Source organism: Lepisosteus platostomus, chromosome 6 (assembly GCF_059453375.1).
Source record: "Lepisosteus platostomus isolate fLepPlt1 chromosome 6, fLepPlt1.hap1, whole genome shotgun sequence".
In the NCBI taxonomy this organism is placed as follows: Eukaryota; Metazoa; Chordata; class Actinopteri; order Semionotiformes; family Lepisosteidae; genus Lepisosteus; species Lepisosteus platostomus.
The window spans coordinates 40,043,219-40,165,114 of record NC_142616.1 but is presented as its reverse complement, the minus strand read 5'-3'; the positions used below and the strand labels follow the sequence as shown (position 1 = coordinate 40,165,114).

General features: G+C 37.7%; 4 protein-coding genes and 2 long non-coding RNA genes across 12 annotated transcripts; 4 read left to right on the top strand and 2 right to left on the bottom strand.

Annotated features, from left to right (window-relative positions):
• Positions 1-647: 647 nt before the first annotated feature.
• pdcd4b (programmed cell death 4b) lies at positions 648-19,709 on the top strand. Of its 4 annotated transcripts, none has more exons than XM_088635834.1 (12): positions 648-730; positions 1,589-1,649; positions 3,617-3,922; positions 7,377-7,471; positions 9,440-9,553; positions 10,608-10,829; positions 14,149-14,246; positions 15,392-15,506; positions 16,715-16,822; positions 17,257-17,367; positions 17,739-17,878; positions 19,082-19,709. In XM_088635834.1, exons 2-12 carry the CDS (start codon positions 1,607-1,609, stop codon positions 19,140-19,142), a joined length of 1,413 nt encoding a protein of 470 aa, XP_088491960.1. In that variant the 5' UTR covers positions 648-730; positions 1,589-1,606; the 3' UTR covers positions 19,143-19,709. The 4 variants fall into 4 exon arrangements, with proteins under 4 accessions (XP_088491960.1, XP_088491959.1, XP_088491958.1 ...); XM_088635833.1 differs by having other exon boundaries at positions 698-785; XM_088635832.1 differs by lacking the exon at positions 648-730 and adding an exon at positions 1,367-1,435.
• Positions 19,710-20,826: 1,117 nt separating this feature from the next.
• bbip1 (BBSome interacting protein 1) lies at positions 20,827-25,810 on the bottom strand. 2 transcript variants are annotated; one of them, XM_088635836.1, is made up of 3 exons: positions 25,727-25,810; positions 24,791-24,846; positions 20,827-21,674 (listed from the first exon to the last, which is right to left on the bottom strand). In XM_088635836.1, the coding sequence occupies exons 2-3, from the start codon at positions 24,834-24,836 to the stop codon at positions 21,496-21,498; spliced, it is 225 nt and encodes a 74-aa protein (XP_088491962.1). In that variant the 5' UTR covers positions 24,837-24,846; positions 25,727-25,810; the 3' UTR covers positions 20,827-21,495. The 2 variants fall into 2 exon arrangements, with proteins under 2 accessions (XP_088491962.1, XP_088491963.1); XM_088635837.1 differs by lacking the exon at positions 25,727-25,810 and adding an exon at positions 25,342-25,669.
• Positions 25,811-27,006: 1,196 nt separating this feature from the next.
• On the top strand, positions 27,007-63,832 carry shoc2 (SHOC2 leucine rich repeat scaffold protein). Of its 3 annotated transcripts, XM_088635831.1 has the most exons (10): positions 27,007-27,161; positions 44,580-44,664; positions 44,825-45,590; positions 48,103-48,240; positions 49,955-50,085; positions 52,209-52,397; positions 53,837-53,959; positions 55,858-55,995; positions 57,192-57,309; positions 57,595-63,832. In XM_088635831.1, exons 3-10 carry the CDS (start codon positions 44,894-44,896, stop codon positions 57,801-57,803), a joined length of 1,743 nt encoding a protein of 580 aa, XP_088491957.1. In that variant the 5' UTR covers positions 27,007-27,161; positions 44,580-44,664; positions 44,825-44,893; the 3' UTR covers positions 57,804-63,832. The 3 variants fall into 3 exon arrangements, with proteins under 3 accessions (XP_088491957.1, XP_088491955.1, XP_088491956.1); XM_088635829.1 differs by having other exon boundaries at positions 44,580-45,590; XM_088635830.1 differs by lacking the exon at positions 27,007-27,161 and adding an exon at positions 27,247-27,271 and having other exon boundaries at positions 44,580-45,590.
• Positions 63,833-73,349: 9,517 nt separating this feature from the next.
• Positions 73,350-83,528, top strand: LOC148661702 (uncharacterized). The gene is made up of 2 exons (XR_015939588.1): positions 73,350-73,859; positions 80,163-83,528. It is a non-coding gene; the product is annotated as an uncharacterized LOC148661702 (long non-coding RNA).
• On the top strand, positions 73,858-77,892 carry adra2a (adrenoceptor alpha 2A). The gene has a single exon (XM_088635828.1). It carries the CDS (start codon positions 74,248-74,250, stop codon positions 75,508-75,510), a length of 1,263 nt encoding a protein of 420 aa, XP_088491954.1. The 5' UTR covers positions 73,858-74,247; the 3' UTR covers positions 75,511-77,892.
• Positions 83,529-84,956: 1,428 nt separating the features above from the next.
• On the bottom strand, positions 84,957-116,766 carry LOC148661701 (uncharacterized). Its single transcript, XR_015939587.1, has 3 exons — positions 116,551-116,766; positions 112,361-112,474; positions 84,957-85,650 (listed from the first exon to the last, which is right to left on the bottom strand). It is a non-coding gene; the product is annotated as an uncharacterized LOC148661701 (long non-coding RNA).
• Positions 116,767-121,896: the final 5,130 nt, after the last annotated feature.

Genomic DNA, 121,896 nt, shown 5'->3' with positions numbered 1-121,896 from the left:
ACCATCTTCCTTTTCATGCGTGCTGCTTCACATTGCTTTGAGAATTGCAAATAATGCATAATCGACAGTATGGAAGACAGGTGACGCATATACAGAAGCAGGTTTGTTAATCTAATATGCATAACCGCATCGTTCGTAAATCACATGTGTTGAATACTTTTTATCACGGAAGTATTTTACACGCTTTTGAAATAATTTGTGTTAAAGCGCCAGAAAAGAGTGCAATCATATCCAGAATTCCAATGTCAGGAATTCTGATGATTCTCCAAAACCTCATTTTATTTGTCATTGTAGTGAAAACCTGCGTTTTGAAACAGTACTTTTAGTTGTATCAGATCCAGATTTTGTAATTATTTTGTGTAGTTTTGTTTCAGAAGTAATTATCAATGCATACTTACAACCTGGTAACCCTATATAAGAAGTGTGTAGGGCTACCTCACCACAATGCAGTCGATTTGTTTTATTAACTCGCAGCGGTAGTACAGGACCGCCAACCTGTAGGTGGCAGCACATAAAAAGGTGGAATTGACTTGTTTTATTTATTTTCGTAAAGTGAGTTTTAAAAAAACATGCAGTGGTTCCGATAGGTTGTTGAAGTATTCCCCCTCCTTTCCTCTGACCAATAAAATGCAGGGGTGGAGATCATGTGACATTGTTGCTGGGCAGAGAAAACAAAAACAATCGAGACTTGGAAGTTGCTGCTGGGATTGGGTTTGAGTGAACGCAGTAGGTTAGTACAACTAGTGGATACTTTTGCGGTCATAACATTGCACTCCAGTTGTAAAGTATGATCGCTTTTGTTCAAATTTTGTAATGTACGAGATTAAGAAAACAGAAATTAGGTGTTTTCGGAAGCTCTGATTGTTGTTGGTTAAGTACTGTAGATAATAAACATAGTTAACACTAAGTTGCCATACTCGGTATATAGTACAAGACTACAGGTACTAGTAAACGAAACAAGGACGTTAAATCAGAAACATGCTCGGCTTCTTTTAGTGCTGTTGAATAATTAACTGCACCTGCTTTGCTGCATTCAAATTATGGCATCATGCTAATGTAGTGCAATTGATGCGTTAGTCTGCATTATTCTAAGCATTTACTGTAATGGGTCATTTAATGCAGTGTTTATCCACGGTAATGTATACATTTGTCATTATTTTACGTTTTGCATCAGGTACTTGTTTAATTTATCTGCTGGGTTTGCAGAGCGAAACTCGTAGAATTTTCTAGAAAGCAAGTAGCTTGCCAGTGGTACCCCACTAATGGTGGGGACCGTTTACATCATCTTTACAGCAAAATGTTTGAATGATGCCCTGGGGTATCGCCGTGGCTCAAAGGTATAGGAAACGGGGAATAGGAAATCAAGATCGTGTGTGACACAATGCTGTTCCAGCAGAGAAAGGAGGACAGAGGATCTCCGGGCATGTACGGACAAGTGTGTGACTTCAATGTCTTGCAACCTTCCTGCAGAAGTTTCGTTTAGAAAACCACGTACACGACGTGCAGGGAAAGCCGTGTCTGCAAGTGTGATAAATTTGCATTTTTTGACGAAAGGAGAATAACTTCGGCTTTTGTTTTGCTTTTGCAGCGGACCGCTTTGTGCACCATGGCGACCGAAATCGAAGCTTGGCTTACCGCTAACCACGTAGGTAAGGTGCCTCGTTTGCTACACACCCCCTACAGCCAGCTCGTTTTTTAACATTTCATGTTTTTTCTTGGATTTTGTGTTAGTTATGGACTTTCTCTTACTTTATATTATCGTGGCGCAAAATGCACGAAAGAAGTACAGGCTGTTATTTGTCGCTGAAGTTGGGGAGTCAGTTGGAAAGAGGTGGGTAACGCTGCTCTGGTGTTTAAGGAATCTGCTCTTGCATCCAGAGTGACTTGATAAAACAGCCAGCTGATGGAAAGACAAAATGCGGCTACTTCCATACGTAGCTCAGAAACGACGAAAGACTGGAGTTCAGCATGTGCCAGCTAGTATATTTTATTCATTGTAAACGGCTTGTTAGATCTTAACTTAACGAGGTAATTAAATTGTACATTCTGCTTTCAGAGTGACGATTCATTTGATAAGGTTCTGAAATTTAGTTGTAAGTTTTTACGGAGAGCACTTTTCTCTAAAGAAAAGAATGGTATATGCTCTTAGAGTTGTATTGCAATCTTGCGTTTCTTTTCATTACTTTAAAAGGGTCATATCTCTAACTTCTAGTTATTCAGATATCTGTAGTTATACCTAAAACTATAAGGAGGTTAAGTAAGTTCTGTAAGCATTAATTACCATCTATCTGTATGGTTTAATTCTGAACCACACCTTGCATTGACATGTTTAATTAAAAGTGAGGCAAGCCCTTTTGCAGACATCACAGTCTTACATATGCAATTCCTGTTCACACAAAGTCATTTGAGTTTATTATGGAGATTACTGGGGGTCTTTTCAGTTGTTCTGGAGTGTCTTTTGCTGAAGTGTGTAGTTCCATACAGCTTGATTTTGCTTAATCTCAAAGTGTTGTGTAGCAGCAGCTCCTGACTGACTGTGATGGACTTGAAAACGCATGCAGAGAAATTCATGTGCTGCTCTCGCCACTAACCAGCTGCTCATTTGTAGTACGGCATTCTAGTTTACAAATACTGTTTAAAGTTTCCACAAACGTTGTCCACATCCTGTTTACAGTCGTGTCCAATAGATAAGTCACCTTTCTCTTGTTTGCAGTAGCACAAACTGATCATCGTCAGTGTAATTGGGAGAAAGCAAATCTGAGCCATAAATCTGCTTCGTGAATCTCCTCATTTGGCCAAGCTCGTTTACCACTAAGGTCTTTTTATGTTTAGTTGAATAAATAGATGCAGTTTAAGATCAAACTTAATTCAGTGGTAGACTACCATGCATATCTTTGGCAACGGGACTTTTTTTCCCCAAATTGGTGCTGTTTAACCAGTAGGACTAGCTTTGTGCCTTGTACTGCTAGAAATGGCAAAATGTTTAGTAAGTAGTGTGACCAAATATGGTGGAATATTAATGAATTAAGTCTGATCTTAACTTCAATGGTAAAAAAAAGTGGAAAACATTGTTTCATTTTACACCTGAGCATTTGATGTTCTTGACTTGTCCTTTTATTACCTGTACTGACAGGTAAAACTTGCATTCCAGCTGGCAAGTTGTGTTTTTAATGTTTGTCCTGCGTGAAAGTACCATCTGAGTGAGGAGCAGAGCAGCTCTTGTCCAGGTGGATTTCTTCAGCACATCTTGAGAGAACTGTACTCTATACGTTCAAAGACGTGCAGTTAATAAAGATGCTTTAAGCTTCTCCTTCCCTTTTTCTTCTGTTTTAATAGATTTGGCTCATGGCTACAGTGGTTCACAGAAGGCAAATCTTTGTTTTCCTTCTGGCCAAACAGAATTATACTGGAAAGCTTATCAACTCTTAAGTTTAAATGAAGGTTTAGGCACAGGGAAGAAATCTGTGGAAGGAGTTTGAATGTCAAGAGGCCAGTTTGATTGAAACAAGACCCATGATCTGCACAGGTGGTAACAGCCAGCCTGTTTCTTTTGAGATTTCCATAGTGGGGGAAAAAAAAATGTGAGTGGGACTGACGAGTGAATTGTCTTCTACAGCAGCCGAAGCTTTGAGTGACTCCAGTCCGTCTGGTGAAGACGAGAAGGTGGAGACCACCAAGCTGGACAATGAGATGAATGGGAACTGGATCACCTCTCCCACGGTTACCATCCACGAAGCGCGGGTGAAGGCCAAGGCCAAGAGGCGGCTGAGGAAGAACTCCTCCCGAGACTCTGGCCGGGGGGACTCCCTCAGCGATAACGGGGAGAGCACCCGCAGCCCGCTGGTCACCCCTACCAGCCCCAAGAGCAAGCTGCTGGACAGAAAGTCCCGGTCTGGGAAGGGCAGGGGGCTGCCGAAGAAAGGTAGTTTTCTGCTAGTCTTGTCTGTTTTTCTGCAAGTCCTGCTTAATTCGGTAGTTTTCTCCAAGTATGTTGCATTAATTTTTAAAAAGATAAGATTATCAAGTAGCACGTAAAGAATCCCAGATGTGATGTACAGAGTAAACTCGTAAATGTCTTTTTGTTTGTATGAGTTAGAAGGATCCTCAAACAGCTAGTTTTGCTGACGCCCAGTTGATGCAATTACCTAGATGAAAATGTATTTGACTTTGGACTACCTTTTACAGATAAAATAAGTGATATCCAGTTGATGTGAAAGTAGGTGCTAATATCCAGAACCTGTTTATTTGACCTACATTGCTTTCTGTTTCACTGTAGGTGGTTGTAGTAGTGGTTGGGTCTTCTGTTCATCTGGTGTACCCGTCTGGGGTTGAGCTCATGCATACACATGCAATAGCACAGGATTTCAGTGTGTTACCAGGTAGTGCATTTTATAAGGGATCAGAGCAATTGAAAACCCCCTTTCTTGTAGTGTCAAGTGAATTTAAAAATTAAGAGTTGCATAAAGTGTTTATTCTAGTGCCGAAGTGCTTGAAAGAGTCACTGAATGAAGTGCTGCACAGATGTACACCGTTGCCCAGATGCCTGCTTATCAAGGGAATTGTGATCACTGTTTTTAAGGGGTTTACAGGAGCCACGTTTTTCTCCTGCCTGGTTTACTTACTAAGGTGTGATATACAGTAAAAGTGTTTCAGACAGGAGCACTGAATAGTTAATGTAATACTGAATACAAACACTGTGGGACCAGTGGTTACATCCTTTGTCAGTCATTAAATAGGGTGTTTCCAGTACATCTGATTTTGAGTTGGATAAGTAAAGTTGATAATTACTTCAGAATTTAATTTTCCTTTATAAAAACTTATATCGGTGACTGCACAAAACTTGCATTAAACACAAGGAAAGCAAGTGAGGCTTTGAAAACTCACTGGTGAGTCAGGCATGCCCTGATATTTAGCAGCAAAGACATAACATTTGAAAAGGTAGTGTTTCGTGCTGTGCTTTCTACATGGCCTTAATCAAACTTACATTTAACCTTTACACGGATGTGATACAAAAAAGCCTATTGCCATTTCACCTAAAGGTTACAAGACATGGTAAAATATCTTCTGAGATTAATTTGCTAGGGGATTAAGATGCATAACTGATATTCTAGTTGTAAATTTTAGCTGTTACCCATCAGTTGGAGAATCTGACAGTGATATTTTCCTTGTTGTATTTCTGTAGTAGAAAATTAAAGTTTGCTTTTTGTCATACAAAGAATTTACAGATCAAGAAGATACATTTTGTGTAGGTGCATATCTTGTATGCAGAAAAACTACATATGGTGCTTCATTGTCAGAACTCTTTATTTTTAAACCAGCCGTTTGTAAATTGGGAATAATCTTTTGACCGATGTAGCCCAGCCTCCTCTTTTAATCGCTGCTGGTGTCTCTTACGGTTTCTGTTGACCCCAATCTTGGAAGTACGTACTGAGGGGCTACGTGCTGCACGATGATGACTTTGAGCCCCGTTATGAATGAGATAAAGGTGGACTTTCCTGTTAATCCCTCAGAGTACATTAGTCTAAGTCCCACATGAGTTATGATAAGATGGAACAATATGCCTTCTTTGGCAGACTTCCAGGGCAATATTGTTTTTCCAGGTCAGGATCAATTGTCAGAAAGTGCTCATGGTGCCACTGAGCAATTTACTCGACTAGCTAGAACTATTTTGCTCTCCTCTCATGTAGGACACCAGCCATTGTACTTACTATAAAAGAACAAATCCTAATTATGTCAGAATAGCTCATTTTAACACCAAGTAGTGTTTAGTTTGTGCTCTGCAAAGTAGTCCATTGAATTACTTTACTAATATGAAATTTTAGGTATGGAGATGATGGAGATGGTACCTTTATTAGGTATAATTGACTTGTACTTTAATATTTAGTTTTTTCTTGATAAGAAAAAAAGAGCTGAGATATACCATCACCACTTAAATAATCACATATTTACAATGTACAATGTCTGTTGGAGCCATTGCAGAACTAAAACCTGGTAAACAAGTCTGGTTGATGCTGCAGTGGTATGTTTTAGTTGACTGGCAATTCTCATGACAATGACACTATTCTCATTTATTGTATTTTATTGATTCTAAGTCATTTTTTTACCTACATCTGCAAACTGGCAAAGCTGTCTTTTACTAAATATTTGCACCTGCTTAAGATGACTAACCCGGAGGTTTGTGTGCCTGGAAATGATTGAGCTCATTTATAAAAGCAGCAAATGGAACACAAAGATCGATTTAAGCTAGGAACTGAGATCAGATTTTCTTTTTGGGTGTGTTTTTTAGCCGTTTTCTTTAGTTTCCAGGGTTAAACAGATGGTCTGCAGCCCAATAGCTTACAAGGACAAATACAAAAAAAAGTGCTCCGTCGGAGACATTGGAAATGAGTGAGTGTGCATTTGGTCTTGGAAACCAATAGTAAAGAGGTGAACCTGCATGTGTGCCTGCTCTTGCTACCCTTATATTCTGAGCAGGTTCAGCAGCAATGCGAATAATGAGAAAAATGTTGTTGTTTTTTTAGTGCAGTTAAGTCTTTATTTAACTCTTACACCTCGGTCATAACCTGCTCACAATTCAGTGAGACTTCGATGCAGCACTGCAGACCGCTTGGGGTTCATAGCTTGGAATGCTGTACCTTTCAGCATTATACTTCACTTGTATTGCTCAGATAAATATTCTGCTGCCTCAGTGAGTTCTTTCCATATTGTCATCGTCAATGAGGGTTTCTTCTTCACTGATTTTGTCCGTTTAAAAAAAGGATTACAACCTTAAAGGAACAGAAGGGGCTCCCTGGGGCAAAATCCTCAAAACTTTTATGCTGTAAAGCTGGCTGATATTATGCCATTGTAGTATCCATCCATCCATTTTCTGTTTTATCCAATTCAGGGTCATGGTCAGCCAGAGCCTATCTCAGCAAGCCATGGCCACAAAGTGGGGTACACCCTAGCCGGGACGCCAGTCCATCGCAAGGCAGACACAGACACCCACACACTCGCGCCAGGGCAGTTTTACCAGAAGCCAGTTAACCTACCAGTATTTTTATTTTTTTAACTGTGGGAGGAAACTGGAGAACCTGGAGGAAACCCACGCGAACATGGGGAGAACACACAAGCTCCACACACAGGCACCTCAGAGCTCCAGGGTTGAAAGCATTTAGTTTGTGATGTAGGATCAAGTGAAGCTGAAGCCCGAAAATTCAGCCAGATCACATACATACAATAACAGCGGTGCAGTTCAGTAGACAGGTTTCTACTGTTTATTATATTTACAGTTCTGTACTATTGATCCCCGCAGTACACAAAAAAGCACCACTTGGGGATAATGATTATTTTGGATCTTGTTCCTGAGGAGTATGTTTTTTACTCTCCACTTGTAGGTGGCGCTGGAGGTAAAGGAGTTTGGGGCCCTCCTGGCGAGGTGTATGACCTTGAAGAAATCGATGTCCGAGACCCCAATTATGATGAAGATCAGGTAATGATGGCTGAATTTCTTGCACTCCTGTCCAGGGTGTGAATTCTTACCTGCCCAACTTAAACTTTGCCATTAAATTTGGAGGACAATTCAAATTTAAGTCAGTTATGCATAAATTATTTTAATTTATCTACATATAATAGCATCTCATAAGTTCGTAAACCTCTTTACTTCAAACATGGTAACTAAATGGGAATAAATGTGAACTCATCACTCTTTTGGAGTTTTTGGAGTAAAATATTGAACAGTTTAACATGGACCAGTAGAAAGTGCAGAAGAGAATGGAGAGGCACAGTCGTTTTATGTGCATTAGTGTATGTAACGAAAAAGAAGCATTATACCTATATTAGCCCACTGCTTCTAAATAGCTCTGCATATCAAAATATATTTCCTCTTGAATGTGTTCACTGTGACTAATTTAACTAGAGATCATTTCTAGGATCTACAGATGACTCTTTTTGGTACATGAGTACTCCTTATTTTTGTGGAGCTTATCTAGACTTGGTTTTGCTTCTCTTGGTGTTTATAGAATTGGTTTCTTTAACATTCTGTCATAATACTCTTAACATGCTTGCAGTTACTGAGTGATACTGTGGAAACAATAGCTGTGCAAGTTTGTTAAATACCATCAGATATATAACACATGTTTTGAGTAACACACTACTTTAAAAAATCCAGAAAGGTACTGTATGAATTGTGGGAAGATTTTCAAGTAATTGTGGCCGTGTTGCAAGATGTGGATAATTGTGGAAAAGCAGTACTGAACCTTTTTTAATAGTGATATGGAAAAGCCAGAGTATCAATCAAGTATCAATTTAAAAAACTGGAATAATGTAAACATAAAAATATTATGTGATGCTTTAGCTATGTCTTTTATTTTCCTACTAGCCCTGTCTGTACTTTGTTTGGCATAATTACAGTGAAGAAAATTTAAGTTAACGCCAACACTTGACTTTCATGGTCCTGTGATATTGTAGGTTGTACAAAACAAGGCCCGTACTGTTAGCATAAAATGTCTTGGGTCACTGCTCTGCAAGATATAAAGCACTGATATTCTTTGCTGTTTTAGGTATTGTACTGTGTATAAGCAACCCTTTGTGTCCTAGCTTACAGTATGTATCACAAGATCAGATGAGTTTGTTCAAGTTTGAATCAGTCCCATTAAACAAATACTGCCAAAGCTACTACAGTTCAGGAGGAAAGTACTAATGGTGTGTGTGTGGGATGGGGGAGAGTGTTGCAAAATTGTAGACCGCATAAATTAAGCTAGACCTAATTAAAATCCAAATTTATGAAAGTAATATTGTGTGAATAATTCCCCTAATTCCTGCAGCATTGTGAATGAAAGTAGAGCCTTGTTAATGGAACATGTAGCCTTACAGTACATTACCCTTGATTGTTCAACAGCAACAAGTACCTTCTCCATGGTTGATTGTGTATTTTCTATGACACCCTGGGAAATCTGGTTAATATACTATTTTTGCTTTTCTTGGACTGGATAATGTGGTAGCTAAGCACAGGGAAATAAATCTGGGTTAGACTGCACTGTGGTAAAACTGAATTGCACAAATCCACACTTACTGTCATACTTGGAGCATTTTTGAACAGCCAAATATAGCTTTTAATGAAATGTTCCAAATAGTCAAGTTTGTACAACAGTTTTGGTTTGTATGTGCTGTATAAGTAAGTTCTCATTCCTTACACAGTTGTGTAAAAATTGTTTTGATCAACTTTTTGGTGGCTTTAAGTGGTAAAACTGCCAGTTCTTTTCTTCTTGTATTACTTGGGTATAGAGTTTTTATGCTGTTATCAGATTAAACTTTGACCTTTGTCCTTATTACCACAGGATACTGATTTAGGGATCACTTTCAGAAGTAAAGCTCCTTCAGTTCAGTGTAATTGAGGTGTTGCAGTATAAAGAGGTTACAATATCCAGACAAATTTTCATTGATGTAACTGGTTTCACAGGAGAACTGTGTCTACGAAACTGTGGTCCTTCCACTGGATGAGGGGGCCTTTGAGAAGACTGTGACACCGATTGTGCAGGAGTACTTTGAGCATGGGGATACTAATGAAGTTGTAGTAAGTTATTGCTCTGCATCTTATTGTGAAAACTTTCACTTGACTGCAGTCTTGCCTTGCTTGAGCTTTGAGATAATGCAACCATTTGCAGAACCGAGCTTGTATTCAGTTCGTTTTTTTATAAGCCTTTAAAGTGCAGAGGTTATCCATTACATGCTGCAGTCCCTATACATGCAAATTAAGGAAGGTTTACAACCATTAATCTTCAGTGACGAATGTCTTTGGAACATGTCTAAACTATTTTTTTAGAATTCAGCATAATGGCCTTATGTGGCTCTATTTATTTTTAAGCCTTTAAATGTTTTTGTAAACATAATAATAAGAATGCAGGTTTAGGAGAAAAGTATGTGTTTTTGCTATGGAGTATTGCCAGGAGAACAGTATATATATTTTTTAAATTAAGGATTAAAATGGGCTTCGGAAGGATTTTTACTTCCCTCTGTGGGCTCTTAACCAAGGTTCAGTTTAAACAGATTCTTTGAAACTGTGATTAAGTGCCTTAGTAATTTTTCTCTTTTTAAATGAATGTTTCTCATCTAAACAAGAGTCTTTGAAGTATAAATAGGGAAAGTCTGTAATTATGATAGGAACACCAACGACGACGATAATGGTGTTGCAAACAGCTGAGTGGATTAAAAAGCAGTGAACCAAAAACTGGTATCTAGCAGAAGATCCTGTGATTTCTAAATGCAGAAGTGTATGCAAAATTCAAATCTTTCAAGAGCTTATTTTTGTGCACTCTTAATTGGAGCTTTTACTTTCAATCTGCATTTTATACGCGTCCTCACCATGTTACAGAAAACAAAATTATTGGGAGTAGCACAAAAGATATGCTCATGATGAGGAATACCACCACCTGATAATTCTGTCATATTCTACAATGGGGACTTCCTTGCAGAGCAAAAGACACAATCATGTGAAAGGAAGTCCCTACACAGGTGCAAGTGCTTATGTGCAAAGGTATTTAAAAACCTATTAGAGAGAATTCTTTCAAAGAAGAAATGGTGTTTTAGCTACTGCTGCACACAGTCTGATGTACTTGTCCTTGCTGCAGGAGCTGCTGAGTGAGTTGAATTTGGGAGAGATGAAGAGTGGTGTGCCATTGCTGGCAGTGTCCCTGGCCTTAGAGGCCAAAGCCAGCCACAGAGAGCTGACCTCCCAGCTGCTGACTGACCTGTGTGGGAAGGTGCTCAGCCCTGATGATGTGGAGAAATCATTTGACAGGTTGCTGAAGGAGCTGCCGGACCTAGTCTTGGACACGCCTGGGGCTCCACAGGTATGGGACACCCCACTAACAAACAGTTTCTTTTCTGCTGTTTGTATTGATTTCCCTTGGGGGATGCAGGGGGGTTCCACATCTTTTTCTTCCACTGTGCGTTTTGCTCTGGGTTTCCTGTGATTAAGGATAGAGAAGCTGAAGTGACATTTTTATGGACGTGAGGAATTAACTTCTAATATGGTAAAAAAAAAAAGTGATCTGGAACATCAAAAAGCAGGAGTTTTCTTTGTGTAAGTAGACGGTGAATCTCTTTTTTTTAACTAGACATTTTTTTGGGGGGGTTAGGCATTTTTGAGATGGCAGAAGACAAAAGTCTGCCTTGTGCACTGATGTCCACATACTTGTAATCTACAGTTGTTTCTGTCAATGTAGCGGTTTGTCATTTGCTTTGTCTGTGACAGCCCTCAGTTATAAAACTGAACAATATATAGGATTGGTAGTTTTCAATGTTTGTTTGAAAGTAACACCTGTTTACATGAGAAATACTGCCTTTTAAGGAAATCAGAGGTATACAACCTTTCTTTTCAATAAGCCACTGAAATTTGTCAGTTTGTCAGTCCATTTAAAATACCATGGATCTTATATGCTGAAGTAGTCAACATATCTCTTATACAGGACAAGGACACACTGGGGACTAAATGTGTTGTTAGAGGAATGAAATGGTAGATGAACAAGTGATCAGTGTCGTCCATCAGCTGTATTCAAATTAACAATAAGGAAAATGATCAGCAGTTCAGGGCAGCACTGTGGCACTGTGGATAGCATTACTGCCAGCAGAGCTGGGATCCTGGGTTCAATCCCTGGAGTGCCATCTCTGTGGACATGTTCTCCCCATGTTTGCGTGGGTTTTTTCTGGGTGCTCCAGTTTCCTCCCACAGTCCTAAGGCGTACTTGTAGGTTAGTCTGTATGTGTCTGTGTCTGCTCTGTGAAAGTCTGGTGTCCTGACCAGGTAGTATCCTGCCTTGATCCTGTTGCTTGCCAGGATAAGCTTCTGCTCCAGCTCTCCTGTGACCCTGTATTGGGTCAGAAAATAGATTGATAAATGGAATTGGCGGTTTGGTCTGGAAATGGACTTAAGAGGAACCAAGCTTTTTTCACGATTATCAAATTGTTTTTTCTCAAACTGAATTGGCTCAAAATTAAAGTGTTGTGATGAAAAAGAAACGCAGGAAACTTCAAGCCCAAACAATATACATAAATTCCAGTTCTTCTCTTCAGAAGGCTTTGTTGAGTGAATGTAAATGCACAATTTACCTTTTAAGTGGACTTACCCCCAGGACTTTTTCTAGAAGTGGACAGTAGTTCATTCCATGTCCCCTTCTTGCTGCTTGAAAACCTGGCTTTTTATTGGTTAACCAGCACTGCAAATACACCTGCCTCGGATTCCACTGTGGAACTGTTTTTCCTGGACTTTATTACACAATGGGTCTCCAGCTGACTGTTCGGCAAAAAGAGCCCGTCACAAGCTTTTCACGTTGTCTCCCAATTTTCCCAGGTTTTGGCTCAACTATTATATTTTCAAGAATTTTAATTTTAAAGTTCTTGAATTACAATTTTACTGTTTAAAAATAACAGTAATTTTAATTTTGGAGCACATTTCTGGAAGCTGAAGAATGAAGAAGAAAGGAATGGAATACAGCCTTAATAAAGCCTGCATAATAACTGGTGTAGGAAGAGTATTTGCGATAGTAAAATTTTAGATTGTATCTCCCCTCCTCCGGTCTCGGCAGACCACATCAGCTGAGGGCGAATTCTGAACAGGATGCTCTGTGGTATGCGCTTACACTGCGCACATTTGATGTTGCTATGCTACAGCTTGGTGAGAGATGAATTTCAGCTTTTTCCTTTCACCCGCGGAGACATGAGATCTCTTGCTATTGTTTCTGCATGAGCCAACTGCTAGCTCAGCTTAGGAAGTGTTTAAAGGTCCCCCTCCCTACCCTCTGTCTCTCATTCGAAAAAACACTGCAAGCTTAGTTCTGCTTAGGTTAAGAGGAGTTCACTACTTTTACAGGCTCTGCACAGAAACAATGGCTGTTGACTACATGTATTGTTCCTGTCAAAATGACTAGACCAGTCTATTCTGATCTCTGAGTCGGGGGTATGAGCATTGCACAATGTAAACAAACTTGTGGGCAGTGCTTTTAGTGCCACAAAACCTAAAAACAACTCATTTTGTATATATACTTCATATGCATTGCTAGTAGCATTCCAGAGTGATGCATTGTTATCGAATTAAAAATGACCTTGGCTCAAAATCTTTTAACAAGTTGCTGCATTTACACTGCACATGCTTACTGTTCAGTCAGCCCTTTTCAGTGTTAGGATTACATTTGTTATAGTGATCACAAAATCTGTGAATTTTTCATTTCAGCTTGCATGAAAATAGCCGTGATCTGTACGATTCAACATTCAATATGTTGTGGATGTTTGAATTTTATTAAGAAGGTACAATAGTCAAACAATGAAGCAAACTTAAGCAATGCTCACTGGCCTGCACTTTGTTTACAGACACAACTTAGCAGGTAAGAGATGAAAATCTGAGAGACAAATTCTAGGAAGAAGTCTGAAAAGCATTAATGTTTGGAGATGATGAGCACAAAAATGCAAACCCTCCAAATCTGTCCATGTGGTCCTTAAGTACAAAACCATGAGCACAGTCTTGAGCTGTGGGCAGAGAGTTGCATTGGAACCTGACGGCACCCAGGAGTACAAACAGCCCTGCTGGAACTGACTTGACCACCTGCTCTTGCCAATTTGAGCACAGAAAATACTGTGGTTAACAGTGGAGAAGCTTAAGAATTGAGGAAAGAGAAATTATTTCTATCTCTGGCAGAAGGTCCCATGGGATGCTTAGCAGTTTTAGTCAACAGTGTGGACATCAAACATTCCTTTTCATCATATAGAGCATTGTGCTTGAGGATAACATAAGCCACATGACAAATTACGGTGACCCTCTATTGATTAATAATACCAAAATTGCACCTGTCTGTACAGGGCCCTGGGTAAGAGGCAGCTGATAGATATTGTTGTACATTACAGTGTAATCTTTTGTTAAATCTTCAGTTTTTGTTGCATTTGTACAATGGTTGTGGTGTAAATTTTGCCTTGACAAATAGATAGATAATACTTTATTAATCCCATAGGGAAATAAAAGTCTATCCATCATTTTCTAAGTTCTAATGCCCTGATGTACAACAAAAGAAAGATACTGCTGCTAAATGTACAGGTTAAAGATGTTTTAATTCCTGATGTATCATCTGCTTTGGTGACCTCATCTTTATAATTGCAATTGCTTTTGTATGTTTTCTGTAGCTTGTTGGCCAGTTCATTGCACGAGCTGTTGGGGATCAAATCCTGTCCAGAAATTACATTGAGAGCTACAAAGGCAAAGTGGACTGTGAACATGCCAGGTACTAAGAGCATCTTCTGAAATAATCTTTTCAAGATTTTATTCTTGTTCTCCCAGGAAACAGTTCTTTAGCTTTAGTACCTGATGAGAAAAGGCAGAAATCATTGTTGTACTTAGGCATTAAAGAAATTCAGTCTGCTGTTTTTCTTCTTTTTCCAAAGTTTATTGACAGGATAAAATCCTTTGCATTATCTCGTTTGCAAGAGGGTCCTGTTAGAATACTTACATAAAAATAGACAAAATACAACACATACCACACAAAAAAAGTAAACATACAGACTATATACCTGCCATGAAAGGAGAATAGAATAAATAAAATCTGAAGTATAATTATTTCATTTACAAGAACATACTGTTTTTAAATGTAAAATCAGTTTTTAACATACTGTGATCTTAGTTCAGAGGATTGGTTGTTCCAATCCATCAGAGGCTTATAGTCCAAAGCCTTACTTTCAAACTAATGGTATACATTGGGAACTTTAAAATATCACCTCAGATTGTCTTAAAGTATAACCTGTGTTTTGTACTGAGAGAAGTTTAAAATAAGTAGGACCATTTAGTTGAATACATTTAAAAAGACATCGATATCATTGCAACTGGCTGTTACCTTTTAGAAAGCAACAACCATTGAAGTTTTTTATACATTAGGCAATGCTGAGTTCTATAAGGACATCCAAGAATAAATCAACATTGCGCTCGATCACATCCAGCTGAGTCTTGGATGGTCATCATAGGATAAGACCGCAATAACTGGGTTACATGTATCTTTATAATCTTCATTGTAAAATGCTCTTTAGTGTAGAGTATCCCAAGCTTATAAAAGCTGTTTTCAAAATGCATATCCTGTTTTACATGTTTCACAGGTGTAGGTGTAGAGATTATGTATCCTAATGTACAGGAATGTAGATGGGTGATGCTGGCCTTAAAACTGGAATACCATTGCTTAAGTGTTGCTTGGTGTTGTCATAGCCTCTTTTCTCAGAACAAATCTGCAAGTTCAGGCCTTGCAACATAATTCACCTCATCTGTGTGGATGTGTTGGCTCGGTTTCTTTAGAAACAGTTTGTGTACATTGATATGGGGAGTTGGTAAGATCCCCCATTATAGATGTGGTGTGTTAAAGGTTTAAGATGCTTGTATTTACAGAGCAGCCCTGGACCGAGCAGCAGTGCTGTTAAAAATGAGCAAGGGAGGTCTACACATAGAGAATGTGTGGGGAACAGGAGGAGGCCAGAGGCCTGTCAAACAGCTCATAAAAGAGGTGAGAAACCTGAATGGTAAATTCGTAATGATATTTATGCAGATAAGGACTGTCTGGCTTTTTCTGACAATTTTTTGAGGGACATTCCATTTTCTAAAAAGAATGCAGATTTGGTGCAATATTGATGGAACCTTTGAAGCACAGCATGCGTTCTTCCCTCTAACAAATTAGTTCATGCTAACTAATTTGAATATTATAGAGGATGTACTAGCACTGAGATTAGAGATGTATTGTCATGGTAAATCAAGTCAATTTATGATAAAAATTAGTGCTCAAGTTTGCATTTGCAAAGTGAAGTTTATAATAGTTCAATTTATAAACGCTGTTCAAGGTGGAAAATTAGAGCAATACTCACACATTAAAAACCTAGTTTTTTAGTGAGATTTTAAAAGGTTGTCAGTCACAGAATTTCTAATGGTTTGGCCAGTGAGTTTCACAGTAGAGGTGTTGAATGCATAGAGCCTTTTTGAATCCGTAGATCTCGATTTAACAGCTGGACTGTACTCGTGTAGTGAATTAGTTAACTTGAAGATAAACTATTCGGTGCCTCAGGTAAGTAGAAGAATCTTTAATTGTACTGAATTTGATGGTGCCAATGTAGTTTACAAAGAGGGGATTTATGCAATGATGCAGGATACTTTTATCCTTTATGGTAGCACACAAGCTGCAGTATGGATATATACAGATGTGAATGTATATACTGTATATAGAGGTGTTTGTGTGGGTTGGAGGCACGTACTATAAATTTGCTGGTTAGAACCACTACTACAGTACATTGACAGAAATAACTGAAAGCTGGCTTGCTATTAGGATTGCAATCTAATGTTACTAGCGCATTTTTGTCCATAAATCCACTATTTCTAACTGCTGGGAAGCACTTTTTGATCTCCAGATGCAGAAAGCAGTGATTCATCTAGAAGGGATTCACTTAGACATAACAGCTAGATACACTTAGGCAATTGATCTTCATGGAAGAGCTGTAAAGGTGATTACAAGATTATTAGGTGCTGGCTATATCTGATACAGGTTCTGGCTCTCATTCCATGGTGGTAGAGCATGGAGAAACCGTAATCGGATCATCAACTTGCAGTTGTCACTGTGGGGGAGGCTATCACCTTATTACACTGATTTACTAGTGTTCAGTTATTTGGTTCTGTGGGTTAATATAGAGGCTCCCCTACATTACAGTGTTACTCCTCTTCTTCCAGGTTAACTTGCTTCTGAAGGAGTACCTGCTGTCAGGAGAAGTAATGGAAGCAGAACGGTGTCTCAGGGAACTAGAAGTGCCTCATTTTTACCATGAATTTGTCTATGAAGTAAGGCCACATTTGTTTTTTGAAACCCACTAATTATAACTATTTGTCCTTCTCTGTAGCATACAGTATTGTGAAAAGTGGTTACCCTATTGAGATTGCATCACCTACATCCCTACACCTTTAAGTCTCTCCCTCTGAATCCAAAAGATTGCAAGGAAAATGATTGCGCTTGTGCTTTTTTCAGTAATTGCCTGCATATTTTTCTTGAAAAAAAAGAGAATTTGTAAGTAACCGTCCCTTGTCAGAAATTAGCTTTTTAGTGGCTTATTCCAAGTACTTACTTAAGTTTAAATTAAAAAAGGGGTTATTTTTAGATCACATCACCACTGGCTGCCAAACTCTAAAAAAAAATATTATTTCTTGCCTTTTTCACTTGAATAAAATTATAAATTCATCATTATTGCACAATATATTGACTTCTTGTCTTCTTGTAGGCTATAGTCATGGTCTTGGAATCTAAAGGAGAGACAACCCTCAAAATGATTTTACAGCTACTCAAGTTTCTGTGGGAATCCTCTGTCATCACTGTAGACCAGATGAGTAGGGTGAGGACGCCATCTAGTGTTATAAAGCAATATTACATCTGACTTTTTTCCCCATCTAATATCCAAAAGTATTTATGATTTTGAAAATCTGAAGCACCTTTTGTTTTGTTTTTAATTGATGGTTAAAGCTTTGCGTAGCAGTTGCACATAAATATATATTATGGTAATATAAAATCCCAGAGCTGGTAAGAAACTTTTTTCAGGTGGGGATTTGAAACAAAACAAAAACCGATATTCTAAGAAATAGGAACTACGGAAAATTGTGATCTTTACAACTATAGTATTGCAACCTTATTCATTACAGTTCATTTTTAAAATAATTTTAGTGAAATTCACTGATGGTTAATGTCCCTTAAAAAAATCTTTTCCAGGGATTTCAACGGATTTATGCAGAAATCCCAGAAATTAACATTGATGTTCCATGTGCTTATTTGGTGCTGGAGCAATTTGTGGAGCAGAGTTTCAGTGCTGGCATTATTGGCAAAAGGCTGAGAGACCTTTGTCCTTGCAGGTGAGTGGTGGTCTGCTGTCAAACATGATATACAAAACTTGACATGGAGCAGTTTCTGTAAGAGACTGTTTGTGCCCGGTGTGGTTTTTCAATATAAATAGCAGTAGATTTGAGAAGGTACATGCCCAGTTTTGGTCACTTAAAACAAGTGTCACTTTAAACTTGCACCTGTTTTTAAACAAACCGATGTGCGGGACTGATCAACAGTACCGTAAACGTTTGGTTGAAGTCATTGCTGCTCAAGGGGGTCACACCAGTTACTGAAAGCATGGGTTCATATACTTTTTCCGACAAAGACATTTAATTTTGGAACATTCTGATAACTAAATGAATGATAACGTATATCCCTTTGTGTGTTATTTGTTTTATTGGGTTCTCTTTTATCTATTTTTATGACTTAGATGAAGATCTGATCACATTTTATGTCAAATGTATGCAGAAATTCAGAAACTTCTCAAGGGTTCACAAACTTTCTAGCACAAGTTTAAGTTGTGATTTGGCTGACAGCAAATGATTCATGTGTGACTGCAAACGAAAACGTTTATTCCAATATGCATGATGTTTGGACTTTTGTTTTTTTCTTACCTGCAATTTGTTTTACTGAATTCCATCATCAAGCAGATTAATAGTTTTCACACAAGCTAGTCTGTTTACAGGATCCTGATTTAGATTTAACTGAACATGCCTTTCAACAAGAAGGCATATTTTTTTCGGCTTCCTTTGAGTCAACATCTATATTTTAAATTTCTGTATCTGATTCTTTGAACAGTTTAAAATTTAATGTGTAGTTCTAATTGTATGTTAATTGTAATTCTTTAGGCCAACCACTCTTACTTTGAGTATGTTGTATTAATAGCAACAGAAATAGTTTGGAAAGGCTTGTTTAGCACAGGGGTGTTTTCTTATTTTTTTTGCATTATGATGGCTATTTCTTTTGGGAATATTATTTTGGGGAATACTAGCAAATACTAACACTAGGGGATGCTAGCAAAATTACTGTTCTCTTTGTGCTTTGATGGAGTATACTAAAATGAAGCCTGTTCATCCTTATCTCTCTGATTCTAAATTAAAATGCTTGTTTTAGTGTTTTTTCCCTATTTGGAGGTTTCTGGAGTTGCAGGGAGAAGTGTTTTTTTTCTCATTAAAAACTTTTAAGGTCTTTCCATGTAATAACTGCACTTATTTACTAATTGTTTTTTAAAGGGGACGGAAAAGATTTGTAAGCGAAGGAGATGGAGGACGCCTTAAACTTGAAAGCTGCTGAAGGGAAACCATGGAAAGCTCTTTGTACCAGTTGTACTCGGAATCAAGGAGATGTTTTTACACTTCATATTCTTCTTGTAACGGTTTAGGTACAACTACTTTCCTGTATAGAATGTTTTTTTTTTTGGAGGGGAGATAAAAAAGGCACTTATGTTGGATAAAATGCAGGACTTGGAAAGGACATCCTTTGGGATATTCTGAATTTAGCTCACTCTGAAAGTGCCAGATCTTCAATTACCTAGTCATTCCATGTTTTGCAATTTCACTGCCACTCCTTTTTCCTGACAGCAGTTTGTCTGAAGCTTTATACTGGGGATACGGTACAAGTGCCCCCTCTGTTGGCTGCTATTGTTCATATACTGTGCTTATTTTTTTTTCTCTTCAAAGATTTAAGAGAAGTTCAATTTGAAATGGAACAAAGAAATTCTAAAGCATTTAAGGAACATTTCACAAAATGGTGTCTGGAACATCTATTTTTGTATTTTGGAACACTGGAAAGTGGAATGTACCTAGGGTCTCGCTCAGTGTTAATGTCGAAAATAAAAATCAGAAATACTGAAAAGCATAATTTCCTGGTAGTGTTTTCTTTTATTTCAGTTTTTACATGAATACTTAACATTTATGGGGTTTAAGGTTAACATCAATTTCAAATAAAAAAAATTGAATTATACAATCATTGGTCCTGGTAAGAGTTGAGGCAGGACTTCACCCTGGGCCTACACCTGCCCATCATAAGGCACACAGGGAAAATTAGCAACACCAGACAGGTGTTGAGACAACTAGACTGCATTATCTAAATTCAGTGCTATTGTCAGCATTGAGCAAATCATCAAATCCTTCTCAATGTTGGGGGAAGGAGGTTAAAGTCTGCTGTAACGAAACTAATATATCTTTTCAATTCCCTAGATCTCTAATGCAATTAACAACTCATCTGGATCTTTCTTCTTTCAAGATCTTAACTTTACAAATATTGCTTATTTAAATACTCAGATGCCCTCTTAGTCTTATCCCAATTGAACATATTTGTTTGAACACTGCCTACTTTCTCTGCTGTATGATCTCTTAGATGCTACAACACAAAATGTGTTGCTATGACAATTACTGGAGGGCTTGCATTTCTGCCAAATTTCCGATCAGATCTATTGGCTCCAAAAAAGTGATACCACAATCACCAGTAAGTTCCAGTACTTTGTCTCTAATAGCAAATTTGCTGTTCAATACTTTTCCCACCTCTTACCTGATGAATCTGTATACAAACTTTTCTTTGTAGCTTAATAAGAGAACAAATGTTAACCAGACTAATCCATTAGAATTGTGGAGGCTACAGGATGTCATAAATTTGAATGTTTTGATATCTAAAATATTTAGAATTAATTAGGTCAGAAGGAGGGGTAGATAGGATGAGACGTAAGGTACTGTCTACATAGAAGTCCAAGATTGATTAATTTGGGTTTGTGGATGGTGCTTTAATGTTAGGTTTCTATGCTAGGTATTTGGAAGAGGACCTTCCGCATATTCCATGTCATCAAGGAGGAAGAAAAAACTACAGACCACCAATACTTTCAATTCTTGTAGAATATTCTGTAAGTGTTTTGCAATGCTTGTTATTTTATTTTCCACTGAAAGTCTGATTATAACTTTGTAGATAAAATACACTTAAGAAAAATACAACTGTAGTGGAAAGCTTTGATAAGAAAATGCTTTATTATATAAATTACATTTAAGTTAAATTTGTGACACTAATCCAGCACTAATGTTGACAAATAAGAGTAATGAGCATCCATCTCCACACATGTAGGTGATAAACACATCAGGGCAACCAATAAGCAATGTAAAAACCTTTCAATGACATCTGTTGTGAACTTGAATGTAAATGGTTTAATTTATAACAAGCAAAATTATTGGTGCCTTAGTTGGACTTGTCATTTTGCTAGTTGAGCGACATTTAAAGGAGCTTTACGTACTGTTGTGATGTGTTCAAGACATTAGGGATACGAGAAACAAAAAATGGAGACGAGGGAAGTCATGGAACAGATTCTGTCCTTTGCACACTTCTCAAATAGTGGCAGTCTAGTTTCACACCAAAAACTGCTAGCTGTGCGCAGATTTTCATTATTCCAGAAGGAATGGAGATGGCAGTGGCTAGGGAAAAGGAGAGCCCAGTCAAGTCAAAACAACCAGTGTTCACCCTTTCCCTCTGTTTTTATGGATCTGAAATAATGGCTTTGATTGTCGGTTAATCAGTTGAATTTTAGAATAGTTACTGTGATATGTAAAGATATTAGGTTGTTTGCAGTGTGCTATGAGGAGAGCTGCTACAATGTGTAGGGTGGCACTGCCACATATCCATCTGCCTACTGAGAGCCTGGCTGCTCCTGATGCATCTGCTCCCGCAGTGCCATTTCCTGCTGCCGCACGAGTTCCTGGGTTTCTTGTTGCATCTTTTCCAGTTTTTCCAGGGTGACTGATTTTAGAGGCAGTAGCTTTGGTTTACACAGCACCATAGTGGGCACATCCTCCATAGACAGCTGCCCTGAGTATAAAGAGAGATTTTACAATCACTTTTGCTGCTATCAAATGTTGAGGAGTTCTTCTAGCCTTACATTTGCTTTCAGATTTATTGAAGAGTGGGGCACAAAATATTTCTATCTAAAATCTCAGAATAATCTCAACAGTAAATGTTTCATGAAAGACCTGCCTGATTTTGTTCTCAACTATCTGGAAGTATTTCATCATTGCATTTCATCAGTGCATTTGTAGTAACACGTTCACTGCACATAAATTGTTGTGAACCTCAAGCAGATAATTTTCATTGCCGTATTGATGTGTACAGAGTGGCAGATTGACACAAAGAGGTCAACGGACTTGCCCAGTGTCAGCTGGGATTTCAGTCTTGGATCTCTTGGCCACCAGATGTGATGTGTGCACAGACTATTAAAAAGCAGAGCATGTTCTTCTGATCTCTGTTTTGCATTTTCAGATAGCTTAAAAATCTGAGCACTCCACAACAGGTCGGGGGCTAACGCATGGAGAATGCTTTGCATTATTTAACCTAATAAATCATTCTATCTGAAGCAGCTGAATATCAGGTGTTTGAAATAGCAATGATTAGTCCAAGCATTATAAAGGGGTTTGCTAGCTTTGTGCAAATGATTTAAATAAAGTGCCAATATGTGATCTGAATAAATGAACAATAAATTAAATGTTAAACTATCAGCTACTTGACTGTATTTAACTATTTTGTGTGTTACACTATAACAGTATATGTCTCAAACTGCCCGTGTGTGCTGTTGTGTGTGCTTGCAATAGATTGATATCCCATCCAGGGTGTAGTCCTTCCTTCTACACTATGCTTCTGGAATAGGCTCTTGAGTTCCCACGTTTACCAAGAAGAAATGGTCCTGATGTGCTTCTTAAGCTATGAAACAAACTCTTAGTCAGTAATAGTGAAAAAAAGGCATGTTACAGGTCAGTAAATGCAATTTCCATTGCTGTGCGAGAAAAGATCATTATGAAAATGCATTTCTATTGAAATGAAAGTAAAGAACTTCTTGTCACTTAAAATGAGCAACAATAAAAAAATGTAAAATGCCATGTTTGAATAGCGCATATGGACATTTTTCTTTCTTGAAGAAAAATTCAATGCAGCAAAATAAGCTGTTCCAACACTTGCAAGTCAGGTCACTGTGAGATTTCAGTGTTGCTTGTGGTAAACAACTGAAAGGAATGTGAAAGGAGAAATGCAAGCACTTTGCAAGTCTGGGCACTTGAGTCTGCCCGAGGATAACCTACAATGCTTATAAGCAATTATTACTCTGTGCTGAGGTTAAGATTATGTGCCAAAGCAATTTTTTGACTGCATGGGTGTGTGCAGAAGACCATAAATTTCAATTAAACACACCAGCAATCAAGTATATGTGTTGATGTTTGCCGAGAGATATTTGTTGATCAGTTTCTTGTAAAGCCAATGGTTTAATAGGGTAGTCCTGCAGACAGAGATAAACTAAACCTACTTTACCCAAAGGTTAATAAAAAAAAATAAAAATAGAAAAGTAGATGATGACTATTGAATACCCTGCATATTATATGTTCTGTGTATGTATATATATTTAATGCATTTTTATGTAAGGGAGAAGCTTCAAATTTCTTATTTCAAATGATTTGGAGGACACAATGTTCATTTATACAGCATTACAATTCAGTAACATCCTGCATTACAGCACAGCCCTTCAACATGTATTCCTCTCTGGCTTCAGTCCAGCAACACATCACCTGCCACAGTGCAAGTCGAGGCACTGTTACGCCTCTTCAGATCGTTACCAGTTCTGAATTCCAGGATTTCAAAAACGTCTCGTTATTCAGGTGAAATCATACACTCATTGACTCCCCTCTCTATTTATCGCAAAATGTAAACTGATCAGATATATTCTACTTCAAATCTTCGATACCATCTCAATTTCTATGGTTTGAACACAGTTTAAATTCACTTCCCACACAGTTTGGAAAGTTACTAACAGCCAAGGGCTTTTTTTCTCCTAATTAAAAACAAGGCACTGCGTGTTCCAGATTTTATCTGTATGTTTAAAGTAATTCGGCTACTTTACAGAAATTATTAAAGATAAAATAAGGTTGGCTATTACCTATCCATTTACAATTGAACATTGGAAAGACCCTATTTTGTTCACTTATTAGCTGTACATTAGACTTTATACATTAAAACTAACTTCTCTGCATTTAAAGATCCTAGAAGTGCTTGTTTCAACTTTTCTTTGGGACCTGGGCCGAGATCTGAGTATGAACTGTAAATAAAGAACAAACACTAAATGAGAACAGTTTAGTTTACTTTCTTAATGTAATGGGAAACAAGTCAGTCCTCAAAATAAATTGGTAAAAATCATGGTTAACAGGTTTGGCAGGTGTTGGGACTCAAAACTGGAAAGTAAAATCAGTCTGGAAGTTCTATATATTCTTCTATAGTTTTGCATGTTAAAAAGACGTTTAAGATCGGCAGCAGTGTACTGATGACTGAAATCCACTTCAAGGTATGTAAATGAGAATTGTATTCCTGTGCTGATTATAATGGAAACTTAAAGCTGTTCATATAAACCTATCAATATAGTATTAAATATCTTAACTGACTTGTCTGGATGTTCAAGTTCTTTAACACAATTCGATAGCTTTTCACAAATTTTCATTCTTCATGTAAGTTTGAAAGGACTGGTGAAGTAAGCACATGCCTTACAGTGTGGAGGTTTCAGTGACTTGCGCTAAGAACGGCATCCCATCTAACGATAGTGCTGTTTAGAAAAATACACTTGATGAACAAAGAAAATAGGACAACAGAGACAATGTTTGCTCAATTACTGGATCATGGTGTGCAATGTGGATTGTTCCATCCAGGAAGGACAAGTGACTGCAGACTCAGATTGTCAACTGAATTGACAAGTGTATTTGTACTTCCAAATTCTTTAAAACTGCCTTTTAGAATTCATATTTTAAGAAAGTGACTGATTTGTATTAAATCATTTGGTAACCGTGACAAGAGATATATTCAATAATATACAGTATTAACAGTTTTAGATGAACCTTTAAAAAATGAATAGTTAATATCGCAAATTAAAATTCATTCATAAAACCAGAAGAAAATACCTTGTTTGGGAAGAACTTCTCTGAACATTGACTTCACTTCAGGCATCTTCTGAAGGCTGTTTAAATCAAATATATATAATTGTTTGTTAATGAAGTAGATGCTAAAACATCTATGGCTTCCATAATTTACAAGCGCTGCTGTCGTTATTATTATCTGAAAAAATACGCAAGTGATGGCAGCTGTAAATAATTGTACTTCTTGGGTACACAATGTTGGAGTATATATTCATTGCTGTACTGTATTCAGACATTAAAGTGTCAACCGCCACTTTATTGTATATTGGTGGTTCACTATAGGACGTAAAAAGGGAGAATATACTGTAGATGTTGGACGCACACTTGATTTTTGTGTGTCTGTGAATGAGACCTTAAATCAAGCTCCTAACGACGTGGTCATTAAAGATCGCAATGGTGACCGTGGAGGTCCTTCTAACCCAGTGCCCTGACTAAATTGACAGAGTACCCCACCAACCTACACAAAGCGACTACCGATGTGCGACAAAGGAAGTATTTTGCTGTCGATGCTACACCTGAGTCGGACATTTACTTACATCGCTCCCACACAACGATTCAGGTATGCACGCAAGAAGTTACAAAATCATCTCGTGAAAAATAGCTAAGTGAAAATCAATAACCGTATTTTAATTGCAAGACAGCTTATCAGTTTAAACTCAATGGCATTGAAATCGATCTAACGCATCACATTAAATCAATTAATCCATTTAATCTGGCGATCACGTCATTACTACATTACGTTAATTGAAAATTTCGACTGTGTTGTTTTTGTGTACCATAAACAGACTACAGCCGTCCAACTAATTAATTTACTCCAAGATACAATGTACGAGAACGTGTACAAAAACATTAAAGACTATATAGCATGAGAAAATTCAATATAAAAGATCCAGTATCCTCAGAACCTTATTCGAAACAAACCTGAACCAACAGCCGTAATCCTACACAGACGCCAGATCCGGTTACATAGGAACGACGTCAAGTCGTAGAAACGCAAAAGAACGCGATTGCGCAGCAGTGGGACATCGTTTTGCTGTCTGGTAAATGTAGTTTCACTTGCAATAACCCTTTTAGCGGCCAATGCGTTGTATTTGCATATCAGTCGAAATGAATAACTGTTTAACTGCTTATTTTATTACTTAGAATATTTTAATAAACTTAACTGCATAACTGCAGGATACCTGTGTGACCTAAATCATTCAGTTGCCTGTACTTTAAAAAAAGGGTGTGTATGTGTGGGGGGTGTCTTTGCGCAGCAAGGTGTAAATGACGCGTACTTTAAAAGAAAAACAATGTTAATGTTAATTTTGTGACTAAGTTACTGCTTCAGAAAATGTGTCACGCGATTTAATTCGTGGGGGGTGCTACGGTCTGCATTCCGTCCCATTTTCCAATTCCAAGTCGAAAGTTTTGAATTGTTTTAGTTTACAAATTGGTTTGTTTTAAGTTTTTTTAAGTGTATCCGACTATACTTTAAACACGATAATGTACAGTTCTTGGATTACGTTTTTATAAATGCTCCGAACATCCATCTACTAGATGTTTCGATAGCACTTAAACATCAGAATACGAGAAATCCAAAGACACCGTCCACAATAATAGGACCCCCCCCCCCCCCCCCCCCCCATCAGATCGGACTTTGGTGAGCAGAAGGACCAGTTTGAAGAGGACGGGGGGGCGGGGTGCATTCCACAAGTTTGTGCAACACCTGCAATACAATCCAGTTCTCTTCACGGGATAAGACGAGACGTGGGACTGAACCCCCGTGTTCCGCTGGTTCCTCCAGTTTTCAGCAAGATCCCTCCAGTTCTTGGGATTGCATGGGCCCGAGAACTGGGGGCTGTTTCATGCCTTTCAAACTATACCGACTATACCGTTGATTTGTCTGGTAAATATGTGGCCCAGTAAATATATTTCTTAGACAATGTTAGTCCAAAGAGTTCCCTCGTGCACTTTAAAGATACTAGAAAGCACTTCGTATTTGGGAAGACACGAAAAACAACACCTGCACCTGTTCGCAAGGCGCATTACCGCTCTTGCTAAACACAACAACAACAACAACAACAACAAAAAACAGGCCGGATATACAGCAACGGTCGGGGAAAGAAGACCAGAAGAGCGTCTGATTGTCCGAAATCACTTTTTTTCCCACTTTCACCTCGCGTTTTCTATCTGTCATTCCACCCCCACCCCCCCAAAAAAACACCTTTCTCCGTGTCCAAGAAAGTCTCGTGATAGAGTGGTAATGCGTGCGTGTGACGCAGGCTGTGGAAGGAGGCAGGCGGAGGAGCCGGAGCGGCAGCAGTGTAGAGAAGGAGGAGGAGGAAGGAAGGATGGCGGAGTCACACCTCTGAAGGTAAAACCGAGATATTCTACGATATGTGTTGATACAGTCCTACATGTCTGCATGTATGTGTACGGCGTGGCTCTAAAGTGACGGTTTCCTTCTCCGTGGTGTAGGCTGCGGTATGTTCTCGGGGCGAGAGGGGTGGAAAAAGGCACTCTTTGTTTCGGCTTCGGAATGGCCGCGGTGGATAGATGTTTTTTTTTTTCGGTAGGGGAGCGGAAAAGGGCACCGCAGAGAAAAAGGCGAAAAGGATCGGAGAGGGGGTGGCCCAGGGTGCGCGCAGGGAGGCAGGGTGGCGGTGCTCTCGGGCGGGCTGCAGCGCCGCTGTCACCGGCAGGCGGCTGCGGACGGGCTGGGGCTGAGCTCCGGCGGCGGGGCTCCAGCGGTCGGGCTGCGGCTGCCTGGCGGATGACAGCTGGGGTGGGCCTAGGAGCCGTGCGCTCCGTTCCGGGTCAGAAGAGGGGGAGTTGTGCGTGTTGGTGCGGACGGCTGCTGCTGCTTGTGCTGCTGTATTATGGATTTCTGAACGATCGGGCTCAATCAGCCCGTTTCCTTCGCCTTGGTGAGGTGTGTAATGGCAGGGCTGTCCGCTTGCCTGCCCTGTTGCTGGATTTCTTGGGTACGGCAGCTCTGGAAGAGGAAGGACCGTACTTCGTCTGTTGTTTACTTCGTAGCCGTATGGATTTCAGAGGTTGATGTTGGCGTTTAGTAACGGTGTGGTAGTTTTTCTGCCAAGTTGCTGGGATGGGAGCGTATCTGGTGTGGGTAGGCAGGATACCAGGCTTCGCTAAAACATCGGGCTCTTTATTTCAACCGACTAGCGAAGAGGGACGGAACACTGAAGCAAGGTTTTATGTGGTATTGGCATTGTCAGTGCATTTTCAAAACCACCACGATGTGCAGTATTATATCATGTACGTCTAGGTGCGTGTGTCGTAGAATGTGTTTGGTAAATGTCAGATGATATTTGGAGCCAGTGGGACTGGATATGCCGACTAACGTACCAGTGATTGGTTTTTATTCCTGCGGTTTTGAGCCAACTGTGTACTGTAGGTATCGATTTGTGTGACTAGCTGATATTTATATGAAGACCGATTCTTCCGATTGCAGTGTCATGTATATTAATATGAGGCTATACCATTGCCTGAGTGTCTGTCAGCGCAGAACGGGGAGACAGGCTCGTTTAGCTAAACCTTGAAACGCAAACGACTGGTTATGCTTGTAAGTTTATCCCCCCCCCCTCCAGAAATCTGGATGGTTATTAGAACTAAGTTTTTTTTATTTTAATTATTGATCTATCAGAGATTGAGGGATGCGTCATTGTATAGTTTATGTATATTTGCGTGGCGTTCATGTTCGAGATTAACACATTTGTGGGGATATGAATACCTGTCCAAAATTAAAAGTATTTAAGCTCGGAAGAAATATACTTACTACGAATGAAAACGAAAACTTTTTTTGGTCTGCATTGCACCTACCTTATAAGATGGTTCTTATAAGATAGGAGCAAAAGATCCGAGATAAAAGGCGGAAGGTAGTTATCTCCCCGGTCCAGAGTCTCCGATATATATTTTTATTCTGAAAGATGCAGTTTACATCATTACGTGACATATAAACAGCGAAATTCATTCCTCATCCCACATAACTTTAATTAGAACTGTCTTTACGTTCAGAGCTTCTCTGCTCCTGGCCGGGAACAACTTTCAACTGTATAATGGCAAAATGGATAATGTAATCAATCACTTCTTCATCAGACACCACGGCGTTGTCTTTTAAAAGAAGAATGCCTGATGATGCATGTAGGTACACATTTTGTGATTCCTAGCTGCGTTTGTACCTTTAAACAAGGTACTTCATTCACTTCAGCTAAGTCACTATGTGTGAAAACATAAGCCTAATCTTTTACACTTCAAGAATAAGTGCATCTAATTCTCAGATAGTTGTGGGAATTCCATAACATTGATGGAATTCTTTTGGATTAATCAGATTTCTGTTTTATGGAAATGTTTTAAGATCAACTTTTTAAAAAGATCCTTGATGTAACTTTGGGCAGTCTTTCAGTTTTTTGTTTTTGCAGTACAATCAGCTTTCCTCTGTGGGAGTATTATTAAAGTTACTGCCACTACATTCCGATACACTATATCAACATCACTGTCAGTCTGTGGCAACAAAATTAAGAGTTGGGACACATATTCCCATTATCTCTTGTAATATTTAAAAAAGGATGTTATTTTAACTTTAGACTTATGCTGATACGCATTTTTTCTGTTATTTTTGTACTATTCAGTTATTTACTTTCTATGTCACTTAATCATTTTTCTGTTGACTATTGACAGTTAGATTGACAAATTTCAATTGAAAACCTTTTCCTCTGTCGGGAAGTGAGCGTAAAGCTTACAAAGACCGGTGATGGAAGACCGAATGGAGATTAAGTGTGCGTGCGACATTGGCTCTTTTTTTTTTTACCACGTCTGTCCATGCAGTAGAATTCACTGGGTCTGCACTGATGTTCTGGTTTTGGAAACAACCTGAGCTGGCAATTTAGTTGGAAGGAAAAAAAACAATGGCAATCCAGACAGCACATCCTTTACCATGTTTCTTTTGTAGTGGGGATTTTATTTTTACGTTGCTAGTGAAGTGTGATGGGGTGGTGGGGGGGTTGAGCATCTATGTGAAGTGTTGTTAGTTTGTACGTTGCCGAGTACTGTCTGAAAGCTCATTTCAATTAGTTGGTTTCTTAAATTAACAGGCAAGCAACAAGCGCAAGGCAGAATACACCCTGGGTAGAACACAAGTGCAGCACAAGGCAGCCAGTGACACACGCGTACCAGGGCCAAGTTTCCTAGAGGCCAGTTCACCTATCAGTATGTCTTTAGACTGGGAGGGAACGAGCACTCAGAGGAAACCCGCATGGGCAGGGGGAGAACATGCAAACTCCCTGCAGATAGTACCTCGCGTCTGGAATTGAACCCAGGAACCCAGTGCTGCAAGACAGCAATGCTCACCACTGTGCCGCCGGTATTTGATTAATATTATCCTAAAATGTATTTAAGGAACAAGTAAGAGGTTTATTGTTGTACAGTCAGAACCATTACTTTCCAGTTGCTGGCTTGTTTTGGCCATTTATTGAGTCCATTATTGTCTCGTGTAATATGCAATGTATGGGTGTTTTATATCTTAAAGACTGCAGCCTGAAGTAAAAAGAAAACTCGACCATGCCAGCCCACACTGGTGCTTCTGGTAAATAGCCTACTGCTGATCTTAAATGAGGTGGGGGGTTACTGTTAACACCTAAGCTGATGGGAAGCTTTTCTTTTTAATGCGCCATATTAATCTCTTATTAACAGTATTTTTATAGTTGCCTTTAAGAGAATATATGCTTCATTTGCCTCCTCTCCAGTATTGTTTCTTGTTTGCCAGTGTATAATGTTCAAATTTGTTGCTTTGGATTTGTGGTAAAAGTGCCATATTATTGCACAAATACAAACATGTTAAGGCTGCACTTTTAATCTGTTTTATTTTCCATCCATTTTCTAACCACTTCTTCCAGCTCAGGGTGGCAGGGGAGCTAGAGTTTATCCTGGCAAGCCGCGGGCACAGGGCTGGGTACACCCTGGATGGGACGCCAGTCCATCACAGGGCACAAACAAGAAACGCTCTCAACTCACATCAGGGCCAATTTTCCCAGGTGGCAGTTTACCAAGCAGTGTGTTTTGGGATTATGGGAGGAAAACCACATGAACACGGGGAGGATGTAAAACTCCAAACAGTTGGCACCCCAGGAACTGAAGTCAAGACCCAGTGGTGCCAGGCTACCCCCTGCCCCACTGTGCCGCCCGTATTTTACCACATCTTTTTGTTATTAACACCTGCTAACATGGAAACATTTAATGACAGTAGTGGAATATCACAGAACAAATATCACTGCTACAACATATGTGATAATGGATTCTTCATAGTTGTATTTGAAGGGTTACAGGAAAAGAAATGTAATTATCTGACTATGACCATGGGCTTTCTTTTTTTAACGACGCTGGGACGCGACAAACCTTTTATGATATTCATCTTATCTGTGAGCTGCGCAAGTTGACACCAACTGGGTGAGCCTTAAAGTTACATGACAACTTTGTGTGGCTTGCAATAGTGTCGTTATTGACTGAAAATGATTTACGTTTAGTATGTGATTTGTGGCATGTGGGCTAGTGCCGAATTGCATGTAGATCAAATTTCAGGCCACTCCGCATTTGATAAGAACCCTTAAAAGCGAAGAATATGATTCCTATTAAAAATAGATCTGTCTCGACAATTATTTCAGCATCCCGTCTTGCATATTCTTTTGCAATTAAATATTGTTCAAACTTCTAATGTCACACTTTATTAAATGCTTTCGTCTTTGTGTCACCGACTACTTGTGGAAGGAAGTGACTGATAAAGGATTTTTTTGTGGCAGGGTGCGAGCTCGTTTCATGGAACAGGTATAAGAATATCATATGTGGGGCTGCAGTGTGAAGCCTATTGTTTTCCTGTTTGTGTTTCTGACTGTGTGAATTTACAAGAACAAAGAATTACAACCTGGCTGGAAAATGCCCCCGTTTCCGTAGCTTGATATCTGCGATCGCGGGTTTGAGCCCGGATCATGGCGTTATTCGGCGGTGGCTGGGATTCCCCGCACGGTGACACACGATTGGCTCAGCGCTGTGGGGGGGAGTAGGTAGTCAGGACTCGTGGCCACACAGCAACCCTTGGGACATCCCGGGCGCTTGCAGCCCTGTGGTTCTGTCGGTGAGGAAGACGCCTCTGATCGGATCTGATCCTCCCGTTCTGGTGCGTTGGTGCCGAGTCGACGTGGAAAACACACAGCTTACTCTTCCAAATCAGGTGGGTGGAGCGCGAAAAAGATTTGAGGATTTTTGTGAAAAATCATTCTGGGTAAAAGGAGGATATTTACATTTAAATTTCGCTTTTAGAGGTTGTAACGTGAAATCAACAAGCTTTAAGGAACTTCAGTGATTTTTGGGCACGATTTCATTGGTTCTAATGCAGGCTGTAAAGAAAGTTGGCCGTTTATTGTAGGTAGATGTGGACTTTAATGTGTTGTTTTCACAAAGAGCACATTAGTTTTGTAATTTAGGCATGGCACTTGTTTTGGAAAACTCACTCTTGGGTTTGAAATGTAACTGTTTCGTGTGTGATGCAGTTAATGAAATGTCCACATGCTAGTAAAGTAGTGATGTGTTTACCTGTGATGATGCCTGAAGTCTGGCAGCAAGTGATGCCACTGTAGGCATGATATCTTTCCTTCATATAACTAGCAGGGTGATTTTTAATGTTGTGTAATGCATAATTGCTTAGTTTTGCGCAGTGTCAGCATTGTCTGCCAGTGTCGGGTCATTAGCTGTGCTTGTAAAGTCAGTGTGAGGAGAAAGAAATCCTGGCAGTGGCTCAGAGATCTCATTAAGATTTAAGAGGAGGAGAAGTCTGGTGTCTTTTTGCAGCAAGTGGTAAAGAAGAAGAGGGGAAATTCCTTTGAATAAGAGCTCTAATGCAAGAGACCCTGCTACCTGTTCACCTGCCAAAAGGTTAAGTCTTAAAGAATTCTGTTGTTCCTGTTCTTCATGCGAGAGTATAGCTGTTGTGGAGTTTTTCATCGTGAACCCATCGCCTGTGTTTTGAGCTGGCAGTTTTGGTGTGGTGGTAATGGAAGAGGCTAAAAGTTTTTGACTTCATTTGGATAATCCTCGGTGGAGTTTCACAGAATCCTGTACTTTGCCCTTGGCATTGATACAGTGGCACTGGAGGCTCTCAGCAGGGGAAAGAGCACGGGACTTTCCTGCTTCCCTGTTTGTATCACTGCCTTTCGTTCATACCCATTATATACAAAAAAGTGTTTTTTTTTTCCAGTGTTGACAGTTTGAAAGGCATAGCAAGCTTGAATGTGCTCTTGTAATGTACATCCTGTACAATTTTCATACATCTCTTGGTACCACTGTCATTTTACTTTATAATGGGTAACATTTATAACATTAATATTGTCATTGAAAGTTTGCACCAATTTGTGAGAAATCTTGATCTTAATTTGCTCCTAAAGCCTTGCTCCTTAAATTTCTAATGTATAGATTCATCCTTGCTTTTATAAAAAAACCAAAATACTCTGTATTCATGTACATGCTGATCATAATGCTTCAGTTGAATTTAATCTTTTTTTTGTCTGAACATGTTTGCACGTTGTTCCTTATCATACAGCTGGGAGGTGATTTATAACCACAGTGTTATCAGCTATCCCTTTGGCTGTTTCCATAATGTTTGGTTATTCCCTGCTGATACTGAAGTTGAATTAAAGCTTGGACTTTCACAATGTTGGACAGGAGATGTTAAAGGCCCATGTCTTGGTAATTCTGAAATTAATGATCGTGAAATTCTTGATTTTTGTAATTAAGGTTTGATATCCAGATGGATGTGTTCAAAGAACCAAGTTACAATCTGCTTTGAGCTATAAAGAAACTGCTTTGTATCTGACTTTGCTTATTACTGTGGCGTACTTGGGCATGAGTAATAGGTGTGGTATCAAGCTATGCTATCGAGTTTTGCGTTACAGATGTTATAGGAAAGCCAGTCTCTTTGTACAGTCTGCTGACATATCTGTAGTCCGGGTTGTGGCATTTCTTTTCTTTTTTGCACAGTCAGCAACTTTGTAAGCAGATTGATTCAACTTTTTCCTTCATGCGCTGACATGAAATTTTCCGTCCAATCGGTTGAAAGCACACTGTAATTAACACAAAACATTAAGCAGAAGGATGTTGTAATTCTTTGGACTTAAGGAACTCATTTCCCCCCCCAAAAAACACATTTTGTAACTGGTAACATTTAGGAGAGTGGTTGGACTTTATAACTAAGATATGGATGTTTACTGAATTATTTTTATTTCATACATCACTCTTGGTGGTTGGCACAATAGTTAGCACTGCAGCCCTCGGTTCAGTTCCTGGGGAGCTATCTGGGTGGAGTTTGTACATTCTCCCTGTGTTCTTGTGGGTTTCCCTTGGGTGCTCTGGTTTTTCCTCCTCCAGTTCAAAGAGATACTGGTAAGTGTATTGGCCCTGGTGTATGTGTACGTGTCTGTGTGTGCTTTGTGATGGACTGGCGTCCTTTCCAGGGTGCCAGTTGCTTGCTAGGATAGGCTTCAGTTCCCCTGTGACCCTGTACGGGATTGGTTAGAAAATGGTTGGAATTACTGATCTCTATATTTGGTGCCACCTGCATTTTAGTTTTCGCACACAATGGAGCTTTTTCCTGAGCTCATTCCATTGTTTTTTGAAGGCTGCTTCCTTTATTGGCCTGCTGTTACACTGTATGGCTTTTGTCATTCTTGGCATCATCAGAAAAAAGCTGGCTTACAAGTTCTATAGCCATTCTCCTCATCCCCCCCCTGGTCTGGTGGACCAGTGCTGACCGCTCCATTACAGGCAGGTTTAAAAGGGGGTGAGTTTAGAAACTTGTTTTGTATTTAGCCTAAGTGGTCCTCAAAGGAGGATGAACTTTGGATCTGGTCCCCTGTACAAAAAAAAAGGTTGAGAAACACAATTTTATGCCACACTGGCTGCCCAGTAACTCTTTGTTTGCGCTTGGAATAGCCGAGTATTATTTGCTGGAGAAAGATGACCACTTCATCATCAAGTGGCCCTTATGTAACCGTTGCAGGTGACTCGGGAAAGCGCTTCCTCTGCTTTCAGCACTCCTGGTCTTGATGATGGATTCCTGGAGCCATTCCATAGGTGACTGCTAGAGGGAAAAGTGGAGAACTCCTGCGCAAACTTGTCAACTCCCTTGAGTGTGAAGAGTTTCTGATTCACTTAGTAGGCTTTTATGTGTCCATTTTGGGAATGACAGTGTTGCCTGGATTATTTACTGCACTGATATTTGTTGTTTATTTCCCCCACTTGTGAGGGAATGTAAATGTTTTTTTTATTTGTAGTTGGGCTTTAATTTTCCTTTTCGTATCCCTCCGCCCATCCTCTTTTCACTTTAGAGTGCTTGGCTTCCGATTTCTGACACGTTGTTTTGAAGTTTAGAAAGCTATTTCATTAACGTCGATTCTGTCCCAGAACTCTCCAAAATTAAGAGAGCCTCGCAGCTAAAATTAGGTCATTTTCACGCAGCCCATATTACAGACACAGGAAGCTGTTGACTTGCATCATGCCGAGTTTCTCAGTCTCTGTGTTTGCACGCTCCCCTTCCTGTGGTTCTCGCTGCTCGTCTGTTTGTCGCCGCGGCCTGCCCCCTTTCCCTGCCCGCCTCACTTCTGTCTCGATTTGGCTCATCACTTATTCGTGGGGTTATTTTCAGGGTCCCCCACCCCAGGGAGCTTTTCTGTATTTGAGTATTTCACACGGGGAAGTGTGGAGGGCTTTTGCTTTTTGGTTTTTTTGTTTCACATAAAAAGTGGCTTTGGTTTTTCAGGGATTTCAGGCTTTGTGGTGCTGCATTTATTTGGATTATTTTTGCCTGCGGTGTGCTGCCGCAAGTCCGTGTCTTCATCAGTGCGCCGAGCCGTCTGCTTCTCCTCTTCATTTGGTCTCGCTTTTCCAATGTGAGAAGTGTATAGTGCTGTATCCCTTCTAGGAACTTGCTAAAAAAAGATATCTAACAAAATCATTCTAGGAATATTTAAGGATAAAGAATGAGTAAAACGTTATGCATGACATTAATAGCCCTATCACATGTGGTCACCATATACCGTCCTTAAGACTAAGTCTGAATTCAGGCTTTCAGGTATAGACGTGTTTCACACTACAGGTGTTCAGTAAGTCTGGTTATAAGTAGAAGATTACCTGAAACAGTGCTGAAGGTAACTGACAATACTTGCTCAACACATTACATACAGCACCAGTTGAAATTACGGGCTTAATCCTTTGAGATCCTAGTGTGGCTAACTGGCTAAGACAGTTCTTCTTTTCAAATCTGCATTATGTGTACTGTTTGTCTGGTCTTACCTTAATGCCTTAAATCAGGCAAACTTGTACAGTATTGTTGGGTATGGGTTTCAACATAATTCCTTGAATTTGTGTAATGCTTTTCATCCCAAAGGATCCTTAAAGTGGAAAAATGACTTCCATTGAATTAAGGGGAAAATTTAAGAGTTAGATTGAGCAAAACCAGATGGATTAGAGTCAAGACACTGGGGTTAAAAGTCCCTATTGTTAAGCAACATTGTTATGGGATCTTTAATGAATAAGTAGCCAGTTATCTTAATTTAATGTCTAATCCTAAGTACAGGCTTACATTTGGCTTTAAACCTGCACTTTGAAAGGGCTGATCTTGTAAATGCAGCGATACTTTGTGGTGTTTTTCCCCCATCACCTCTAATTGGTTAATGCAAATATAGTACATTGAATGTGACAACACAGTGGATAGTTAGCATACTTCTAAGCTACAAACATGTTGTTCGCAACACTTTATTAAGCTTTCCAGCAGCAATATAATTGTTTTAAATACCGGGTCAGTCCAGACCTTTCTTTTAGATCTTTAGGCTTCCAAAGAACCCAGAAGCAAAATCCATTCACAGTAGGTCCTAAGGATTTTTTTTCCCGTGTAGGGTGTGCATTGTGCATCTGACTTCAATATCTTAAATTACCTTAGTTTTAATTTAGAAATGTTAACTGAAGTGCACATGTAATTTATTTTTTGGTGCATGTAGATTATTTTAAGAGAATGGGGATCCTCATCTTTTTTTTCCCCCAATTGAAGGATTTTCAAGCTGTAGGCAGTCTCTCAGCAAAGGGTAATGTGTGATTTCACTGAGAAAGTATGTGGAGTGTTTAAGGTGCTTCCATTCATCTTGTTATTTAATATGTAAACAGAATGGCATAGCTGCCCAAAAAAGGACCTTATAAAAATAAACATTCCCTGAAGTGTTCTTCCAAACCAGGAAAGGCATAAGGCTGTGAGAGGCTTGTCTGTGTCTGACATAACACTGGCTTAGGATAAACTAATGGAATGAAAAGTTTTGGAAAATATAGTTTCTGTTATTGTTGTTCAAATGCTCAAAAGCTGTTGTCCATGGTCATGTGAAACTAGACATCCTGGTCAAGGTACATTCAACTCAGACCTTAGGGAAGTGTTTATATATTATTGAACCACTTGTCGGCATTGTTTTGCCAAGACGTTATCTCCCTTGAAACATTGTTTGTAAACAACAAGTCATATGTCTTTTTTTTTAAGGTAAAATTGTCAACATTTTTTAATTGGCATGAAGTGACTGTGTACCTCACTGTAACTTGTTAATGAAAGGCGGTTTGCTGTATACAACAAATTAGGTTTCCGACTTCATTTCAGCTTCCTGATTTTGGTTTGTTCAATGGAAGCATAACAAATACTACGTCTAAGTTTGGGACCTTCAAAACTAACTTTTAGATGTGGTACTGAAAGTGGAACATTTTAGTTCTAGATGCATTTCAATTCCTTATCTCACATTTTCCTCTTTCCTTGTTTGCAATATCTTTTCACTTTTTTACAGTTAATTTTACGTGTGACCCATTTGTGCTTTTATTTATTTTAAGAATAATACATCTGCTGGGGAAAAGTCACTACTTTAAACATCAAGAGCAAACAGAAGCTTTGCTTTTATTATTATTATATAACAATTTTTATTATAATTGTTTTAAGCATTGGTGATTAAACATTTGATTCCAAAGTATCAGAACAATGTTTTTCAAGAAAATGCAGCTATAAGCATTTTTGTGTGAAAAGCAATGTGCAGTGGGCCAGACAGGCTTGCTTTTTCAGAAACGGCCTACAAGCTGTTTCCATAGTGACTGTTGCACAATGAACAACTGAGGTGAGGAGCTCTGCTGGCTGTTAGACCTCTTTAACATTTCACATTTTGTGTTCTCATTGGAATTACCCCACTACTGTAATTAAGTCAATGACAGCTAACTAAAAAGATGTTGGCTTATCAGTGCCATCAGTTTGAATACTTGTGACCTTAAATAATGCTGCACTTTCATTCCACCAAGGAACTGCTGTAGCACAAGCAGAATCAAGTGCAGAGATCCCTCCAGCTAGAAAGGCAGATTCATTTTTAAGCTGCTTTTCTACATGCAGTGTCGTTTAGTTTTGATTATGTTCCGTTATTTTCCTGTTTCTTGACATTTGGCGTAGAGACTGTATGCCATTTCTAGAACGCTATGGCACTCACTCAGGCAGTTCAAGGGTTACGTTTCCTTTTTTCCTCTTAATTTGTGTGGAGCTGCGGTATTGTCAAGAGCCATTTAGTCTGAATTATATTGAGACTCAATGTCATTTAGTCTTTTTTAAAACTTCAGTTTCAGTTCAGTTTGATTTTACGTTCCATAGAAAGGTTTCTGCCTTTTAACTTCAGCGAAAAAGGGTAAAACTGCAGGTTTCAGGGTGAGTTTATAATAAAAATAATAAACTTTATTTTATATAGCGCCTTTAAAGGTGACTTCTCAAAGTGCTTTACAGGATGACAATAACAATAAATAAGAAGACTACAACAATAAATAAGATTTCACAAGATAGGACACAATTATAATTACAGCAATACAACAATAACAATAGAGGAGACTGTGGAAGGTGGTATTAAGAAGAGCAGAGGGGTGAAGAATGGAACCAGTTAAGTAAAGGTTTTTCTGAAGAAGAAGGTTTTGAGTCTGGATTTGAAGGAGTTTAGAGAAGGTGACTCTCTGATATCCTTGGGCAAAGAGTTCCAGAGCTTGGGGGCATAGTGGGCTCTGACTAAAAAGGTACTGCTTCAGTTGAATTAAGGGCTTTGTCATCTGTAGTGCTTTTGGTCTACCTTTTATATCTAGTAGAATAGATAAAAAAAACTTAAGGCTTTCTTTTCCTCTAATTTATTACTGTTCAAACACTTCTCCCTTTTGAAAATACTTAGAGCTAATCTTATAGGCTGCCGTGCAGTCATAGCCTGCAGAACCCCCCTGGAGAAGTGATAGAGGGCTTACTGGTTAACTACTTTGTGCTCTTCTGCCGTTTCTGGATAGGAAGTACAGTAACTGATGTTGGGGAAGAATGAGAAAGGAAGACTTTGGCTTTTAAGTCTAAGATATGCTTCAGAGCAAATAAGCATCACTTGTGCAGGTCATTGAGTCCATACTTTTGACTCCATTTCTCATCTGGATTTTTGACCTGTTGTGTTTAATATTTTGTGGTGCTTCATCATGATTTCAAGTAGAACCGTGTTTTTGGTGACCTGGCTGAGCAGTGGCTTTGCAGAAATCATAATTCAGACATTAGGAAGGTCTTTTGTTCTATACTGTATATTGCCATCTAATCTTAAATGTACTGTGCATAATTTTCCTTTTTGAGCGTTAATCCATGTGTGAAAATGTGCAAGTCTGAGTATTTAGAAGTTCCATTGACAATAACCATTCTTGCTGCTGAGCTGGGAGAAAAAAAAGTGATTAATTGTGAGGGTTGTGCCAGTATACTTTGTGATGGAGTTTTAGTTAATTACAATCACTAAGAACTTAAATATAATTAAGTATTCTTGTAATTTTGCTTGTTCAGAAGCAGGGCGAGTGACCAAACTATCCTACGACAAGCACTCATTTGTTTTAGCCTATGAGCGAAAATACAAAGCTGGTATGAGTAGGCAGTTTCACTTTTCAGGTTTTAAAGTGACATCTACTTGGTCAGGCAGAACAAATCGCTTGATAACAGCGCATGAGCTAAATGTTTACCGCAGTTGAAGAGCGCTTATCTGACAAGTTCATAAAGCAGCAGGAGAAGCTGAGCCTTGTGCTGTAGCACCCAAGTGTATTGTGAAACTTCTTCTCAGTGATTGGTCCATTATTGAGGCCTGCGACATTAATGCGGTTTTCCTAGCTATTACTACTAATCTGTTGCTCAGACTTAATTTCGTATTGGAGTAACTGTGCCATTTATTCACAGTGTGCCAACAGCCATGCTGTTCTTGAAGCATGTGTCTCAGCCTCTGCAGCATCAGCCAGTGGCACCTTCACATTATTCTGGACTGTCCCCAGCCGACAGTCGTGACTGGAATTCCTGTTTGCTTGTACTGCCCTGCAGCTGCACCTTTTAAGTGCAGAGGATCGACTGCTTTGATTGGAAAAAAAAAAGGCTTTTTAAATCCTTAGTTTAAAAATACAGCAGCTTTATTTATAGAAGCATCATGTCAAGGTGCCGCTAATATATGAGGGTGATGGGACAATAATCAATTGTTATAATATTAGTGGTACGATCTTTTTTTCATGCTAAAAAGAAAATATAATTTTCCACTGTTGTGTCTGATACTTAAGTTGAGAGGAAATTTGGCATTGTAATATTTAAGTGAAGCATGTGGTTAACTGTGGGTTTGCATTGAAACTGTCAGGTTGCAAAACGTGTGATATCCGTGATCTCTGCACGCAGACTTTTCACTGAGTTAAACCCAGAAGTCTAGAAATCCTAACCTGAAGTAATATTATATTTCTCTTTTACTCTCTGCAACTTCTGCAATTTTCATTTTGCATTAGTAGCTTTGGATTTGACGTAGGTACACTCCAAGGAATCTTAATAAATTAGTAAGGGCTATTTGGTTAGCATCAGTGATTGTATTTAACAACGGGTTTAAACTTTGTTTTTCTTGTTATGAGTTTGTATTCTAGTGCAGTTTTAGTTCTGTGCTTTGGTTTTAGTTCAATTTTTGCAGTGTGTGCTCTTAAGTCTTTTGATTTCCCCCATGCCTGAAGCAGGCTAAACAGTTCAATTAAAAATTTTATTTAGCTAATTATTTTATATGAAGTGTTTATATATGAAGAGTGGTTATTAAATGAAGAGTGTAGAGCTAACACAAAATAATTTGTGTTAGGTGTGATTTCATGTATATAAATTGTTTTAGATCTGTCTTTTAGTCATCTATAAGTTCTTGGGGGAATCACATTCTTGCAAATGTATGTTTTTTTATACAAAGGATTGACAGTAGGACAGCACATCCATCCCAGAGCTTTAGTTAGTAGACAAATATTTATCTAAATGAGCACGCAGGATGAGTCTGTGAGCCACTTGAACAGAAGAGACAGCCTGTCCTTTGCTTTCATGTCCCACAGAAAAACAACATCTGGTGCACTTTTAGGGTCATACCATCAGTTTAAAAAAATATTTTGGACCAGCTGACTCCATCCCATTACTATAATATAGTAACCACTGCGAATGTTCTGTGCAATAAAAAAATTGCAGTAGTACACACGGGTAATACAGATGGGTACCGCAAGTACTAAAGGTGCTTTCAAGTTCTTGTAGTTAATGTAATGCTCATCCAACAGTGTGCTGTTAATTTATACATATAGCTTTTATTTACCCAAAACAAGATTACAGATGAAGAATCCTAATGAGTAATAATATTAATTTATTTATACTGAAATACTCCCCAACAGCTCTGCCTGGCCACAACATTCATTTATATCCATATATTCTGCAAAGACCATGCACTGTGCTGGCTAACAATTGTCCTTGTTCATGATATATATTATACAGACACTTTGAAGTCCTGTTTTAAGGACATGCATAGCAGTGCAGTATTCTGTTGCAGAGAGATTATATTTAAAAAATAAGAATCTTTGCACTTAAAAGGCAAAAGGTATAAATATCCTCACTTATGGCAGGTTACGTAATCAAGTACAATCTTGCTTAGATCTACAAAATACAAATGTTTGGTTATTTGTATAGATTGTATTTGTTTTTATGTTGTTTTTTGTTTATAAGTAATTTTGATGTTGGAGTGTTTTGACTGTGACTAAATGAATAATAACAATAACACCTTAAAGATGTTACGGAGTATTAAGGCTTCTCAGCTGCTGTTTCACCACAACCATTCTAAACATAGAGGAAAGTGATGCCTTGTTTTTCAAAGAAGAAACCAGTTGGGAGTGAATTTCTTCATCATAGTTTGATATCCGATTGCAACTCCTCTTTAAAATATACACATAAGCAATACTTGGAGGAAAGGAAAGTATACAGTAGCTACAAAAGCTTGTGCTAGAACCTTTATTGTAATTTGTCAACAAAAAGATGCTATACAGATATAGATTTGCTCAATAACTAAAGCTAAACAGAGCATCTTGAGGAATGGACATACATCTGAATTTTTTTTTTAAATGGAGGCTGATCTGAAATCTGTTTATTCACCGACCTTTACAGAGGATGTAAATGGGGGCCTGGGATCTATTGCCTAGCTGGAAAGACTTCGCTGTCTGTAGGGGGCTTTGGCTTTGAGGATTGTTACCAAAGTTTAAACTCAGCAGTATTGACCTTTTAACTGTTCTGATCTGTAGCCAAGAATATTCTTTTCAAGTAAGCTAAATGTGAGAGGGTGCAAATGACCTATTAATAGGACCAGCTGACACCTGCGCTGTTGCTAAGTGTTTTGTTTTAATGATTTTACTTTACAATTTTGATTATGTACAACCTTGTGACTGGTAGGATGGAAAAGGTATTTTGGATTCTGCTAATCATCTTTTCAGAAGTAGCGAGCAAAGATAATTCCTACCTTTTCGGAATGTCAGTATGTGGTTGGTTCTTAAGCGTTGGAAGATATATATGTTTCTTTATACTGTACTTTGTATAGTGCTACAGTCCTCATTCACAGGAGGAAACAACAAATGTGGGTCTCATTTTTGTGATCAGGTCTTATTGTATATGTGTACTATTTTTTCTGACAGTAGTAATGGGTTTCTCATCTTTGGATTTCACAGAAAATAATGGGTATGGAAATTCTGTGTATTTTTCATTGCATGCAAAAATAGAACAGTGTATTGAGAGGAAATTATAAACTATATAGTCTTTAGTTTTTTAAATAAAACACGGTCATTGTTAGTTGAAACATTATAGTGTACTACTTGAAATAGGTTTTTTTAATAAATTTTTTAAGCACTCTTGTGTGAATTGTATTCAGTAATTCAACAGAAAAGAAATATCAAGAAACTAAAAAAAAATGAAGATGCTTTAAAGATGCAGAAAATTTATATATGAATCATTTTTTTCTTTCAGCAGCTTTTATTAGAACTTTCTCAAGCATTTATTTATCTTTGAACTCTGTAGTACAGTATTCAGTATCGATAAGTCTCTTCAGATAGAGTAAGTTGTTGAAATGTCTGTTATTTTCCCTTCAGATTTCATAAACAGTTTGATAATAAATAACTGATGCCAGGTTATAAGACTGCACATGTATCCAGTTATTATTTCTTTCAAAACTCTTTATCACAGTGATGAAGTTTCCATTTATCTTAAATGCAGAACCACAAAATACCGTGATAAATGATATTTGCTTTTTACTTCTTCTGGGAAAAAAACAGAATTCCCCTGGCACAAGGATTATTATTGTGATATAAGACATCAGGAAGTGTAGACCTCAATTATGGGTTTTATTTAATAATTTTTATCCGTAGTTAAATGTAATCAGACTATTGGTAGTGTATGGTTTACTATTTTCTGAGATTTTAATTAATTCTTATATGGTGGTATCCATGCAACACCCAGTGGAAGCTGTTAAAATATGGAAATCGGGGTCACTGAGTTTATTTTGTGCTTTAAAGCCCAGTTCTGTTTGCTTTCCTCAGCTAAACCTTGAACGTTTTTTTTCCATTTGCCTTTGAAAGGAATTCATTAATACAGAGGAATTCTATTTATCAGTTTGCTGTTTGGATAGGTTGGCCATATGACAAGATGGGATTTTAAAATTACCCTTAAATTGAAAGACTTCTGATCAGTATTTCAGTATTTACATGCAGCCTTTAATCACCAATTTTAATCTAATCAAAGACAAAATACTGAATGCACCATTACAGTTTAGGGGTGTTTTTTAAAAGTCTTTCTTTACCTCCTGTGTTTTTTTTCACTGATGACATAATACCTCGATTTTGAATGATCATCTTTGCTATGATGCGGATATGCATTTGGATAATGTTTCTACTGTTAGTTTTCTTATGTAAAGAGTATGTTGTGAGATAAGTATGTGATGGGATTAACGTTAAATGCGTTTATCAAGTTTTGTGCAAATTTGTATAGCATTAGTGAAATCCCAGTTTTCTTATGGACAATGTACACATACTGTTTATAGGCATATTAATTTAATATAAATTATAATATGGACAATGTACAGTAGGATTGAGAACTATGTATTTTTTCTTAGTTATTATTGTGCCAAGTAGGAAATCACATTTGAGATAGTCTCTTGCCTCTTGTTTTAATGTACAGGTTTTTAACAGTAAAACTCAAAAGGGGGAGGCTTCCCAGCATCTCAGAAAGAACAGAACGGTGGTCGCAAGAACCATTTGCCTGATAACATAACATTGAGTGAGATTACTACAGTCTACCAGTATTTACATTTCTGACAATAGTTCATCGGGATGAAAATGATCAGTTCTTCTCTCTGTTCTTTCTGTTCTGCAGAGAATCCTGAGGATGCAAACCTGGGTGACCCTTCACAGCTGAACTTGCTTCACCCCAGACCGGGGCTCACGTGCGGTTCAATTAAGTATGTGGCAGATGGATGTCACAACAGATAAGCTGCTTTGACTCATTTGCTTTCCCCTGGAATTCTAAGAACTTTGTATCGCAGGGCTTTTGCTTTTTTATATATATATACATGTATGTATATATGAAAGACTCCATCCCTTTGTTTTCCATCTCTGTAGAGATTTACAAACAAGCATTAACAAGAGAGACCCAGGGTCCATGTGCAGCTGGGTGAAGGTGGTGCCGCTATGAGTAGTACTTTAGGAAAAGACAAGGACTCGAAAGAGAAGGACTCCAAAGGTCCTTCGGGAAAGGAAAGGGAAAAGGAGGCCAAAGCCTTGAGCAGCTTCAGTAAAGATGGCAAGGAAACTAAGACCAAAGGGAAAGATGCCAAAGAAGGAAAGAAGGACACTAGTGGGGCTCTGCCTGCGGTGGCCTTTTCTGTGGACAACACGATAAAGCGGCCAAACCCGGCACCGGGGACTCGCAAAAAATCCAGCAATGCCGAAGTGATCAAAGAGCTCAATAAGTGCCGGGAGGAGAACTCGATGCGTTTGGACCTGTCGAAGAGGTCCATACACCTTCTTCCCACGTCTATCAAGGAGTTGACGCAGTTGGCAGAACTTTACCTGTACAGTAACAAGCTTCAGAGCCTACCTGCTGAGGTGGGCTGCCTCTCGGGCCTGGTGACTCTGGCTTTGAGTGAGAACTCTCTCACCAGCTTGCCAGACTCTCTCGACAACTTGAAGAAGCTGCGCATGCTGGACCTTCGGCACAACAAACTGCGGGAGATCCCGCCGGTGGTCTACAGGCTATCTTCCCTCACCACCCTTTACCTGCGCTTTAACCGCATCACTACTGTGGAGAAGGATATAAAAAATCTGTCCAAACTCACCATGCTGAGCATCCGCGAGAACAAAATTAAGCAGCTACCTGCTGAGATAGGTAAGCTTTGCAGTCGCAGCACGAAAAATATAACAGCTTTGGTCTTCCAGTTATCTGCCCCTTATGCCCGAAAGCTGAGTGTTTAAGAAAAGTGCCCTGTCATGCTTGTGTGTTGCTGTGCTCGCACACAGAGGGCAATGAGGAGATGCAGGCAGACTCCTTCAACCTGCACGTCTGTGAGACACTTGGTTTTTAACACTTCACAGCCAGAGCCACCCCCTTCTGGAAGTTCATTGAATGGAGGAGGCCACATGGCGTATGATTAGCGCTGGTGCTGCTCAGTCAATTGGGGAGCCCTTGTCAGAGTTGATGGTGACCTGACCCAGGGGCTGGAACCCTGATCTTAGAGCTCAGCCTGCACTTGGGCAAACTCCTTTACTGGTTGAGCCTTTTGGTAGGCCCAAGTGCTGTACATGTAGTAATAAAGAAGCAGGAGAAAGAAGTACAAAATCTTTGGTAAACATCCTGGTTCATTTTATTTAATAATTAAACCAGATATAAAATGTTGACATTTATCATCACATTGGTGTTGTATATTTCATTTAGAATCATCTTTTTTTTTCTTGTTCTTTTCCCTACGTAGTTTGAAATTACCAATGGTTAATCAGCTCAGCTCGCCACAGCAGCTCTCATAGCTGGACCTGAATGGGAGAGCTAACACTGATTAAAGGAGTAAAGCAGCTGTCAGTAACAGCGCTGCACGGTTGCAGGCACATGACAAGCTAATGATATCCTGCTTATCCACCCCTGGCAGGGCTCAGCCATCCCAGGGACTTGTGGTCCCAGACTGCGAATGCCGTAGCCTAAGCTTGAACCAGCAATGTCTGTAGTAAAGGACAGCTGGGTTTCTGTACTTGTTGAGCCATGGGGGAGCGCCAAAACTGTGTTTTCATTAAATACGCTTTGTTTTTACGTAAGTTTTATTTCCCTACCTTTGAAGTGAATGCTGCCTTGTGAATTCTGTCTTTTGAAGACAGAGTGTCCATAATTCTGGTGTTTTACTTTGGTAAATACAATTTCTGAACTGATAGGCATCCATGCATAACACTGCCTAGACATTTATGCAAGACTGGCTAGCTCTCTGCTTTTTATTAAAAGGAAACAACAGTTACTACATACTGGTGTAGCTCGTTATTAGACATACCCGGAGAAGGCTCCACAGGCTTCTTCTCTTTTCAGCATGGAATAATCCTTTTACTTGTTCCGTTATTATGTACCTATACAATTAGAAATCCTCAGTTTTCTTTACATTAAAGACAGTGAACAGTGAAGACACCCTTCCAAACATGGGAAGGTAGAGGAGACAGGATTCTCCTACCCATTGACACACTCTGGGTTTTTTAGCCACGTACAGAAGGTTCGTAAGTGATTGAAGGAGAGTTACAGTATATCCTTCACTTTTTTTTTTACCACAGGCCTGCAGGTACCAGGAACATTGCAGGGGATAGGCTGGCATTGATCCATAAGAACCCTATTTGAATCCCAGCTTCCCTCCCTGGCAGTGGTAGTGACAGTGAACAAACTGTGCTGCAGCTTAGAGAGTCCTGGCCAGAATGGTTCCCAGCCTTGTCTGGGAAGAAAACCATCTCGTCTGATTTTACTAACCAAGTTCTTAATCACAGGCTAATTGATTTTGGTTGTTTAGTTTGTGAAATTAGCTTTCAGTTATTAGAAAATAAATTTGCAGGTGGTACCAGCGCTGCCCCAGTTTTTGAGTTTCAGTACTGATCTCATTCAGGTATCTGTAAGTGTGATGCCCACTTGACTGTTCATGATTGATTGATCAACTAATAAGAGCTGTTTAGTCAGAAATAATGGCCAGCAGAAGAGTGTAATGTTCTGTATATTGACTGGGGAAAAAATACCCTTGATGTTGGGTATTTTTGATGGAACTGACCAAAGAAACAAATTAAATAAAAGTTTAAATTAGCAAGCAGGTTAGTTAAGTCCTGAAATGCCAGATGACATAGTGTTCCTCCAGGGCCAAGGATTAGCACCATTGCCATAGAGCCTCTAACCTGTGAACACCTTTACTGGTTGGGCCAACTGGGAACTCCTCTGTGTCTAGTAATTTCTTGTGAATTACTATCACTGCATTTATCAGAACACAAATGCACCCGAATATCATTCTGAGTAATTCTGGCAGACAACTGAAGTATATGATTATAAGAAATTGCACTGTATTCTGAGCTTAAATCATCTTCCCGGACTCTTATTTAATATAGCATCAGAGTACAGAAAATGATTAAAGTCTCATCATCATTATCTAATGCCCCTGTAGTTTAAACTTTTCAGTAAATTGTCCAATTCCATTCAGAATTACTCCAACATAAAGGAGATTTAAATAATAAGATAAGTGGGATATGCTTGTTTGGCTGAGAATTGCTTTAAATACTTTTTAATGAACCAAGTCAAAAATAGACTGCTGCAGTGGCTTCTCTAAGGAATATTTCTAGATCTTAAATTCTTTTGTGTATGGAATAACACATTAACCTCCTTCTTGCCCTTTTAGGGGAGTTATGTAACCTCATCACACTGGACGTAGCTCACAATCAACTTGAACACCTTCCGAAAGAGATTGGAAATTGCACGCAAATCACTAACCTTGATTTACAGCACAATGAGCTTTTGGACCTTCCAGAAACAATAGGTAAGCTTGTTTTTGTAAAATTAACATGCATCAATTTGTATTTGAATGCTAAGGCGTGAAACGTCTGTTCTGTAACACAACCTAGCTCGATTTCAAATAATGACTCTTTAATGGAGTGCCTGCTACCATCTCTTGCTGTAATTTGAACTGTTTTCCTACTTTCTGTGGGTATTTTCTTTTTCTTTGAACTGTTTTTCAGTGGATGTTTTGGTAAACTGCAGTAACCTAACTGGGTGACACTGCTCTGTGCGTATCCTTTCAGTGCGGTCAGCAAGACTTTTGGAATACCTAGCAAGTTTGGGCTTTACATGTAAAGCAACATGGGGAAATACAATGTTATTTAAAATGGTTTAATATTAAGATTTGAATGCAAGAGGTGTAAAGCATTTGTAGAGCATTCAGTAATGTTTAATGTTGAAAGAGATGCACTATAAATGTAGCTTGAGGTTTTCAGGTTTAGTGGGGTTTTGTGATGAAGTGTGCATACATGACACACCCTGTACATGCTGGGCTGTTTCATAGTATAAGTCAAGGAAGATCAGGAGGTGGGAATGCCTGGAATGTAAATGCCTAAGCACCTAGCTAGTCCTTCAATCAGCTACTTTTGCAGGCTTTGAGGCTTTGGTAGAGAAGTTTTTTTTTCTGCCCCTGTATCCATTAATGAAGCAGGAGTCATGCCTTACGTTCAAAGCCACTTAATTGTTAACTGCACTTTAAAATTAGCTGCTGATAATGTCATTTTAAATGTAATTCTTAAAGCTGTCATTTTTTGGAGAAAGCGGTTCTAGTTAACACTTCATAATGTAATCTGCTGATGGATGTGTAGCACAAAACACCTTTTTTTCATGATGGGTTTATTTTTAAAGATTCACCCTTGTGGGAGCTCCACCTCATTGATATCAGCAGCACCAGCTGCCTTGTCCTCTTGCTTTCAGACCACAGAAGTCCACAACAGGAAGGACATCCTCTACTGGAAAAAATAGTCCAGTTTTCGCAGCACAGTCTTATTCAGTTATAGAGCACACTCAAAATAAGGAGGTCCCCTTGTGTGCTCCTAATCCCCTGCCTACCTGGTGTAACCGGGGAGTTCTTTACTAAAAACATGTCAATGCCCACTGATAATTGACATTTTAACCACCGGCACCTGAGCTTGCTTGCTGCTATGTGAAAAATACACCTGTTTCTCAAAGTGACAATCTAAGATTGTCATGCACTGAGAGGCTGTAAGTAAGCCACGTGCTGTAAACGAGGATTTTCTGTATTTAGACTGTATTGAAACTGAAAAAAATCTGACAAATTTTAATTTTTTTAGTTAAAAAATTAGAAAGTGGTTCTTTTTGTTCAACATTTAACCACCCCCACTGAGTTCTTTACACTGCAACTTTCCTTTTGTAACATTTTGCCTCAAAATGACATTGCAGTTTTCAAGCGTGGTTGATTTGTAAGCATGGTATAGTTTGTAAGGACGATTCAGTAGTTGTTAATTGTGTGATTGTGTAAATGGTGTTTTAGTTATTTATCAGCTGAATCTAAAGCTGCAGCACTCAGTCATGAGTTTATGGTCTTTTCTTTTTCAATTGGGGGAAAAATACATTTTTTTTTTCTTCAATCCAAATGAAAACCTATCGGTATCAGATTGGGCTTTGATCAACAACACCTTCCATCAGTTGTCATTACCAGAATATCAGATTCATTTCTCATTTTTATGTTTCAGGTAATTTGTCGAGCATAAATCGCTTGGGTCTGCGGTACAATAGGCTTTCGGCAATCCCTAAATCATTAGCAAAGTGCAGAGAACTGGAAGAGCTAAACCTTGAGAACAACAATATCTCTATGCTACCAGAGGTAAGTGGTAAATAAATTCCTTAGAAACAGAGGGGAGAAATAGAAACTCTTTTGAGAATGTGCAGGAACATGTTACACCACAAATAAATGTACAAACTGAACAGGGACCGAAATGGAACCCGAGAAAGGACTTTTGCAACTTGCAAGTATTTTTTCATGCCAAATGCTGATTATGTAATAACATTTAGTCAGCATTTGTTAAAATGTCTTAAATGTCAACCAGCTTTTAAAAGTGTTGCTTTTAAAAGGAATGCTTTTAGATAGGTGCATGCTTCCCTTCAGATAGCAATGATATTTTTTGCTTGCTGTTTTCTAACATTAAACGGTGGTGAGAATGTGTAATCATGCTTGACTTGTATTACCTGAATAACTAATAAATGAATAACAAATTGGAAGAGGTGAACCCTAAGAGGGGTAAGACTTTCACTAGGTAATGGGTTTTCTAACATGTTTAAGTAACAGTACTGTAAGTTCATGTATAAATATATGCATGTATAAGTCTGTAACTTGGGCACTACAGAAGTACTTTTGCTTTTGCTATAATGATGTGATCACTTCATCACATTCACATGTAATGAATTTCCCAGTTTTGGGATAATAAAGGTCTTCTAAATCTAATCTAATTTCAAGAGTTAGATTGGATGACCGTTTCTTGGTTTTTAATTTTAAATAGCTTTTTTGTGGGTTATATCAGTTTATAAGTAATCACATTATAAATAATCTAAGAAGCAAGCTATAAGAGGCATCTGATGTGTCATAGTATTAAAGGTATTTGTGGCACCTTTAAGATTATACTATTTTTTTCTAAAATAGTGGGTTTTAAAACCTTAGAATCCTTAACCTAAACACCACAACATTTACACAGAACCTCCTTTTTATAGACTCCTGTGACATTTAAAGGCAAACCAAGATTTTCTGTGGCTGATCAATAGGCATACATTGTTTGTCTTTAGCAGCTCTTTAAATCTGATGTTCCTCACATTAGGAAACCATCTGTATTCTGAACAATTCAAACAGCTTTTCCAAAAAGCATAAGCTGTTGCACCAAGAAAATAATTCAGGTGCGTTCAGTCAGTATTCAATTACTTCCAAGGTGGAGTATGATAAAATACTTGAGAGTTTAGTGAAGTTATGTCTACATACATAATTTTATCACTTAAGTATTTTAAATTAATTCATTTTTTTGACATTGCATCATATCTAAGTAAAAGACTGTTCTGTTGAAAATAATAATTTGTGAATTAAAGAAATAGGAGTTATACCAAAATAAAATTAAAATCAAATTATGTGTAGCAATGATAGCCCTGCATCACATTGCTTGTTAATTCAATGTTTTTTTTTAATTAAGTAATTTTTTTTGCTGGAATAGCAAGACTACAAAGAAGAGTGAAGAAGTGAAAAAGAGCTTTTTATAATAAATAAGATAAAGTAATCAGGAAACTATAGCATTTTGTCTTTCATTTTATTTTTTGAAGAGATTCTCAGAGTTTAAGGGCTTAAATCCCTGAGATGAGGTTATGAATGTACATAGTCTGTTTACGGCTAATTCATAAACATTCACAAAATATTTCCTGGATATGATATGGAACATTTTATAGAGCTGAATTTTTAATAGTAGACTGGTCCCTTTCATAACAGTCTGTGGATCCCTCAGCTACAGAGGGAACATTCATATCTAAACAACAATAATTTTCTTTTTCTAGAAAACTGACCATGCAACAATTCCCTGTGACATATGATATTATAGAGTGCACTAGAAATACTATTTAAGCACTTTTTTCTGAAACACTTTTTCTGAACCACCATCTTTTAATCTGTAGTGTGGTATTTGGACACCTTTTTTCAAAGTGCATTTGTATTTCACATTAGAATGGGTTTTGAAATTCCATTTCAGCGGTGTTAATGAAATTCTTTTCAGAGACCCCAAAAACCAACATACAAGTTGTATAATTAAGAATTTAAGAAGATTTACAAATGAGAGTTGGCCCTTTGGCCCATCTAGCCTGTATGACCATAGTTCATTCATCCAAGGATCTCATGCAGCTGTTTCTTGAAAAGCTTTTTCCTCACTCCCACAACTTTTAAATGTGCCCCTTCACTCGATTTGTCTCCACGTTCCTAAGGGTCTCCTTTCTAGTCTGATAAATCTGACGAGTTTAACGCTGGCCAGAAACTGCTTCCAGTCCTACCCTGTGGGAGGTCCCTCACAGTTCTCCACCATCTACTCCCTCAACATGGAACACAACCGTATCAACAAGATCCCTTTTGGCATCTTCTCCAGGGCCAAAGTGCTGAGTAAGCTGAACATGAAGGTAATGTACATAGCCTAACTGCAAATTTAGGCCTGGAAAAACAAAACTCGTGTTGTGGTGTTTTAAGTGAGAAAAATGAGGCACTAGTTTGGCAGTCTGTTTGTGTATTTTTTTCCTCTTCGTTTATACCAGTGAAATGGGGGTACTGCGTCTCTTTGAAGTCCTTTTTGTGAAATGAGTGAACTCAGGTGACCCTTTGCTGTCTTATCCGATCACAGCCTTGTCCATGTTGTGGTATTCATGTTCGCAACAAGCCAGGCACTGCAACTGGCAAAACCGGCAAGTTTCTGCTTTGCTGCTTTGGGATCTGAAGCAGAGTATTAATGCTAGTCCTTTGAGAGCATCCAAAATATTTGTACATTCTGAATGTAAGGTTAAGTGTTTCATTTTTCTTTTATGTAAACACTTTTATACCAGAAATCATGTAAAAGAATATATTGTGTATATATGGAAACTTTTGAGAAGAGTTTGTGCATTACATGGACAAAACTATATTTCTCTTGATTTTACTTTAAAGGTTTTATTTATTTAGCTTTTTATTCCTTTAAACATTTAATGTCTAATTCAATCCAACACAAGCTATATGTAATTGTGCTTTGCAGTAAAGTTGCTATGATGACATTAATCAACAAAGGTGATTATGGAGAAAGAGATCTGGTTTGAAGTGGCTTGTGCTCAATTTTGCATAGGTTAAATAAAAAGGCAAATGACTGAAATTGTAAAGTAGCTTGAGATCCACAATGTTTTTTTTCTATTTTCCAGAGTTTTTCTTTCTGAAACTATGACGTTGCATTTTTAAATAAATCTATAAGAGTTCACTTCTGTTGGCGAGTATTTTTTATAGTATGGGAGTTTTGTTATGTAAGTTTTATAGTAAGTTTTGTTATGATGGGAGTGTCACCCAGCTTTTGTTCTAAAAAGAACTGGAGAATTGTAGAATATTACTCTTAATTTTCACCAATCCAGTTCATCCTGCAAGCCTTAGGGCTCTTTTCCATTCCATCAGATGGGATTTGGGCTGGAACTGCCTGGAGAGATTAATCTAGCACTGGGAGGATTACATTTTCAAATCCAGATCTGCTTCGCTTTGCTAAATCCAATCCAAACCAAAACATGTCACTACAAGAGCAGAATACAGAATTCCATCCATCTATCCACCCATCCATTTTCTAACCACTTTATCCAGTACAGGATAGAGGGGAAGAGTGTCCTGGCAAGTCATTACAAAATTGTTTTGTGAAAGGATGTTAAGTTGATTTTCACATTCAGGAAAATCTGAAGGGTTTTAATGGGATCCTAGTTTGAGAAAATTTGTTCCTGTTAATCAGGCTATAGCAGTGGTTCAGTTTAATTTTCATGACCTTCATTTTTTAGAGGAAATAAAAAAGAGTGCACAAAAAAGTGTTTTTGTCTGTTTATTTATTTAATTAATTATTTAGGACAATCAGCTAACATCTCTTCCACTGGACTTTGGAACCTGGACCAGTATGGTTGAGCTGAACCTGGCCACTAACCAGCTGACAAAGATTCCGGAGGATGTGTGTGGTCTTGTCTCTCTTGAGGTAGGCTTTCCCAGATCTGGCATCTCAGGATACACAGCTTCTTTTATTAATGTTTGTTGAGAAAATGCTTATAGTCGATGTTTGTGGAACTCCTTGAACTAATCATGGTCGTGAATTGACAAATTAACATTTTAAGCTGTGTAGGAGTTTCAGTCAACAGTTAGCATTTCTCTGAGCTAATCACAGGAGGGAAGTCCTTGAACTGAATTAGAGCATTACACAAATGAATACAAAGAAAAGCTTTCTTATGTTGCAGATTAGATTGCTTTCTTAGCATTTGTATCCCATTTTTTGAGTTACCCATGCCAAAAGTTGATTGAATTAACGTTTTTATGCAACAAAATCATTAAATTTTAAGTCTACCATTTGTTTAAATGTCTTATTTTACTTGAACTTAGTACTACCTCTAAGAACACAAGACAGGTAACTATTGAGGAGAGGCCACTTGACTCATTAAGCTTGCTTGGTGTCAGTGAAGTCTAGGAATTTTTCTGTACTTGTTTTTTGCATTGTATACAATCAGAGTTTACCCATCACGTCAGAGTATCCACTTAAGGATGAATATAAATAAAATAAGAGGCCTTAGAATTTTTATAATTATTAATCATAATTGCTTACGTAGTGCTGTGGACACTCCACTCAAAAACGCTTTACAGGTAATGGGAACTCTCCACCACCACCAATGTGCAGCATCCACCTGGATGATGCGATGGCAGCCATAGTGCGCCAGAACGCTCACCACACATCAGCTATCACTGGGGAGGAGAGCAGAGTGGTATAGAGGGAAACAATGGGAAATTTGTCCAGGACACCCGGCTTGCACCCCTTCTCTTTTCGAGAAACACCCTGGGATTTTTAAGGACCACTGTGTCAGGACCTCGGTTTTACGTTTCATCCGAAGGGTGGTGCCTTTTTACAGTATAGTGTCCCCTGTAACTATTGTATATATACCTTAGTTTTTTTCAGGTCTCCCATCCAGGTTTTGACCAGGCTCACTCCTGCTTAGCTTCAGTGGGTTGACAGATGTGAGATGAAGAGTGATAATAATAATTAATTAATAATTAATTGCTTACACTTATATAGCGCTTTTTCTGGACAATCCACTCAAAGCGCTTTACAGGTAATGGGGACTCCCCTCCGCCACCACCAATGTGCAGCATCCACCTGGATGATGCGACGGCAGCCATAATGCGCCAGAACGCTCACCACACATCAGCTATCAGTGGGGAGGAGAGCAGAGTAATGAAGCCAATTCACAGAGGGGGATTGTTAGGAGGCCATGATTGATAACAGCCGATGGGGAAATTTGGCCAGGATGCCGGGGTTACACCCCTACTCTTTTCGAGAAACACCCTGGGATTTTTAATGACCACAGAGAGTCAGGACCTCGGTTTTATGTCTCATCCGAAGGACGGCGCCTGTTTACAGTATAGTGTCCCCGTCACTACACTGGGGTATTAGGACCCACATGAGCCGCAGGGTGAGCGCCCCCTGCTGGCCCCCCTAACACCTCTTCCAGCAGCAACCTTAGTTTTTCCCAGGAGGTCTCCCATCCAGGTACTGACCAGGCTCACACCTGCTTAGCTTCAGTGGGTTGCCAGTTGTGAGTTGCAGGGTGATACGCCTGCTGGCTGTGACATAGCTTTATGCATCATTAATTTTTTTGTTTATAGGCATTTTTAAGTAAAATATTTTTAAACAGATTTTAATGAGATACTGAAATGTCAAACCATTTCTGTTATTTTAAAATGAGCCCCATTTTAAATGACATGGTTAAAACCTAGGTTTGTCTCAAATAATGTGTTGGAAGTTTTCATCGAGGCATTTAAGCAGTGATATGAATTTGACTTTCTATGCATGAAGAGGAGAAACAGATTAAAAAATCTTTTTTCTTGTAGGGACTGATCTTGTCGAACAATCTTCTGAAAAAGCTGCCCCATGGTATAGGTCAACTGCGGAAACTGCGAGAGCTAGATTTGGAGGAAAACAAGCTGGAATCCCTCCCTAATGAAATTGCCTACCTGAAAGATTTACAAGTAAGGTTACCTGGGATGATCTTCCTCTTCTGAAGGGTGGTGTGTACAAGTGAAATGCATTAACTTTTATGGCACTAAACACATACCAGTGTTTTTTGTATGTCTGTTGTTTTTTTTAACACTGTAAATCTTTTAAATTGCTCCTACCATCTTTTCTTACTCTTTTTTTTTAAACCAGATCTTATGATTTTGTCATTTTAAACCACACATTAGAACTATTTTTTTTGACACCACTTTCACAATCTCAAGCAAACTCCAGTGTTACCTTAAACACCCGATCATAATGACAATCCTGCACATTGTGCAAAAGAGCAAAAATAGTCTATTTGAAACCGTATTTGCGGAGTTGTTAAGGGTAACAGTTTATGAAACTTCATAATTAGTGGTATCATGTGGAAGTTTGAGATCATCCTTGTGAGCAGCAGCTATGTATTTCATTGCTAAGTGTTATTAAAAGGTGTCATATTAAAATGAAAGATACTTTAGATTAATCTGTGGATATGAATGTATTTTAATTTTTATTTGATAAACAGATTATCTGCAATAACAGATTAATGCAATTACAGAAAAATTACAATTCTTTGGTGTGCATTTTTCTAAAAAGAATTGCAGATAGTTTGTTATACCTCCAGTTGTCTCAGCATTGTAATCTGGTTTATGTCTCAACTCGCAACTAAGATTCCCTGCACATGTGGGAGAATGAGGTAGTGTAAGCAGATTCCTCTGACTTGCCTGCCTTCAAGCTACTCGTTTTTGAATTGAGTAGCAGGCAATATAGCAATGTACTGAACATTCAGGCGCTGATTGGAAGAGAAACATCCCTCACCACCAGCACTGCATGTCTGCATGCGCCTGGGAGGCACAGAAGACTCAGTGTCACTTAAATCCCAGCCAGTTAATCCCACTCCTGCTTGAGGCATCCCAGTCACAGTTGGCTAGTGACATGACCCGTGTTCAAAGCCATGTTCACAGAGTTATGCCTGCACTCAGGCAAGCAACTTAAATGTTTGGGCCACTCGGGAGGCCATCAATAGCATGTTTTAACACAGTACTGATTGACATAAAAATCTGTAATCTGGTAACAAATGTGAACAGTAGCATAAGCTCTCAAATAATTAGACGAATCTTGCTTTTTTAATTCAGCTTTTAATAGTTGAGTTTAAGTTGGGAATGGACTGTTCTCTTTATTTTTGCAGAAACTGGTATTGACTAATAATCAGCTGACCACTTTGCCCAGAGGGATCGGTCATCTTACCAACCTGACTCACCTAGGACTGGGAGAGAACCTCTTGCAGCACCTCCCTGAAGAGATCGGTAAAAGACTCACACTGTATTGCTGAAGTTCTTTGTTATGTTTACCGTATGAAACTGGCAGGAAGGGTAGTGTGGCATTTGAAGTAATGACTCTATTCGGCATTTAGAACACGTGAAAAAAACTGGAATGATAAGTTCTGTCATATCTAGGTGTATGTGCACACAATGCATTTGCTTGAGTATGTAGTTTCCACTTTTACTCTCTCAATAGTGTTATTCTAGAGTTATTCCATGTTAGAGTACCCTTAACAGCTTATGAGACTGTATTTGTATTGCTTTCTGCAGGTACACTGGAGAATCTTGAGGAGCTGTATCTGAATGATAACCCCAACCTTCACAGCCTTCCCTTTGAACTGGCTCTGTGCAGCAAGCTGTCAATCATGAGCATTGAGAACTGTCCTCTCAGCCATCTGCCACCTCAGATTGTTGCCGGGGGACCCTCCTTCATTATTCAGTTCCTGAAGATGCAGGGCCCTTACCGGGCCATGGTCTGAAAACCCAATCCTATGTCATACACTGTAAAAAAAGATAAAGAAATGCATTATTGTTGTCATGAATATATCTGAGAAAAAGGCAATTTTAATAAGACTGCATTACATGTTTCTGCTAATAGAGGAATCATAGCCATTTAGATTTTTTTTGGGGTTTTTTAAATCATGTAAAAAGGAAAATTGTTTGTCTAGGCTTTCATTGCCAGAATTGATAAATGTATATTAAATTACTAGCTGCTGAATGGCAGTTCTCTTTCAATTTAAAAGTATATTGCCAACAAAGTTGCAGTAATTAAGTTTAATGGATTACAGATGGTAATTATAAGTACAAAAATATAATTGTGCAAAAAATTTTCATTTTTAGTGACTTTTTAAATTTTTTTTTTTGGGGGGGGGGGCTTCTAACTGCTGCCATAATCCTGTTTTATTTTTGTCCCCTGACTAATTTTAAGAATTGTCTTTTATGATGCAGATTATCTTATGAAACAGACATGCATGATTTCAAATTCAGTGCCTATCAATCAAGGAAGAAGAACAGCTACTTTAAGTTGAGAAAGCCTTGATCCTAACATTAGCTATATTTTTCCCTTTAAAATCCACCCACTGGTTTTGTTACTTCACTGTGTGTTTTTTTAAGTTTAATTTTTCACATTTTACTTTAGAAGTGTAGTATTGTAAAATGCTGTCTCCTAAAACAGTTTCTGTTTTAGAAATATGCAAGAAACAAACTTGCAACGATACAGTAAATCTCCTATATATGGTAACACTTTACAGTAAGTGACTGTGATTACTTCATGATGAATAAACAAAATATGAATAACTTACAGATATATTGTGACTTCGTGTGCATTTCATATTAACTCAGTAAGAAATACTTCATATTTAATTACATTAAAAATACAAACACCTATCGTAGAGTGTTACCATATCAATACTAAAACAATCATTGTATTTTTATTAATCAGAAAATCAGTTCTCTAAAAAGCTACAGCTCTCTTCTCATCCCTTCTGAAACCTGTTTCAATGGTTAGCAGGAGTACCATTCAATTGTCATATTAAAGTTGCAGTGAGATGGTTAGGAAATTTTATTCTTCTTCCTGAAGTGAAACATCAGGAAAATAACAGTATCACACATGGGGATGGGGGGAAGGAGATGAAAGGTGGTGGGATTTAAAAGACCAACAACCGTTATTTGACATCAGTGTATATATCCTTATGCAGTGCTTGAATTTTGTTTTTATGTCTATCCTTTGGCTAGATCTTAATAGTTTGGCGATGATTTTGTCATTATAACCAGGTGGAATTGAACATATCAAGCATAGCTAAAGATCACCACAAGGAATTTAATCACATAGTTCCTTAATCTTTCTTAAATTATGCCAAATACCTTTTATATATATATATCTGTAAGGTTATGGCCTTCCCAGAGCAACAGTATAATAAATTCTTTAATGTTTAATTTAAATTTCCTTTTAAAGGCTACCATTTTGTTTTGGAATCCTGTGCTTTTGAACACTTTTATGTTTCTGCATCACCAGATCTGAAAGCTTAGGTGTATTGAGCAATGCCGTCTTAACACTGTCCCATTATGCTGCTGTTTTGTGCACTTTTTATAGTACTGGCATAATTGAATAGGTCATATCTGATTCATTTACATTTTCTTTGTAACATTTAGACATTAAATGGGGGCATTTGTTTTTCTTAACATGGGGTGTATTTTGAGTAAGATTTTATACAAAACGTTTTTGCTTTTTTTATAATGGAATCTTGTCAGATCTGCGTTTCGTTAAATCTCGCTGAACTCCATACACTTAAACTCAAAAAGGGTCTGGTTATGTTTATTCACAATTCTTAAAATACCCATATCATGCAGTTGACAGTAGAAGGAATTACAGTTTATGTAAGGTATTTTCAGTCAAATTTGCTATCTTTTAATTCAGAAGCCAAAATAGTTTTTTTTAACAGTTAAGCATTTTCATGATTAGTATTAAAACACCGTGGTTGTGCATGAAAATCCCATCTTAGGTTACCAAACAAAGCTCTCTTGTTTTTGTAAAAATGTAATGTGGCCACGAGTGCCACAGTCCTTCATTGCTTTGTATTTAATTTTTTTCAATGCCTGCTTATGGTGGCAGCTTAAGATGGATTTTCATGTGGCTGGTCACAAAATGGTTTACATCATGCACTTCATCTTTAGAGGTCATGTGTAGCAAGGTGAGAGCACACCCCTTTTTGGTATGGAACAATTAATTGCTGCTTTATTCTACCAGCCAGAATTCATTGCTGCTCTATGAACTCTTGAACATATGCTGTAAAAGGTGAAGGGAAATACACAGACTATTGTGAAGTCTGAAATAAGACCATTGTCAGTGTCAGTGGTTCTTACAGATCAAATTATTTGGACCTTCAACATTAAAAAGGTGCATATTCAAGTCTAAAATAGTTCTAAACACAAAATCTAAAACAGATCCTTCTCCATACATGCTTAACAAAACCTCGAAGCAGTACAATCCTGGTTTTAAGTAAAAGCTGTAAAAGGTACAGATGCAAATACTTCAAAGCAGATGGGCATAAATATAGCACATCTGTATAATGAAATAAAATCAATTTCGTTATCTTATTCACTGCATATTAATGTGCCATTAAAAAAAACAGAAGTACTACGTAGCAAATTAAACCAGGGTAATAAAAGTGGAACTAGATAAGACTTTGTGCTATAAAGCTCAGAACGCTTTTCTTAAAATCCAGGAATGTAGCTCTAGGCATGCTTATAGAGTCTAATTAGTCCGATGCTCTTTCTGCTGTGAGCAGTTACTTTGTTATATCTGCTGTTTTATTTTTATTTTGCCAAGTTGTATTTTTTTCTGGTGGATACAAAATTAAGTGACCCAGTGCGTTTTTTTTAAATATTTACTGATGTTTTGTTATAGCAGTCATATATTGATATTGTGTGCATTAAGGTCATCTTTTTTGGATTTTTTGACTGTTTTTACAGATGTCTTGTGAATCTCTTGCCTTGCAATCTTGTACATAAAACAAGCATGTTCATTTTATTTCTAATCATAGTGTTGCAGGGAGGGGGTGTAAAAGTGAAAACTTGATATTTAGCACCTCAAGATGTCTGATGATATTCTAGTGCATCTAAAAGTCTATCAAAAGCATTGTGCAGCAGTGCCTAACCTTGCCTAATCTTTTTTCAGCCTTAAAAGGTAAATCATTTCATGTTCTCTATAGTTTCCTGATCACCTTTTATTAATTTGTTAGCTTTTGATTAGCACATTATTCATTTTCTTGTATTTTGAATACAATGTCATACAGTGAATAAGTACTATGTTTGCCACTTTTTTTAATGACCATTTACTCTTGAGTTACTGAAATAAGCCTGAGCAATAGGCTGCCTTACAAAATTAGATACGATATGAGTGACTTAACTTTACCTGTGCTTGCCTGCCCACACTGCTAATTTTTGTTCAGTAGATCGGTTTCTTTAGCAAGCTTGAAAGAAAATGGAGAACTTTCATTGATCAGGATTTGTAAGGAATTGGAGAAGAAAAATAATAGATGCTTTGCAGTGAAATGTTTGAATCGGCTAAGACCAGAACCAGGTTCCTCACTGATGCCTTTGTCTGCTTGTCAGTGGCCGTGCACAGCAGACGTCAACAAAGCCATGCTGCCGTCTCTTGTTTTGAATACTGGTAAATAAAAAACGTTTCCTGTATTATAGTGGCAATGGTATGTAAAGGATTTTTTCTTCAAAATTTAATTCTCATTGAGTCTAAAGTAGCTGAAGACACTTTTGGTCACTGTAGGCTGAATTCTGATTCGTACTGTAGTAACACATGGATTTTCCAGAAAATACAATGATAAGACTACCTCTTTCTGAATCTGCAAAGTTGGCAGGTACACCATTTCCTCCATCTGAGATATTGACAGTTGCAAATGTATTAAGGGGCGTTAAGAGTGTATCTGTGTATGTGTTCTCGGCCAACAGTAGACATGGCCAGAGCTCATTAAACCTGACAAGTGAGGGATGCATCATGCCATGTGAAGGATTCCTGTCCACCACAATGCATCAATGTGGAAACATTGCACTGATCTATAGTAAGGTCCATAATCAATTACAAATGTCATCCACATAGCAGCTCCGAAGTTAAAAAAGCTGCATAGCACTGGGTACAGAGCATACGTAGGGTGTGGAGCCTCATTCAGGCTTGTTTATCCCTTCTCACCACTGACGCCTTGGATTGAGCCCTACACCTGTCCCTCTGAACGCCCGCTGTTCTAGGAATGACAACCATTCTGCTCTCCTTTTTGAGGATTTGCATTGCTTGCAGCCCACTTTTTGTGCAGGAGCCCGTTCTGGCTGATTCTTTTCTTCTCCTGAAGGAGACCACAGTTAAACTTCAATTTATCATCTACAGATAAACAGGCACTTAGATGACATTTTGCATGGACAAGATATTTCATTTTATAGAAACAACCAGAATCTCTCTCAATGACCTTTGTACATATTTAAGACAATACCAGTCTGGACTTGGCAAACTTCAACTATTAGAATAGACTTTAACCTGAGCAATAAAACATGATTTAAGAGAAGAGAAAGGCAAGTGGTTTTACTTTAAGGACATGGAAAAAATCTTGGAGGATTAGGATGGTATAAGGGTAAATAAACAGTGAGGGGCACAATTCTGGCATTGACTTTGTTGTGGTTTGCTTCTTAATACTGTACATAATACAAGCTTTTTATTGCATACAGGGAAATACATTTTAAGTACATTAAAAGACACCAATGTTTACTTAATTGTTAGTCAAAAATCATTTTTAGTTTTTTTTCCCCCCATCATATACTGAAAGATTGATGCACCTACTACTAGGTTGATAGCCCTACTACTTTTCCTTGCCTGTTTTTGGCACTGCTAAATATAACTTTTTGCAAATGAATGCTCATGTTCTGTATGTACATATGTTTTGAACTGTAATAAATCTATATACATTTACAAAAAAGTAATGTGATATATTGTATTGTGTAGCAATGTTTGCTTTACCTAACAGTAATGCAAAATGAATGCGGTTTGTCACATATCAAACTTGTTGCCTCCTTGAGAAAGAAATTACTTTCCTTTTTAAATGTTTTTGTCTGATTGCTGTATTTTTTTTGAGGGGGGTATATATATATATCATCTATTTGTACAAAAGCAGCTTTTATGAGGGGGCTGTTTTACAATATGAGTAGTTTGCAATGATTTGCACATGCTGAACACATCATGGCACAATCTAAAACTTCTGATATTAAAAGGCGCTGGGTTACTTTTTTTTCTGCCAGACTTTATACTATTGTCCTGGACCACATCTGAGTCCTATGAAACAAAATAAGTACTTTTGTACATTTTATTCTTCCCTTGACCTGAATTACATATGTAGTAGATATCCAGCTGGTATTTAAATAATAAATACTAATTGGACATGTTCAGGTCAGGCAGTTCTTCCCACCCCTTACAAAGCCTGGGATACATTTTCTTTCCTTTTATCAATGGAACTGGTTGTACACAACTTGTTTGTGACATCGCAGTACTGTATTGGACATTGAACTGCAGTGGGACTTCAGGTGGTTCAGTCCTTGGCATTTGATTTTTTTCAGTTTTGTTTTTACATAGTGCCGTGCCTTTTAATCTTAATGCTCCTAGACCTGGGCTGATATTGAATTATTACTTAATTATTTTTTCTTGCAGCTACATGCCATGGTCATTAAGTGGTGATGTCATTAGTGTAAACTTAAAAACAAAAAAAATATCATTTTGAATTTCTGCTGTTTGTATCTTTGTCATGCCTGCACAATGCTTTTTATTTTAAAGATGAATCCCACTTTGATATGTGTGGAAAAGCTCTGGAAATGTATAACTGTACTTTTAATCCAATTAATTGTAATGTTCAGTTTATGTTACTTCAATATAAAAAGACGATTGCCTTGTCTTTTTTATTTTATAAGTCATGTTGTATTGATGCATTCATTATAAAAAAAGTATATTTGTACACATGGGGCTATTGAGTCATTGAACACGATTCATACACAAACCTTTAACACATTCAATTGCATAATATACATAATTAATAGGACATTTACTTGTAGTTTATTATAATCACATAAATCACTTTGTCACACCAGCAATACGGTCACTCCAAGCACCACAAAAATGATCCTACCTCCTTCAAAATGTGAAAGCCACTGCTTTTCTTAATATTCTTGTTAGTAAGAAGACAAAGCGGAGAATGGCTTTAATTTATCACCCAGAAGTAGTTTAGCATTAAGTAGTTCTGTATCTAATGATATATGTAGAAATTAATATTTAAGGAATGGGGGTCTGTTAAGTGTTTAGAGTGAATCTATTAAACACAAGACAATTTCCTTGCTACCAAAGCAGGTGCATGAAAGTATCCTTATATTGCCATTACGGGTATCTGAAAGTATTAGGCTTCTTCATTAAAAACACTTGCATCTGTATGTGAACCAAATTTGTCGTCTTTTAAACATCAATCAATGAAGAGGAGGTATCCTTTATGTATAGTGAATTAAGCCTACATGTACCATTTTAAGTATAGCTGAACAAACATTACGAAGCAACATTGAAAAAAAATAGCTTTGTACTTGAATAAAACTACTTGATTTTAATCTATGAACTCTAACAAGCACAATTGCAACACTTTTAGGTAGGACTCTGTAGAATAATTCATTCCTAGAGATGAGAAAAGGATAAAACAATTGTAGTGTTATTCGATTTACTTAATTTGTTGGATTATATTTTCTATTAAAATGATGGGATTTATTTGGGAATCCATACAGTAATCAAATCAAATGGATTATAATCCACAATTATGACAAAGCTAACATTACAAACTCCTGTAGTTCAAAGCACTGATTGATACCTTGTAGTTACCATAAGAAACGTATTCCCTATATGTTTAGTCTGTCTATACAGAAGAATAGTTACAAATGAGAGGATCCGATCTGGCCCATCTAGGCCATTAGATAATTAGTTGCTAATTGATCCAAGGATATTATCCAGTGGTTTATTGAAAGGTGCCTATGTACTGGTTTGAAAAACACGGCCAGGATTCTTGTTCTGTTCTCTCACAGCACTTTGGGTAAAAAGGATTGTTCTCAGTCTTGAATACATGACTGTTATTTAAATGTCCATGTAATTTAAATTCCTTTTAAATTCCAACTTTTCAATTGGCATTTCTTGTTTTTACGAATAAGTGGTGCAATCATCTGAAAGCAGAAGAGTTATGGAAAGTTTAATGGAAATGTTGTCGTCAACAGGTATACAAGATCTAATCAGTTGAGAAAGGCCAATTGCATTAGCACATTGTTGTAGCAAATATTGGGTCAAATAAATTCTGACCCTAGGTATCAGTGGCACAGTGGTTAGCATTGCTGCTTTGCTATGCTGGGGCCCTGGGTTCAGTTCTGGCCCTGGAGTTTGTATGTTTTTCCGTGTGGAGTTTGTATGTTTTTCCCATGTTTGTGTGGGTTTCCTTTGGGTGCTCCAGTTTCCTCCCACATTCCAAAGACATTTTGGTAAGTTAATTGATTTCTGGGAAAATTGTACCTGGTGTGAGTGTGTTTGTCTGTCTGCCCTACGTTGGATTGGCATTCTGTCCAGGTTGTATCCTGCCTTGTGCCAGTTACTTGTGCCACCTCCCTCACAATCTTGAATTGGAAGAAGTGGTTAGAAAATGTATGAAGTATTGGAATTCTGAAACCTACACAAACACTGACAGGTTTTCTTGAAGTCTACTGCTCATGAACTTTCCTATTTCCATGCTTCTAAAGTTTTACTCCAATACTGGCACGTTCCAAGTGTAGGTGCAAAGTAGGTCTACAATGTATAGAAGGCACTAGTCAGTTGCAGAGTGCAGACACAAGATAAGATCACTCTATTAGCCATATACAATTTCTTGTATTAGGAATTTGTCTTTCCGCATACCCCAACTTGCTCTCCATGAGACAGACACAGAAAGTGAGAGAAGCTTGGGGTCAGAGCTCAGAGTCAGCCATTTATATGGCACCCCTGGAGCAGCTGGGGTTAAGGGCCTTGCTCAGGGGCCCAGTGGAGTAGGATTCCTCTGCCAGCTGCAGGATTTGAACTGGCAACCTTCCAGCCACAGTACCACCACTCCGCCACAAGCTGACAGTGACCGCTTAAATACACAAATGAACCTTTGAAATGTGGAAACCTATGTTAGGGGTCGGCAAATCCACCAGACACCAAAAGACTGTCTTTTATATTATAATAGAGCTTGGGTTTCATTACATCTGAGCTCTGATTGACTTAATTGGATCAATCAAGTGTTTAATTATGAACAGCTGACATGTTTTCATTACATCTGCTCATTGACCCTATGCAACCTGCAGGACGAGGGCTGCAAACTCCCTTCTGACATAAACAGAGGGGGAGAACTTGCAAAATCCATTCAGAAGACACATTAGTGCAGAACTGAACGCAGGACGGCGGACTTGTGAAGTAGAGGTTAACTGCTTCAGCATTGTTCCGCTTCCCAGGCAGTATGAAGGGAAATCAGGAACTAGATTGCCACATGTGGTGCGATTATAAAACTTAAGTTCAAATGTTGTTCTGTATCAATGTGTGCTCATCTTTCATTCTACTTTACTGACTCAAGACGTCACAAGCTGCAGAGAGCATTTGGCCTTATGATGTTGTGAGGCTCACACACGTCTTCTGTCATTTGTGCAAGACATTTGTGAAAAATCACTTGTAATTTCCTACATTCTTGGGAGTTTGTGGTGAGCTTCTGTTTTGTACTAAACAGCTTTCCAAAATGCATTACTTTTGCTTGATCTTAGAGAGACTTTGCATTGAAGAAGAAAAAAAAGGTGCTGATGTAGTCAGGCCAAGCATCCCAGGACAACTGGGGTCATATCAGAAAAGTATATTCTTTATTTGTGTAAGAAACATTCAGAGAACGTTATCTCATTTATGTGCTCTATATGAGTTTTAAACAGTTTGGAGTTGCATGATGTGTGAGAATAATTATTGCACTCCTGGTCTTTGGTTGAATTTCCAGTAGTCTTTGTTTCAATCAATATCACAGGAAGAACAAGCTTTAGTTACTGTCCATAACAGTTAATTTGGTGTGAGCACATTATGGTGAGATAAGGCTCTGGAGCATTGCAAACCTTTTGGGTCATATTACTGGTCTTTTCAGTCTGTGTGCAGTGTAATTGTGAGGGCTAGAACATGCCCAAGAGAAGAATAATCTAATTTGTTTTGTAAAACAAACTTCACATGCAAGAAATGATTTCCCGATGCTGCCACTTTATCAAATGTTTAACTGAACTTGTTGGGGAAAGAAGATCTTAAGATGCTCCTTTGTAATTGCAGCACAGTGTGGTCTTGCATTGTCCTGCTGGAAATCAGCACTTAATGACTGAACTGTAGAACTGAACAGCTGTCGGATTAAGGACTTCATCAATGTATCACTGAGTAAAAAGCTTGCTCTCAAATTAAATCAAAGTATTCTTGTATTGAGAGTTTCCTCCCACCACCCTCATCCTTTCATTGTCCCACTGGCTGATTTGAGCAAAGCTGTACCTCACACTCACTATTGTGTCTCCACACAGGCTGTCTTGCGTCATGTTTGTTACTGTATGGTCAAAATGGCTGCCATCAGGCAATAAAGCTCTCCATCAGGCAAAAGAGACCTCCTCAGATAGCAATTTTTTCTGAAAACATTAACCCTTAACCCTTAAATGGGCTCTAACCATGCAGATAGTGAACTTTACTCACTTTGCTGATGTTCTGATAATTTTTGTGGAATTCCTTCTGTATAGCCTCTGCAGGCTGAAAACTAATATATAAATGAATATGATGGATGGGATGTTCCTGGGCACTTCTGGTGAACTTATTTCTTCTAGGACATCGTCTGTCCCTCAAAGAGTCTATTTGTGTGGACTAGTCCACTGAAGTTTGACAAAGCACACCTCCTGGCAACTTCTCAAACAGACAAGCTCGCTTTAATCATGCTTGTGATTTTTAACACTAAAACAGCATGGTTGTATGTATTTCATTTAATAAAAATCATGCCCTTTTGAAATATTTATATTGATTATTTGCTCCTTTTTTGGCAATTTAAACTCAAAATAAATGCCAAATGTGAGCACCTTATAAATTTCTAAAATCACTCGACTTCAGCTCAGTATTTTGCTGTTCCAAGGAACAATACTTGTCAAAAAACAGAACTGCCTACTTACTACTTAAAATATAAATAACATTATATTCCTAATGAGCTACTGATGTTAAACTTATTTTTTTCCATAGTGAGTCTATATGTGTACTGTATATTACTATATATACATAACACAAAAAGACCACCTAATAAAATATTATGCTAATAAAGTGCATAGTAAATAAAACTAAAAGTGCACGATAGACACAAACTTATGCAATCTAACTGTACTTAAAACTTTCTCAGGACAGAAATTCAATCAAAATCCATTGCATTGCATTCAGTGTATGAAAGTTTTTTTTCCACACAGCTTTACTTGAAATATCAAATTGGACTTCAAGTCTGTCAACAACACTGGGGAAAAAAATCCCAGTGAGAAACTTCAGCGAGAACAAATATATCAAAATGAATTTCTCTAAAGCCCCTAATCAATAGAAAATTATTTTCTGAAGGCGGCAGCGCATTTGATTATCCCTGGTTTCACAAAATTGTGATCTCAGGATTACCGTATAGCGTAGTATTGAGGCTCAGCTTTATCACAGATCATACAAAATCTCTTTTCGAGTCCCTGAACACATTATAATAATTGAACACTGTTCTCTGGACCTGGAACAGAAGTGAACAGACTTTTTCTAGTGCTTTGTAAAGAATATCAAATATCTTCATATATAAAATGTGTAATTCTACATTCTGCTTCATATACAAATTACTTTGCAGAATGCTTAATTCAGACCTGCAGACAATTCATAAAAGCCATGGAGAGGATAGAAATTCTACATCCACAAAATGTATTGGTTTACTGGAATGTATTATTATTATTATACATTATTCTAAACCAGGCACCAGCTATGTTGTTCATGTATTAGCACTTATTTCTACACCAGGATTTGGAAGATAAGAATGATGCCGATGAGGGGAGGCTCATCTTTCAGACGTGCTGGATCTGATCTCCCTTTATATCTACAAAAAGAAGCTGTAAACTCCCAATAATGTAAAGTGACCACAAAAAATCAGTGGAGCTGGATAGGAATTCGTAGTCTATTTCAAGATTGATATCAAGAGACAATTGCCATCAGAAGTGGCAACTTAAAAAAATACTCCCAAAGCTAGAGCCTGTCTCATACAGTGGCATCCAACATGATCTGAGAAATGTGGATCAGCTGCTAAATGCTCAGTCTTATAATGGACTAGACCTGTCTCTGTTATTAGACTCAACCTGGGTATATGGCCTGACATGAGTTCCAGCTATAAAAAGGGCAGGCAACATTACATACTGTGTGGAGCTAGTGACCAAGATTTCTCCGGCTGCTGAATTTTCCTGAATCAATGCTTGCATGTTATTTTGAAAGAATGATATATCCTAATTTATAGCAAAAAGTGTAAGATTATCTTCCTAGCTACTGCTAAAATAATTCAATTTACAAATACTTGGTAAATAATACTTGGTGTATAAGTGGAATGCCCCTGACCTTTTAATGTGAGTAATTAAATGAGGCACTGTAGACTTAAGTAATAATACCATGTTATGGCACCATTGTGTTATTGCATGCATTTTATACTGTGTATTATAGTTCTGGTTAAATGAGGATAGAGTAAAAACTATAGCTGTGAATGGAAAGAAGACAAGTGTGGGGGTTATAAGGGAAGGCTGCAAACACAAAAGAAACCACTGCTACCTAGTAATTTCTGACATTACTGTACATTGTTTTAGAACATTTAAATTAAAAGACACAATTGCAAGTAGAAAGACTGATTAAGACACCTTCTTGTTGGTCCAATGTCAAAATAATGCTTGTTTTATTATGGAACTACTCCCTCCTTCAGATTCCTAAAGCTGCAGCTCATTTTATAGATGTTGTATATTCTGCTGATACCCTCAGGGCTTGTGCTGATCAAAATGGTAAATATTTACACAGACTTAAGCATCTGTTTACTCATCTGGTAGTACAGACATTGGTAATTATTATTAGTAGTGATCAGCATTCTTGGCTAGGTGGAAAAGTGAGAATAAGACATTAAATGTTATTTATGCAAATCTGTATTATTAGCATATTTATGTATATTTGGACTTGTATCCTTTGAATATTTTCAATGCTGAAAAGGTGAAGTATTCTCATCCATATCTTAAATATTTAAAATGAATAAACATGAGAAAACTCATAATTTAAAATATGAAAATCAGTTTCACCCTTTCTTGTGTTCAACTTTCAAATTGTTTAAAAGAGGACAATGGGGAATGGTGGCAGTGGACGTTGAAGAGATACTTCAGGTGGATAGCTGCATCAGCATGCATAGTCTGCAAAGGAACAAGTAATAGGTTTATTCCATGCTGAAAAGAGAAGAGAGAAAACACAACATTTCGGTTTTGTTTTCTCTCTTCTCTTTTCAGCATGGAATAAACCTTTAACTTGTTCCATTGAAGAGATATGGCAAACAAAACTCATAAATCAGGGACAGCCAACTCAAACTGTTTTTATTTGACCTATTCAAAGCTTTAAAATGACCTCTCTTTGGTAATAGATAATAAGAAGACAGTGTAATGTTGGTCAGCTCCCCTGATCATTTGCATAACTCAATTGATCCTTGGCAAGGTCACAGAGGAAGAGCACAATTACAACAGCCAAACAAGCCTAATCAGCATGTTTAAGAGGCGGAAAGAAACTGGGGCTCATTAAGTGCCCCGGAAATCTAGTGTCCTGCTAAATAGATGGCACATCTCAGCAGGTTTAGTGTTTCCACCTTTATGCGGTTAAACACTAATAGCAGTGTTTATCACTGCTTTCGTGAAGGTAGGAACTTAACGAACTGATCCAGATGTCCCACTTAAGTTGACAAGAGTTTCCAAGGATAAAATCCTCCCCACAGGTCACTAAAGGTGGTTGAAAAAATTCTTCAAGCCCAAAGGCATCTATTTCAGCTGCCACAGCCCCTTTGAAAGTCATACAGTATCTGGGCAATTCACTGAATCTAGCTCAACATACCAAATTCTGCTCCCAGTTTGAGAGAGCTGAGCCACTTAGAGCAAACATACAGTAGGCTTGATTAAAAACACAGAAAAAGGGGAAATATGCACCATCGGTTTCATTAAAGTGGTAGGGAACTCCCAGAGAGGTCCAGACTCTCTCTAAATACCTCCTGCTTCTTGTCCTTAATATTTCTAAATATACTGTAATTTCCACTCATGTTTCTCGATTATTGTATTGTTTCCAATCTTGAATATGAATTTGAATTCCTCAGTTCCATTCAGAATTTTGAATACTTCAGTCAATTCCCCTTATAGTTTCCTCTGTTCCAGGCTAAAATGACATTTATTTTTTTATACCTTTGCAATTCCAAATTAATCTACTTAGGGTCTTCTGTTTCATCCTCTTTGCGATTCTGCACACGAACCCAGGAGCATTATCACTTTCCAACTCACACTGCATTATCACTTTGCAACCCACTGTAGCTAAGCAGGTGTGAGCCTGATCAGTACCTGGATGAGAGACCTCCTGGGAAAAACTAAGGTTGCTGCTGGAAGAGGTGTTAGTGGGGCCAGCAGGGGGCTCTCACCCTGCGGTCCATGTGGGTCCTAATGCCCCATTATACTGACGGGGACACTATACTGTACACAGGCGCCATTCTTCGGATGAGACGTAAAACCAAGGTCCTGACTCTCTGTGGTCATTAAAAATCCACAATCCAAAAGCGCTATATAATTGTAAGCAAGAATGAGCCAAGAGCAGTTTTTTTATTTTATGGTAAGCGCAAAATCGAATTTCATGTATTTATGTATTTTTTCCAATCTTAATTTACTGTATATGTCTGAAAATGTTGTAGTAAATAAAATGAGGATCCTTGCAAAGTACAAAAGACTTCCAATTGCTTTTGAAAAGCAAGACTGTGAATCAAAATTTAAATTACATATAGTGCACAAACATCAAACCACAGCGGTATCTCGTCATCGTTCCAATTTAGCTATTATTTATATTTGAATTATATGTATTTATTAAGATTGTATGCCTCATATAGTCAGAACTTTTCCTTACAAAAGTAAAATTACTATAGATTAATGCCGCTTAATCACTAGAATAAGCATTTTAAAACAGCAGAAAGCAATCTGTTTACCACTTCCCAGAATTAATCCAGTATCTCTTAGATAAACCAACACAAGTAAAGAAAAATAATTTACGATACCGTACTTTTAAAGTTTTATCAAAGATAACGAAAACGAACGTCAAGCCAGAGTCATGAGCAGTTCATCGTCCAAAGACGTGATTTTCTCTTCCTTCGATGCAAAAAAAACAAGAAAATCAGTAACGGTCGATTTAGGCAATATTCCCACTTAATTTATTATCAGTCAGCAGGTGTCACTGTATACTCGCGCTCTCTGTCCACGGTGCTGAAACTTTCAGCAATGTTACAGAATGTTTTGTCAAATTCCACTCGGTCTGGGTTAGTGTCACTTGTAGCCGTTACAACTTACTTTTTTGACAGGTTGCTGGTTGATGCGTGGTTGGGATAGCCAGATTATTTTTTTCAGCCTTAATACTACACGAATATGTTTAAATAATTATGAAAAAAAGATGACTACATCAATGTTATGCGCAAAAGGTTTTCTTTAATGTAGCAGTGGTACTCATAGGGATATGAAGCCATTCTCTTTTATTAAACATTTAATTAACGCTCGGCTTGTCAAAAATAACCAAATTATTTCTCAAACGAATCCATTAAATAAAGAGAATTGAAAAAAAATGTTATACAAACTTTCCCTCCTGTTTAGCACTCCCTCTTTGGAGAATGGACATTTTTCAAATGTTCTGTGCGTCATAGACCACTGGCTGAAATGCTAGTATAAATATTTTAAGTCCTCGTTTAAACATGATGTTCAAATATTTCCTAAAATCACTATCGACAATTCCCTAAAACAATTCAATTACCTACATTTAGTAAAATGCATTATTAGACAATACATATACTTTTATTCCTTAGTTATGAATGTATTTTACCTCGAGATCCTTTTTGAAATAATTATTCATAATGTATTTTTCCCCAACACGTAATTAGGATATATCCTTACTTTTTACTGTCATCGCTAGGAATCGGAAAATAATCTGAAAAATGACATTTACATTTTAGTTTTCCTTTTATGGAAAAATAAACTCCTACCTGATTGCCGTTTTTTTGTTGCGATTGTAATGATTTACAGTGATTCAAGTTATTAAACATAAAGCTAGCCGATACTATTATCTGCCATATAGTACATACTGAGTCGATCAGTTCATCAATCGATGTAGCCATAAACCGGAAAGGATGTTCATAAATGGTCATTACAGTCCACAGAAAATCGTGTTATACAGTATGTAGATGTATCGTTGCAGTATCCAGATAGGCGGCAGACATCGACATAGCACTCTTTCTCTCATAGTTTGGAGAGCAGAGTTTGTTTTCCACGTGGTTCTTGACGCTGGGCACAGAGCAGTACTGAATTGGAGGCTGAGACTATAAAAGAACACACAGCTAGAAGGCACCGACTAGGAAATCCGGCGGCTCCACTGACAAAACAAGGTAACAGGATTACTGTGTTGTTATTTTTGTAGGTGGAACAGCTAAAACGTGGACAATTTTGCCGAAAAAACCTTATCAGCACAATGGCCACTTCTGTATAATATTGTGAAGAGACTAATATATCTTGATGTGCCCACGAAGACCCACGGGGATTTACCTGTCATAAACTGTTTGCGCCATGCAAGACCAAAATAAGTTACATACAAGCAACTGTATAGAAAGGTTTTCAGCGGACATTTATATATGACACAGCCCTCATCACCCAAGGTAAGAAGACTTATTTTCTTAATAAAAAGGGTTGTCGAGACTTATATAAACTACCAGTTGTAATGTTGTCAATACAAACAAGAAGGAAAAAGTTTACTGCTTAAGACTACTGCGTTGCTACACGCAGACCTGCAAGCCCTTACTTTTTATTTGCAATTTTTCCCGAACTAACTTTTTTCACGGACTATCCTAATGTACTGTAACAAAAAAAGGGGCTGATTCGTGTTTGCGGAAGACGGATACCTTTTGAAGTGGAAAAAAAAGTAATGGGAAAAAACATCAACAAAAATCGCCACTGACTGCCAATAGGCTGAAAGAAAGGGAAAAACCAATTGGTAATGCACACTTTTTAAATGCCCCCTTCGAAAGGTTAATTGGGGTCCATTTGATGCTCAACACAGAAAGTCCGCTCCTGGATATCGAGGCGAGGTCTCCAATGGGGTGCCACAACGTGACAAACGAAACTTTGCCAACAGGCCTTCCCTACACCATCCAGATCACGGTGTCCCTTACAATACTTGTGGGGATCCTCATCCTCCTAACATTGTTCGGTAACGTCCTAGTTGTCATAGCAGTGTTTACAAGTCGGGCCTTGAAAGCGCCCCAGAACTTGTTCTTGGTCTCATTAGCATCTGCTGACATCCTGGTGGCCACTCTGGTCATGCCCTTCTCCCTGGCCAATGAACTCATGGGCTACTGGTACTTTGGTAAAGCCTGGTGCGAGATCTATCTTGCCTTGGATGTTTTGTTTTGCACTTCTTCAATCGTCCATCTTTGCGCCATAAGTCTGGACAGGTACTGGTCCATCACCCAAGCCATCGAGTACAACCTCAAAAGAACTCCCCGGCGGATCAAATGTATCATCTTTATTGTGTGGGTGATTTCGGCAGTCATATCCTTCCCACCTTTGATCTCAATAGAAAAGAAGGGTGGAAAGGAGAGTCCGACGTGCAAAATCAACGATGAGAAATGGTACATCATCTCTTCGAGCATAGGCTCCTTTTTTGCTCCGTGCATCATTATGATTCTCGTTTACATTAGAATATACCAGATTGCCAAGAAGAGAACGCGGATCCCTCCGGGGAAAAGACACAAAGACGAGGCAGATAAGAAGCAGAACGGCTTTATGGACAAGGACTGCCCCGAGAAACTAAACGGGGAAAAAGGTCGCAATGAGGAGGACGGGGCTGGAGAAGGCGATATCAACGGGGAGGACGTGGAGGACTCTTCTTCTTCGGATCACAACGTGAACAACCCGTGTTCTATTAAGAAAAAGAACAAGAATCGGGGGAAGGGCAAAACGAAACTAAGCCAGATCAAACCCGGGGATAGCATTCCCAAAAAAGAAGATGAGCGTAATGCAAAGAGCTCCAGATGGAAGGGACGCCAAAACCGAGAAAAACGATTCACTTTCGTACTGGCTGTAGTAATCGGAGTTTTTGTTATCTGTTGGTTTCCCTTCTTCTTTACTTATACCCTGACTGCCATCTGCGACACTTGCTGCGTCCCCGAGACACTATTTAAATTTTTCTTTTGGTTCGGGTACTGCAACAGCTCCCTAAATCCCGTTATATATACCATATTCAATCACGACTTCAGGAGGTCTTTTAAGAAAATCCTCTGTAAAGGTGAACGGAAACGAATTGTTTAAAACGTTAAACACGGACAGATGAACCTTTTGCAGACTCAAAAATCATACAGCTTATTGTGCAGCGTTCCGTGGTTTCAAGCTTGTAACTACAATGAACGTCTATTTCAATGTAAAAAAACCCGCTTTTTTGTAAAGAGCAAGCCACTTTTAAAGAATGGGATTTTTTCTTTTGTTTTGCCAAAGGCTAAATGTACAGTAAGTATTGCAATGTTAGATATTTTCAATATTTGTCTATACTGAGTAAATTCGAAAGCAGGAGTGTTTTGTGTCAAAAAAGATGTGTGAAAAATAAAACTAAAAAATCTTGCCCCAATGTCATCCTGCTTTTAAGTTATGGACAAAACCATTTGATGTGTACTTTTTCCTTGCACAACTATTTTTAACAATAAAAATAGCGTGAAATTTACAAATGCTTTCTAATGGATATGATCTGATTAAATCTTGTGGATATATTTGAATAATAGCAGTAGAAAAGAACATACTTTCCTATGAGTACTTCTGTTCCTATTCACTTTTAAAAATCATTAAAGGCATAATCCAGGGGATCAAGAAGATGTTTATATTATCTTGGCTACACAGTGAGAAATTAGGCAAGTCTGGAATTAATAAAAGTCTAAAAAATAAAACTGAGTTAAAGCTATAGCTTTACTACTGCTGCCAAATGTGAACAGTGATGTCACCTGCGTTGCTGGACTCTGTACGTTGTAGTTCTGAAAACCACGAAGATCACTTTATTTGGCAAATCATCATTGTTGATTTTCTGTCAGGAATAATGTATGATTTGATATTCAAAGGCAATCTTAGTTTCCTACAAAGTAGAGAAAATTAAAGTTAATAAATGGATGCATACACAGCCTACAGTTAGAACATACATACACCATATGTTAATGTTTACAGGAAATTATGGAAAAGAATATGGTTTTATGGGTAATTGCAATTTAACGTATGGCTCTCCCTGTAATTTAAGCTGATTCCACACAGAAGAGTCACTCAACAAATACAAATACAGCTTAATGTCCCTAGCTATTTTAAAGCGTTGCTTAGTATGGGCCAGAGAGTAGAGATCAATATGATATGTATAGGTCTTCTTCATCTGGTGGTGCAAGAAGGATCCAATAATCAGCTTTTAAGCTTTAATTCTAATGTAGTAACTTCAACTACAGCAGACAGGAGTTGAATTCTAAAATCAAATAATCTTAAAATTACTCAGCAGGAGCAACCACAAAATCTCTCCTTAACTCATTTAAAAAAATGATTATTAATGTTTAATTATTGGGGTGGTCTTAGCCTAACACATCAGAGACTGGTATGTGAGTGTGATGGTTAGCATAGCTGCCAAACTTGGGTTTGATTCGACCTGAGGTACATTTTGTATGGAGTTTGCATGTTCTTTCGTGGGCCATATGGATTTTTTTTGTCATGTGATCTTGTATCCCCCCCAGAGTCCAAACATACCTTAGTCTAAGTAAATTGGTGTCTCTTAATTGTGCCTCCTCAACTCTGTATCTGCCCTGTGATGGACTGGTGGTTTCTAGCCATGGTCTTCCAACACAGGTTGGGGTCACAGCATGCACCCATGAATTGGACTCAGTGGTTATTGAAAATCGAAGCATGGTGCATCAAGCAAGGTAGCAGTTTGAAATCTTGATCTGCTTGTATCACTGTGAAATTAAAAGTGAATATCTTTCATAAATCACTCCTGCTTTAACCATTTTTACATGTGACCATAGCCGTATACACACCAACCACAACTCAGTGAGCGATCGGGTCTGAAAATTATTTTCTTTGTTCAGAGAACACGGTGCTGTAATTTCAGAGGCTAGAATTGAATTGCAGCAGTGGAACAAAAAATCCTGAAGTACACAAATCATTTGAAAGCTGACTTCAAGTGCCAAACATTTCAGTTTTTCTCCTTTTTAACTTGTGCTGTGTTTACAAAAAAGTTAAACTCATGAGATTTTATCTGTTCTTCCAAGCGAATCACTTTCTTGGTATTTGTCATTTTGAAATGATTTGTATAAAATTAATAATAAAAGACTTCAAAACAAATAAAAACAGAAAGTACAGGAACGCTAGACACAAAGGACCCTTTTAACCTCTGTGTTTCCCAGTCTGTGTTTTATGTCTTTATTGTTGTTCACCACTATGAAATTTGATACATTTTTAAGTCGCCTTATCCACAATGCAAGCAGTACTATTAGTCCCACATCTGAATTCCAAGTTACTTTCCTGTAGACACTTTAGTTTTGTATTGTGGGTTCAATTTGTAATTCTGCTGCATTCACATCTTTTTACTATACAGTTCCCATATTTTAACACTGCTCGCATTTGCTTTACAATGTTTTTACTGTGATTGAATAAAGCTCTTTTCCTCTCACTGTACTTTGCTGCAATTTACTTACGTTGAGGAAAACACTTGTCACCGTGTCAGGAACAGAAAACTGTTACTAAAATTAGGTTTAAGACTTAATTTAAGTAACAATTACAGACCTAAATACAATCACCCTCCATCCTGATTTGTTTAATTCACTTCAACATCTACCTTTCACTACAACGAGTGGGTGTTCAGTAAACTTTGAAGGATTATCATGACAAAAGGAATATAATCTTATATATTTTGTTAGGTATTTAAGTAATACAGTATATAGTAAATACCTTGTTTCAAATCAACAGTACTCTAGACGTTCATAAATACAGCATATATTTTTTACTCTTACCATCCTAAACCACCTTTTACGTATTTAAAGTCACTGCTATTCCTATACACACCATATCTATGGATAAATGTTCATGGTGCATTAGAAGCTGAATATAATTAGCATGGAGAGTCTTAGGCAATGCATTTAAACAAGCACCCTGTAAGAGTGAAGTGCAGAAACCCAGAGGAGCTGTTACTCAATGTATGGCTGATGAGCTCAAGAGAGTGAAGTGCTGTATGCCAATTTAGAGAGCTCATTTTCGTCACGGAAGCCTTTGTTCATTGAATTGTATTTTTTCCCTCTTCTGATGCATTTGCGGTGTATATACATTTAGGATTGTTTAGGAAGCCGGTAGTATAATAGTTATGAAGTACTTGTTACAGTGATCATCCTTTTTTTTTCCCGAACAAATCACAAACCCACTACATTCAAAAGTAACAGGTTTAATTTTTTCACAGAAGTGAATTTCAGGATGATGTCGTTAAAATCCCCTAACATATAAGTCTGGATGCTTTAAAGTCAGTCTGTCACTTGTACATCATTGGTGCCTATGAGACAATTAATCAATTCTGTATGTGTGTATGTCCTTCCGTGTTCTTGTGGGTTTTTACTGGGTGCTTCCTGTCCAGGGTGTATCCTGCCTTGCGCCTGTTGCCTGCTGTTTAGAAAATGAACGGATTACTCACACAGCCGTCCCTTTTTTCCACTGTTTGATCTTTCTGGCTTTAATTATAGCAATAGTCCACAAGTTGCAGTAGGATGAGCAGGTTGTATTCAATAAATGGTCATAAATCTTAATGGCACTCCTGATGCTCTGCTATGGAAATAGATGAAAGATGATTACATGATCACATGAACAGTTCTGACACCACAGTAGCAGTGGCTTTATGTATATTCTGTAGCTTTTACACTAATTATTTGGTTAGGAGATATAAATAAGTAACCGTTAAAAAAACAACAACCCCAAAACAAATCCCTAATGATAGTAAGAAGACATGCAGTTCTTGCGTTTTTGACTTTTCACGTATTCAGTATGTACTGTTTGTTATATGCTTCAATACTATATCTACTGGACCTAAATTCAAACAATAACTAACAGTAATAAATATAAGAAAAAGCCAAATAAATACATTTGTTAAACCAAGGATGTTTTAGAAAGTAGGTTGTAATCTGTGGAACTAAAGCCTTGTAATTTTGTGATGTTCCTTGATTTTAAAAAGGGGAATTCAAATATCTTTTACCAATTCCAATATTTTACCAATAGTACAAACATAAATATTCAATAAATGTCTTTATTTCCAAATGCTGCGGTTAAGACACAGGATGTGTCATAATTAGAATGATTGTGTATTAATCAATGTTCTATTCTGAACCTTCTTATGCCTTAAGAGGAATTGGCACAGTTGCTGCAGTGTGTACAATGTAATATTGAAAATCCTTTTGCATTCTGTATGTGCCCTGCAAAAACAATAACAAGGGTAATTGGTAATTGGCAAATATTGATGAAAATATTCTAATATTTAAATAACATAATTGCTTTCTGGATTGCTTTCAGCATAAGTGCTACTGGAAGTGATAGTGGGTGTTAATATTGCCTATGGCCAGCTTATCATTTGGTGAAACAGCATCGTCAGTGACTACTAGAGCATCTGAGCCTTTTCTTCAGTTAGTAGTTTCTGTCCAGGTTCTGAGGGGTGTGCAGCAGCACAACAGATACCAGCCTCTGACAGGTGTGGGTGACCGTGTCTGTTGGGTGTTTTTTTTAACTGTTCCCAACTTAGCAGGTATGTAATGACCTACAGTTGCTGATTCAAAATTAAAATAAACAACCACAGAATTGTACATTTGAGATCCATAAACAGTTATAAAATACAGTTATACTTTTATACTGTTTCAGTGCAGCAAAATGTCTTTTATAAAATGTTACAATTTATACATTTTTTATTTCACTAGGAATGACAACACCCAAGATGAAAGCGTCATAGAGCAAAATTGTGGCTTAACCCGCTTGGCTGAGGGCTGACCTCCCGGCCATAGGACAAGGAGGCCAGGACCCCCAAACAGGGTGACTAAGGGGTAGCTTCAGAGGTGGAGATGGGGTGGAGGTGGGATGCAAGAGATATGCAAGAGAGAGAGATGGGGATCTCGTAGGCAGTTATAGCGTCTGGGAGAGGAATGGATGTCAGGAGCGATTGGGAATTACTGACAGCTTAGTCTGATTGAATTTGGTTGTTGTCATCCCTCCCGAACTTTTGTTATAAACTCCATAAAAATATTATCAATTTAGACCATGCCTAAGTAACTGAAAATCTGGAAATATTTATAGGTGGAATTTCTAAGCATCCCTCGCAACATGGTTAAATTATTTTCCACATTAAATCCTGAAATGAGCAACTGTATCCATGTTTATAATGCCTTTAAACTGTCTCCATCTACTGTTTTTTTATATACTGTAACTGCATGAATGTGATTAGCGCAAAGAGCTACTAAGTTGTTTACACATCGCATAAAATATTTGGATTTCTGTATAAAAATGTATTCACAGAAAAGCAATTATCATACACCACCAATTTCTTAATTATGCGCATACCAATATTTAATTCTTGTTTTTATTTGCATTTCCTCTCCAAAATTTTAATCTGAATTTAATACTGAATAACACGAGGAGTTTCCAGCACTTGCATTCAAAAAATCTGCAAAGTGAGTGGAAGTTTCGAGAGTTCACAGTAATTGAGGATAAAGAGGATGAACGATTCTCAGTAAGGGCACATTTAACAGTGAGAATAAATGGCAACAGCAGAAGAAATGTAGGACACCTGCAGAAATCGTGTGGGGTTCTAAGACCAAAACCCTCAGGGATTTCTGCAAGTACATAACCAGGTTTTATTCTTATTCTCCTATTCCTAAGGGAATCCTGCAGAATATGTAAAGGAATCCATAAGGACTTTGCCTCAAAAAATATTACAGGATTTCTGGAAGTTTGTTTTGTGCACCCATTAAAAACTAGCCCCCTATCCAAATATGTAACATCAATGCCTGCAGACCAAAAGGAGAACCTAATCTTTAAAACATGCTATGTTATTCCTATGCAAGACACTGTGTTTTATTATTTAAAAAAATGTGTAAAAATTACAGAAAAACAGCAACACCATGGTTTGTTGCTATCATACTGTAAACAGTTTCTAGCTTTCCCTTCAGTGTGGTGGACTGCCTATAAATATGGCACAAAAAAACTAACGTCAAAATAATTAACCCATCTGAAGAAGAATACTGTGAAGGAGTGTCCAGTTCGGATAATTTTTACAAAAGTGCGTATTCTGCCACCCACTGAAACTGCTGAACTGCCAAATTAGAATGATTGTGAATTTAAAAATTAATTGAAAACATAAAAAGATGGCTGGCAGAGCAGGTGTTGGAAACCGATCGGCTCTAGGGCTTAGACAAAGGAGTGACAGTGGAAAATTAGTGTTTGCTTACATAGAGGGTTGATGCTCATGTATATTTTTGATGGTTGAAGCCTACTTTCAGAAAAGTAAGCTTGACTTCCAAGACTGTTGATGGAATGGGATTTTTCTTACAATACCGGTAGAAGCTTTGGTAAAATGTGACCTACTACATAAGGAATAAGCATCTCTTTATGCTTCCCTAACATGCAGCAAATGTACATTTCATAGCAGCAGTCAATGCACTGGGAAATGTTGTATGAATTTGTTGCTAAAAGATAGAAGTACAAAATGTATGAACATATTTCTTTACCTTGAATTTCTATTCCCTATTTTTCTATCCTCTCTTGTTTACCCAAACAGCTGGCAATATTTTAGGGCCATGCTTTTTTTTTTTGACTGCCATAAATTTACATTCAATTTGACCAGACCCGTTCAGATGAAAAAACAATCAAGGCGCCACATTTAATTTATCAAAAAATTGGCATTCTGTGACAGGAATGCCGTCAGATTAATTTCACATTACACCTGTGTTGGATAGCCCTGAGATACTACAGTAATTCTGAAATTAAAGTAGGAAGCTGTGTCAGCATGCGGTGGCTGCAAAGGAACAAGTAAAGATTATCTGTGCTCTGAAAGAACATTTTGGTTGTTAAAAAAAAGGAATGATGTGCCATTTTTATTTCTTTCTACTTTTCAGCATGGAATTAACCTTTACTTGTTCCATTGTTTTTGAGATGTGACATGACTTTCTGAAATTAGGCTTAGGCATGTTTCTTTATGATTAAACAAGTAAAGGATGCCCAGCCATTACCAATTCAAGAGAATCTGTCACAGTGACGAGCTTAATATTGAAAGGTCCTCAAACTGCTGTCTGCAAAATGTCTTTGCAATTGGATTTTAACATAATTCCAGTCTTTCGTCTTCTGACCAATGACTGTGATCCTAACTACTGTAACTAGCTGGGTTAATTCTACTCTTTGCCATCTTGTTAGTAAAACAGTTATTTTACTATATTTTATTTTAAAATATAGCAATTTAATCCATGGTATAAATCTTGTTCTTCCTCTCTAGGATGTCTCTAAGGCCACAGTTATTGAGGCAATAACTTATGTCTTTAGGTCTTGGACAAAACAGAAGGCAGAAACTGTCCAGCTTTCCAGAACTATGAGAAGAGTTGAGGGGCTCGGTTTGTAAAGGTCCGTGTATGAGATAATTTAATACCTATTAAACACATTTTCTTGAAACTCGGCATGAAGTGTGTATAATATTATCCTCACATCTCTTTTAAGTATGTTCCCAAGACACAACAAAAACAAGATGACTACACAAGAGTACAAAGGTTATATTTTAAGGGGATATATCTTTTCTCTGCATGGCTGTAGTTCAAACATTTTTCAAGTGGTACCTAGTTAAAATTATTGATATTTTCAAACATACCTATGAACTCATTTTTTTGTGTTCTGCTTTTGTCTTTGCTTTGTGAACTGTTAAATTCAATATGCATCTTTTGGTATCTTGCATTTTGAATACATTTTGTTGAATACAGCAATGCTCTAAAATATGCAAAAGTTGCTTGACTTTTATCACCAGTTTATACTGTATGTCTGTACTAAACAGAAGTCTGTATTTAAATATCACTTATATATATATAAATGTAAGTGGGTACTCATTCTGTTGTGCACCAATTACACGGCACCATGTTTATAATGCCTTTAATATACTCAGTTCAATGCTAAACTTTCATCTGTAATACATACAACTACTTTGTGTTAGAATGTGCTATAAATTCCATCATGTTTCCCTCAACATCATGTAAACCTCACAACCAGCCTATTCCAGTCTTGGCAAATGAATAAACTATTTTTGACCCAAACACAGATTTAAAGTGAACTCCATTGATTACAACCTGTTAGTCTTTTCTTTCTCGGCCTTCATAAAGCAGAAACATTAAAACCGAATGTTTTTCATTCAGTTTTTCTTCAGATGCAGGCTGATTCATCGTGCTGTTTGAATGCCGTTTATGGATTTGTTGGATTTGCTTTACGAATACAAAAACAATTTCCTTCTGATCGATAATGGCCAACTTGTTTTCTGTAATTGTATAACTAGCAGAGGACAACAAAAGACGTGGGCTAGTTTTTTCTTCTTTTGTCATTTTTATATGAAGAGAAAAAAATCGAATTTGAAATACACCATCAGGCTCTTCTCAAACCAACCTACTACATGATGTTATGTTTGTGCCTTCTCGTTTTAATGCATAATGTTTTATTTTCTTGTCAAGACTGTTTGTCTATTACATATTACTAAGGCAGGATATGTGTACTGTATACATCCTTGTGTTTTCTCCCACGTTCATCACTACCTCTCTTTTTCTGCTCAGATTCAATTCAATATCCCTGCTCTCACCTACCACTCCTTTCATTACTCTGCTTCTCTCTTCTCTCCAGTCCATAATTGTCCTTTTGCAGTATATTCTCTTATCCTTTCTGCTCAACTTCTGTTAGTTGTTGAGTAGTTGTTTCCTCCTGCCCCTTATGTTACACATTCTTCTCCCTGCTGGCCCTGTGGCACAACAAGATGCCCCAAAACATCAGGACTGCACTCTCTGATGACTCCAGGTCAGCTCCAGCTCCAGGTCCTCAAAACCAGACCCTTTTATATTTCATGACTATTATTTTAAGTGCTGTGCCTGCTACTGCTTTTGCTCTGTTCGCTGTGGACAGTGCTTTTGAGAGCTCAGTATGTAATGTTTTTTCCATGTTTGGATCTTCCCATTGTAAGATCTGATAGACTATTATAACAAATTTATTTTGTTTATTCCACTCTGTTACATATTTGTGCACCATTAATATTTTGGAGCTCACTGGTTGCAAGTGATGGATAAATGTTTTTTCTCCGATAAATATATTAACTTAATAATAGTAATAAAGGCTACTGTATACTGTATGTAGCAGAACACTGAAGAGGCAGAAATATTGTCTGATAATAAAGGATCTGTGGTGCTTCTCATACACAAAACTAAAACAATACTATTTCAAACAGTACTATAAGAGCTCTTGGTTTGTGACTCCATTTGATCTGGCAAAAGATAAATGGCATAATTCCTCGTTAATTAGCTATAATCCTGTAAATCATTGCTCAGTGTACTGGCTTGATACAGCTTCATAATCTGCTCATTAATAAAACTTTCAAAATGAGCCTAATTATACAGTACCAAACCATTGGTAGTGTTATTCATTAAACGTTACATAATCGGCTTTTTCTTGCATTAGCTATTGCAGTCTTAAGAGGGCAATCCAGCAATTCATTTATTGGGATGCTTAATGTACAATTAGATTTTTTACCTTGAATAAAATACAAAACAAACTTCAAAACATATTTCTGAATGTTAATTAGAATCCCAGCTACAGAACAAGTGCAAAGCTTTAATGGATTTCATTAAACCATTAAAAATAAATGCATAAGCATACAGTATTTCAAGGCATGTGGGGTACATGGCTGCTATTAATCTTTAAACATGTTTTTTTTCTTCAGTTTTTCAGTTCTTGTCTGAGCAAGCACAACATCAGCAATAAAAGCCATGCTGCGAATCTTTGTGTACTTTTCAATAAAGGATACAGCAATTGTACTCGTAACGCCTCAGGAAATAACCCTTGGTATCCCATAGAGTTAGATCCTTAAAATAATTACCACAGTTGTTCACTGTCGCTGTCTAAGTACCACAGCATTTGCAATAGTCCATCATGTCCACAAACATTTGTACAGCTAATGGGCTCATAATGTGTCACATTTCCCTCACCATGATTCCCAGCCCTCCTACACCTCTCATTATACTCAGGGGTGCTGTTTCCGCAAGACCAACAGGCAAAAACGTACATTCTTTTTTTTCCATTTTAATTAATTTCGATTGGATTAACTTTTTTTTTTTACATTTGTTCGTAATATTCCCACACGGCACTCCTGCAGCACATCCGGCCGGGCTTTTAAAAACAAGCCTAGAGGAAAAAAAACCAAAACAAAAATCCAAAATTAAAAAGAAGGAGACCTGTAGCAAAGGTCATAGTCACAAACCTTTTACCACAGAGAAAGAAAACCAGATGAGTGGGATATTGAAAATCTTCTAGAGATTTCAAATGTTGATACAAATCCTTCTTTTGGAAGGTTTTTTTTTTGGTGAGTTTTGTTACACTGTATGTTTTTTGTAACTTCAGTGCAGAATTAAGTGAGGTTAAAGATATAGAACATAATAAAAAAAGTTACAAACCATAGTAGGTCATCTGAGCCATCTTGCTATTTTTGACAATGCAGACTTTAGAAAAGCTCATAACAGGTTCAAGAAACAGGGCTACAAGCTGCTGCAAAAAGTGTTTTCTTAACTACACACACATTATAGTTGGCTCTTGACCAAATATCACTTGTCTGCTCCAATAGAAAATACCAACCCTTCAAAACTGCTTCATTTACAAAAAAACATTACCAAGAAGGAAAGGAATTTAATTTAATGAAATCTTAAATTATTAAGATAACCAGAACAACAGAATGTTTCTCAGGCCTCGATGGTACATTGTAAAGGTTCAGTGGCCAACAGAAAGTATAATGAAGAAGACTGTTTAGACAGTTCCTTCTCTCACGTACTGTAGATTTTAAATGAAGAATTTTAAAAAGAAGTTCTGGTTCGGAGGCAGCACCAAGCAAAAAGTTGAGTGATGGCTACGCCAGGACTTGTGCATCAACCGGTGGCAATAGAATATGTTATTCTATTTCTAATCACTGCATATATCATATCCTTAACATATGAATTACTTTCTCAATAAAGGCCCAGAGCTGTTTAGACCCACCTTCAGTCTCCCCAGAAATGAAAGCCTCAGACTTCAGATGAGTGCTTCTCACAGTGATTGGTACTTTTGTGATAACAGTATGGCCAGGATGCATTTCTGAAAGAATAGCAGGACCCTGTAGTTGAAGAGGAAATGAGCCCTCACTACACTACATGTGCTTACACATTTCCAAGGAGGCTGCCCAGTTCTTTGTATAATACAGGAATGAGAAATACCAGATTCCAATCTGATGAACAGGTCACACCAGGTCGCTGTGATAGTGAGATGACCTATGTGATTCCCAATCATTTACTTTGTTTTTGCAAAATGACTAGCCCCTTGTATGTCTTCATTTTAGTGAGTTTCCTCCATTTAGTGAGGACATGACAATATTTAATAAATATACAGTTAGTTAGATTTGCAGTTAAGTCTCACTTTCATCAATATTTAGAACTTACATAGACCTAATAAACCTACCTAATGGCAATTTAGTTGTCAATATCAGTTATAAATATACAATATCATTAATGCCAGTGCAGTTGGCAATATGGATAGCACTCTTAATGAGAGCTGTTAAATTGGTATTTTGTGCTGCTTCTTATCTCTTGTGATTCTGAAGAGGAATGGGAAAGACAATGTGAATTTTTTCAGTTATTTTTATTTATTTTATTTCATACGTAACCATATACACACAGGGGCTTATAGACTATAGGTAACCTCACGCAGGGTCTATACAGAAACTTGCTAAAGTTCAATTTCTTTGTATACTAAAAACAACTTCCTAAATTTGGTCTTTTGGTCTTGGTCTCAAATTTGGTCTTCCATTTTTGTTTATTTTTTTTACATAATAAAGCTGGACAAACACAAACTAATTGCCTGTATCTCAGTACAGGAACCTGAAAATATTATTATTGTTGCCTTTGAGACATGCTTTTCAAATTTTCAATTTAATGTGATTTAATGAAAATCTGAAAAGATTCCTCAAGGCAGAAAGTTGCATATTTTACTTTGCAAAGATGGAAAATTGCATCATTTTTTCTATACTAAATAGATATCAAACTGTAATAAAGAGATTCAAATATTATGTTAATTTTAACTTATAATTTATGAATGGGAATATTCTTTAGCATAATAGTTCTTTTTGAAATGAAAGCTATTCATTCCATTTCAAATCAATATCACCTACAGAGGGCTGTAAAATATTTTTTAATCAAATAATATAAAGGTATAGCTCCAAGTGCCAGTGGGAAATGATTGCAGATCAGTTGTTCATAGACAAAAACATGAAGGAAATGTGCATTAGAGATAATTTATAAAGATAATTGAATAATCTTTTATTATCCCTTGATGAACAAGGTGTGCATACCCTACCAAGCTTACTAATCTTGAAATGTTCTGAAGCAGGAGTGGCATAATGTAGCCTCAAGTGCCCTAAAGATTGTCCACTGTGTACTGAGCGTCAATAGCCCTAAAGGAAGCTGCTCTTCAGTGGTGGATGAAGAATGTCCTCTCCTACTGTACCTGTGAAAGGTTTTGAGATCCTTCAGGATCCAATGTTCATTACAGAAAATATCATTGCTATTACATTGTTGTTCTGTCCTACTGGTGAATATTAGAATCTGTGATATCTGGCAAATGGGGCTTTCAGCAGTATTTCTGTGTTTTGCAGAAAACTTAACCTTCACCTCCTATTTTCTAAAAAAAAATCTCCTTCCAATTTGCACATTCCTTTAAGAAATAGTAAGTGAAACACACATTATTTCTTTACAGCAATGACTGTTTCTAATTTCATGCTACTAATAATTACTAATATGCTTATTTAAACAAAGATTTCAATTATGAAGTCATGGAGCTTGATGATTGCATACAATTCTTCTGTCTCCAGGTTACTCTGCTCTGCAGCTCCTCTATCAAATTCTACAAAAACCTAGTTTGGGTTTTTTTAGGCACTGGTGTGACCACAGCGGTTTTAAAAGCTGCAGGCACCATGCCAGAACTCAGGGAGACATTTGTTATGTTAAGTACCAAGGGGCAAAGGGTAGAGAAATAGGAACAAAATAAAACTAAAAAAATAGAATCCAACTAAAAAAGTGGGTTTAATGTGATCCTGTTTTGGTAAGTTGAGAAGTCGGGCATAAAAAGAAGACTGTAAAGTCATGCAAAGAGGAGAGAATTATATTTAGGTCTGTATTTCAGACTTCTATTGTAAGCTTAATTCTAATTTTCGAGTATTTATTGTGTTGCTTTGCTTTCCTGCATTGCTTTCATCCTTTCCTTCACTGTTTTACTCTCTTGAATCATCAGTTCTTCTCATCACCTTATTCTTGCTAGTCACTAAATACCCAAATAGTTTTCACTACTAGTTCTGTATTTGGTTTGCGGCTCCTAATGAGATTGAGGTGACAACCATACAGGCATGTTTTTATAATTTAATTGAAAATAATAAAAAAAAAAACAAAGGAAAAAGCTTTGGGTATGTCTGGAGTCTTTCTTGGTATGGCGTCCTATTTATTTGATTCATACACCAGACTTGACAATAATCAAGCACCATCTGCCTTGCAACACTGCTCAGTTGCACCATGGCTTTCTATATCTGACCTCGGACAAGTTAAGTTGATTGGCACTTCATATCAAATCTATCTGTCAATACGTCAACCTTTGTTTAGTTTTTGGTTCATATCAGGAATTGAGGGGTCTTTTTTTACCTAGAGCTTATACATGAAGCTTGAGTTCACATTGTGTTTGTATTGAATACAATACCAAGCACTGTTTTTGTTGGTGTTCATTAATACCCTTTCCCCAGTCAACACTGTTACTCTCGGACTTATTGCAAGCTGTTGAAGGGATTCTGATGTTTTCAAGATCACACTGTAGTTCCTTCAGCAAAGCAGGTAAAGTTCAATGGTATGACTTTTGTGGTCCTGGTCTGAGATTATGCTGTAAGCATTTTGTCTGCCACTTCTCTACTGGTATATTTTGCTGTGTTTTTAACTTTCTACAAGCTGCCATAGAATTTCCTTGCTGTCTTGTTCTAGTACTACTATGGACTTTGCCTGCAAACCTGCTCAATAACTTGAAATAACACCTGTACACTTACTACAGCTGTGCTGAGTTTCCTTGAGCTCCTGCGATTCACACTGTCCATCTATACTCTTCCTTCTGTGTTGGCTGATCTTGGATGTGTTGTACATCCAAAGTACCTGCACAGAGGTGTTCTGGGGGGGGAGGGGGGAGTAGCATATGCACACTGTTAACAGTATTGCATCTGCTTCTATTGTGACAATCTGGTCGGATTGACATAAACACAAAAGCTGCTCCTACATCACAGAATAAATGCCAGTGTGTCGTTGCCCTTTACCTAAGACCGCTACATTGTCTGAGGGATTCTTTTTTTGTTCCGGTAAGTCAACGTGACATTAGATTTGCACTTCTAAACACCTGCTCTCTAAATAGCTAATTCGCTGACGAAATCGTGTTGATATTCTGTGCTAACCAGATTGGCAACAATCAAATTAGTTTCTTTTATTGAATAAAACTGTTCCTCCAAATGGTTTTACTTACAGTATGTAGGGAAACCCTGCTCTACCGGTTGCGGTGGTGGTTTGGCTATAGTCTATAGAGAGGAAGAATTTTAGCATTTACCCTTTTCAGTTTTTTTAGTCACTAGATAGTGACTAGTTGGCTTTGAAAAATGCCTTTTAGCTAGCAACAGTATGAAAGAACAATTGCAAGTATATTATTTGACTTTTTGATATTAATCCTATAACCGCAGAATGTCAAGCTCATTTCACACTTTTTATTTATATACTTCCCTTTGACTATATAAGATAAAACTGCTTCTTAATAAGAACGTGGTCAATTACAAAGAAATGTTTGTAGAGAAAAAACAACTCCTAATATGAAAATTAGAATGAGCTTTCCTGTGTGAATTTGCTGCATAAAACTCATTGCATTTATCATCTCGGTGGAGAGGTTACTCACAGATCTGTATAGAGACTGCTCTCAGATCTGCATGATTACATCCTTCCCCATGCGCATGAATAAAGGACTCACCTTAACCACACCTAACCTGAGTGAAGAGTTTTCTTCGACAATTTCTAAACTTTTCTTTGACAATAGGAAGGATATAATTATCAAGAAACTGTTCTTCTAACATTTATTCTAACATCTCCTTTGAATACCTTTCTCCTAAACTCTGTGGCTCTACTCTAATGCTAATTGTACTTAATCAGCCTCCTCTACTTTATTGCTAATTTTACTTAATCAGCCTCCTAAGTCCTGCCCTGTGTTTTTATGTGAACTATCTAAACTGTTGAAAATGCTAAGTACTGTACTATGACCTGTCCAGTATTAATGCTCAGTGATTTTAAAATGCATGTTGACTCCTTAGACTGTAAATTTCCTTCTGATTTTTTGTGTTCAAATGATCTCACATTTCCCACCCACATTTGTGGTCACACTCCTGGTCTGTGCTTCTGGCCTCAGAATTTGTGATGTTCATGACCTTGAGCTACTGTACAAATTTCTGATCATAAGGTTGTGTTATTTGATGTGTGTATCCCACTTTCTTCAGTGAAATGTAAATGCACAATTTCTTTGAGAAATCTGAGAACCACTAATTTTAACACTGCATTGACAAGTACTTTTGATAAACTTGCCCTTAAAATGTGCTTAGTTTCTTTTAAGCACTCCTCTCCATGGTATACAACTGAAGATTTCTCTTTGAAACTAACTGGTTGGTGTCTGGAGTGCTTACGTACAAAAAAACAAAGCCTAGTGGTTCACAATCAGGCGTATACGACAGAGATGCTCTTGCGTCTGCCAGATCCTCCTATATGTCAAATACAATCAGCTCTGAACTAGGAAATCATAACTTGGTCTTTTCTATTATTGCTAAACTCATTAAATCCCCTGACAACTCTGCTAGTTCTTTCACCCCAACCTCTGTCTTACGTTTTTGTAATTCTTTCAATCCAAGATTGATGCTATAAAACTACAATTAGCTTGACCACGTCTTGGCCTTGTTCCTGATCCAGATAACTATTTGAGTCCTAGTCTTTCCATTGACATTTAGCTTAATTAATTCAGAACAACTTACAAAAAATTATTAACAGCTATAAAACAACTTCTTGTCACCTACAGTAGATCCCATCTCTACCCGTTTACTGCAACCTTGCCTGCCAAGCATCTGCCCTTTAATTGTCAATATTATTAATAGCACCCTTTCCATAGGTTTGGTCCCCAGTCCTTTAAAGACTGCATCAATCAATCCAGTACAAAAAAAAACATGGCTTAGATAATGATGAACTACAGACCAATGTCTAATCGACAAATTCTAAGTTTTCACATTTTTAGAACGTGTGGTTACAATTCAATTACAGTTTACATGATAGCTAATGATTTACTCAAACCATTCCAGTCATTTTCACTGTAATTATGGCACCGAGGCTGTTCTTGCCAGAAAAGTCTGCCATAAGAATAATTTTCTAATGCCATCTGACTCATACGTATTCTTATGCTCCTTGATCTTAATGTGGCTTTTGATGCAGTAAATCATCAGCTGTTGCTCAAATGATTGCAAGAATTCTTGTCCATCTATAGTACTGTCTTTATCTGAATCCACTCATGTCTGATTGACATTTTGTTTTCATTGGTCCTCATAAGTTCCCCATGGCCACCAGTCAATCATGGTATGCCACAGGGTTCAGTCATGGGCCCTTTGTTTTTTATTATTTATGTGCTTCCTCAGATAAAACACAAACATGGTCTTCAGTTTCATTCAATGACACTCAGATTTACATTAAAACTCATTCCCCCTCTGATCTCCAGTCTCCATTACTTATCTCTTGTCAGTGTGACAAGCTCTGGTGGACATCAAATTACTTGAAGCTAAATACTGACAATACAGTGGGCAGAGAGCTTCTCAATAATTTGAATAGCTTTCCCATTCACACAACAGCCATAGTCAGGATTCACTCATTTCTAACATCAGGTATTGATTGATAAATAAGGATTGATTTTTGCAATGCGTTACTCTACAGGCTCCCTAATATTCTTCTCGGTAAGTTGCAATATGTCCGAAACTCTGACTTATAACTCACACCAGACCCTGGCAGTATATCACTCCAACCTTAAGACTCTACACTGAATGCCTATAAAGTCACATATTCAATATAAGATCTTTTAAGGCTTTAAATAATTTGTGTCTATCATACATCTCTGAATATCTTCATGTTTCCACTCTGTTCCGTTGAGGCTAAATCTTAGACTTTTGGTGCTTTTTCCGTTGCTGTTCAGGCTTATGTCTGATTGCCCTACAGTTCATCCTGTATGTTCTTGTTTATTTTTTCTTTTACTTTTTATTGCATTTTTGTCTTTTTCTTTCTTTATCACTATGTACAGCGTCCCTGGGTTTGGAAAGGCACTTCATACATAAACATTATTCGTATTAGTAGTATTAAAATTGCTCTCCAACTGAAATATTCAATCCCCTCTGCATTGTCTGAAGCTTTTTTTTTACATTTGCAATGCAGATTGTTGAATATACAGCATAATACAAATGTACTCAGAATGTCCACAGAAGTGTTTTGTGAAAGCAGGAGACTCATATGAATGGTTTCAATCAAGAGGCACACACACTGAGTCAAGAACCTTGAGTCCTCCTTTGTTGATTACTCTCATTAGACATTAAGTCCCAGGAGTCTTCTTATTACTGTTTTGACATATAGAGTCTCTGCTGGATAGAACATTAAATAGTTCAGATATATTCAATATATTATAATTAAGATATTTAATAAAAGGATTAAGTAAAGCTTTTACTCTGTGTGCAAGAAGGCAAAGATTTAGTCCTCCACAGTGCTACTCACATGGTATCTCTATAAGCTTCATTAAAATTAATCTCCCACGTTGTTCTGACATTATTGTTTGCCTCACTTCTGTTGCGTATTTGCTGCAATCTGACGTTATTCAATGAAAAAAAAAAGACTTTAAAATTGGATTGTCTGAGAGGAAGGTTATGTTACATTTTGTAAACGAGTATCCTCATTACAATTCTCCTTGGAAAAGTTACAACTGTCCCCTAGTGCAAGATTAGAAAAAAAAATTTTGGGGGAAATGATTCAATTGTGCAAACAGGGCTCGATATTGTACTTTTAAGCTTTTTGTTTCCCAAGAGAGAACAGTCTAATTTTAAATTGATTTCCAGAAAACTCAGTTATGGAATGAACTGACTCAATTATCATTGTATTTGCCTCAAAATCTGTTGCGCTACTCCATTATAATACAGATGCAAAACCGTAAAAATGAAGCACTGCCATAACTGTGCCTCATTTTAATTGAATGTGGGCTGCTGAATGAGCAATTTATAAAAGTAGCCTACCAGGAAAACAGAAGTAAAAGACTAGCCCTACAGAAAGCTGTAGGTTTTTTAAACATTTGAAAAGAACTGACTGAAGCTGAAGAATTTAGTTAATAGTTTGTTTTGTTACGTTGGAGACTGTTAGAAATGATACAGTTCAGTGATGGCAAAGCAATAAAAACGTTTCAATGAAGATTTAAAAGAAATTAATCACTGTGAAACTCTTTCACTAAAAAGCAGCTATATGGTGGTACAGTGGTTGGTATTCTTATTCTTCCTCATAGTGCTGGGGCCCTGGGTTCAGTTCCAGACCTGGTGTACTAACTGCATGAAGTTTCTATGTTCTCCCTGTGTTTGCGTGGGTTCCCTCTGGGTGCTCTGGTTCCTTCCACATTCCAAAGATATACTGGTAGCTTAATTGTCTTCTGGGAAACATCGACCGTGTGTGGGTGTCTTGTGTCTGCCCTGTGATGGACTTTGCCCTGTCCATGGCAGGCTCCAGCTCCCAGAGACACTCATTTGGATAAGCTAGTTAGAAATGGTTGGATGGACGAGTTAAAACTATACTTGCTCAAGAACACATCAGTTGCCTTTTGGCCATGGCGGCTGTAATAACATCACTTTCTGTGTTTCTTACTAAGATCATACTCAGCAGACCCTGGAATTTCAGGAGAATGATTAAGTTGCAACTGAGTTTTATGGCCCTGAATTGAAAGTTTATGCCACTCGCATGAAGATCCCCACCGTTTGAGCTACAGTAGGTTCTAATTTGGCAGAGTTATAAATAGTGAAAAAAAGAGCAATTCCAGCTGCAACGCCTGGGAAGTACTGGCGTGAGTTAAGGTTGCTGTAGCAACAAGGCTTAATTAATTTATCTTCCTGATTCTGTAATTCCTTAAATACAGCATGTTTCCTGAGAGTGCTGAGTGAAAGGAGATGGCAAATTTCATTAGTTCCCTTTTCTCCCAATGGCCTACAGTCTCTAGATGTTAGTCTTCTTGTTACATCTGATAATACTTATGTATTATAGAATGAGGTCATACTCTATAACACAGATTCACACCAGTTATGCTAAACCTCATCAGTCTCATTTACATAACCAGTCAGTAGGTAGAAAACATCTATCTAGAAAACATGGTTCAAGATAAAGATTTGAAAATGCTAAAGTAAAAAAGCCTGATTAATTGTAAATGCGTGAACTTTGCTAAAACTGATCAGCATCAAAATTGGTTGTATGATTTGTCACGCAGTACAGTATGACCAGTGCAATTAAAGGAGGTGAACAATTATTATGAATCAATGATTTTTTAATCTTTAAGTTAAATGAAATTAGTTTGTTAAAAATACAGATTCTTAAAAATAAAATTATTCTCTACAGAAAGCTTGTAAGATGCTCAATGCCAGTAGAGATTAATTTATGACACACGTCATGCATGTTAATTATGTGCTAATTAACATGCAAGACAAGCGTCTAAAAGCCCAACTGATTATAGTCCATGTAAAGTGTCAGCTCTCATGTTTGCCGAAGATGTTTAGGGTCAATAAACCCAGTTCTAAGGCTGCTTCAAATAGTGCAGTTAATCAACTGATTGATTACCGTCAATAAAAGTGGTCATACCTACAGTATGTGACATCACAGTTGTGACACTCAATCACTGTCTGCTTTAATTTTGGTTATTGTTTTTTGTCATCGTCTACCACATTTCCACAGACAGTTAGAACATATTAGAGACCAGTTTCTAATAACACTGTTAGGTGGTGCTGACTTCATTAAGTTTGCAATTGTACTGTTTTAGAACTATCTACATTGTGTTAGCAGAGATTTAAACACAGAAACAGAATTACTTATGAACATCTACATTATTTAGACCATTACGGAAAAACAACAACTAAAAGATGTTCTCGGAAAGACGTTCTTGGTTTTAAGTGCACTTCCACATAGTTTCTACATGTGCTCTCTGGTTTGTGTTTTTCAGAACAACATTTGATCAGGGGACTGGTCCACAGTTAACTGAAAATCTTAGATAAAGGTCTAGATTGACAGAAAACAGAAACAGCTGTGTCAGGTAGTGTGGAACAGCTTCAACGATGTGAGATGTGCCTTTGTTAGGAACCTCTCCATTTCAGTGGTTACATGCAGCTTGTCATGGCTAGTTATGGAACACACATCGGAACTGAATTCGTATTTCTATTTTGGAGCAGTGACAGAAATTGACAATATGTATTACTGGGATGAAAACTTTGTTTTAAATAAATTATTTAAATAGTATGATTACTATTACTATTTAAATAATTTATTAATAAGGGGTATGCTATCCCTTTATATTCGTCTGCTTGTTTCATCTTAATTGGAATTTGAACCCTTGAATGTACATGTAATGGTATGATTTAACGTTTCTCTTCATAATTTAAACTGATTTGAAGTGCTGGATAAAAGTACACTCTACAGGCATTGAGAATTTGCCATTAAATTATACTTTTATGTACATGGCAAAGCAATTTGTGATTTACAAATGCATCAGGTAACTTGACTGCATGGGCATTTCAGGTATATTTTTGGGACCACTTGGTTTCATGTCTGCAATGCTCTATCAACTAACAACAAAGAAGCCAGTTTTGCTTCTCTCCCAACCTGCAAATGGCATTTGAATGCTCAATACAATAAAGCTCATTTTGTTCATTGGAGGTCAGAAATATATGCCCGTATCTGCAAAACACAAAAAATAATCTCTTTCAGTTTTTTTTCCAGTCTGTATTGGTAAGCAAAACACAACTAATGTCAAGTGTAAGAGGTTCTAGATTCTGTAGGGATTTAGGGATGCCCTGTGGTCTTTGTATAACATCATAAATCGATATGTAAGATATCTCTGAAGTTTCAAGAAGCCCAATCCAGGGTTAGGTACTCCTGACATCCCCCTACTTATCTCTCCCCCCTCCCCCTCCGCCTCCCCTTAGGAAATGTAAAATAAACACATCCCACTGGTGAAAGGAGAAGAAAAAGGACCATATGTTCTTGATTTAAACAGCAATTGTATGGGAGCTTCTTCAAGCCTTCCTGTAAACACTTTAATTTTCTTACAAAATCAATGTGTGAGTGTTTGGTTTTTCGAAAGCATCCTTCTGCATCAACATATCTGAGGAAATGATAAGTTGTTTGCTTATATTTTGCAAAGAGCAAGATGAGGGGGAGGAGACCACCCTACGAGAATAGTAGTTAGAATGCCCCAATGCTAATACTGCATACTGTAGGTAAGCATGGCACTTTTCCGTTCTTCCATATCTGGATCCACTTCAAGGTGAAATGCTGACCCTCATAGAAAAGATTTAAATATTAATACTTCTACGCTGGTTTCCACAACGGGCAATATATTCAGTGGTGCTTTGGCATAAATGCTTTGCTCTAGGTTGGAATTTTGATTTCTAATATGTGATTGTATCTGGCTGGAGGACTAGATTGGAGTGGATGAATTCCTAGGGTTTTCTAATGAATGAGTGGTGCAGACAATTCACATTGCAGGACAACATTTACAAATCAGAGCATCAGTGCCATCACCTATTCTACTGTGGTCTCAATAGTGATGATTTTGGAAGTACATCCTGAAACAGGTGTACATACATATTTATAAATCCTTCAAGACTGACCTTCAGAGCACAGTATGCCAACAAGTGACAGAAGACACAAAAAACACACAAAGAAACTGACAGATAAACATGAATGACTAACTGTTCTCCATCAGGAGACTTTCTGACCTTAATTTTCCTGTTCCTCAATTATAACCTTGCGAATGAAGAACAGTTCATTTCAAACTTTTGGTATGCAAGTCTCACAGAATAGTTCCTGAGATTATTTACGGGCTATATTATTCAAACAAAAATAAAAAGCATTCTCTAAAGACATACAATATTTTGTCGGAACACACCAATATCTTAATGTCTTTTGCACATAATGCACGTTTTGAAAAATAAAACGCATCAGGCACAGCATGTGAAACAAAACAACAGCATTTAAAGACAAGAACTGGGGATGATTCAGATATAATCCACCTCAGAATGTGCCATCAAGGAGAGGAGAATACCTTCCTTTCCTTCAATGTTTCCAATTTTCCTCACTTAAAAGGTGAAAAAAGGACTGCAATGCTTCACTTAAGGTAATGAAAAGTTATGCCTCTAAGTATACAGACACATAAAATGAATAGCCCTCATGTGCTGTGGTGAAGATAATTGCATGTGTGCTGCTTTGCAAAAGTGTTCATACCTTGCAGAGTTTCTGTGTATTCTGGCTTTAAGGCTTGCAGTCATGACACTTTGAAGTACAGTAGCAATTATTATTTTATACATACACAGCTTACTCCACACATTCAGAATTCAACACAAAAAGAATGCAGTAAATATATAATTAATATGAAATAGAAGTAGAAACATTATGATGACATAAGCGCACGTGAACTAGCTGAGTGCAATGAAAGTGGCTCACCTGATTTCAGAATAAATATACAGTACCTGTCTCTGTTAAGTCCCTCAGTCATGGATTGAATTTCAAGCACAGATTCAAACACAAAGACTGAGGATCTTTCAAAACAGGGATGAAGCTGTATAAAAACTAAATCAGGGGAAGGGTAAGAAGACATTTCGAAGTACCTTAATATCTCTTTGAGTGCAGTTGTATTGATTATTAAGAAGTGGAAGGCACCAAAACACTGCTTTGATCAGGATAACCCCCCGCAGCCTTGAAACTGGCTAGGGATGCCACCATGGGGCTAATGGGGAATATGGAAAAGTTCACTGGCTGAGATGGGAGACAATGTTCATGTTTCAACAACATTACATGTATTGAGTATTGAGTATTTGAGTCAGAATACTGCACTTACGCAAGTGATATATCTAATTTCTTAAGACTTCCTGTGATTTATCTTGCTCTTAAAAGTTTTGAAAAAAACAATTTTTTTAAAATGTGTGTGCCTTATTTTATAATTTCACAAAAAGAGACAAGACAGGTCTGAATACTTTTTCAAGGCACTATATGAAGGAGGAGGCTCTTTTCATCCACCTATCAAGGCTGCGAGGTGTGCCAGCAGCCATACTGCATAGCAGACCAGACGGTGAAGCTTCCACTACATTAGCTAGATGATTCATTCAGCTTAACTGGAAACAGTTTGCCTCTTGCTACCATCACCACTTGCACAGAGACTAAAGTCTGTTTACAAAGAGTTCAAATAGAAAACCTTGAAATTCAAAATAAAAAATAAATCAGAAGAATGATTCTTGGCACCCACTTTTTAAACTCAGTCCAACAGCTGCTCGGCCTAGGATATCCATAATGGCAGACAGGTAATTTCTTCCATATATCACTAGTATAATTCCAAAGTATAGATCCATGTCAATCCGGGGACAAGTACCCCTCTCCTACACTTTTTTGTTTCTTGTGCCTTTTGTTGGTCTTAATACCACTGCTGGACCTGGGTCCAATTCTGGACCGGGGGTGCTATTTGCATGGAGTATATGTTCTCCCCATGTTTGTGTGGGTTTCCTCCAGGTGCTCTGGTTTCTGCCCACGGTCCAAACACATAATTGCTTCGGGGAAAATTGGTTCTGGTGTGCCTGTGTTTGTGGCTGTCTATCTGTCCTCCGATGGAGTGGTGTCCTGTCAAAGGTCTTCCTTGCCTTTTGTCCAGGAGAGTCTCCAGCTCCCCCACATCCCTGAATTGGAAGAAACATTGAGGAAATATATGGACGAACGTACTACCTTTTTGGGTACATACATTTAACTTATATATTCATATATATATAACTCTACTTAAGACAGACAGTGAAGTTGCATGTAACTTCACTAATATAACTTAACTATATTAAGAGGCATTAAAAACACAGGAAATATAGGAAGAGTATCTGAACTAAAGGCCTTTTTGTATCTTAATACCTCTCATCTTATTATAAATGAACATCTACATTCATGGATTTCATCCCTTTTTAAGGTTTTTATTTTTCAGCTGAGAATTTATATATCCCTTATTTTTGGCAAATAATTGTACAAGCACAGAGATTTCCAACTAAACTGGAAAACAACAAAATAAAATCAGGTGGGTAGCTGCGTCAGCATGCATAGGCTGCAAAGGAACAAGTAATAGGTTTATTCCATGCTGAAAAAAAGAAGAGAGAAAACACAACATTTCGGCCGTGGAGCCTTCTTCGGGTGTGTGACACCTGAAGAAGGCTCCTATTTTGCAACAAAATAAAATAAATTGTCTTGTGGGTTATGGGTTTGTTTCACATTGGACCCATGTAGTTCTTTTTTTTTTCTTCTGAACAAATAAAAGCAGACTCTGTCAGGATTCAGCTTTGTATTAATTGTATTAATTTTCAAAGTTTTCAGGCTTTTACTTTAGCTTATTTTCTACAATGGTTACTGGTTGGTTATCTGTGGTGTGGCTTTACAAAGAGACAGATAATCTAGGTGCTGTTATATGTAATGTCAGAATCACACATTCCCCATGCATAATCCTTAAATATCCATGACGACTCTTCATTATTAGTTTAACAATAGTAGTAATTGTACTCAAATCTATAGACAAAAATTAACAGAATATTGTAATTGAAATTGTTATAACACACAACAAGCCAGTAGGCGCAATGTATGCACTTAAAATCCACTGTCTTTTGCCTGCATTTTTAATTAAAAGTAATAGAGCTTGGCAAACTGAATGTTTTATCTAAAGTGGTTGCTAATACTCACTCGAGCTCATAAGTGAAAGACACCACCAATAACAGCTTGAAAGGCTTTCTTTTCCCCTGATGGATAGGTTCCCCCCATCCCTCAAGGACATATTGTACTAATTGATGTTTTAGTTTGGGTTCATTTCACATGTAATTTTCTCTGACAAAATAAAAGAAAAGTCCACCTTGATTCTGCTGTCAGCACATTGTATTCATCTTGCAAACACGTTGCCCCTCACTCCTATAATACTCCACATCATCACTGAGGCCTGACGTTTCAGTGGATGGCAGTATGATTTTCTTTGGTGCTGTCCTTGGTACATGAGCTTCATTCATAACCTCTAATTCAACACGATGTGTTGATTAAACCGCTTCTTCACGCAAGGTCCAAGAACAGCAGTCTTGTCAGAGAACAATAGTGTGTTTACAGAGAGCAAACCTCTTTTCATATTGAAAAATGAATGTTTAGTGTAATTATTTCAAATTTGGGCTGGCTGTTTATGTTAAAAGGATCATGTAAATAACATAACAGACAAATGATAGACTTGTTTGGATGGAAAACAGGAAAGAACAATGGTCACAGGGACTCAATTCATCTAACTGAACAAGGAGATAAAACAACTGAATAGCATGTGAAGGATAAGCAATTACAATACAGAGTTTTTTATAAACTGTCATTTGCAAGACATCAGAATGACAAATGAGATGTAAAATGGTTGCTGTTATGTGTTTTCTATTGTTTTCGTTTCTTATGACCTGTTTCTTATAGGAAACAGGGAGACAAACAGTTTTTCTTGTTTTTCCACCTGTGCAAATTAATAATTCATGTTATTTTTAAAGTCACGCTTCTTGCAGAAGAGAATAGGTTTTTTAGCAACCTGTAAGTAATCTTGTTCACATATTCATAAGGTAGGCACAATGTGGCTAACCTAAATTCAGGATGGAACAGACATGCATGAATTATTTTGAGACTGTACCCTAGGCTTCCCTGTTCTTTTTAATTAAACATGCACTGAATAGTGCATCAGTGCACGCCATTTCTAAACATAATTTGTTTATGCATGTCTGTAGGAGCTTTAGAAGAAAAAAAAACAGTTTTTATCGCTTTTTAAATCAATTTAGTTTGGCATTAGTCTGAATGAAGCCAAGGGTACAGAAAGCAAATGACCTAAAAACACCTATTACAGGCAGGTAACAAAATTACATATTACAAATTACAATTACAACTGTTTTATTCTGAGAAAAATGTGAACACACTCTGGGTCAAAAATGTGTCTTATGTATAAAACTCTAAATTAGAATTGAATTTAAATTACAAAAATATTATTTAGAACTAATTTTTCATTGAAAAACTTAATCTAATGAATCCCAGAATATTTTGTAATTATACAGTATGTACAGTACACCTTTAAAATGAATACAATTATGTTTGGATATAAAGATTAAGCATGTAATTGCAAGATATTATTATTATTGAATAACTATTTAGCAACTTCTCCAACTAGTTATCACACATTATCTTGTCTTATTTTAAAGATGATAAAAAAGCGTTTTTGTTATTTACTAGTTTATTTATTTAATGTAGCCTAACTGGGGTGACTCACATTATATTCTGCTTCTCTTTGATGAGGAGAGGCAGCTTGGGAAGGTCAAAGATATTGAAGAAGGTTACAATATTAAAGAATGTGCTGCCAGTCTGGTCAGACTTAAAGAACTTTAATTGACTCTGGCCAAAACAAAATGCTCTGATTGTACCCAAACAAAAACACTCCTGCAGAGAAGTCCATTTTCAGTACGCTGAATTTCTGAAAAACAACATTGCATTATTTTCTATACCACACATAAGAAAAGCACAAACTTAGCGCCAGATGTGTTCAACAATGTATTAGAAGACACATATTAGTATAATGTTGAGTTAGGAACAGTTGCACAGGGAATATGAATAATACCATTAAGAAAACAGTATTTCCTCCAACCAAATTGTTTTTTTTTATCTGGGAGGATACAGTGGGATTCGCAATGCATGGAGTTAAAATGCAGTTAAAGTGATTTGCATATTACACAACAAAAGTCTACCCTTGCTCAGAAGGGATTTCGTCCACATCCTAATGAGGCACAGCCTTCAACGAGTACTGTGATCTCTGAGTAAAGTACTGTTAAGGAGCTTCTGGAAAAAAATGCCTTCTCATCCTATTGTAGCATTGCAAGTGACAGCGCTTTGAGTAGCTGTTCTGTTGAGAGCTTGCCCAACGTTTTCATTTATTCCCTCCATATGTTTCTGGCTTAAAGGTTCACAGAAATGGTAGGGTTGAACTTTGTGCCCAGAATGCTGTAACATATGTGAGATCACAAACCACTATCAACAAACCAAAGCATGAATATGGCTTCAATCCTCGGTAACAAGGCCAAAATAAGAAAAAAACGTTACTGCGCTCCGCTCCCCAATCCCTCTGTGAGCAAAATCTATCCAAGCCATTTATTGTTGTTTTTTTTTCTGTGAAATTAATAGCACTTATATCAGATTTTGAATATAACAAGCTTTATAACAGATTTGCTATTGTAATTATGGGGAATATGAAGGTACCAAATAATGTGAGGTACCATGGAACAAAATATTATGTTCTTATTCTCAAATTGACTATATTGATCTATGATACATATGTTTTTTGCATCATTGTTTCAATGAATAAACGAATTGCATGTTAATCACTTTGAGAAAAGCCTTCTGTGAGAATCAAATATGGCCTTTTTTGGATGAATATGTCTGTATGTCCACAATTAGGAGAAATGGGAGGTAAGATGGGGGACTGGGGAGTGCTGGTTGTGTTTGTTCTCTCTTCACATTGCACAGAAATTATAAGCAGTGCTTTATTTTTATATTTTTTTCCATTACATGGTACGTCAGTGTAGGTTATAGCTTCACAGAACTTTTCTACAGATCACTTGCTGTCTACACAACATTGGTATTGCTTTCTAATGTGACAGGGGGTCTCGTCAATGAAGCAAACTTACAATAAAATGTATTAGGTAACAGTTCCAAAGAGGGCTTTTGAGGTGCCTTCAATTGTAGTTTACAAGCCAGGAGTGTAACACAGCATGCAGAATGTTATTTTTGGAGACTACTTTGATGCATTTGGTAACCTGTTGCTTGGTAGTGGTTTGGTAACTGGGAACTCGCAATTAAAATGATTTCAGCGTGTTTTCTAGCTCAATGTCTGAAAACTGACCATCAGGGTCTGGAAATACAGAGAAAAATACAGCACACTCTGCACACTTATTTGGCCTCATTTCAGAAACTAAGAGAGAGAAATACAATATCAGCCAGAAATGAAGTTGGTCAAGCAGCACCATTGGATTGCGAAGGTTCCCCTGCTGTTTCCTGTTGGCTGTTCTTTGTTTACACTGGGTAAACAGCCTGTGCACAGAGCAGCAATGGGAGTTGCTTGGCTTACTTTGTGACAGAGCCCTGAGTAAACATCTGCATGTGATCCTGAACATCCTTGCTTTAGAGACACAGGGGAGCTTCGTCTGTCATATAAACATAAAACAAAGCGAAAACAAAACAGAGCAAATTTAAAAACAAAAGTCCCATTCCCACTCCCAGGCAATGCCTGGGAGGTATTCGTAGATACAGGCCTCTACTGTCAGGGAGAGACCTTTCACAGGCCTAGAGAAGGATGTTTCCTCATTCTTTCACGTAACCTACAGGGCGTTCAGGGGAAAAACGAATCAGTGACAGTTGGCTTCTGTCCTTGTCAATGCTAGTGTGTGTGTGTTGGGAGGGCAATGTGTCTCTGTTCTCAGCTGGAGGTAGTGCAGAGTGAAGCCCTACTGCCAGATACTATCAACCCAATGCAGATAAGGCCCAGCACATCTCTCATTAATTCTTATCTGTTCTTTTTACCATCCAGGATATGCCTTTTTGCACCCTGTTTTGGCCTTTCATTATCCGTCAGCCAGGTATTTGCCATCAGTGTATAGTGTATCTGCTTGATCATCTCAAGATCGGAGCAAGCTAGACTTGTTTTGTTCATTCAGTACTCTGATCAAATAATAAACACTGCAGATGTCAAATTCAACGTGTAGGAAAAAGCATGTGTTTAAACACACAGAAAAGACATTTTGGAAACACTAATTAAAACAGATATGTAAAACAGGGATGCACAAGACCAGAGCTTTTGGAAGGTTTAAAGAGGATGGCTACAAATGCAACAGACATACAACTGTATCCAATATTTTTCTTCATATTGTATAGTTTTATTTAATTCAGTTGAGGTAACATTAGTTGGAAAGGAATGGTTCTCAGTTGTGTTAAAAGCTTAAATATACTTCGCAGAGAACTTTGAATGACTTATTATTTTTCCAGTTATTTATTTTAAAAAGTTTTCTTATTGTGTTTATTATTAATGACCATGTTTTCTTGTTCCTGCACTTGGTATTTACCAATGAACCATTAAACAAAAACTATATTACAAAAACTGTTAGGAAGAAGATTTCAGTAAGCAAACCAGATGTGGAGGATGGTCTGTGCTGTAGACGCTTTCGTACGTATTCATTGTTAATAGATTTATATTATGTGATGCTAATTTGCTTCCTGTAGGCAATAAGCTTCGTCATAAGGCTTCTTTAGTCATCTCCTTTACATGCTGGAAGATGTTTATCACAAGGTAACAGTTATACTTTCAGTTTTATATGAAAATATATAAGATGAGAAATAACGGTGTACAGCTGGGTCATCTGCTTTTCATTCCAGCTTCAATTAGCAGGTAATTCCAATCGGCTGAGCTAGTTGTTTCTATAGGTCTAAATCACTTGCTAGTTGAAAAGTACCCATGAAAGATTCTGGACCACAAACACTGGACCCATCCCCTGTACCTTTGCAAAACACACATCTCAACAATTTAGATCTCAGATTATAGAATTTAATCTTTTAAAGGTGGAACAGCCCAGCCTTGCAGTAGATTTAATGACGTTATTGAAAACAGCCTCCTTCTGCTCCCAGGCTCCTGGGCTGTTATTCTATGGAGGATATTGAGCGCTTATTTATTTCATCTGCAGATTGTGTGAATTTTCAGAAGCACGTGGGGAGAAAGGAAAGAAATACAGCAACAACAACATCTGTCAAAACTGCCCGCAGAACGACGAATCGTTCAATGTTGGATTGAACAATCCTTAATTTTGCCTTTTATCGAACCTGCTGAGAAATTAGCTTGAACATTACAGCATAACGTGTCTTTTTCTTTTTTTAAAAGGTGTCTGTTTTTAGTTCCTGCAAGTAAAGTGGCACACCTACAGTACAAACAGCTGCTGCTAATCAGTGCATGAGGTCTGCAAGACTGCAAATAAAGACAGGGAAATGGCAAAGCAGTTTAATATGTCTACCCAGCAAATGATTGCCATTTGCTTTAAAAGCTTATTTAGTTTGGAAGTTAAAAAGCATTTGAAACGTAATAAAGAAAAAGGCAATTGAATCTGTTCATTATCAGAAAACTTCTAACTCCTGGTATGGATTGCAACAAGGTAGGACTGCACCCTGGATGGGACGCCAGTCCATCACAAGGTGCGCAGGCACACACACACAAAATTCAAATTTAGAGACACAGGTGGGAGGAAATCATAGCAAAACATATGACGAGAACCCACAGGAGAATATACTAGTTCTACACAATAGGGAACCCAGTCCTGAATAATACTAAGGACTCAAGAGCTGTGAAACAGCAGTGCTAGCTATCAGAAGGCTATGCAGCCCCCAGGCACACGTAATTACACACATACTGTATATGTATATACTGTATACATGTGTGTATACATTTGTGTAGCTGTTTTGGAATGACACTGAGCATGTTTGCATTTCAATCGTGTGGCCCTGTCACATATAATGATTTGCTCCTGCATTATTGCTTTCCTACATGTCTCAAAACATTTTTTCCCTTTTCTGCTTTAATTTAACTTAAATATTGTTGTGTAAGGGCAGCACAACGGTGTTATGGTTAGTATTGCTGCCTTGCAGCACTGGGGCCATGGGATCAATTCTGGACCCGGGGTGCTATCTGTGTGGAGTCTGTACAGTATATTTTCTCCATATTCACATAGGTTTTCTTTGGAATGGTACGGTTTCCTCCCAGCGGTCCAAAGGCATACTGGTAGATTAATTGGTTTCTGGGAAAACTGGCCCTGGGGTGAGTGTGTGGCTGTCTGTGTGCTCTGTGATGGACTGTACCCAGGGTGTACCCCACCTCATTGCTTGCAGTGTAGGCCCCGGCTCCCCCTCAACCCTGTAATGGATATAGTGATTATAAAATGAATGGATGGATTGCTATTTGCACAACCCTGCTCAGTTGTTAATTAAATAAACAGCTCCACTGATAAAGTCAGTGTACACAGGAGGACTACAGTCCAGGATATTGATCCCCCTTGAGTGATGGATTAAACTCTGTTTAGTGATGCCGCAACGTTGTAGAAGATGAATAACTCTACATTACTCTTTTTGCTTTGCAATTAATTGGATTAGGGTCTGGAAGGGAGTTGTAATTTTTAAGGCACTGATTTTCTCTTTTCTCCTCTTGTATTTGGCCCTGTGATTGGGTTGCTCTAATTAGGTCTTGCCATTGTTTATGTGGCAATAGGGATTTAAAAGCTGGGGCTAACTACATAAATAGTGTAGAGAGGACCTTTATTTCCATTAGTTTCCGGCTGGCACTTCTTTTGTACAAGGAGTGTGAGTTTGGGTGGGTGCACTGGATGGTTGTTGAAAGGAAGGAAATGGTAATGCTGTTTTGAAGTTTATTTTCCTCCCGTTTGGTTTGAGTAAGTATTTCAGTGGGTCAGTGTTGAGTAGATGAAGTAGTGCTTCCCATTTCAGGTTCTCTTTTTAATTTGTGCTAATTGTTTTTTTTAATTGGTGTCATGTATGGGGAAAACTGGAATCGTTATGTTTGAGATTTTATGCTTGCCTGACTGGTGTTGTTAGGAACTTTTGTATGATTTTAAAGGTAATTTTAGTCCCTGTGTACACGAGATGTCTGATTGAAGACAGGAATTGTTGCTGGCTCAGGTTGTATTCGGTATGAGTGACCTCTAGAAGAATTTTACTGGAATGACCTCTTAGATGTGAGGCGAGTACGTTGTTGCACCTTATTTACACTTGATGGCATCCCTATCTCGTGTGAGTCGTGAGCCTGGAAAGTTACTCTATGGTAAACGACCAAATATTCCAAAGCAGAGAGGGGGCAAGGTAGATGAAGAAAATTACTATTTGATTGTCTTTCTTTTTATTGGATCGACAATTTAGAAAATAATTTGTACATGTGTTACGCTCTGTGTAGTGTGTGCATTGAGTGCTAATGAAGGTATTGTCCTCTTTATCCAAAAAAACCCTCTCCTTGCTGTTGAAATCCTCAGGGTTTGTTCCTCAATGTACTCCCTCGTATTTTACGAGAATGGGTGATAGAGCTTAATTACCAGTCACAGTGAAAGAAAAACAGAAAAATGTTATCATATTAAAATGATACACAGAATGCTGCCCTGTTTTCTTTGTGTTTTTCAATTGCAAAGTAAACAATAACTATGTTCAATGAGAAGGAGCAGCTTCCATAAAACGATATACTCCAAGGCTGTTATACACTACATCAAACAGAAGAAGCCATCATTAAATTGCCCTGAGGGTTTCATTAACTTGTTCACCTAGACAGCTAGACAGGGAGAAAGACTGAAGAACTTTGGTGTTCAAGCACCGCACAGCACACATAAGGAAAGAGAAATACCTCACTGCCAGTTGTGAAATGCCGTTCGCAACAGAAGGCACGAGCATGTTCGGGGAATACATCAGTAACAACAGAAAAGAAGAATGAATGCCAGCTCTGCACGTTCTAATGCAAAAGCTGTTGCTCATTTGTTAATTAATAAACAACAACATTCAGTTACCTCAGATGATCCCTTCTGCCTGGTAGTCAATCAAGTGAAATGTTACATTGATGACTAGGGTCCCTTTTAACTTGGGCCAAAGGGCATTAAGGAGTGCTTTACCTCTGTTGCTGATTGATAAACAAGTTCTTATGTCGACCTGAAACAACGTATATTGTGCTGTTGAATGTTCATGTATATTTAAGGTCTGTGATGTGATGTGTATTGGTTATATTATCAGTCTTTCAACAGAATTACAAGTTCTGAATTTTATTGTATTAAAATAATCAACACACTACCCATTTAGAATGTCTTCTAAGATTTGAACTAAAAAAGTATGAATAAATGTTGTGAATATAAAAGCTGTGTTCAGTTACTCATGTTGTCTAGTGTCCTCTAGATTTATTCATACACCTGATGAAAAATGAACCAAAACATCATACTGTATAATAGAATGAGTTATGGATTGCTTAAAACTATTATAAAAATCTTTTACTGTAATTGCAATAGAATTGCAAAAGGCAAAGTCATATTTGTCATAAATAATTAATTGAATTTCAGAAAACACAAGGGTCACATTAATTCAGAGCTCCAAATATTCCTTTAAATAAAATCCAACAAAAATAAATCTACAAACGCTTTGGAAGGGCAATAGAAGCCTCTGGAGCCATATAGAGACCTCTGAAGGTTTCCCCTTTCCCTGGGGTATAAAAGGAGGATTCCATATGGAAGACATGAAGTACAGTAGCTGCACGCATCATCATGATTAAGATCAGAGAGATCTCAGAAAATAGCAGGCAAAACGTCACTGACCTCCACAAGTTGGGGGATGCCTATAAAAGAAAGCTAAATCTACTCTTTCCACTGCACTCTCCATTATTATGGAATTGAAGTCTATTGGTATAGCAGACAGTGGCATGCCGGTCCAGTGATTAATATTGCTGCCTTGCAGCGTTGGGGCTCAGGCTTGAATTCCTGTGTTCACTTGGGTTCTCACTGGGTGCTCCGGTTTCCTCCCAGAATTAAAAAAACATACTTGTTAGTTAATTGATTAACTGGCCCTGATGTATGTGAGTTAGTATCAATGTGCTTCCCCTCCAATGTGTGTCTACCCTGCTTTGCGCCTATGGTTTGCCGGTTTACACTCCAGTTCCCTAGCGACTGTGATTTGGATGAAACATTTATAAAATGAATGGATGGATGGGATAGCGGTATCCACAAATGGAAGAGGATAGAGGTGTGTCTTGTCACAATGGTCTGTGAAGCAAGTGGTTCATGAGGCAACCATAAAATCTAAAGGCAACAATTACATGAACAGTTAACATATTCAAAGTATTAAAACCTACAATTTGGCATCATCAATTTGAAATTAAATGAAATGTGTTTTATGCAAAAATTTCATGTGAAAGACACCTGGAACCACATCTGGTGGTCAGATGAAATAGAAAATAGAAACAGGTCAGATGAAATGGAAATTGATCTTTTTCAACATGCTCATCAGTATTATGGTTGGAGTTTCAAAAAAAGATTAAACTCATGTTGTGAACACATATCCACTGTTAGAATTGGTGGCCAGTCTATGTTTGGAGGCTGTTTGGCATCTATGGGTCCTGGTGCCCTTATTAAGATAGTGGGAAATCTGAACTCCAACATATGCATTTTGGCCAAACATTCGGTTCTTTCTGCCAAGAAGCCCGAGCCTGGCCAAAAACCGATGATAATAATCAACTTCCAGAACTCAATCAATATCTCACATTTTTGGTTTAAACTTGAGAAGGCAGTTCAAATGGAAAAAAATGGGAACTAGGAGGTTTGAAAGACAAAGAGCAATTCTGCTTAAAAGAGAGATCAAAAAAGGTCTCTCTCAAAGTGCCCAAACCTCTTAAAACATGAAGGAAAAAGGGTTCCCTGCCAGAGGAGGATTTAAAATAACAAAGGATGAGAAAAGGAAAAAGATAGAGGTAACAAAGATTGTCAAAGATTGTTTAGAGAATAATTAGTAAGGGGAAGGTATGTGTCACGCCCAGTACACCTAGAGGGCGCTCTAATTCACTCCTGTTCCTAGTTCCCTGTGATTATTCTTGTCTTTCTGGTGTGTCTTGTTGTGTAACCTATTTACTTCCTGCTTCTGCTCTGCTCCTCGTTCAGAATTGAGGTTTGGATGTCCTGAGACCCACCTAGCACCAGGTCGCTCATCTCCATGGCCTGAGGGCATAGGTTTCTATAGGGCATTTCCTGAACAGCTGAGCCTGGGCTAACCCCCGTCTTGCTGCTACACATAGGATCTATTTTCGCTCTCCTGCCATTCCAAGGTTCGTCCTTTCCGACATCCGTGACAGCATGAGCATGCAGAGGAGAAGGAAACCGAGTGGAGATGATGGCAGAAGGTGACAATGGGAGCTGATGGAACAGAGATGTAACGGTGTGAGAGTGATGGAGATGAAATAACGGTCAGAATACTCGAGAAGGATGACAGAGGAGTTGGTGAGGATAAGGAATCAGTTTATCACCAGTTTTGTGAGGAAGGCTGGATGGAAAGACTAAGCACTTGTCAACTTATCTAACATTTCCTACTTATCTCAGCTGCGGAGATGCAATTAAGGTGGTGAATGATAAAGTTACCTAGCAAAAAGGGAAAGTGGCAGGAAAGAAAAAAATAATTCACCAAAATGAAGTAGAGTGTCAGTGGGGAGGTAGAGAATAATTTTGAGGAGTCGAGTAGGGAAATGTATTTCATCATCATGAAAGTTAAATGTGTTAACAGAGAGAAGGAACAGAACAAGACAGAGAGCAACCAGAAGGGGAAAAAATAGCAGTCCTGTCCTGTGCCAAGACTAGAGAGAACAAGGGATAATGGAAGAGGAGAGGGCTGTTACAGTAGTGGAATTTTCATGTTTTCAAAAGAGAGAGATGGGCAAAAGCAGAGATAAATTTAGCTTGGATAGAGACTGACTACCAGTTCCAAAGACCACCTGCAATAATACAATGTCTGGGAGTTGGAAAAGGGGGAAGTGACAAGGTAATCATGGTGAAAGAGATCCAACTGTGTACAGGAAAGAACAGCAGGAAGGAGCATAAGGTAGCAAATGAGTATACAGGATAACTGGGAAACTAGTTACAATGTTTCTCTCTTTCTCTTGCTCCATGAGGAGGATCTGGACAAGGGAGCAGCAGAAAGGCAGATGAAAATCAGGAAGCAGGAGTAGAAAGAGCAGAAGCAGGGGGACAGTCTTGCAGGTAGATTCTCTGTGACTTTGTGTTTGTAGGCTGGGGGCTTTTGGTATTGTTCGTGCTTGTTGTTATTTCTGTAATTGAGACCCATGGAATTTAACCCATCTGTGTAACACATCTGTTTTTACACTTGCATTATGACATTTATGACACATTTCTAAGTCTCTTAGAGTGCAGCCATGACAAACTTCTGTTCTGAGATTTAAGTTTGCAGCTGAATCAGGGATAGATTTTGGTGTTCGTAGGCCCTAGGCACTTTGACTCCGAAATACGCAAAAAGAGGGCTAAACCAATTGAATTACATTGATTGACATGATGCACTTTATTCTAATGCTAAACCACGTGATTGATGGAGCGAATCGAGTGGCCATCACTTAGATCTTTCTAGTTTCTAGAACAGCCACTAGATAGCATATGATTATTAATTTGGAGCACCTAGGGTCGATTGCAAGCATGTTGTTTCAGCTCATTTTTCGTTAGTCACTAGTGTTTCCCTCCTTCGTAGGCCCTAAAACTTTCGTAGGCCCTAGGCACTGTGCCTACAATGCCTAGTGGGAAATCTTGAAATTAGTATTTCTAATTCATCAAAGAGATCTGAAGACAAAAAAAAATCTTCACACTAAAGTGATACTGTATGTGTTGGGCAATAGATATTTGAATAGAAGAGGCCTTGCGTCTGAATTCTACCTGTCTTGAAGGTTGAGAGTGTATTTGGTTGATCTGGTCTTATTAGGTCCTTGATGCAGTTCAAGTTCGGCCAGTTTTCCCTCCCCAGACTATGGAAAACACAAGACCCGTGTGCTGTAGAAGACACAAAAGTGATCAAAAACACAGGTAAGAAAAACATGAGAGCAGATGCGATTGGATTCATCAGACTAATGAGGCCTTCTTCTGAAAGCACCAAAAGACAATAGAGGACAGTCCAACACCTGCATCACAAGCAGACTACAGATGGTGTTTTATTTATTAACAAGGGCTTCAGGAGTTTGTGCTGTCAGCTTTTGGTCCTATTGGACTTTGCTTCAGAAACACAAGCAGATGGTAAAATTCCTTTAATTAAAGCTCAGCAAGAAAACTAGACAAACACTTAAATAAACAGAAGCTCTGTTTCACAATGGTGAGGAATTGACACACACACACTACTCAATTACAAGAAAAGACAAAAAGAAACTGATTCAAGGAAAAGGAATACTTTTCTTTGAATTCTCAAATCAAAGCTGGAATGTTGCCGACATGCAACACATGAATTTCATAATATACTGTTTGTTTTTTGGAGTGAGACAAGGCACAGATTTCAAAATATTTCACATCAAGGAAATTAAAAAACCATGAAGACATAAAACCCTGTTCTTGACAAGAATGTTTCTTACCATTAGCCTCTTGTGTGGGACGTAACTTGAAAATAAACATGCTATTCTAAACCAAATTATGTCTCCAGTGCCTTAGATAAACTTCATGTGGTTCATGGTTACTTGGAACATGAAGGATGCAAGCTGCACAATAATTTTTGTCAACAGCAATGGCTGATATCTTTGCAGCCTTAGTAAAAATAAATTATTAAGTTACTGTTCCCCAAAAATTTGTCTTACATTATTTTGCCCTAATTGATTCTATATCATATCTTACACAGTCCTACAGTATGTCCCACTGTGTACTGTGTTGGTGATCTATAATTTCTGTGATAGGGATAGTTTAATAACACCATGAACAAAAACATTAAAAAAGAAAGGAGGCCATTCAGCCTCTAAAATATAAAAAGTTTTAAAATATTTAAAAATAAAATCAACTCCTGACAGGTTGCTGTGATTATAGGGACAATCAACTGGTCTCACTCCCATTGTCGTGCTAAACATTTTAAATTTGTATTGTTATATGATGAAAGCTGACAATTGTTTTCCTCTATGACACCTATTTCCTTCTATCCTGCTGGCTTGATGTCCCTGGAACACTCAGACTGTGCTCAGAAGACACCAGCATAAGCACATAAAAAAAGTGTTTTGTTGCCTAGCAAATGCTGACTGTTGAAGATTTCCACATGTGCCAAGAGTGACTGGCAGTCAATATTTCAGGATAGCAAACATCTCTGCAACTGCAACAAGATAACGTGAGTCTTTGTTCGAGAGTTCTTTCTCATCAAACACCATAAATTACACTTAAATTACAGCTATGAGCCTCTGAAATGTACAGGTAAGTGAGGATCTCCTACACATGTACTGTCAAGACATTTTGATTAATGCTATGGGTTTCTTAAAATTAATTTCAATAGCAGGTAGCTCCCATGCTTTCATTATGTCATATGCTGTATGTTAAGACTATGATTGTCATGAATAGGGACCCCTATTTACTTTACGTTTTGAAGACTACGCCACATAACAATTATAAATGGTGCTAGGACATTCGAACCTTGCCACAGATTCTGTTTATCTCCCAGAATCACAAATACATGCACAGACCAACAACTGACATAAATGTTTGTTTTATTGCCTTTATCTTTTCTAGTGATTCTACTCAAACCCCAGGGCACATTATTTAAATACTGACACCAAAGGACACACATTCTATACCCGCACAAGTACCCCATTGGACCCCAGTTACCCAGTAACCACACCCAATGTCCTTGAGGAAAAGTCCAACAGTACTCTTCCCTAGTTGTACAGTAGTTCCATTGGTGGTTCTCGGGCTCCTTCTCCAGGCCTGGCTGTCCTGGACAACATGATCCCTCATGTTTTCCCCCTATCTTGATTTCCCTGACACCAACATCAGGTAGGGGGAGAGAAAGTTGATGCTGAAGCCTTTCTCAGCTGCTTTCTGTGAAGTCTCTATTGTCTGAGTCATCTCCTGGGTCCAGGGATGTAATCTCTTCCACAATCTGTCCTTGTTCAAAGTCTTCTGTTCTTGGCTGAAGATAAAGGCTCATAACTTATCTTTTTAACTCTTCCTTCCTCTCTGACCAAGGTTTGGTCAAAACTGGCTCAGCAACTTCACGTGCCAATACCTAAGTTGTGGTAATTCCTCAGAATTTGTGCTAAGCAGGCAATTGATCAGAGCTAGAAACACAGAGGATAAGGTGTGAAACTGCATCAACACTAGTGTGAAGTTGTATAAGGGTTAATTGGTCAATCAACGTAATTTAACATTACATAGCCCTTGACACCTGGTTCTTCCACACCCATTCTCTTCACTTTGTGATATTTCCATCATGAGAAGCAATTGTGAACATTCTTGCAGTAAGTGCAGCACAGCAAAGTCTTAAATGAGTACATATTATGCTAAAGAAGTTCAGGTGGGTAGCTGCATCAGCATGCATAGGCTGCAAAGGACCAAGTAATAGGTTTATTTCATGCTGAAAAGACAAGAAAGAAAACAAAACCGGCCGTGTAGCCTTCTTGAGATGTGAGGAAGGTATGGTAATTCCTCAGAATCTGTGCTAAGCAGGCATTTGATCAGGGCTGGAAATGCAGAGGATAAGGTATCACACCTGAAGAATGCTCCACGGCCGAAATGTTGTGTTTTCTTTCTTCTCTTTTCAGCATGGAATAAACCTATTACTTGTTCCTTATGCTAAAGCATATCATTAACATGTGCAGTGCACCAGAGTGAAAGAATTGTAAACAGCATGAAAAAGAAAGGTAAATCAATGGAAATTAAAATGGAACATAAAATGTTAAAAAGTACTATAGCAAAATATGGAAACACCATGCATATTTATAAAACAAAGCTTTTATAAGGAGTTGATTCCAGGTACAAATAGTTACAAAGAAATGTTATTTAAGAAACAATGAAAAAAGTACTCGTAAGACTAGAAAACTGTTAAGAATTTATTACATAAAGATAGGTTGAGCTGAAGGCTTGGTGTACACACTTGTCACATGCCCTCTGCTATAGCATATCATAACTTTTTTACATACTCATCTGTTGTCCTCATCCTGGAACAAGACACTTTCTATGTACATTTGTGTAAATTATTCATATGTTAATTTATGTATTGGTTTTGTATATGCCTTATCTGTTAGTAAGGCCTGCCAGTTTTGTCAAAATCAGTATTCATCCTTAAAATACACGAGTAAAGGTTATGAATTTATTGCAATAAGACAAGATGAATGAATCTTGATGGTGCTACAGAACCAACAGACATACAGTACACACGTACACAGTCCTACCTGGCAATGATGGATAACAACTTGTTTTTTAAAAACCTTACTAGTACTGTATGTGTTTGTTGTCTCCCTACAAAATGTGCCTCTCTCAGAATCTTTTTGAAGATAATGAGCTGATATTTTACATTATGAAATCTTTGTTTCTCTAAAACTGTCTTGTGGTTCCAAATCTGTATGAAAATCAAACTGCTTATCAGGTTTTATCCAAACATTAAGTTTTATGACTTTAATACTGAGACAGAGTGTGGCAATAGGATGAGCACCAAAACATCTTCAGTGAGTTCTGCACATTTTGTACAGTAAAGCAAACAGTGTGGAAATAGTGCAAATAACAGTCTCAAACAGGAAAAAGTTACACTATCAGAAGATACTGATCTCCGTTGCTTGAAATGGATTTCTTAAGACCATTAAGTAAAAGCTGTAGAAAGTGATTAAAATGCACTTCATAATATTCCTAAAGCTTGCTCAATTTCCCTTTAAGTCATGTTCATGACTGCATAACAAAAATATCAACCCATCCAGAAATACAGAAAAAAGTTTAACTCATTAAAAAAACATCTTACCACACAGGACAATTTGCATTTTATTTTTAAAAACTGTTCTTTAAGCTGTCCTCTGTTCTTTAAAATTAGGGCTTTTGACAGACCTCTACACAACTTGACTAAAATGTCTCTTAGAAGGCAGAATACAGTGAACACCCAGTGGAGATGGTCTTCTCACCTTTGCCTTCCTTCTCACACTTTGAGATTCATAATGAGTATTCTTCAATTTTTCGCCCTCAAGATAAAATATATTGAGTCCAGATTTATGCTGCTACCAGTCTGATGCAAATCCCCAGGAGTGAGAACCTTAGACTTATCTTCAGGGTGTTTCGATCACTTGTAATAAACAGCAGACACGTCATTCTCTTATCGTTGCCCATCTGACTCTCTGCCCTTCAAGTATGCATGCACGCCCCCTTCATTTATTTAAATTGTGTATCCCTCACCACTTTTCCTGATCTGGGAAATAAAAGTTCTACTCTTACAGGTTTCCTTTTTTGCTACCAGTAGCAAACAGAAAAATATCAACTGACAAAAATGTGTATATCTGCTGTTTTCGCCACAGATTCCTGCCATTAACCAGTATGTCTTTGAACTAGAGCACCTGGGAAAATGTAAACACAGGGAAAGCATACAAACTCCATGCAGATAGCACTCTTTAATCAGAAGAGTTTATTGTTAAAAAATGTGTGGAGGTTTAGGTTGTGGGTTTCATTAAAATGGAATGGGAGGGATTACAGGTAAAAAAGATGATTTTCAAGTTTGTTGGGGATAACCGGCCAAACAATCAGGTCAGTGCAGGAGTCACCTCCATGGTTAAAAAAAAAGTGTTTTATTGTCGTACCCAGTGGCTCATCAGCTCATTTCAATAGGGTCCAGTCTCTTCTCCATATATTTTACTTCTATTTTCTAAGTCAACCACTTTATATAGGATGGAGAACTAGACCAGTATAACCTATTGAGAAGCAGTCTGTCGCCCTTCCTCCTAAAACCTAGCAATAAAACAATTTAAAACTTGCACAAAAATGCAATTGCAGTGGTTCCAGATGAACAATTCTCCAGACCATCTCCATTATACATACAGTCAGGTTGTGCCTTGTAGCTGCCTTTACATGCTTTTGAGGCATCCTGTTACTTTTGTGCATATGTGTAATGTGTCTTTTGATGTGACTGCTTGAATACTGCTTATCACTGACGTTACCGAGGTTCTTAACAATCTCCAAGTACAAAGTCTTTTGTTTCCATGTTTAACTCTAGCAAAAGAATATTATGTGTGGAGACTAAGGCTGTTTGGTTGCATTCATTTTAAGGTAATGGTCTGGTGGAATTAAGTAAAATACGATTACATTTTGATGGTGATTGCGCTCTATTTTGCTGTCTTCTGACAAGAGGTCCTTGGCTACCTTTTTGTATTTTCTTTTTCTTTTGAAAGTTAAGAGTAAATTATTAAAAATTCACAAAGGATAGAACAGAAAAAATGCTAAGGTTTATTTACGGCTGGTAGCCTGCCCTTCCCATCTGCTTAAAAAGTTAAAGAAAAACTATAGCAGTACTACTGTAAAAGTATTTCCGTGGCCCTGCTCTACCTCACAGTGATAAAAACAGCATGAGTGGCCTTGACACTAGTGCACTGCACCCACAAGTGTAACAGGATTGGAATTTATAGCTTAACCTCTGGCAGGAATTTTCTTGTGTCCTGCTGATGTGAAAAATTACAAATTTCCCAGCCTCATGCAGAAGGAAATTACTTTACATTCCTGTGAGGGGTCAGCATCAAACTGGGAAAATGAAGACTCCTTAAAAGAAAGGAATAGATGAAACACAGTGGGACACTGAAATGTATAAGCTGAACTATAGTGGAGTCTATTTAGACTATCATTATTGTTGTTGAAACAGGGCCTGTTCATCTGTAGCTCAATCTTTCCACAGCCCTCATAAATAATTGTTGGTGCCCACAGACCTATTTGTATATTTATCATTTGCCTTCATCTTACTAATTATGACAATCGCAAGCTATAATGTACACAAATGACAAATTGTCATTTGCCTTCAGATCCTGTATTCAGGTTTACAACATTATCCAGCACGAGTCTGCCACCAAAACTCTTTTATTTACAGTCATTTTTTAATAAAATCAAATTATTTCAGTCATGTAAGTTATCTTAATGTACTGTGTTCACTTGTTCAATGCTGGATAAATGTGCTACTTGAAACTGTAGCCATACCCATACACACAAGCTTTTTGATCTGTGTTTTATCACTATTTTGTATTTTTGATCAAATTAAAAGTAGTTGATTTTGATAAAAGAGATAAAGTGGTAAAACACATCAGTGTTATGAAATTTGCCACATTGTGAGGTAAGGAGAAAATAAATAAATCAAATATATATTTTTTTTAAAATAGGAGGGAGACAAATTTCAGACTTAGGTTTGCAAGATTTATCAATATTGCATTTATTGCTTCTGTTATATCCTGGAAGCTAGGGTAGTGGGATTCATATTCCTTCATCATGGGCTTCAAATTCATATTCATCAATCAGCATTTTCAGGTTTTGTTTTCTCTTCTCTGTAATGCAATTATCAACGAGTTTATCTATATTTTTTTATTACTGTACCGATGGCACTGAGAATCCAGATCAGTGGACAACTGACTTCTATTTCCTTTAAATATTATTTCATGCCCATCTTTTTCAAAACAGATTTTCATTTATCCCACATCAATAGTTAACATGGAACAAAATTAGGAGAAGTCATAACTGGTCTGCTGGCTTTCTCATTTTGAGGTCAGTAAATTATCGGGAAATGTTTGACATAGCATGACATATTCTGTCTGAAAGCTACTGTTCTTAAGAACGTCTAATATTTACTTTGCCCTCGCACACCATTCTCTGTTGTTTTTTCTTTCACATTCGGAGCCTGGCACATTCTGTTACTGCTGAGGGATATTTGAGGTTATACAGAAGTACACTGTGAAATGACAGACTGTTTGCACTTGAATTCTGGCCAAATATATGTGACACTAGTGAGCTTATCCTTGTTTGCTCTACCTAGTAACCCACAAGACTGTAGTTCCCCTTTCTGTAGTGCACTGAGAAAATTATTTACTTGAATAATGCAGGCATTTTACCATTACCATTTTTCCATCATCTACTGTTGTATCCTAACAGTAATTTAATGAGAGCCCTTTATAAGTGTCTAATGACACAATTACCCATTTTGTAATAAAGTGGCACCAGACTGAGACAATTCCTCTTCACTGTGACTGGGTCTGCATTCTCAGGCATCTATCGTAGGTCCTGCATCTAAATCTTTTAATCTCATTATTTTTGCCAAAGTCTGTAATAATGAAACACTCTATAACAACACGAAAAAAAAAACCCAACAATACATCTGGATATAATTTTCCACTTAAAGTTTCCAATTGAAGCTGTGAAATTGGAAAAAGAAATGTTTATGAAACTGTTTATTATTTCACAAAGTGACTCATAAATTAAAACACCTTGTTTTATTTAAAGTAATATAAATTTAACATATCTTGTTGTATTTAAAAAAATATTTGCATTTGTTTTGCCTTTCTACAGTGATTTAGTCATTTTAGTAATTTAGCTTTGGAAAGAAAATAAATGTCAAATTGTATCTTTTAGAACTGACACCTTGTACAGAACATAACAAGGATTCTTCTAGCATTGCATCTGTACATTATGTGAACAGCGACACCTACAAATGTCACTATGACATCCTGTAGAAGAGAACACTCATCTATTGCACATTGTACATGAGTATAATATACTGTACAGGTATTTGTGACAAAATATAACATCAGAAAAATATCCAGTAGTTCTCTTTTTTAAAAACAATAAACTAAACTTAAAAACATAACAGATTTCCAAAATTTCTTATTTTCATATTAAATATGGACACGTTTACTTTGACACATTATGTACATTGAATTTTTTACAAAGTTTCCATATACTGTATGTAGAGCTTTGTATACGTTTTTATTTGTATACAAGAGAAGGCCTTTTAAAACTCTGCAAATAATAGGCTCATGTACAGTAGTTGTTTTTTATGTTAGCTTTTCATAATGGTGTGTTCCACAGTTCTCATATAATGGATTTATCTCAGGATTTGGGGATTTCCTCTGAATACTAAACATCTGAGACTACATAAGAGATCTACCCAGGAGGAAGGGTTCAGCTAAATTTTTACATGAGTGGAAGAGATGGCTATTATGTTCAGTTGAGAGCTCCATTTCTGAGTTGTTACAAATGAGCAAAAGCAAGCACAATCTTAATTAGTGTATAATTTTATACAGTCAACATAAATATAAACACACATAACCTATTAGCATATTAGCAGCCATATCACCCTGCAGCTCAAAACTAGCAACCCACTGAAGCTCTGCAGGTGTAAGCCTGGTCAGTACCTGGATGGGAGGAAAAACTAAGGTTGCTGCTGAAAGAGGTGTTAGTGGGGCCAGTAGAGGGTCGTCACCTGGGAGTCTGTGTAGGTCCTAATGCCACAGTAAAGTGACAAGGACAATATACTGTAAAAAGGTGCTGACCTTGGGATGAGATGCAAAGCTGAGGTCCTGACTCAGGATGTTTCTCAAAAAGAGTAGGGGTGTTACCCCAGCATCCTGGCCAAATTTTCCATTGGCCTTTACCAGTTGTTGCCTCCAAATTATCCCCATCTATGAATATGGGGATTACTATAATCACTCAGTTCTCCTCCCCGCTGGTAGCTGATGTGAGGTGAGTGTACTGTGCCCACTATGGCTGCTGTCGCATTTATATTATTAACATGAGCTAGTCTATAAAAAAACATCTTATCTTGTATAGTATTTGGAAGCTGCCAGTTTCTCTGTAATATTCTGCTGTGCAATAACAATCTGTGCATCTACACTTGTTATATTCTAGTTCTTGTAGCCTAGACAGGATTGTTGTGTTAATCAACATTGTTTATCATGAAGCAGATCTTCCTGGCAACAGTTTGTGCTTAATGATGCTTCATTTAGCAGCAGGGACACAATCTTCTTCCCCACTTCAATCTAGGTGCCACTACATCACTGTCAAACTGTAAAGCAGGTAAACATCTGACTGAATTATTGCATTCAAATAGAGATAGAATGTTCATTACATAAAACATATAGCACGTAAAGTGAATTATATAAGGCCAGCAAATCATTTCCATCTGAAGTCTGGCCACAGCATTTATGAAGTAGTATTGCTTTTATAAAATAAATGGAAGCTAAAGCATTTGGCCCTGGCTGTAGACTTCACACATTGACATATGCCAAAGGTTGTCTATGTATGAAGAATTTAATGAAGTTTTTCAATTAAGAGAAGGAAAATCTTAAAAATATTGGAATTTGAATCAAAGTAAAAGAAATGCGACCAGTTCTTCAAAGGACTGTACAAGGACTGTGGTTCATTTATTGTAGTTTGGCTTTATGTTGCAGTCCTACTCAATATAAAACCAGTTTTGTTTGTACTAATTCTGAACCACTTTGGAAAAACGACTG

Coding starts and splice junctions, on each gene's coding strand:
- pdcd4b (XM_088635832.1), top strand. CDS start 1,382: ATGCTGTTCCAGCAGAGAAAGGAGGACAGAGGATCTCCGGGCATGTAC. Junction 7,472..9,439: donor CCAATTATGATGAAGATCAG/GTAATGATGGCT, acceptor CTGGTTTCACAG/GAGAACTGTGTCTACGAAAC. Junction 17,879..19,081: donor AGAGACCTTTGTCCTTGCAG/GTGAGTGGTGGT, acceptor TGTTTTTTAAAG/GGGACGGAAAAGATTTGTAA.
- bbip1 (XM_088635836.1), bottom strand. CDS start 24,836: ATGCCTGAAGTGAAGTCAATGTTCAGAGAAGTTCTTCCCAAACAAG. Junction 21,675..24,790: donor AGAAGTTCTTCCCAAACAAG/GTATTTTCTTCT, acceptor CTTTATACTCAG/GGCAGCTGTCTATGGAGGAT.
- adra2a (XM_088635828.1), top strand. CDS start 74,248: ATGCTCAACACAGAAAGTCCGCTCCTGGATATCGAGGCGAGGTCTCCA.
- shoc2 (XM_088635831.1), top strand. CDS start 44,894: ATGAGTAGTACTTTAGGAAAAGACAAGGACTCGAAAGAGAAGGACTCC. Junction 48,241..49,954: donor GGACCTTCCAGAAACAATAG/GTAAGCTTGTTT, acceptor TTTATGTTTCAG/GTAATTTGTCGAGCATAAAT. Junction 57,310..57,594: donor GCACCTCCCTGAAGAGATCG/GTAAAAGACTCA, acceptor TGCTTTCTGCAG/GTACACTGGAGAATCTTGAG.